Source organism: Melozone crissalis, unplaced genomic scaffold (genome assembly GCF_028551555.1).
Source record: "Melozone crissalis strain CALT ecotype California unplaced genomic scaffold, PUWL_Pcris_2 ptg000027l_1, whole genome shotgun sequence".
Taxonomy (NCBI): Eukaryota; Metazoa; Chordata; class Aves; order Passeriformes; family Passerellidae; genus Melozone; species Melozone crissalis.
The window spans coordinates 4,846,165-4,990,343 of NW_026535805.1; the positions used below are offsets into that span (position 1 = coordinate 4,846,165).

The following is a 144,179-nucleotide window of genomic DNA, read 5'->3' on the forward strand; positions in this document are numbered from 1 at the left end:
GCAGGACCAAAGTCTGTAAATAAGAGTTCTGATCAGAATCAAATACAAACATTTTATTCGACTACTTTTTGAGGTTTTGTGTTACAGTTGTGAGATTAAGTTCACTCTATCAAATGAGAAATAAATTACAGTCTCCTTCATGTGATAATCTGTCATCCATATACAAGCATAAATCGTGTCCTTCTCTGAGCTGAAATCCAGTGGGGTTTTGGTCACACTTTTGTTTCCTGCCCTGATTATATATTGAGAAGGGTATCATTACACAGGCTTTCCAAAGGATTTCCTTTTTGCAATGAACTTGCTGCCAGGCTTCTGACAAAATTCAGTAAATGTATTCAGCTATGTTTATTAATTCAACAGAACGATACCAGTGATACTCTCTGAGCAAAGTAAGGTCTAACATCCAAGACAGGAACATTTCTGACTGCAGTGTCCTAATATTTTAATGAAGCCACACTGTTTATTCCAAAACTCCAAGAAATATCCTCAATATGATTTTAAATGTTTCAACTGAGTGTCTTTATATATGAAAGATCTAGTTTCTTTTAAGTGTATTTAATTTTATGTACTTTAGCTCCTTGGAGCATTTCAGGATGGTCAAGCAAAGAAAGTTAGAAGCCACCATGTAAAACAGAAAGACAGGGACTTGTGATTTGGGGTAAGGAATAATGAATGACAAGAGAAGTAACAGTTGGAGAAATGGATGAAATTAGGATTGGTGAAAAGAGGATTCTGGTAGGATTTTTTGGATGTCATAAAACGTGATATTTCAAATGTAAAGTGTTTCTTAGTATGAAAGGAATTCTTGTCATCTTGTTGTGAAGCAGATGAGCTGCTTCATTCAATTTTGTTTTCCAGCCAAACAAGCAAGCGCCTGAGAGCAGTGTGGATGTACACAGTTATTTCATTTACAAAAGTGCAGCCATTATGTCTTTATTTTCAAGGCCTCCTTGTGCAGGAAGCTTCTGGGTTTAAAGACCAACATTGACTAAACAACATTCAATAAAAACTTGGATTAGAAGCATCCACTGACCTTGTCTGGACTTTAGGAATTGTGTTAGAAATTCAGTATTTGGGGAAGGTGCAGTGGAAAGCTGTGATACAGAGGTGTCTTGGAAAGAAGCCATTTGTGGTGAGCAAAGATTCCTTTCAAGGTTGTTAACCTCTGTATCCCTGAATTGTGTTTACATAGCTGCCTAAAGGATTTCTGCAGTTTCAGTTGGAATATTCAGCTCCCCAACCAAAACACTTGTGTGACACAGCTGTTACCATTTGCCCCATGGATGCTGAGAACTTCTAAGATGGCTGCACTGCTTAAAATTCTTCATACTTGTGTGTTTCAATATTAATTAGGCTTTTAGGCTCATTAACATTATGATTACTGCATTTTGTCAAGACATAGGGCTGTCACTCAGGAAGTCTTATCTGTTGGCCTGCAGTTTTGCCTAAGGCATGTTAGCCTGACAATTGCATTGCTAGAATTTGGAAAATTTGTTGTAATCAACTGTTGTTGCTAAAATGTTCAGTTGTGTAATGTAAACACACAGGAAGGCTATGAAAGATGCATCGTTTTCTATTAGAAAAAACAAAATTTCAGTATTTAAAAAAATTAGTACATGTTATGTGCAGCTAAAGATACATAATCGTATCTTGTTTTTTTTCATTTTCTCTTGGAAGTGTTCATGTCTTTTCCTCCTCTCATAGGAATCTTAATTTTTCCCTAGGAATGGCATGTTCACATTTGAGAAATTTTTCAGCAGTGCTTTCTTTTTTTTTTATTCATAGTACTTGTATCTTACCAAAATTTGTCTGGTAGCTCCAGAGAACAGGAGTGCATGAACTAAACCAGTCCATGAGAGTTCAAATATTTTCAAGGTTCATATTCCTCACTGGAAAGCCTCAACATGATGAAATATTTTGATGTTAGTGAAGGCTGATTTTTTGATGATAAATACCAAGTCCAGATTTGTACAGTGAATCTGCTTCTTACAAAAATCTATGTCAGCTCACTTTGCCAGTTTTTGCTGTTATCACAACCCAGGTGTATGTGACTAGGGACTGATTTTTGTCATGCAAAATCTTATGGAGCATGTAATACGAATTAGGGTAGTATTATTTTGGTTCTGCCAATTGTGTGCTTGGCTGGAGGGACTTGAGAAACCAATGATAGATGTTCCCTGCTGAACACAAGAGGAGATAAAACTAAGTGCCCAAGTCAACAGCAAAATAAAAAAGGAGGCACGTCAGTTTCCTAAACCTCAAATTACCTTTCAGGAGCAAATTCCAAACTCTGAACCACTGGAGTTTGTGTAGTAAGTGAGACACTGACATTTTGTACTGCCCATGATGAGATGAACCCACAGCTTAGAGCACTGGCCACACATACCTGTCCTGTATTTTAACTGAATCTGCCTATCTTGGATGTGTCTTTTTCATGTGGGAGAAGGTGTTAATCTTAATTTTGATACTCTGTATAGGCTGCCAGTTCTTTCACAGCCATCCTGATGGTGGACAGCTCTTGGGCTTGCCAGAGGAGTGGCCATGGGTGGTGTTTGTAGGAGCTGTAACATCTGTGGGACAAGAAGGGGTTCACCACCTTGCCTGAGGTAATAGTGAGGTGGTTGCATTATGTCCAAATGTGCTGTGCATGCTGCTTTTCCATATCCCTGATCAAATCAATGTGATTTAGCCAGAATAATTTTTAAACTGCATGAGTAAGAACCTTTCTGCATTATGGGTCTTTAAGTTCTCTTCAAATAGGGAGTTATTTTGCCCTTTGCTAGGCCTTTTTATTGTAATGGTTGCTGAGGTTAATGGGTCTTGTGTTCAGACTTTAATGCTGCTTTTATATGGCTGCAGAAAATAGCTTAGACACACAACCCTTATACTTGTAAACCTGAGGAAATACAGGATCTGTGGATTTATAGGCCAGTTGCAGTATGAAAAGGATCTTCACTCAGAGGCACTAAAATGTTAATCTTTTCAATATTTGCATGTATTGTTAGAGGTGCACAATTTCCAACTTTTGCCCCTCCCACCCTTGTCATGATGTGCTGTTGAGCTGAAAATAAGAACTGATATTCCCTTTTGGGCTCAGTTCCAGCAGTGCTTAGGTCCTTGGGAACAGACACATCTTTCTCCTGCTGCTTGCCTGCAGTTCTTTCCTGGCTCTTTAAATCACAGCACTGAGATGCCAGCAATCCAGATACCAGAGGTTCTGCTTCATTTCTCCCAGGCAGAAATGTCATTTGGCACTTACCTACCTATTCTTTGGCTGGAACTTTTTAAGACACCTTAATTTGACGTATTTGGGATTTCTGTAAAAGACTTCATATGCTGTAAATGATGATGTATCATCTCAGAAACGAGGGTCACATGTTTAATTGCAAATGGCTTGGGTTTACTGCATTCTGGTGTAATTTTGTGATGTCCTCACCCAAGAAACGGCACATGATTATTTGTAAGCTTGCCATCCCTGGGAGGGAATCTGATAAGGCTTTCAGGACCTGTGTTGTAAGGGCAGTAATTGCTGTGATCCAATAAGGGAGAGCTCTGTGGTGGCATCACTCGAGAGAGTAAGCGTGGTGTGACTGCTGCTGCTTCTCGGATCCTGCTGCCTAATGAAAGATTAATGATGAGCTGATGCTCTGTAACAAACAGCTAATACTGCCACCAGGTCACAGGTTTGATTTGAGCCAATCAATACAGTTCATTCTCCTAAAGGTAGCTAATGATAGCATGCTTATGAGAAATGAAATGGCCTGCAATCTAAGACAGCCTGCTCCTTCTCACTGTGTCAGCTTTAAAGAAACAACACTCCTTTTATCATGTCATCTAAACCTTGGGAAGAAAGGAGAGTTTAAATTCTGGGGGAAAATGTTAAGAAAACTTTTATTAAAAAATGGAACTTAAGAAGGGAATCCTTTATATCAAAAATAAATTAGAATTAAAACTCAATGAAATCTAAGTTGGAAAGAAAAATGTCTCATATTCTCAAAGTTAATAGTATCTGAAAGAGAAGAGGGTTTGATGACCTTGTATTTAAAGATCAAATGTACATTTATGTGTGTGTTCTTAATCCTTGGAGTGACTCCCTTGCCTGTGAAAGGCAGGGGGTCAAGTGCCCTCTATGTCCCATTGACCTGTCTGAGGAGAAAAGGAAAGAAATTGGAATATCATTCTTCTTCAGGGCTGGATAAATACAGATGTAATATATTGAGTACTTTTTTAAAGATTGTAGCAGCTATATGAATTCCAGAAGGCAAGTTTAGGACACAGAGGAGGATCTGTATTCCAAGATATTCCTATGAGAGGCTGAACAATCTTAGAATTAGAAGGCAGAATGAGGAAACTCAAAAAGTTTTTCAAGATTTCAAGATTCAAAAAGATTTTCAAGATTTTTTCCTGAACCTTTTTCTAAGCCCTTGGAAGACTTTCTAACACCTCTGAACCTTTGTCTAAGCCCTTTGAAGGAGACTTTGCATTCTTGCTTTTGTCTAAGTAATAAAGTACTATGAAAGTGCTGGCAGTAAGACACTCTAAAATATGAATAAGGGAGCTTGACTTTTGAGCTCTTGGTTATGATACTTCAGCTTTCCAAGATGCAGAGTGGGAACTCCTTACCTGTCTTTAAAAAAAAAAAAAGCCAAACCAAACCCCAAAAAAACCCTGAACTCAAGCTCAAATTTTGTACTAAAATATATGAAATATTCTTATTTTCATAGCAAAGTAGAATTGCTGTCTTGTAGGTATGAACAGAACCATACTGACCTGGCTTCAGTTAGGTACAAAACAATATTATAAAAAATAAGAATTTATTTCCTAGATGCAAATAGTATTTGCTTAGTACTTAGGATACTTGCCTGTTACTTTCATTCTAGATTGGTAACATCATAAGCTTTGTAAGTGTTAGCATTATTATCATTAATGATGTCACATTCCTAATACCTGGAACAAATTGAAATTGTCACCAAAAATATCAATTTGTCATCAAAATATCAGTACTAGAAAGTACATTAAATGTAAACAGAATTTTCATGCTAACATCATTTCCCAGGAGCACAGATGCACTGAAACACTCCCTTGCAATGACTAAGCAGTGTTTGGTGAGTAAGGCACTTCCTAAGACCTGAAGAGCAATTCTAATAGCAATTTCAGATTTGCATTTTGCCACTCTCACACAGTTGTAAGGAAGATTTATATTGGTATTAGATAGCATTTCTTAATGTTTAGCTTTCTAGTTTTCATCATACAGCAGGGGTGAGCACAAATTAGTCACCCCTGGCTGCAATCTGAGCGTCTGTGCCTCAGTCACTGGAGCTGGATCTGTTTTATTTGATTCCTTCCCCTCTATATTGATTACATTTTCTTTTCAGACTGCACTGTGATCAATTGCCATTGCGTTTCTTGGATTAACTTGGATTTCTCATCTTTTCCCAGTTCCTTTTTTCTATGCCAGTAAGTGCTTTAAAGTTTTAAATGTTTAAATAGAGCCTCTTTCCCATAAACCCTGGAATTTGCCAGGATCCCTTCTCACAAGAGAAGCATGGTCTAATGGTGAACAAGCTGAGAGATGGACATTGCTGTGTTTTTATCCCAGCTGATTTTCTTTTGTGGTCTTAGGCAGGTCTTTAAAATACCTGCCAGGAGAGCTGTGAGGATTAATTGAGCAGACAAATGCTGTGTAATGCTTAACATTGTCTGACTTTAACAATCAGTGTACATTTAGTGCCAGTCTTGAAAACAAAGTCTGTGATGTGAGTGGGTGGAATTGTTGGATTTGGGGTTTTTTGAGTGATCTTGCCTGTAGAATGACAATAGGATTCTTGACTCCAGCCATACAAATTCATAATTGCACATACTTGAGGGAAAAATCTGTCATTTCTGTTTCTCCTTCGTAACTGGCATTTTTTCTAAAACTTCTGTCAGTCTCAGAGAAAAATATAAGTTTGTCTGTCTTTGTGAGGATTCATGTTGAAATGAATTTCAAACTTGTTGGTATCCATAGTTCTGGAACAGAAGATGGAAAAAAACAATATCCAGAAGAAAAATATGCCAAAATTGATGTCTAGAGAAACAAAGTAGTATGTAATGCATTTTAAATTGTAATCATTTCCACATAAAGGATATTGTAAAAGAAATATTCAAAGTATTGATTTTTGTCAGCTTCTTAATAGTCAGTCAGATCTGACTTCTTTTTCATAGGAGTTGATTTATCTACATCCTCAGTGTTTATCTTATTTTTATTACTGTGCAAAACTTCTCTGTAATTGCATTATTTTGACTTCATTTTTCTTGAATATGAGTGGCCAGACCTTGCATTGTTTCATTCTGATTAGCACTTTGTATCCTGACACTGCCTTTCCTGGCAATGTCTCACGCAGAATATCCCAGTGTTCTTTGTGCCACATCACAGTGATTGCTCACAGTCATCCTCTGATGCACTAATTGCACCCTCTTCTTTCTCCTTGTTTGTAATTTCCAGCTTGTCACAGGAATTCTTACTCTATATGGATGATCATGCACTTCATCTAATTTCTTTCTGTTTCTGTTACTGCAGAGTTCTCTGCTCCCCCTTGGAGTGGAATACAATCTTTCTTTGTGCTAAGAGCTTATCACAAAGCTAGTTTCTCTGCCAAGATCACAAGGGAAAATATTAAATATGTCTCATGGCAGCTACTTGAGGAATTACCCTTACAGTTTCTCTCTAGCCTGGTGTTGGAATTGTTGAAGGCTTTCTCTTTAATCACAGTGTAGAAATGTAAGTGCATATATTCCAAATTTCCCTGTTAACTATATGCATGGATCTTAGATATTATAAATCATACTGAAACATAAAAATGGATTGCCCTACAGTAATCAGAGAAGTCTCTGAGAGGTTCTAGATGCTCTTCAGGTATTTGCAAAACAGCTCGACTCTGCCCACTGTGCCAGCACAAAGATTTCCAAGGCAAGCATCACATTTAAGAAAGCATCTCTGCAATTGTTATTCACTTCCAGTCTGCCCCCTGTGTAACCAGGGCTGTGATTTGGAGCTGCCAGGGCTGGCATGTGTTTTTAAGCATCTTTCAGTAGCTGAACAAGCCAGTGTTAGTGACTGAAGTTCAGGTTATGGCATCCATATGCACTCTGAGCTTTATCTAGACAGGTCTGGAGTACTGCCAAGGATGAAGCATATGTCCCTTTGGACAACCTGCTCCAAAGCTTGGCTGGTGAACCATGCTCATTCTGAACTCAGGCTTGCCTGAGAATCATTATAATGGTTTTGGTGTGTTGTTGCTTGGGCCTGATGTACTAAAGCTAGCATGCACATTGTTATTTTAAGTATCTGTGCCCCTGTGCCCTGATTTATATGTAAAACTCATAGCCCAGCCAGAAATTTGACCAAGTTGTTAGCTGTGGACTGACAGTGGGGCCTTTTGGGAACTGAATATTTGAGTCTGAGCACATCTTCAGTTCATATTTCCCAAGGCAACCTCCTGCTCCTATTTGGCATGTGATTTGGGAAATATAAATCAAATTATTTGGCAAACTGTTTTTCTGATGTCATTCACAAATGAAGCAGATGTTTAAATGATGCTGTTTACCTTAATTGTAGTATAAAAGGTGAAGAAGGAAGTCCTTTAAAACTAGGCCCTGAACATATTTTTCTTGAGTTTCAATTGAAGCTGAAACTTTTGGAAAATTTGTCTCTGATGTCAATGGGAATGAGATGGAGCATGTTTATAGAATAAAGGCATTATGTTGGCTGTTAGTGGTACAATGTGTATGAACAAAAAGGGTTTATCTCACTAAATGTTCAGAGGTTTGCCTGAAATCACTTTCAATATCCTTTCTTGTTCTCTATACAGTAAACTATGTAATTAGGGAACATGTTATACAGCAAACTCAGTTTAAAAAATTGATTTTTAAAGCATAAAAGAGGCAGTGACTGAAGTGCTGCCAGGCTGTATTGAATACTCACATGTATTATATTGTAAACATAATATGGTTATAGTGTATGTTGTCATAATAATTGGCAATGGTACTGGAGGCAGTCATTGAATGCTTTGTTCATGTGGTAATAGATGACAAGGGCCACAACGTTTGTTGGCAGCAAAGTTGTTTTCCTATCTCCTTCCCTTCGTAAATTGCTTTCAGAATAGTTTTGTGGGTTTTTTTCAAACTGACTGTCTTAGGATCCAGATGGCTTTATCTCTTTTTAACGAGATTTGGGATATTTTCCTTATCAGTGGTGTTCACTCAGTGCTGCCACAAAGGCTGCATTCTTCATTTTTCTTACAGCATGGCACTGTGATGTGAGAGGGAAGGCTCAGCAGAGACCCTCAGCACAGAGGGGTGGATTGAGACTCAGTGGGATCCAGGGCTGAAGTGCAGCCTGAGTCAGGAAAGAACATAAAATACGAGTCTGGAGGCCAGCAAATGGTTTTAGGTTTGTGGGTAGGAACAGCCTAGCCAGTCTGTGTAGCCTTGATTCCATGATCCTAACTATGCTAGCCATGTTACTGGTGTCCAGCAGGCTGACATGGGATGGGAACTATTCCTTGTGAGTAACTAGAAAAACTGCCCTGTCCATTTGCAAAGGTTCTGAAGGGGCACTCAGAAGAGAGAGCAATTGGGAAATGGCCTTTTTGCCTGCAGAGACTCCCAGAGGGTTTTTTCCTTCTGTTAATTGCTGGACTTCCATGGGACATTACCCTCTTCAAATTATTTTTTTTAAGATCCAGACCACCTGAAGACAGGACTCTGCAGGATCCTTAAAGACAATTTGTGGTGGCATCAGGCATTCACAGTAGGCATTCATTTTCAATTGTAAGGGAGTGAATTTCACCTAACACAGGTTTAACAGCTGAAAAAGGTTGTCTGTGCCAGAATTTCACCTTCTGAATTCAGACTATAAACCTCAACTTTCTTAGCTTCAGATTCTTGTTAAATCTGCACCAACACACAACCTGTGCATCACCATGCTTTTACCTCTATGTATATCTCTCACTTTTTGCCAGTTTGAGTCAGCTCTTCCTGACTTTAGTTTCACGTGATGTAGTGATGTGCTTCTACCCTTTTCAGGCTCCCATGCCTTCCATTGGACTGTTTAGGTCCCTGTCCTGCTGTCCCTGTGTCATCATTTTCTGTCTCATTTCACATTGTGCACCACTTGCTGTCTCAGAGCCCATTTGTGTCTTGTCTCCCTTCTCAGTGTCTTTGGACTTCCAGCTGCAGAATGTTCCACCTGCATGTATCTCTACTTCTGCCAGCAGGACAAGAGTTGCAAAACAATCAGTTCTACAAGGATGTCTTGTTCCTACAAACAGACATAACTTGATTATGTCTTGTACTGATGTGTGGGATTTGCCTTTCTCTGTTGTCTGCACAGGCATTGTGGATCTGTAAAGCTGCTGCCAAAAATCTGAACCTAAGGCAGGGATTGTCTAAAGCTCTCGCTCGATCCATAGCAATAGCTCAACAATTTCCACTTAGAAAGCACACAAATTAACACTGTCATGTTTTCTCAACATTGTAAAGATTTGATTTAGTGGGTTTGATGAAATTGTAGCATTTTTTTCTTACTGATATGTAGCAACATGTGCATGTGTAAATTCTGTTGCACAGTGGATTCTCATGTCAGGTATAATCATTGCATACTGCAATTGCCCCAGGTGCTTTCCTTGTCAATATTCTGATTGTTTGTTGTGTGACTAATCTGTATTTAAAACCAATATTTACTCATGAAGAATTATTGATTAGGACATGCTAACAGGTCCTCTCCCTTCATCAGTGCTGTGTACAGTAAAAGGCATGCATTGGCTGCATGGTATCAGCACAGAATCAGAACAGGAGTGTTTTCACAGCACACAAGGGAGCTGAAAATTGTTTTTCAAAACCACAATGAACTTTTCTTGGTGTACTTTACACCTTGTGAGGGGAAATCTTCATGCAACAGTGCTCAGTACTGTAATTGGGACTGATTTAGTTTGTACTTTAACCAACAAAAAAGTCCTGATATCTGCACAATTTTCTTTTACTCTCGTCCAGTCTGCTGCTTTAGCAGTCAAGCTTTACAAACCATGAAAAATCTTACAGGTAGGGCTGTACTTACCCACACCTCTTAGTCTGGGGGAAATGGCAGAATCTGATAGAGAGGTTTCTGTACTGGAGAAATCAGAAGTTGGGTCTGTTTATATCCTCTGCATTGGAAAATTCAGAAAAGGGTAGTTTTGCCATTCCTGAGATTCTAAGGTGATATGCTTGAAAGCACACAACAACCTAGACATAGGAAAATTGCCTCTCCAGGTGTTTTCCAGCTTTATCAAACCTTGTAGCAAAGAAGGAAAGGAGAGCACAGACACAGCCTTTCCTTGATGAGTCATCTTATTTATTACAATTCTCCCATTTGATAAAATCATTTGCAAAAAGGCTTGAAGCACTTGGTTTTTTCTTCTAAAAGTGGCACTGTTTATTAGAAAACTGAAATATCATGTATTGCCTTGTACATGTACATCTTACCTGAGAGATCATGTAAGCTGCTGCTTCTTGCACATTGATAAATTCACACCTGTCTTGTTCTGGAGGCTGCCCAAAGAAAGGTGCAGAGTTTGTGAGCATGAATTGGGTGCTGCAGCACCTTGGAGTCATGCTAAACTCTTTGTCCTTTCTAGTACCCTACCCTTTACCACGAGTGCTGTGGAAAATGTTGGCTGTCATCCTTTAAACAGCACAATGTTTGCATTTCCCTTGATCATCATCTCAGAGCAAAGTTCAGTAGGTTGAGGAAGTGTTGTTTAAGTGCAATTGATCTAAAAATATATCAAAAGGAAGGCTACTGTATATGAACAAACTGTGGAGAGGCTTTATATAGGCTTCATGATATCTGTAAATACCTAAAACAAGGAAGCAGCAGCCTGTGACATGGTTATTTCTGGAAAGGAGGAAGATCTGACTGTTATTATTATCATACCATGCACAGAGCCAAGCAGTTGCTCCTGAAGAAATTGTGTGTGGAATTAAGAACCCCAAAATTAGAACCATTTCCATAGGGTTGTGAACACTGTGCTCCAGATCTTGTCACTGCAAATCGATGGCAAATCACATATTAATGTCAATGGGATCAGGCTTAGGATTTCCACTTCCCTCCACCTGCACCCTTTTATCCCTTTCCTTTCCAGGGAATATCTGTTCTGAAAGGAGCCTGAGGATCTGATAATCTTTAGTGAATTGTGGCAGATCTCAACAAAGAATATTCCAGAATCAGTGAAGTGGTGTGTTTGTGTCAGCTCAATTCTTCAGACAAAGAGAGAAAAATATATTTACAGTATCTGCATGGGGGAAAAAAAGCTGGAAGAAACTACTGGGTCAGTTAGTTTGCTCTCTGTGTCACAGGTCATTATTACCCAGTTACCTCTGTATAGATTATTTTATGTTCAGCTGTGGTGCTAAGCAGGCAAATACACACTGACCTACAACACTCAAAAACGTATCCAGCCTTGAACTGAAGAAGCCATTGAGATTTCCCACGGTAATTTCAGGTATAAATAACTTCTTGTTTAATAGGCCATGTTTCTACATGAACTTTGTGTTTACACTAAGTAACCATTAGGAACCAGCATTTTCTGTTCTAATAAGTCAAGCTAGTTAATTATGTTAACACATGAGTCTTTTCTTCAAATATGTCACTGTAAGAGATTTTCATCTTCAAATAATTTTGTCTGACTTTTTTTATGTTTAAATTCTATTTTGAAAGCATTCTTTCTAAACTGTGCAATTTGGTGTGGTGATTCACAGCACGTTTCACCAGTAAAGAAGCTGGTATTGCTTTTTGTCTGTACCTACAAGGAATGTATTAAGACTGGTTCTTAGTTTGGATTTTTTAGCTACAATGTCAGCTGTTTGTCACCTGTAATTCTTGGTACTTTTCAGACTATGTGTTTTCCAGGGAGAAGATTTGGTTAGTTGTGGAGCTTTTATTTCTATTCCCCTTGCAGTTTGCTGTATTAAGACATGTTTAATTAGAACTGGCTTAGTTTATGAAGTGCTTCAAATTATTCTGCATTAACATCTTCATCTTTCATCCTCTCAGTCTTATTGATCTTACAAGCCTTGTTATCATGGATGCATATATTTATTTTCTTCTCATGAAAGCCCTGAAGTTTATGTTGCAAGTCTCCATTCATTATTACTTTGTTAGATCTTTCAGTTTTCATTTCATTTAATACATTTTACTGATAGTGTTGCGCCAGTGTTCATAATGAGAATGTCATACACTATTAAGTCAAGTGCTCTCCACAGATACATTGCAAATATACAATTACTTCCATCATCCAAATACTTGTCTCATCAAACAATGCAGAGATTTGTTTTACAAGATCTGTTTGCCACAAAACTGGGTTCACTGGGATGATATTAATTATATTCCATCACTTCCATTCTTCATTAAATTTGTAACAGCTTTATTACCTGGAAGGAAGGTCAGACTCACTGTCCATTAGCTCTGAGTCATCCTGCTGGCCTCTGTTGTTATTGGCACAACATTAACACTTTTTCAGTCAAATGGGATTTCCCTGGAATGCCTTAATTTAGTAAAATAAACATGATTAGCTCTCAAGTCTTCTCTGTCTTAGTTCTGAGGTGTGAGGTAGATGAATTGGCTGACTTTAAAATGTTGATTTCTAATGCATGTTGTATAACATCCTGCTTGGTTACCAGGGGACTGGAAAATAGTTAAAGTTCATCATGTGACATAAGAACAGCTGTCCAAATATAGAACAAAAGTATTTCTAAATATGTCTGTCTCTTCTGCATCACTATTAAAAGTTTTATAATTTCCATCTGGCAAAGGGTTTCTATAGCTGCTGGGTTATTGTAGTCTTGATAAGTTTGAGGGTTTTTTAATTCGTCATGTTACATTGGTGATGTCAGCTGTGGACTTTCTGCTGTGTTTCTAACTTATTGATATTTTTCCCTTTGTAACTTATAACTTATAGGGATTATTACTGTTAATCTTCATTATTATATAGTGCTTTTTATTATGAACTTCTGCTTGCACTTGAATTGTGAAAGAAAACAGCATTTTTAGGCAAAATTATCCTTCCCTCGACTATAGAATTACAAATTCCTGACCATCCTAAGATTTCTTTAAAAAACTTCTCGCTCCTGACTTTCAATTCAATTGTAGCCATAATTTTAATTACTGTGATAGGATTCTGAACTTGCAGGTTACTGACAACTGCAGCACATATATCACACTCATGTCTTTATGCAACAGTGTCTCCCTCATCTCATCTACTCACTATACATTGTTAGTGTGGTTTGTTGGGTTTTATAGCACTTAAATCACATTTTAGCATTTAAATCACATTTGACATCATTGTGCAGTGTTCACTAATAATAATGGCATCATTCTCTTGCATTGGTGGTAATTTCATGATCTCTGGTTTGTTACCTTTTCCAATCTCAGTATGTAAAGGACTGAAAAAGTCATATTTTAACACTCTGCCATGCTAGTTCAGGTTTGTCAGAGACTGAGCATGTACTGAGTTTGCTCTCTTGCCAGCTTCCTCAGGTGTTGCTGCTGTAACATCCTCCTGCCTACTCCAGATTATTTCCAATCAAACAGAGGTAAACATTTGCACTGTCCCCTTTTTGAGTTTTTCTGAGAGGTAAGGTTACCACACAGAATGTATTTTCATAAAAGCCCTGTTAAAGAGGTCTGCCCAAGTCATGCATTTGTTTGTCTGTTTTCCATATGATCATATTTACTCTGAGGATAACATCATCTGTTCCAGAAGTGGTGCTGCAAAAGTGAGATTTCAGATACATTTCATCACAACAGTGTCTTCTCTATGCAAAATTTTCACCAGCATGTCTCCCACAGTAGTGTACCATGAATGTAGAATCTGTGATTCCATCAGCAGAAGGCAAAATTAATTTTTTTTTCCCTCATAGTCATGTACAGCAGACCCTCATTTTAGTTTAGTGCATTTTGCCTCTGTGGCTCAGAGTCCCACATGTCTGGAGGATATGTCTGCATTTTGTTCCACACCAGTGTATATTTTTCTTCTTTTAGAATAGCATGTTGTAAATTAAAAGGGATGATATAAAGGGTGTTGAGGGAGCTATAGCATCCAGCTGGTTTGTAAGTGATGCTAAAGGCTGCTCCCAGGAGTAAAGCACACTGCATGTTTTACAGTGACAATTCAGATTTAGTCAGCATTCTGAAACAATGGCTGTTCAGAGGTGATAAAGCAAAAATGTGGCTTGGGCATGCCTCCTTACTTTAGTATTTTAAATCAAATGCTTTCCCAGGACAGGGCCCTTAGCACAGTCCTCCCCTCTGACTTCCTCCTTCCTTCCTGAAATACAAGAATCACTGTAGGTTCTCCTGTCTCCTGTACTCCCAGGAAAAACTGTTTCCTTAATGCACATACATTGCAATTAAACCTCTTAAACATCATTTTAGTAATAATTATTTAAGGAATATTCCTGATTAAACCTGCCAGTTAGACAGACTAGGAGGAAACTAGAGACAGCAAGGAAACTAGTAAATAATGACTTCTTTCAGTATGTTTTCCTATCCAGAATACTCACAGATAATGAGCAGAGGGAAAGACAGTTGGCAAAATTGAACTGTACCTCTTCTTTCATGGGCTTTCAGTCTGGTTTCTAACTAAGGGAGAAGAGTAACAGAAACCAAGCAGAATTAGGATGTACAGGGGCTTTTAAATGCAGGCTTTTATTTTTCTAATTCTTATCTATTTTGTACTCTGCTAAAGTGATCATCTTACACATACTTAATCTCATGTTCTCCAATGATAGAGACAAAAAACTTAATGATGGCTGAGTGTCACACGTTTAGCCTGTGACCTTGATGTCATTTGTCCAGATCACGTTGCTAAGGGAATCTTGAGGGTCCCATCAGTACACAAGGACACTTCCTTCTGAATGACTGTCATGGAAGGAGTTTCTGTGATAAACCAGTACAGTCCTACTGCAGGAGCAGAGTTAAGTTGGACATGATAAATGCAGAAAAAGTCCCAAGAGTCACAGTGGCTGAGCCACAGAGTGTTTCTGAGTCTTTCTGAATCCAGACTTGTTTGGATGTTTTGAAAGAGAAAATGAAATTGTCACATGGTTGCTGATTACATAGTGACTGAATTGTTTGAAACTCGTGTGCTTTGGGAGTCTGCAGCTGGGAAATCCCCAGCATGTGACTGGTACAGCTGTGTTTGATAGTGTGGTTAAACTTCACTGCAGGCCTGAGTATTTCACCACATTGCATCTTCTACCTGCCTGTTGCAGCATTCCAATAACTGCCAAACATTCCTTGTCTTGCAGAATTTGCATCAGGGTTTGCATCAGGAACGTCTGAGCTGCTTGAACTGTGCTAATCTTGTGTGGATAAAGCAATGGGGAAACAGAGTCCCTAGTGAGGCAAAGGCAAATTTCTAATTAAGGGTGAACATTCTCTTTCAGTCATCTGCATTTGTGCCACGCTGCCAGAAGATAAAAATCAACAGTTAGGAAAAGGGGAACTTCTGCACTTCTGCTTTTCTTCAAGCTATTTCTGTGCTTATCCATGCCCATCTTGTTCCTGTGTTTCATCCTCCTGTGGCATCTTGTCAGCAGTGGATGTGGTGTGTTGTTTGGGATGGGAGCTCTGTTACTTATGGTACAGTGCCAAGAATAAAGACACAAAATCCCTTATGGGGTTCAGAAGACTTTTTCAATACAAATCAAATATCTGCTATTGGTTCCCTGGCTGACTTGTTTTGACCCACCGTGTTGTGGCACTGGGTGCAAACTGCCACCACATTCCCATGAGAAAAGGGAGATGCTGCACTGTGGCTCTGAAGTGACCCCTCAGAAGCCTGCAAGACAGGCTTCTAGCTACTTCCTTGGAAATTTGGATCATTAACCACTGCAAACCAACCTGTGGTGACTTCACCTGATAAGCAGTCAGCCTTTTCCACACTTCTGCCACTCCCTGCAGGTTTCCTAACACTCCATGGGCTCCTCTGTCTCTCCCTCATAGCAACCAGCTATGGTAGCAACCAGCAGGGAGCCACCTCTGCTGGAGCTTGGGGCATCAATTATGTGGTCCCTAGAACACTGTGATCCCTGACCAGAGGAAGCAACTAAGAAGTAACTGATCTGATTTAGCAGAAAAGTTTTTTTTTAAAAGTCAGTGAAGGACCAGGTAACGAAGTCTTACATACTGTGAGAAAAATGCACAATTTTTCCACTGTTTGCAGAATATTTGCAGGATAGTGTCCCTTGCAAAAATGTTTAGCCTTTGCTTCTCAGATTTACCACATATTTCCCTCACATGTGGGATGTCCAGGCAGAATCCAGCAGGGCTCTGATATTTCTACTCTGTCTCAACTCTGCCAGTTTGGGGTTTGGAGGATGGCATTACTTTAATATTTTTGCCACAGCTTTGCATAACATTTAAAATACATTTTCCTCTTGGTGTGTATCACCTCATGTCTCTAGAGACCAGATAAGGGCTTTTTCTCTGATATTAATGAATTATTTCAAAATGCCTAATAGAATGAGATATTGTCAGTGAAACCTGAAAGGATTTTGCTCATGTTTCATTTTATGCCTGAGATTTTTCATATGTGGTGACAAAAACATCTCTGGTGCAATACTGTAGCACATTAACTTTGCCATCTCTAATTCTCAGTATAAGTTGTGTTTGTTGATAAAGTTCAATCTTGGTGCTCAGGGTTGCTTGTTACCAGCTTTACACTGTAAGGGGTAGAAAGAAAGGAAAGTTGTGCATATATGTGTTTTTATTGTTAAAATACAGACCAACATTATCTGCAGATTGCTATATTATTCATATGATATTGTTTATTTTTATAGTATTTTTCAAAAAACTTATCCCTTTGTGAGGCCTTTAGGTATTCTCTGCCTTCATTTGTTTCATAACAAAGAGCAACCTCTGCTTTAGTGGATCTGGTTAAGTAGTCAAAGGCTAGCAAGAGATGACAGAAACGTTTGAAAAATGCAGAGCCTGGAGTAAGGATTACCTCAATAGCAAAAAAAATCATGAGATGAGCTATTATTATTCCCCCAGTTTGTTGGTTCCTGGTTTCCATATGTTATTAATATTCCTCTGTATTTGGTTTGAGGAAGTAGTCAGATGGAAGGTCACAACTGTTTTATGAAAGTGGGTGAATCATTTACTGAGTCACTGTGTGCAGGCAGTGAATGCTCCATGCATTTGTGACTGTACATTCCTCTATTAGTTTGCCATCTGTTCTATGGAAACCTAAATTACTAGAGATGAAGAGGGCTGCAAATCACTTAAACAGAAATGGTGTTGCAATATAACTTGATGGACTTGGACAGGAAATTGCATAGTTCATTTAAATCACGTGCTCAGTGAAAATTTAGGCTGAATATTTGAATATTCTCAGGAATATTTGAGATAAAAGTGAGATGAGCAGGTATTTACTAGGCAGAAGTAGGATGCACAGTCATGCCCAGTGCTTTGGTCATGAGGTGGAGAATATGCTCTTTTCAGACTTTTGTGATCATATGCAAGGGCTGTAGCTTAAACATGTGTTGTCTCCCCACATTCACACTAAAAGCCCCAGTTGGGTTTGGGGTCAGGGTCTCTGTGACAGCTCATGTGACCCAGAACAGCAGTTTTGCTCTTGCTTTCCCATCACTGGCACTGGAGATGGGGAAATTCCCACAGCTGAGGTTGGACAAAGACAGAGAGGGAAAAATCACATTGCAAACAAAAGTTCAGAGAAAAATAATCACCAAAGATTGCAATCAGGATGATGGAAGGGTCTGGGTTAGTTTTGTTTGCTTTTTCTCTAAGATTGTCCAGGGGCAAAGTTGACACATTTTTAAATGTCACATCTGCTCAGTCATTTGGCAGACATGCCCACTTCTGCTACCAGCAAATGATATAACGTGGTGGGATGGAGGCAGCCTCACGTGCCTCGCCACAGCCTGCTGGGTCACTTGACAGGATGAGGAACACAATATGATAATCAGGGTATCTTGTCTTTCTTTCTTTTTTCCCCTCCAACAGAGACAATTTCATGCTGGTGGGAGGGTGCTGTGCTGGCAGCTGTGGGAAGTGACACGCTGTCCCTGAGCAGGCACCGCGCACGTGGTCACACCGCGCCGATCCCGCGTGTGTGCGACACTGCACGCTTCCCTCATCCTCCCGGGACAGCAGCCTCATTGCCACGGGGAAAAACAACCTTTATGGCTGAAAAAGTACATCAGGCCAGCCCAGGTGTTTGGCTTTTGCTACCACATCTTCTTGACAAGACTGGCAAAACTTTAAAACTGGAGAATTCCCTCTAATTTGAGCCAGAGCAGACAAGAGTCCATCTTATCAATACTGATGGAAATGTGGCCCATCTGCTAGAGGTACTACCTTTTACTTGAGTCAATAACTATAATTCTCACAAATCATGTAGGAGAAAGCTTTAAAACTGCCTAATACAGCTGCAGGTGTAGCTGTGATACGGGCAGGGGGCTGCATGGGCATTAGCATTCCATGGCTGAGTACTGCTGCAAGAAGTGAAGGGAGAAACAGTCCTGCTAGAAATGCAAGTGAATCTGCTGCAAACTACTTGGAATCCCGATGCAAATTTAGGAAAGTACTGCTGACCTTCTGTATAGGACTCAAGCAATTGAAAGCTAAGCAATTTCATTGATACATTTCTGGAGTGAGGCCTGAGTTTCTTCTAAATGACGAGTTTAATTACAGCTCCTCTGCTCTGACCTTTAGTTGGCTTTATGTAGGCATCCAGGCTTGCAAGTTGTACATTGTACAAAGGCACTTCGAGTTTGGTTTTCTCTTACTACACCTACAAGTGGAATGCCAGTCTGATGCACTCAGAAATGAAAATAAACACTGAGCAGAGTAAGCAGAAGCACTGTGGCACATGAGGGTTCAGTAGAACTTCACTTGTCTAATGCCATCCTGAATTTTTTCTCTGATTTTTTTTTAAACAGAAATAAGTCTAAATAAATGTATTTTTCAGTCCTTTCAGGTGATATAGTACTAATTTATGTGGTACTGAGAACATTTTGTAAGTTTTACAGTGTAATCTTTGGAATTACCTTACAACATGTTTTGAGTCTTGCTTCATTCTAGCAGCCACTGTGTTTTCTGCAGCTAAATGAAGGCTTTAAAGCCTGATTGGAAATATGAACTGACAAAATGGTGAAGAGAGAGAATGTCTCTGTAAAATATCTGTAACTACTTACCTTCAAATGTGAAGGTAGCTCCCCCCTTGATAGACATGGAGCTTAGATGTTTTTGAGATCAAAATGTACAACATGCAAGGGGGAAAACTAGAACTGCTGATTCACCCTAAGTAATTTTTTTTACAATTATTTGTATAAAATCTCATTTCCTTTGACCTTTTTAAGCTGTTTCATGTGTGACTATGTGCAAGGGGAAGAAGCAGCTGGGCTAAAGAAATGTGTTTGTGTGCGCTTAAATATTCCATCATTAACTGGCACCTAGTGAGGTGCTTTCCTGAAATCAGGAGGTTTTACTGATGCCCTTTATTTCTTGCAATTCTATGTTAAAGAAATGGTACTGTGTTGTAAAAGATACTTAAGCATGTCATCATTTCTGGGAATAATTAGCAGAGGCTACTTGAATATTTGAACAAATTGTACTGATGGGCAATATTAAGTCATCTTGCTGGGGAAGCACGTATGCAGAAGGAGCTGGGATTGAGAACTTAAACAGAAAAACCACAGAGTGAGTAGGAAGCTTATCTTGGGTAAGAGTAAAGAAAAGCTGAGCAAGAGCTCCCAGAGCAGCATCCTGCTTTACCCACTGGGGGCACGTACAGCTGTCTGATCTGTTTGATTCTCGCACAGCTGGGAAAGATCTGACCCTGTAAAAGGCTTGTTAGTTTTATCTTGAAAGTAGAGCTGATAAATAAATTGGGAGGGGGGAAAAAGAAACAAGCAAAGAGTAAAGTCAGTTGTTTCTGCCTTCTCTGTGTGGGAGGTTTCTCACCCTTCAGCTGGAGTGCAAGTAGTCAAGGAGGCTGAGTACCTGGAGCTGGCACAGCTGAGAGGCTGAAGCTGTGGTGTGGAACACAGCCTGGAAAGTGTCAGACACCTCCTGAGAGCATTCTGGTATACTGAGGGAAGTCCCTGTGCTTTCAGCAGCAGAGCTACTACTCTGGAAGAGTAGTGGGAAGAGTCCCACTCCTTCCCATTCCTCTGTTGTGGCAAAGGCTGATCCAGCAACTTTTGCAGCTGTGCTGTGAGTGATGGGCTGAAAAGCCCAGTGAGCAAGGTGGAAGTGGAAAGCTTTGAAATTAAAAATTAATACCAGCTATTAAAACTAACAGTTCAAACTAATTATTATTTGGGAACTTAATTAAAGCAGCACTATTTTGGAGTTCAACTCTATACCAATATCTTTTAACTGGAAAAACCACGTGAGTTTTGGCGAGGCACTCAGGTTAAAATGCTCACAGCTGAGTAGTTTGACTGGTGCCAAAGTCAAATGTGTTTCTTCAGTGATTAATGATCAGGCTCAGCCTCCACGAGAATGTGGTTTCACAAGCCCTTCTTTCCTTCTCACAGTAGTGTCCTCTGCGTGTCGCTCATTCCTGCCTGCTGCCACCATCACCTACATATTCACTGTGCCAGTCTAACAGCTGGTGGGACTGCACAGTGAGTTGGATGGGGAAGCTAATTAAATCTTTCTAAAAACCTTTTCTGGGGGAAGAAGAAGGGGTAGGAGATGTTAATTTTCCTCAGTACAGTTCAATGTGTGCCTGTACCAGCAGTTGTCCTGGCACAGGTAAGGTTGTGATGTCAGGTGAGAGTAAATTGGAGGGACCAAGTTATTAAAGCCAGCACTGTTACTGAGAAGTTTGTGAAAATACACCTTTTTTTTTTTTTTTTGCAAAACAGCAGGAAAGAGGATGTAACCAACTCTTCTGGGAATTTCTGGGTTACATGTGGTTATTTTGCTCAGAACAGACTTAGCTCGGAGTGCCTATGGATCCCCAATCAGATCTCTTTTTTTCTGTAGCAGACTGAACAGAAATCACCTTGCTTCTGGATTCTGGAAGAGCAGGCTGTGCTGGAATGGAATGGATGTGACTTTATTCACTGGTAGAGAAGAAAAAAAACCCCTAACCAACTTGAATTTTCCTGTATGGTACTGTTGATCTTTGGTGCAGTCATCTCATGTCCTTTCCTCCCCTGTTCCCTGGGCACTGCTGCCATAGGAGAGGGTGCAGTGGCCTGTGGTGCTGTACAGATGTGTGTCCCTTCCAGGCACTGGTCTCAAATCTGTCTTTTTTGTGCTGTAAATCAGCCCTCCAGGACTGTCTTCTTGACTGCACAGCCTGTGCACTCCTTGCCTGGTTATCCCACAACTTTCCCTGAACTTTAGTTCCCTCTGGTACAGAGGTTCCTCACCTTCCTTTTTCCAGGTGTAGCATAGTAAGATTTTGCTCTTTATCTAGTGCTGTCTACTAAGAGTTCTCACAATGAAGTGTGCACCTCCACATTTCTTACACAGAAAAATAGATATAGGTGATGGTAGCAGTGGAATACAATCACAGCCTGCTCTCCATCAGGGTGTGCAATAGTTAAATTGCTGTCCTGGCTTCAGGCCACTGCTCAAGTAATCTGCATTTTAACCATTCCTTCTGGCAGCATGATTTGCTTATTTTTGTGTTTCTATATCATGTTTCTGTGGTATGTGAATCCAACCAAGTCCTGCTGTGTGCCTGCAGGCATCTTGCACTGCATACCTGAGACCACACTCGCCCATATCGCTTCTGTTTTTGCAGTCCCAAGTTGTTGCTGTGCTGTTGCTGCTGGAGCCCACAGTGCTGTCCCTGTGCAGTGCAGATGGATACCTGGGATGGGATGGGATGGACACCCTGGCATGTGTGAAGCTCCCTTCACCTGGGATCTCGGGAAACAGGCTCAGAGTCAGAAATCAGGAGGAACCTGCACGTTCAGTGACGTGATTCAGAAACCCAAGTGGGATCAGGGTTGTGCTGTGTGACACAATGCAAAGCTAATGATATTAAAGAATAAAGAATAGTAATTATGCCCTTCTGTTGTAATTTTATTATAAAAACTCATTGATGCCTTCAGTTCTGAGTATGAGCTGTTAACTGGTCAGTTGTCAGAAGCATTTTTCCAGATTTTGTTCAGTTCTCAGACAGACTACATTGTCTCTCTACGACAGAAGCCTTTCTCCAGGCTGTATTCAGTTCGCAGGTAGGCAGTTTTCCCATCTGCTTTGGCCCGAGAAGAGGACCAGGAGGGAGTTTTTAGAGTCTGTGCCACGCAGCAGTGTCACTCCTCTGTAACCCCAGGCTGGCAAAGCAGCAAATCCAGCTCTGCCTGGCCCTCACGCTCACAGCCAAGGTGGCTGTGTTTATGTGGATGTCCCACTAAACCAGCAATCCTTCTGGGCCTAGTATTTTGTATCAGGAAAGGTCGATGTTCTCTGCTCCTCCTTGCCTTCAGGAAGCCCCTTACATGCAGTTTGCGGGATTCCCACACCGGGTTGCATGCAGGGTGTTCCGGCCGGCCGGCAGGCAGCGCTTCCCTGACGAAGATTGTGTTCTGCCGGGTTGTGTTTCCCTGCCGGAGGCTGTGTGTGTTTCCCTGCCGCAGGTTGTGTTTCCCTGCCGGGTTGTGTTCTGCCGCCTTCTCGCGGTCACCCAAGTGCTCGCAGCCTTCGCTCCGAGGCAGGCATTGCCCTCACGCCTTAACGCCGCCCCTGAAGGGCCATTCTGCTGTTCCATCTCTGGAAATATTGCTAAAAGTAACAAAAACCTTAGGAAGAAAGTCTAGAGAGAGCCGCAAAGATGCTCAGAGGGCTGGAGCGCCTTTCCCGTGCAGAGAGAGATGTGGTTGTTTAGCCTGGAGAAGGGAAGGCTCCAGGGAAATCTCATTGTGCTCTCAGGAGCGTAGAGGGAGCCGGTACAAAACAGGGAGAGCAACTTTTTACTCGGGCAAGGATGAACAATTTTATACTGACCCAGGAGGGACTTAGAATAAGTATTAGGGTAAAGTTCTTTAGTGAGGCACTGGCACAGCTGCCCAGAGAAGCTGTGGCTGCTCCATCCCTGGAAGTGTTCAAAGCCAGGCTGGATGGGGCTCTGAGCAACCTGGGACAGTGGGTGGCATCCCTGCCTGGGACGGGGGATTTGGCACTAGATGATCTCAAAGGTCCCATCCCAAACCATTTTATGATTCTTAACAGAGGAACTTTGTAACAAAGCTGATTTGAACTTGGACTTTGCTAAAATAATTCAGTTTCAGGGTTTTTTTGTGATAAACAAGTACTAGGACACTGCTAAACCCTATGCTCCTAACTATCCTAGCTAAGCTCTCAGCAGCCCTAGGAGGATGAATGGGACTCAACCAAAATATTGCTAAAATAATTCAGCTTCAGGTTTAGCTGGCTGTCTCAGCAGTCATTTTGTTGTTCCTTGAAGTCAAATGGAGGAAAATCTGTTGGAAAAGTACAAAACATTAGGTCAAGGGATCTGAGTTATTGCTCTGTTTCATCAAAGTGTTGATGAAACTTTGGATGTAGCTTTTTTCCTGCCATTTTCTGTATGGAGAATGGAGTGACAATAACAGCTACTTTATCACCGTGTTTGATTGAAACAACGTCCTCAGTGTAAAGATTATGTGGCGTAGTACTTGTAGTACATTTCCCAATAGAATAGGCCCCAAGTTCTTTCACGGAATCCTGTCTCAGTAGTTGCATTTTTTAAATACTTGTACAAAATCAGGGTGACCTCATGCCAAATATAGATCACCATTTTGAAGTTTTTGGGTAAATTCTTACTGGAAAGCAAAAGAAAACTAGGGAAAAATATTTACTTTTCATTTAAGCATATAAGAATTTGTTTTTCAGTTTGTTTAGACCCAAGTGATTAAATAATTGATTATTAATCAATTGTTTATTTAACCTTTAAATTAAAAAAATCTTTTGCAATAACTAGAAGGTAATAATAATTTAATTACTCTCTGGTATCCATTCGGCTGTAGTAACATACAGATGAAAATTCTACCATGTACCCTCCTGATAATTAATAACTGTTCTTATAGAAGAAAATACACATGCTTTTTTCTGCACTCCTCCAAAGGAGTGAGTGTAGAAATAAAGAAGTTCATAAGTATTGTTTCCAGCCAGTGTCACTTTTTTCCAACAGAGCAGTAATCTGAGGGCCTTTATTTCTCCAGAGTACAGCAATTAGGGAAGACTTGAAGATTTTCATGAGTAAAGACAGATGAGGTGTCTCTGGTTTTGTCTCTCTTTTCAGAGGCACTGTTCAGCACTCAGCAGATGGACAACTTTAGTTCATTTGAGTGTAACTACTGGGTAGCAAATTTAGCACTGATCAAAGCTGATCTGAGGGGTGGCAGATGTATGTAAATGGGCTGGAGCTCAGTGTGTTGTTGTAAAATCATCCATGATGGATTTGTTGTGGAGGAAATGGCAGGAATGCCATGGCTGTGACTGCCCACACAAAGCACATCCTCCTGTGCCCGTGCCCCAGCAGGGAGCTGCTGCCTGCAGGGCTGGCTGGAGCTGGGACAGCCCCTGACATCCAGGGTTTGGGCCACTGAAGAGTTGCTTGGACTTCTGTCACCTCATATTTTCTGGAAAATCCCCTGGCCCAGGATTTTTCTCCTGGGAAGCTGAGAAGCCTCAGAGAAAAAGGAAAACAATATTATCTCATTTGCTTCTCCTGTGTTTTGCTGCTTTGGAATGTGGTTGGAGATTGTTTATCCAACATGTGAATTAATTTTACTTAATGACCAATCACTGTCCAGCTGTGTCAAGGCTCTGGAGAGAGTCACGTGTTTTTCTTTATTATCTTTTACCCTTCTTCTGCATCCTTTCTCTATTCTTTAGTATAGCATTCTTTAATATAATGTCCTAACACAAAAAAATAAAATAGCTTTCTAAGAACATGGAGTCAGATTCATCATTCCTCCCTTCATCCAAGGGACCCTAAAAATACCACAGACATCAATACACTCTTCTTCAATACACTTAAGGATGGTGCCCTACCCTTAAGAGTAAGGAAGCACCCAAGATTCATCAATGCTCGTGGGCAAAAGGAATGACAAAAGTCTGCAAGCAACCAGAAAGTTTTATTAGTGAACTGCAGACTTGGCAGGGACATTGGTGTGTTGGTCCCTGACCTACTGTATAAGCACATGGTGTGGGTTTGGGATAAAGGGCTGGGGTGAAAGGGAACACAGGAAGGAAGAGATTAATTAAAGAGAGGAAAGGAGACAGAAACAGATCCCCAGTCCTGGTTTCAGTATTGACTCCTCTCTGCTATTAATTACTAATAATTATAGGGTATGTCAGTTTTTTTCATAAGCAGCATATCCTGATAATTTTGGCTCATTCTGTCTTATTATCTGGTTTTACCCCATTGACTGATGCACTTTTCTCTTTAGAAGCTTTTTAAACACATCCCTTAACTGTATTCCTAACTCCACATCCTGCATTATTGTCAATGAAGTCAGCAATTGCCTGCCTTTAATTCTTCTTCAAATATGGAAGACCTGACCAATTTCCTACTCTTTTCATATAGATCTTTCAAGTTTGTAAGAGTCAAGCTTTTTAAAAAAATAATTACTTAACATGTAGTAACATTACTTAACATGATGTACTTAACATCAACTTAACGAAGTTGATTTTTCCAAATAAATTACTTCTAAATTAACATTGCTAATATTTACTAAAAAATGTAACCCTGTTTCCCTTTTTTTCCCCCCTTCATCTTGTCTTCAGATTTTTGAGTTTATAAGCCCTTTTGTGGTGGTTTAGATTTCCAAATAAGCTATATTTTTATGGACAAGAAATAGTTTAGATATGGCAGGAAAGACATGGAATTTTTAATGACAAATACTGTAGATACTACTAATTTCTACTAGTAAAGTTAATAATTTGTTTCTCCTTGCTCTTACATGAAGATCACACCACTTAATACTAGGATTTACAACCAATTCTCTGGAATTTTTATCAGTACTAACTGGGAGCTCTATTTACTATGCAGATAAAAACAAGTAGTACAAATAGAGTTAAGGTTAAAGAAAATATTTGAAAAGAAGATAGTAGATGTGAAAAATACATCTGAATAGGCAAAGCACTGGCTTGTAGCTTCATGGAAGTTAATAGATCTATCCCAATTCACATGTGGAGTCCAGAAACAAAATAATGAAGAAAAAGGGAGAACCAGGGGTGGGGCTTTTAGGAACACAGTGAGAAAGTCTGTAGGTTGCATGAAAAATGCACAGCAGAGATTAAAGTAGCGCTTCAGGCACTGGAATATTTTTTCCCTCTGTTTCTGTGTGTCCGGTAGTTGGCTCATAGATATTTTCTTGTGCACGCAGGATCACGGCTGGCTCGGAAGGCGGCGGAGGTGGTCTCCAGGTCTGTTCCGAAGTGCACACATGGAGCAGCCGCTGGATGTCCCTCTTGCTCTGCTTCCCTGCACAAGGAGCGCCTTCCAGAGGGACGAGCCTGCGGCTGGGAGAGACAAACGGGGCAGTGTGGGAGCAGCTGCTCGCTGCTGCCCAGCTGCCTGCGATGGTGTGACACAACTCCCAGCACAAGGGGCGGTGAGGTGCCAGCAAGACTGACAGATGAGAAATGCGTTTTTCTTCCATTACAAGAGCACTTTTATCCCCACCCCATTCTTCTCGGGTTTGCTCTGTGCCACTCTGCTAAACCTTCTGCCAATAACTGAAGACTATTTGAAAAAACAAGTTAGAATTTACAATGCCTTTCTCAAGAGTGACCATACCTAAGCAAGTACTCTGTTAGGCTGGATGGAAGAAATTCTCCAGGTAAATGTTCTTTTTTCATGCCAGGGGGTTCTGTTCCAGATCAGTTAAGCTGGGAGCACCTTCTATAAACAAGGACTAGATTTCCCCTTTCTGGAGGAGTCTGCACACTCTGTTCTGCAACAGAAATTGAGAGACATACCTTCAGAACTTCCCATGAAATCCTGCTCTGAAAAAGTGGGCATTGGGAGAGAATTTGGGTTACCTGTGTGAGTCAGGGGTACAGGACCAGGCTCTTTGTGTCGCTCAGCTGCTGTGTTGGAAAGGCAATGGAAATTATCAGCCCTTGTTTGTTTGGCATCAAAAATACACAAATGCAGCAAAACTTTTCAGAAGCTCTGTGAAGGCTGAGAACCTCAAGGTGTCTGACTTGTGTAGAACCAAAGAATTCTCCACTGCTGCCCATCACGGAGCTCTCAGGATGGGAACACAGGGGAGAGCAGAGAGGTGCCTCTGCAGTGCTTTCAGAAGGACCATGAAGCTGAGAGCAGGGAATTTGTGTTTCAGTGATCTAGTTAGGCTAACATGGGAATTTGGGGTTGGGTTGGAATGTAATAGAGAACTCAAAGTTTCAAGGTAATGTGATGACTAGATAATTTTTTGCATTCCTCAAATCTCCATGCTATTTTCAGAAAGTTTCACCTGTATATTGTGAAGTGTATGTTTCCTTATATTTATATTATATCTTCAATTCTTTAAGTTGAAAACCAACCTAGATTACAAATTCTGAATGCTAAAAGTCTGATATATTTCAGGATTTTGCTGGATTTTTTTTCCTGTGTATTTTTTTCTCAGTATATATGAAAGGAGTTACATAACTTTTGACTTTAGTGGTCGGCCAATATTTGATCTCCTCTAGTTTATTTATGTCAGAAATGTTTATACAAAGTGATGTATCTTTGTGTACATTCTTTGTAATCAGAGTAGGATTAAGCTGAGGTCCTGTTTTCCTGAATGTAGCAGAAAAAAAGACAATAGGAAACAGCTCTTTTGGCAGTAGCCCAGGCCTCTCTCTTCTTTCTGAGGGCTGCACTCAGAAAATCCTTGCTCTCTTTTTCCCTCTCTTTCTGGTAATTCAGGATCATTCTACAAGGTGCTTCACTGGTTTGGGGTGTTTTCTTACCTACTTTTGTAACATTCCTTCCTGGGCCACACAATTTTGCTAAAATTCCATACACACACTTTTGTGTTTGCATCCACATGACTCAGATTTTTTTTTTTCTTGTCTTGTGGCTGATGCTTGGGTGGCAAATACCTATTTGTCTGCATCTTCAGCTATATTTCAAACACATTTTCTTCTCTGGGACTACAAACTGGTTTCATTCCACTCCATTTTCTGCTGGGTTTCTCTGAGGCCATTCTGGAAAACAGGCAGGAAAAGACATTTTGGTCTCTCTTAACTCAGACAGTGAAATTTAAGGAATATCAGAAGTGTTGTTTAACATTCTAAACTAAACATTAAACAGGGGAGATGCTTATTACCATGTTCCTAAAGTCTGGGGCAGACAAATCTGCATTTTGCTATAATGAATATTTAAAAGCCCTTAGTTCTTCTGGATTTTAGCTTTTCCAGGGTTGTATTGAGAAAGATGTTTGCCTAATCCTGACTATGCATAAAAACAATAATCAGAAGTAGTTATTCTGTGCAAAAGCCAAAATGCATGGTTGTTATCTTAGACTGGCAGTGAAACCCCTGGAGAACTAATTATGTAAATTAGCATGAAATTAGAAAATTATGTTTACTCTTAATTTTGGGGGGGGGAAGTTTGGGTTTTTTCCCCTGCAAAACCAAGAATAAGCACCATCAAAACATATGGTTTGTTTCTATAGATTTTAGCTAGATTTAGCAATTGCTTCAGGTTCATAAGTAGTTCTCTCATCTGTATCTTGCAACAATATTTGTCAAAACTCTCAGTAGTGTGGATGTCTTAATATTCTTCATAAGGAGAAATGAAGGAAAGGGATAATAATGTACACAGATGCACAGTGAAGTACAGAGCTCTGAAGTCCCAAAGTTGTTTTTTTTAACCAAAAGCAAGTGTCCATTTAAGTCTAGAATTATGGAAGAATAGTGGATATGTAATTGTGTTCATAATCAGAGAGGTGCTTTTTTGATGCTTTAAATAATGTAAAATATGTAGGGTTTTGAGCAGCATAGAAATCATGAAAGTTGATAATATATAGGAGGTTACTGTGGTCTAGGGAAAAGGGAGGACTGGATTCTAAAATAGTGAAATTCAGCATAGCTCAGTTGGAGTTCTGTGTTTCTATTGATGTACACTAGTTGAAAATTAGTTTATGATTTCAAGTTGCATAGAAACAAAGCAAACAAACAAAAAAAGTACTGCTATGAAAGCATCCATCTAGGAAAACATTTGGAGGGGAAAATACAGTGAAAACAGCACTCTTTCTAAATTAAATTTACTATTGCCTTTAACAAAGTTTCCTGGTAGGGAGTTCCTGAAAAATGTGGACTGAAATGTGAAGCAAACAGTCAATGCTCTTTTAGCTGCCTTGATGGTATATTTACAAGAATACATTTCTTAAATATTTTTTTTCCTTACTTCTAAAGAAAAAATAAATGCTTCATAACCATCTGGAGGAGCATTTGCTATGATTGTTTCCAAAGGGGCAGCTTAAGAGTTTCATAAATATCAAAGTTAATAGGCTGCTAGAAACAAGGAAAATTGCCTGTAGGTGATTTCTATTTACACAGAAACAGCTCCTCTCTGAACTGCAGTCTTCTCTAAACTTTCTCTCCAGGCCTGTTGCCTATTACTGTGCTGTCCTGTTCCTGCTTCCTTTAGCTGGTTTGAATCAACACTGGGTAGAGCAATGCTTATATGAAATGTACTTGAGGGTGAAACACAATCTCAAAAATTACAGAAAATAAACAATGTTAAGTGTAGCTTGTGGCTATAGGCAGATCAGAAGCAGTCTAATGAGAACACACTGGCTTTTTGGAAATGAAACAGCTATGCCATATTGTCATAAAGCCATAGTTAGGGCTGGGTTAGAAGAAGAGAAAATCTTTCACAGAGTGGCTTCCAGAAAGAAGTCTGAGAAATATTTTTTAAAATTTTTTTTATTGATTTGCTATTTGGTACGTGGTAGGAGATGCCTCTCCTTTATTTTTGCACCTCCTGATGTTAAGGCACTTAATTGATAACTTTTACTAAAAATATAAAATCATTGTTTTCTGCATAAGTAGGATAATATGTATATGCCTCATAATGGTCATAATTGGAATAAGAGCTCTTTCCTCTGCTTAAAGGTGCAGGAAAACCTCATCATCATCACCCAGCTCACAGAATCATGCTTGGGAAAGGATGTGCACTATGACAAGATGTGCTAGAAATGGGCTCTTCCTGTTGGGCTTTCATCAGGCTTTGAGTCCTGATGGGCTTTCTGCTGGCAGAGCCTTAAAGCTCCTTAGGCAGAGCCTGCAGGCAGCAGAGCTGGTTTTACAGAGGCAGCAGGAGGCTGAAACAAGGCTGAGCAGTGCTGGTTATTGCATGGGAAGAGGCTGGTGACAACTGCTGGGGCTGTCCCTGTGAGGGCTGAGCTGGTTCCAGCCAGGAAGGGCTGGTGAATTGTGATTTAGTTCACAATATTGGGATGCCCATTAGATACAAATGAAGAGGGCCTTGCTCTATTCTTCTTTACTGTTCCATGTTCTGGTAATTTCATTTTATGTGTGGACAGGTGTTCATCATGTTAGATATTTGGATTTCACATTCCTCATGTTTTCTAAATTCTTTGTTGGTGGGGAAGAAACATTCATAAAGTTGTGGCAAGTTTCAGAAGTCTGGTATCAGACGTTTTTCGCAGGACCTTTTATAGAAACCTTTCTTTTTGAAAGCTAACTCAGGAAGAACATTGTTGCTGTTAGCACCCTTGGGGGACTGGCTCCTTCTAGAAAATAAATGTATGCTTCCCTAGCCGAGATGATGTTGTAGTCTTGACTGAAGAGTGAGCTTTTAATTCCTTCAGCTGCTGTTTTTTAGCAAATCCATCCCTGATTCTGTCTTGCAGGGTGTAGAGTAAAATAAGGAAAAACATTTTTCCTTCTTGAGGCAGCAAGTAAACCTCTCCCTCCCTCCTCCTGTCCATCCAGCTGCAGCTGAACAAAAAACATCACAGGAATTTAAGGGGAGAAATATAATCCAAGATCTAGTTCTCCTAATCACTATGTACAATATAAAATAATACTTCATTCCCAACAGCTCACTCTATAGCATGTGTTTCTTCTTTCCCCACTTCACCAGTCTGAAATAATTCCTGCTGGTTCTGGCAGGAATCAGCCACACAGTGAGGCTGGCTCTGGACTTCTCTTACTCTGCTGTGGATGTCAACATCAAAATTTCCATTACCTCTCTCTCCCTTGATTGTGGGGGTCCTTCTCTCCTCTTACTCTCTGTTTATCACTGATTTCTCCCTCCTCCTCATGTCACTCTTTTGTTTTCTTGATTCTCCAAGAGCTTTTCAGTTTGCCCCACACTGGCAGGATGGAGTCCTACTGTGTATTTTGTTATGCCTGATTGGGAAACTTAGCAACCCTTGGACTTCTCCAAACTGTGTAATTGGATTGTCTAGAGTGTTAATCATCATTGGATTATTCTGACATTATCGATGCAAAAATATGTACATTAAAATAATAACATAATTACAGAATTTGCTTTTAGCATGAATATATTTTTTCTTAGTGACACTGAAATGATTTACTACTCCCAATATTTATATATTGTTTTGACAGATATGCAGTGGGCTGTGAGTAATTTTAAGGTGGTACAATTTATTCCATGCTGCTTAAAAGCAAGGATTTCCCCCCACCCCTTTTACCCCATCACATTTTATTATTAATGGACACATTTGAATTGTCAGCTTTCCCAAATCCTTGGTGTATTGGCTGGAATGATCAGAATAATTGCTTAACCATGTCATCCCTAACTAGGAGTACTGAACATGCTCTTGCTTTATCTTTTCCCTAGTAGTTCTTCTGGTTTGTTGGGGTTTTTTTTATTTTTTATTTATCCTTTTAGTTTAAATATAAGAAATGCAAGCCAAAATAGCCAGTAATGTGGAAATGGAGGCTGCCAGCAGCTGTGTGGGCTAAGAGTAAACTTTTGGCTTTGTCTAGAGGCAGGATGCTAAGGCAGCTCAGCTGGCAGGTTAATGGTGATTGTCATGAATATTAAATGACAGAACCAAAACAAAACTCCCAGAGAGACACTCGTGCACAAATCTTACATGGCAACACAAGCAGCTCAGACAGCTGGCTCTCTGTAGGCTCTCTTGAAAGAAACAGTGCTGGGGTGTATTAGGATGATTTTTATCAACCAGAAAGCCAATTTGGGCTGCACTGGTTGAAAGTTAGAGGCCTTAATGATTTACAGCTTGAGGCAAAAATCTGTTTTCTGAAGTAGATAAATAACAGGTAAATTATATCTATGCTGTTCTCCCTTGGATTAAGTGCTTTGTAATATTTTTTGAGTTTTGTGCTGTCTGAAAATGTGTAAACAAATGTGCACCAGCTTTACTGTTAAAGTTCATACCAGCTCTCTGGAGTGCAAGTATAATCCCACTTTTTCCTCTGAAGTTCCTCTAATTTCTTTTTGTTGTTGTTGTTGTTGTTGTTGATTTGGCTTTTTTGTTTTGGTTTGGGTTTTTTCTCTTAAAAAAAAAACCAACCAAACAAAAAAACCACATTGCAGGGCACAGAATAATGAACTACATTTGAGGTTTTTTCTGTTTTGTGATTTGTCCCAGACAGGGTAAGAACTTGCAATTCACAGAGTTCCTCCTTTGGCTCCTGTGGTGTAAAGCTACCTGTATCTCCAGCTGCATGGAAAAATTGCAAAATAATGAAAATTCAAGAAGCCTGGATTTATTTGAAGTAACACCAGCAGAGATCTGGATGATTCCATTAAAAGCACTGCAGTCATGCTGTTTCTAAAAGGATATCTAAAGGTGAGACATCTCCAGGGCCTAGACAGTAATCTTTGTTACACTTTTAAGTGGGGATCAGATCCTTGCACATACTTTCCTTGACTTTCATGGTTATTTAAATTTATACCAACTTAATATGTGGTTCAGTGCTTTCCATCCTCCAAAAGGAATGAGCTGAAATAACAGAGTAGGTTTCCTCAGATAACTGCATGTTGGCATGATCCATTTTGTGGTGTTATTCTGAGTATAAAAAGATAAAGTAAATCTAAACTATTTTTAGGTGCAATGAGTCAGTCTAAATGACTTGATGGAAAAAGATAAAAATGAAAGGACAGTCCAGTTAGAGGAAGTTATGGAGAGTAATGCTTTTATATAAACATTCTACAGAAATTATTTGGCTTTCCAAACTCTGTCTATAAATCAAGAAGTGCTTTCCAGTAGCTCAGGGAGACCTCTCAGGTCTAGCTGTCTACTTTTATTTCAATTTCATTGAAAACAGATTTCTTATATACATATTTAAAGTAGATTTTTTAAAGTATTTTTGTAAATAATTAATGCAGGTATCCCAGTGATTATTATGTGTCTACTAGCAGTGTGCACAATGAAAATACAAGTGGCCAGCAGATTCCCAGCTGTGAAGAAAACACATTCAGTGAGATGAGTTTTCAGCTAGTACCAGGAAAAATGCAGATTTATTTCTGTTGTTCTTAAATCATACAGCCTAGTGGAGGAGTTTTTTAAGGGTAACATAAACCAGATACATTTCAAAGACTTAGACTAGCTTATATTTGTGTTTCCACAGTACCATGAGGAATTTACACACACTGTCTCCAACAGGCCTTGCAACAAAATGAGCTGCAGTATTGTAAAAGAATGGTTTGTAACTATTTTCCTTTGTATTAAAGCTTCCCATAAATACATATTACTTGGATCAGCATGGGGTAAACCTCACTCACTTCAGCTGAAAGATGAAGCAGCACTAAGTGATACCTCTTTGGAGTGAGGAAAGTAAAGTTAGAGTTCCATAAAGAAGCATTCTTGATGCTATAGCCACCTTGGGGTCCCACCAGCCCAAATGTCCAGCCAACATTACCTTCCTCAAGAGGCTGGAAGTCACAGCAGGGATAAAAGTCACAAGGAATTCAAGGAAAACACCAGCTTATTTAACAGCTAGGAAGCCATTAAGGATGGCAAAGCTGTAGTGAAGCTGAGAACTGCAGCCTCATTTCTGTGTCCCAGGTCACCTCTTCACTGGCTAAAGCCTTCTTTCACTTCCAGCTTTCTTTCTTACACTGCAATGGGCATCATTTAAAGACAGAATGGGAAAAATTGATAAGTTATGGTCTGAACAGCAGCAGTGTGATTTTCCATGAATCCAGGCACCTGCAAGGTATCAAAACCAAAGGCATCATACTTTTGGAAAATGAGACTGGGGTTGTCAAGCAAGGAGCCAGCAGTATGAGCTGTTTAATTCAGGCTGATTTCCCCAGAACTGTATCCAAGAGGATGTCACACTTTTCTGTTCTCAAGTTCAACCTGATCTCTGAGAGCATCAGCAAGTTTCACCTCTTCTGAAAGAGCACTCTCCTGTGATTTATTTATAATCTCCTGCTGCTTCTTGTAAGTAGAGTTTCACTCCCCTTCCTTTGCTCTGCCTCACATCATTATCTTGCACTGCTGCTTCACATACAAACCTTTCCAGCTGCAAGAGATGCTAAGGAGACCACTCAGAGGAATGGGAAGGAATTTAGGGACAATAATAATATTTAGTGTGCAGAATCACAGTCTCAGCACATACCAAACATCCCTGCTAAGTTCATGTTCCTAAAATCATTTCATGTTCACTAAAATTGATTGGTTGGTCTTTACACACATTAATACTGAGTTTTTCAGCTATCCCTACAAGCTCATTTCTGCCTATCATTTTTGTTGTGTCAGGGTGATTTGTGACCTGGTCAGTTTAAGAAATACATGGTATAAAACATGCTTTAAAAGACTGTAAGATTGCTGCTTTGTCTAAATTGCTGGATCTGTCTGTTGTGTATCTCAGGTGCACGTGCACCTTTGTCTTTGTGTAACATGAAAATACTTCAGAAATGCCTTGAAAGTCCTCCTGCCCTATCCTTAAAAAGTCTTGCATCTATTTTAAATTACAGAGCATGGTGAAACAATAAATAAGGAAAAATCTTTGAAATGCCTGATGCACTTCCAAGACATGTTACCTAAAAATGTGATCTCAATTTAAACATGGAATCCCTTTGATTACCACTTTTGCCTTAAGTGTACTTAGGTGTGCTGCACAGTTCAGAATGAACACTTTGCTTTTTTGTAGAACCATAGTTATTCTTGTTAGTAAAGTTTTTAGAAGTTTTGCTCAAACTTAAAAATTAATAAAGGGATAAATGTAATTAATAATTTTGAGTTTACCTGGACTTTTATCTGCAGTATAAAATAAAGGCTATGGAGCCACAGCCCCCAACAAGGCAAATAACCTTGCTAGGATACTCTTGATCTGCCATGGCTATTTTGAACCAGCTATCAGTTTAATCTATAAAGTTACCCTCCAGGCAGTGACTTGCTTGGTAACTAGTTCTGTGTATCCAACACAAATGATTTTAGAATCCCTGCAAAGCAGCGCAGAACAAGGCACAAGGAAGTTTTCAGTCACCATCTAATTCTTAGGCCTGGCTTGATTCAGTTCATGTGTTTGACACTTTGTATGCCACTATCTGAGTTGTTGTAATCTTTAAAGCCCCAGCAGAAGTGGATTAAAATTTTCACAATGCAAGGGTTTAAATTCAAGTCTTTTTCAAGGCTTTATCTGCTGCCTTTGCACAGTATAGGAAAACTTTCAGCAAAATCTGGAAGGTAAAATACAGACCCTGGGACAGTGATTTCTTTTCCTTTTTCAGACAGCTTTCTTTAAGTAGAGGGAAAATTAGGTCATATTTTGATTTCTCTTGGCTGGCTTATCTCCAAGATGGCCTGCACCCAGTTTCTTCTAAACTTTTCACTTCTCAGGAGATAATATCTCATGTCAGAATGATAAAGAAGTACTGCAGAGCAAGGTAAGCTGAACATTCATCAACAGTACAAAATTTCTGATGGCAAGAGCTACAAATAACTTACAGGAAACATTAAAAGAAATTGTTTATTCAAGAGTACTTCCTGTGGCTCTGCAGTTCATCCAGGTGGACAAGCTCTATTTTTCACAGAACATTCATCTCTGTTTCTCTTCGTTTGGATTTCTCATCAACAGGTTACCCAAGCCAAGATTTAAGTGTAAGTTTTGTAAACAAGTAAATCAGGACTCACACTTTCTACTGAACAGAAAGAAAAAAGCTAAACCAAAAGGTATTATGCAAAGCCCAACAGATGGATAAGGGTGCAAGTTTACATTGTTATCTTTGGCCATATTTGACAGAAGCAAAAATAGGAAGCACTGCCATCAGACCTGCTCTGCCACATCTACCTTGCCAGTATCAATTGCCCCAGTGGCACACTAAGATAAATTCTCATTTCCCACCTGTTTTCTTTTCTGGGTTCGGGTTATTTTGGACATGCCAAAGTCAAAATCATGCCTATTAGAGTATTTCTAGCAGTGATGCCCACCTGTCATACACCCAGGGCTTTGACACACTGACTGACTACAGAGGGGAAAAAAATCACCTTTTGATACAGCACTGAGTTTTCTACCAAAGCAGACAGACACACTGTACATTATAATTGTCTGAACTGGCACTCAGAGACAGAGCTCTGAGTGAAGTGCTACAAATCTAAAAGTTTAGTGGTTTTTGTTTGCTTCAAAGCATTCACAGACAAGTACTAGCTTGTTTGAAAACTGCCATTCTGTATACCATGTAAATAGCTTTCAGGTTATAGATTCATGTGCACTTTTATGAATATTACTTATGGGGCACAGATTTGTCATATAAATTGCATGGTTTGTAATTTTTTTCCTGTTTGGAGAGGAAAACATTGGGCAAAGGAATAAATGGATGATAGGTAACAGTGTGTGATTGTCATCACTTACATCAGTTCTGGGATTTCAAGATATCCAGTGTTCATCTGAAAATATGCAAACACTAATCAGAGCTGCTCTGCACTTCTTCCTGATGTGCAGCTGAATCCTTCTGAATGGCAGCTTTTTCACTCACTGTAATAGGCAGATGGTTTTTTTCACTTTTTTCCTTTCAGTTCAACCAGATTAGCTGAAAAATTAGCATTGGGCTTCCTAAGTGGATCTCTCCACATCTCATCCATTTTCTCTTGAGCAAATGCAAATTACATTGAGCCCATTTCAGATAAATATATTCATCTATAAGAGACAGAATACACATATGAAAGTCATGTAAACCATTTTGTCGTGTTCTACAGGTTCTTGGGAGTCTCACAAGGGAAAACTACAACAATTTAATACCTTTCCAAACTATCATTAGTTGAATGTATTGCCTGATAGTGGTCTAAGAGCAACAGTAAAAGGAGGTGATTTACAAACTCTTTTGAGGCTTCTTCCATTCCAAAGTACCATCCTTAAACAGATATGCATCCTCTTTTATTTCTTACTGAAAATGGAAGTCTGGCAGGTCTGAACGGTGCAGTCTGTGCAGTCTGAACGGTGATCCTACATTGAGTCCTACACTGATACTGTGATGAATTCACAGTCAATGGTACCAGCAGACCACAAAGTTAGCAGCCTATGCTGCAGTTTTCAAAGGATCACAAGGCCTTTTCTGCAGAAGAGAACTAATACAAAACCTGATTTAAGCCAATGAAAGACTCATATTTTGGCAAAGGACTACAAAACAAGTGGTGTCCATATACATATTATGGATATAAAATAAATAACTTTGTCTTATCCTAAATTCTTGGAAAAACCTCAGCTCAATCTGCAGGATTCAGAGCCCCTGCATTCCAGCAGGTGGTCTTGGTAAGATTAGGATGCAGTAACTAATAACACGTTCTTAGGAGGATTTCTCTTCACTGCACTTTCTACAACTGCAAAAAAGTAAAGAGAATACTTTGATTTGCATTTCATAAACCCTTTACTGAGTTTTTGTTGCTTGTTCTTGCAGTCCTAATGCTTCAGTTGTTAATAAGAGAAGTCCTTAAATAGGGATGATAGAATTTATCCTGTCACAAATGTGTTGGGGTCAAAGTAAGGGACTATTGAAAAGAGTGCCAGCTGGGAAACACCAACTCAGATTATGCATCATCTAGATAAGTGAACCCATCTGATAATTCTTAACATTCTGAAGAATAAACTCTTATTAAATACTAAAGGAAGGCAATTCTTGGTGCAGCAATTCATAAAACCTTAGACTTAAGTTAGCAAGATGGATGTGGGAAGCACACAGTAAAAATAATGACATTTGCAATGCTATCTGGAAGCAGCAAGCAAATTGAAAAGAAATTCTAGACTCTCCAAAGGAGGTGTGGAGTAGGAGGACTACAACAGGGCTTTGCACAGCTTGCTTGTTTTGAGTGCAATTCATAGATCATGAGGGCACCTGTTTTACTGGAATAATACAGAGGTCAGGGAAATGCAGCTGCCTGAACCAAGCAGCCATAGCTGACAGTTGGCTTTTAAACAAAATCCTTTTCAGGCCATTGGCAAGTAAAACAACCTTAGACATGAAGTAGTGTTGTTGAATTAACACTAAAAGAAATACTGTGCTACTCTGAATGCATTTTGAAAAAGCAATCGGTGCAAACGTGTCAAGGATGTGTCCACTTAAAGCCTTGTTGTTGTAACACTTCTGTTGAGTGGAAACCCCAAGGGAAATAGCCTAGGAAGTGACTAAATGTGACACCTTCAGTTTCCAGATGGAAATAAAACCAAAAAGGAAATGTTTTGCTTTCTAAAGTGCATTCAGTTGTGATAACCTTGTCTTTCATAACAGAAAGGAAGGACTAAAGCATCTCCCTCACAGACGAGAGTGAGAGCAGGCTGAATTTGTGAGAATCTTGCAATACAAGAGGGGTTTTTATATCATCATTTCCCGTTGCAACAGGAGCACTTCCTGGTTGAAGAGAACCTGAAATTCAGTACAAGCAGAAGCTGAGTTACCTGCTTTGACATCAGCAAAGGTGATTTCATAGAGAGAACAGGGAAAGCAGGGAGAGAACAGGAACACTGAGCCACTCGGTGATGAGCTGCAGTTGAGCTACAAAGGGTTTTTTTTTGAAATCCAATGGGATATTGTGATGCCAGATGAAGCAAGGACTTCTACAGTAATCACTGCAGCACAACTACTGAAGCTGCCCCATCAGGATGCATGCAGGGAAAGGAGAAGAAGGGCAAAAAAACCTAATAGGTACTGAAAAATTATTTGTGAAATGTTGGCAAACAGCCTACAACCATAACCACCAAACCCACATGCACTCCCACAAAGACAACAGGTATGATCAAGGAGCAAACTCCCAGCTGCTCTTGGTCTCTAATCAAAAGAGCAGCAGTAATACTAATAATAAATAATAACACAAAATAATAATTAGCAGAAGCAATAGTAATTTCTTAGATGCTGATTTATTTTTTCTGCTCAGAGCACCATCCAACAGTGGGAGGGCCCATGGAGTCCCTCCAGCAAATGAAGTGGTCTAATAGTGAGAAACACAACAAATCTAGAATAAAATGTGTAAGATTGTGAAGGAATGGGCAAATACATAGAAACAGCTTTTCTAGTTATTCAACTGACAGGCAGCTGTCCCCTGCAAGCTAGAAGGTAGAGAATCATCTAATAAAGTCTTCCCTTCATAGAAAGTTACCCAAATGCTTAAGAAGTAGAACAATACAGAATCATATTTTTATTATATCTGTATTATTAATACAGAGTCAGGAGCAGCTGCTCAGCTCTTCCCATATCAATCAAAACAGTGACAGTGACAGAGAAATCCACACATGGGACAATTCACATTCTACTTAAGTTAGTGAAAGTCAGGGGTAGGCAGCACTTTGTACAGCTCAGGCTTTTACAGTCCTCTTGTGCTGGAAGGCTGCCAGGGAAATGCCATCAGGGGGGTTTGCTCTCACACTGCAGGATCTGCAGTTTTGTATCAGGTTAAGAGGAAGAGGAACATGGCACTGCACTCTTCATTAAAACAGCAGTGGTGGTGATGCCAGGGTAAGAACAAAGAAAAACTAAGAGATAAAAAATGAGAGATGAAATTGTTAATATAAAAATGCTAACAATGTTCACAGGACACTGAGCTGCTATAATAAACCTGTGCTGTAAGAGTATGTGGCAAACAGTGGGCTATGATTTCCTCTTTTTGTCAGAGCAAGATAGAAGGAAATCATCATAATCTAATAATCATAATAATCTTTGATAATTATTTTTTAAAAGTAAAGTGTCATTTATCCAAACCAAACATAATAGTCTTACTTAAAATGTCACAGTAGTCCTCATGGGGGAAAAAAGATTTATTTTTCTCAGTTTACAGCTGTAGGATTTGCAGAAATACTCCACAGTAACTGCATTTGAGGAGACTGATTGACTTTATATCCAGTATTCCCAAACCCATCAAATATTAAACTCCATAATGCTTTTGAAAATGTAAGCCTGTATATAATGTATTGCAGCTGTCTGCACTTGTGATACCTACACTCACATGAAGCACAGAGAATTGATGTTAGCTTGTCCAAATAATTCATTTACACTTTTCCAAGGAGTGGGAAACAACTTGGGATTTACAAAAAGACCAGTCATATTTCAATTATTAAAAGCTTTCTTCTTCTAAGGAATGTAATTTTACATTATACACTTCTTAACAGAGAAATCCTGGCAGAAAGAACTTGCAGGCTAAATAATTCCTGTAATTCCCAGCAAACAGCCCAGGTGTATGACACAGATCTGTTTGTTTCCTCTATGCTGTGTGTACACACACACTTATTTTCTGAGCAGACAACTGACTCATGGTAGCTAACTGTAGTAATGAACTCCACAGCACAGGGAATTAATTTAATATTCTGCTGTGCCTTTGCCCAGGCACTCTCTAGGTACCAAAATGTTCCTCAAAACTCATCTTTAATGCTGAAATGTGGCTGATCTTCAGGTTTAAAGTCCAGGTTGGGGCTGCCATCCTCATTCAGAATTCGCCGAGAAGTATAGCCAACAATTGGATATTTGGCTTTATAAACATTATTGAAGATGTCATCCAGGGACTTCAGCTCCTCCTCTGTGAGCCCTGTCTAAAGGAAACAGGGAAATCAAAGTCCTGCCTCAAAGAAATAAAAATAGAGATATTTACATGGGGGGTTTTTTAATGATTACTGTAAACTTTAGGGTCAGCTTTTGGGTTTACATCAGAGCATGATGAACAAAATTGATAGCACAGCCTGTAATTGTGTTCTTTCCATTCAAATTCAGCCTTGACAAAACTTTAAGGTACTCAGGTCAGACAAGTAACAACCCATCACCAGAGCTAGCATTCACTGCCACGTCAGGATACATCAAACCAAAAGAAAGGGATTTACTGTCTTTGTGAGCATCTTTTTAAACAGTAGGCAATTTCCATTTTATATGCTTACAGAAGTTGTATTGATTCCAGAAATGAAAAACTTTCCTCTTGAAGGCTGTTAGCACCTTTCATGACCACTAAATATGTTTTATGTACCTAAAGAGAACTAATGTATTTTGATTTTAAATATGTGAGTCAAGTTATATAAATACAAACAATTTAAAACCATCATTCATCATTTTGCATAATAATAAAAATTTGCAAAGTGGAATGAAACTGCTGGCCCATTTTCTTACTGTGTCATGTGTAAGATCTGCTGGATCCAGAGACATCTTTGCAACTCCTCTTGTTGAGTCTTTTCCAGCCAAAGCATTGTATGGGGCTCCTTTTCCATAAAATTCTGTCAGATTAAGAAAAAAAAAATCCAGTGATGATCTGACAATGTTCAGGGTATGATCAGCCTCTCCCCTTCACCAGACTGTGAACTGAATGTCAGTGAATTGAAAGCAACAACTCAAGCCCAAGACTTTTCTTTCCAGAGCTGACTTTGGATTTCCTACTTTTTGGGCTTATACAGCTGTTGAACTTCCTATACTGCATTCTTAAAATTTACCTATTATTTAGGGAATTGTGCTTTACATTCTGATGAGATGTTTGTGGACCCCAGAATTTCCAAGCTCTATGTAATTTAGGATTTGAGATCAGCCAACCCAACGTGTATGCCCAGGCAAGGTTAGTACAAACACAGTAACAAGCCATTGGTTTACTTATGATGACACCCAGACAAGTGTTTAAGACCCTCATGGTCCCTTCAAACTTTTTATAGCAAATCTGGATTAAGTAGCAGGAGCTCAAATGAAAACATTTGCAGTTCTCAGGGAAGGCACAAACAGCAATAGGTGTGAGCACCAGCACAGAAGGAAAAGATGCAGCTGCAGCAGTGTGGATATTGTGCAGTGGGTACATCCACACCAGGTTTGATCTGCTCAGCTCCTGTACCCAGGGCAGTGAAATGCTGTAGCTGCCATGGGCCCTGACCCCACATCTGGCAAGGACTCAGGGAGCTGGGAAGTTCTGCCGGTTTTCATTAGCAGTGCCCAAGCTACCTAGACAGTGCTGGCTTGTCTGTCTGCATGTTGTGATCTCAAGCCAGTGCAAGTTCTAGACAAAACCTTAGTAGGGGAGCTGTCAGAGAAGGAAAATCAAGTTTTTTAGAAGAGGAAAAAGTGTCTCTTTTTGTTGCAATTGAACTGCAGGCTTCCAATGCACTGGGAATGTTTAAAACCAAATGTCTCAATAATAACATGAAAGCAAAGTAGCAGAGGAGAAGCACACCAACCTTTTCCAGAGGTGACATCAAACACTACTCCCTTCACTGCCAGGTAGATGGGCTGTCCTTCCTGGAGGGAAAGCCATCAATACATCCTCAGCACTTAAGCACAGGCAAAAAGCAGTTAAATTCCAGCTGTGAAATCCACAAGCTCTTAGGACATAAATTCTTTGTTGTATGTTTACTCTTGTTATACCACCATACACGTTCCCTCTCTTGACATCACATGCTTGTGCTTTAAACTGCCCCTAATATTCTTTGAGGGTTCAACCATAAGAATGAGAATCTTTTTAATCTAAACAATCATAAAAGACAAGTCCCTTTTGCAAGTCACCTCTTGTCTGCACACTAGTCTGCTTGAAGATTGTGAACTGCATCTTTCTATTCATAATGCAGATGGATGTTGCCCAAAATAAAAGGGTGTGTGGCCAACAGCGTTATTTGATTAAGAAACAAAGATAAATACATAAACACACGTAAATCTGATCTGCTGACATCTGTTTTACTTAATAAGCCAGTGCTTCTGCTTTGTGTTTTATACATAAGATGTAATTTTAGTCAGACATTGCTCTTCAAAGTAGAGAAGACCCTGAGAAGGTCAGGCAGGGTTTCAAAAGAGAAGAAGATGTGTATCCATACAGGACTTTATCATTTTTAGTCTGGAGTTCTGCAGAGCCTTCTGAACCACAGGAAGCTAAACACTCCTAAGTTAAAACTGTCTTGTTGTTTTGATAATCTTGGTGGGGTTTTGTTGTTGCTGTTGTTTTTGGATTTTTTTTTTTTTTAAGTCTAAGTACATGGTTAATAAATTACTGAGAGAAAATGAACTTTGGCTCCAACTCATGGTAATCTGAAATTCTCTGGCAGGAGCAGCTTGCCAAGCAGGGAGCGAATATGGGCACATGGCACCCAATTATCTAACGGTGTGTGCAGCATCAGCCGCGGCAGCTGCCAGCCGCACCGGGGCAGGGGCTGGAGCGCACCGATACCGCAAACCTCTCATAAAACCACTGCCCGAGCAGCAAGAGCTGCCCAGAACGACAGGGCGGGGAGGATGGCGGGGCGGCACGGCAGCAGAGCACGAGAAACCCGAGCTCGGCGGCGGCTGCAGCGCTCGGAGCCCCGAGGCAGGCGGCAGCGCCGGGGCTGTGCGGGCCCGGCCCGGCGTCGGCGCACGGCGGCGGCCCGGCCCTACCTGGTGCCCGTCGTATCTGGCCAGTTCGGGCTCGGTGAAGAGCCGCACGGGGGCCTCGGCCGGCGGCCTGAAGCGCAGCTCGGGCTCGGCGCTGGCGACCGGCAGCAGCAACAGCAGCAGCAGCAGCAGCAGGCAGGGCAGCGGCATCAGGCAGGGCAGCGGGCCCCGGGCCGCAGCGCCCGCCATGGCGCGGAGCGCGCACCGCCCCCGGCCTGCGGGCCGGGAGGGGAGCGGGGTGGGACCGCAGTTAAGGGAACGCCGTGGAGAGGCCCCAGGAACAGCCCGGGGTTTACAACAGTTCTTGAAAAAGAACAGCCCCCTCGCACAGCGCTGAGGGGCATGGCAGGGCTTAGGCTGGGGAAAAGGGGGCTCGGAGGGAGCTTATGGCGCTCCAGGACGGCCTGAAGGGAGGCTGCAGCCAGGTGCGGGTCTGCCGCTTCTCACGGGTAACCATCGATGGGACAAAGGGAAATAGCCTCAGGTTGTGCCAGGGAGGTTTAGATTGGATGTTAGGGAAGGCTTCTCCACAGAAGGGGTTGTCAGGCACTGAAACAGGCTGCCCTGGGCAGTGGTGGAGTCACCATCGCTGGAGGTTTGTTTTCTTTTAACATGGTCATGTTTCTTTTAACATGGATGTGGCACCTGAGGACATGGTTTAGATATGGACTTGGTGACACCATAACAGACACCTAATAATAAAAAGATTTCTCAATTTTCCTCCTTCTTCCCCTCTTGAAGTTTCTCTGCTAGCTGTTTTCAATGGTTATTCACATAATCAGCGCACATAGTGCAGGCTTCATCTTTGTGACTTAAAAAACCCAGACATTTTTAGCCTAGGAATGGACTGAATAAACAGGAAATTTTCAGATTACAGTTTTCCCTATGCTATAAATATGGCACCGGGGAACATTCAGGACTGGCAGAAGAATAAGCTGGGTGTTTATTATTCTATACAGAATTAAGAAAATTGGAACCTTTTTACAGTTCAGATGCATATATCACATGCCCAGCTGCAGCGCTGACAGGTCAAGATCAGAAGGATTTAAAGCCTGCATGTTTGATCCTCCTGTATCCACTCTTTCTGACTACAGTGCTGTAATTCAAATGTATAATATGATTGTTATTGTCAAAGGACTTCAAATCTTGGTTATTAACTTACTAGGCGTGGGCCATAGGCAGAGGGCAATGATCTACTCAGCAGGGACTCCCTTACAGTGTTGCATCTCAATGCAAAAAAAGTTGCACATGCTTTTTCTTGATGATGCAACATTAACAATTACTTCCACGCTGGGGAAGGAAAAAAATAAATAGCTGTGTAGGTATTTGTGGCCACGTGGCCCGTGAATCAGCCCTTACGTGGTTTTGGCTTTTATTTTCCTGCAGTGCCCCATTGCTGCGGGCACAGTGTGAGTGGGTCACCCCCGGAGTCCTGCAGGAGTTCTGTCTGCGGGTCAAGCACGCCTGGTGTTCTGATAACAGCCTTGAGCAAAAGAAAATAAAAATTAAAATTAAAAAGAAAAATTTAAAAGGTAGTATCTTGTGCAGCTTCGGGGGAGCCGGCTTTCCAAGTCTGGCTCATGCTTGCGTTAGCAGAGTTTGCGTTGTGAAGCAGAAAACTCTCATCTCCCCGTCAGGGAGGGAGAGCTGTTCCCACAGAGCTGCCCAGGAGCCCTCAGGGTGCGCCGAGCAGCCGGAGCGCCCTGCCCGGACTACGCCTCCCGGCAGCCCCGGCAAGGGGCGGGCACTGGCAGGGGAAGGGAAGGGCCGGCCCGGGCGGCTCGGGGGTCCTGGCGGCGCCTGCGTGGCCCGGCCCGGGCGGGGCAGCTCGGCTCGGCTCGGTTCGGCTCGGCTCTGTCTGGCTCGGCCCGGCCCGGCCCGGCCCGGCCCGTGGCTGCCCCGCCCCGTGCGGTGCCGGCGGGCGCTGCCCGGCCCCGCGGCGCCGCTGCCGCCGATGCTATGCCAAAGCCAGAGGTGTCCGCATCCTACCAGGAGGTACGGGGGGCCGGCAGGGCTGGGGGCTCGGCGGGCGGGCACAGCCGGCGTGTGGCCGTGAGCTCGGCTCGGCGCTGGGGCAGCTGCAGCCTGCAGGAAGCACCGGGTGGCTCGGGTGCGCACGGTTCCCTGCTTCACCTCTGAACGGGGTTAAAAGAGTGGGGTTGTTTCTCCTGTGTGAGGTGGGTACGGCTGGATCTTAGCCGGGGTTTGGTGACAAGGGGATGGATGGTGTGTAGGGTGGGAGAAGCGACTCGGGGAGCAGAGCTCCCGCATCCGAAACTGAAGCATGCTTTATCACACTGCCAGAAGCCCGAGCAGTGCCTGCTCTGCATATCAATGTACGGGCTCCGCAGCCAGGCTTCCTTGCCCGTTCCTATCTCTCCTAGTAGACACACAAGCAATTTCTGCCAAGCTCAGCAGAGGTAGAGTTACAGCAAAGCGCTTTTGTATCTTGCAGGCAAAAGGAATGTAGATATCTTCCTTCCTCTACACGTGACGGGTAGTTTGAGGCTCAGTTTTAATACATTCTAATTTAGTGTGGTACAGTCTGTTTAGTTTCAGCTTCTGGTTTTTTCGCCAGACTAGAAGGCACTGGAAGGTGATGAATCAGCAGATCAGCAAAAGGCCTGTATGAACAAGTTCTTCTTTTATTTAAGGGAGTTTTATCCAGTAGGAAGGTTTTATCTTGACTAAAAGATATCAAGTCTTTGATGACTATCAAGATGGGGTTGACTTGTGTGCCTGTACCTAGAGAAGGTGCTTGTGAGAGTTAATGAATCTGCACTGATGCCTGAAGTATGCACATGGACAATGTGTGTTGTGCTTTCACCCTAAGTATCAGCCACCACTGACCCTGCTCTCCTTATGTTTGGGTTTATCCCAAACTGTGGCAGGAGTCAAGATGGGATGTGTGTGTAGGTGCAGCACCTGTGTGTCCATTCCTTCCACAGCAGTCTTTGTTGCTTCTGCCCCTGGCAGGAATGCACAAATGTCTGGAATTGCCTTTTCTGAGCTTCTTTTTGTACAGCACTGAAAAAGAACTGCTGGGACATGGGCAGGTTCCTGTGGTTGTTTCTCCCTCAGCTGTATGTGCTGAGCCCAGAGGAATGCTGAGTGAAGTTGTGCTTCATGCCTTCCCTGCCCTTGACATTCTGTGCTGTCTCTGCATCCTGCTGCAAGGTCAACCGCCCTGCAATCTGTGCTCTTCCTGACTCACACCATGCTTCACCCCTTTATCAAAAATACCACGTGGGAAGGGCTGGCCTGGAGGGTGAACCTGGCTGGCTGCTCCCGGTTTGCTGTTGGCAGAACCCCTGAATCCAAGGGGAGTGGCAGGTGTGAACTGCAATCAGCTGTCCTGCAGTGTCCTGTGCTGGCTTCCCAGTCCCAGGGAGGCTGCAGCAGGGTGTGTGTGTGAGATGTGCTGGGTTTGTAGGTCTGTGCTGCCCTGGCTCACAGAGTCAGGGTGCTGTGTGCTGCTCAGAGCACAGTGGCTGAGCCATGCACAGCACTGGGATCTTGGTGACCTCAGTTCAGCATCTGCAGTAAAATAGAGCTGGTTTTAGCTGTCCTACACATCAGCTCAACCTGCTTACTGCATCTGAAGCACTCTTAGTAGTCCTGCTCTTGCCTGGCTGTCCTTCTCTGGCTTTATCTGTGGAAAGTTTGTGAAACATCGTGAACAGAGATAAGAAAACATATTGTTTGGGGTTTTTTGGTTTGTTTCTAAAGAGTGCTGAAAGTTTGTGTTTTCTGAGCTTACCACAGAATCATTTAGATTGGGAATTACCTCGAAGATTATTTTTCTTCCACTTGTTGAAAAAAATTGCTGCAGGTCCTCTTGAGAAGATAGGAAATGTTGCTTATTTTGTTCTTTTTTAACCTTGTGTTGAGATCTCCTTGGCATGAGGAATAGAATTCATTTACTCTCCCAATAACCTCGGTCATTGAGGTGCCTGTAGCTGGGCAATCAGAGGTGTGGGAGTCAGCTGAGGAGCTGCAGTGACTTTGTGACTTACATTACATTTGTTGGATCAGCTCTGGTATCAGCAATGTGCACAAGTATGACTGGAGCTGGTTTCTTAGCTGATTTAATGTAACCAGTACAAGAGTTCAGTGAGTACTTCTTTTGGGTCAGAGTAGCTTATTTTGGGTCAGATAAACAGAACCAGCATGTTTCTACAAAAAGAAGCACAGTTTTAATTTTCCCTTATTTTATGGTGATAATGGAAAAAGGTATCTTCAGTTGGACCCTGGTAAGAGTCTTGCACGTGAGCTGAGTTTTTAGCCTACAAGTTTCCTCTTCACTTCTTGCCTCATGCTATGGGAAATCATGCTTTATTTATGTACTAAGCATTTAAAAACAGCTGGGTAACTGCTTTCATCTTGCTTTGCACGATGGAAATGAATACAGAAGTACAGCAGGAAATGAAGGAGACTTTACGTCAGACTTTGAAGGTGTAAAATGAGTGGACTCTTTCCTAACAGGTGCTAATGAGGACCTGGTAATGGCATAATGATGATTTCAGTACTGAATTAAAGCTGGGTGAAATGAAAACACTCCCTTATGGATACCTTCACGTTTCTGTTGTGTAAGTTAGGGGTGTAGTGTTTAATAGCATTCAGTGCAGCTGCAGCATTGACTGTGCCCCGTTTTCCTTGAAACAAGAACAAGGCTAATGTGGTGTGCTGCATGCTCATGCCTTGGTTTGCATTGCTGTAATCTCTGTGTCAGTTACCACCAGGAAAGAAAGCTTGGGAAACATACAAGAGATACTTTCTATTTACAATGTACAAAGTCTGCAGTGCTCCACAATGTGGTGTGATGTGTGTCTGCTGTGACAAGCCTCTGACTCTGACGGAAGTGGCCTGGCAGTTTGAGCCCTGAGCTCTGAATAGCAAAACAAGAAAATATCTGGTCTCTGGTGCTGTTTCAGAAACACTGGAAGACTAATTAGTTGCATAACCACTAATATATAATAATCTGCGCAGTGAGATCAAAAAAGGAGCAGAAATATAGAGATGCTTGACTGTTGTTTCATAATGACCCTGCCACGTGTGGCTGTGACTGTATTTCAGTGCCCTGCCTTAACACCTGTCAAAATGCATCTCCTGCTTTTTGTACCTCTTTATTAAGAGGTACTAATGTTCTGTTTGCTGCTATGTGCTGTGGTTTCTTTATGCCTAAAAATATATCCTTCAGTGACAGAATGAAGTTCCTGCTTGTCAGAGAACACACTCCTAATTGTGGGGTTAAAATGTGTTGGAGCTGCTGGGGAAATAATTACTTTGAACTTGAATGGAAAGGTGATGTTATTGTTGAAGCAGCAGAGTAGAAGTAGGTTAAATTTGTAGAATGCAAGTCACTTAATTTGTGGCTCTAAGTCTACAGAGCTGTGGCTTTTGGCTTGTGAGCAAGTGGAACAGATGTTGGGTGCTCTTGGACTGGGGATGTGTTTTTGTGTATTCAGTTAGTTGGAGCCTCTTTTATTTGTACCATAGAAATTCCAACAATTGCAAGTTGAGAGCATGTTTGGAAATTGAACCACTGTTTTAACTACACAGCTGAGTGAAGATGTGGAGCGAGTATCTGAAAATCCAACAGAGGAGAGAGAAGGAGATATGGAAGTTCATGAAGATTCCAGCTCTGTAATTTTACCAGGTGAGAACTATTGACCCAAAAATTACTGATTTTTAGGGCCTGTTACCTGCTGCAGTGTGTGGCTGTGGTCGTTTTGGTTTTGCTTTTTTATTGCACCTCTGAAGGTAAACAAAACACTAGTTTCACTACTTATTTTCTTTACTTCACTAATTTAATTTACTTATTTTATGTGAATCAGTACTGATGGAAAGCCAAGGTTATCCAAGGACTGACAGGAGAACATTTCTTTGTCAGAATTTTTTCTTTGTCTCAATCAAACCACGTTCAGCACATCTGACTCTGAGATAGCTTAGTGTGTCATGTTCCTTGATGTTGTGTCCCACCTGAGGGGCAGTGGGTTGAGGCACAGTCTGTACCAGATTTACATGAGCAAGGTGCAATGTTGAATAGATGCTTTAACATAAATTCTTAGACTGTTCAGGCTGCTTTTGGAGGGCATGGAGCAGTGTGAAATGGGCTTATTGCAGCTCAGGTGTGGGCACTGAGGTTAGCCAGCCTCAAAGGAGCATGGCCTAAATGCCTTGCAGCAGTTCAAGCCATATTTGTTTCAGCAGTGCAGTTTTATGCACATTAATGTCCTAATTGCCTTGGCTGCCATCTCCTGGCATGTAACTTGCCATGGACATTTGTAAGTGGTTCTGTGTGCAATAGGGCTCATTAAGAGGCTCCTGTTTGCTGTGGGAAGGCACAAACACCAAATTGTAGAGTGGGAGAGCAGCGTGTGGCATGGCCTGACAGGGCCTGGCTCGTTAGGTGACACCCCACTGAACAGTCAGCAGGAAGCATGGCTGCTTATCTCCTTTCTTACATTGAGTTTTAACAAAATTTTGTGGGTTCAGATGTGGATCACTCATGACAAAATGTGATGTGTAACTCAGGGATACAGGAACCTTTGCTTTAGAAGCATTGCCAAAAGAAATGGCAAATGCAAGGGGTATGGGTAAAGCAGTGTCTGTGTGAGTGAGACTACTGAGAAGATCTAAAGAGAGCAAGATTTGAAGGAAAGGAGACTGGGAGAGTTGGGTCAGTCTCTTTCTAGCTGTAATGGGAAGAATCCTGCTATGGAAGTTTTTAACTGCATAAGGAATTATGAACTAGAGGTAACAAGTGTCTGGTGACTTCTACCATGGTGGAGATGCAATGCATACATCCTGGGCATGAGCATTATTTCAGTCACTCCACTGATGTCTGTTCTGAGTGTGTAAGAATCACTTCAGGCTGGAATTGGGGGAAAGAGAGGTTTTTTTCCCAGAAGCAAAGATTGACCATCAACAGACTTTCTCGTGAACTTTATTTAAACTTTGTTTCTCAGTTGTCCTTGAACACAAACCTTGTTTCCTGCCTGCAGTGGCCTTAAACAGGATGCCAAATTCTGGCATGAGAAAAGGAGACACAGGAGGTTGATTACACCTCCTACTTGAGAAGGTAGTATCTGCCTGGCTGATCATCAAAACTAGAATTAGCTGTGGTTTTTAAAATCAAGCTGAGTTTGAGGCTTACTTTCTTCTCACATGAGTGATCTTTAAATGTAAATTCAGCAAAAATCTCTGTATGTTGAAGTCCCAATCCATGTTCTGTTTGGTTCCAGATGGTGAGCTGGGTACCACTACCCCTTCTCTACGTTTCAGCAAAACCTGCCTAAAGAATGTTTTCTCTGTAATACTCCTGTTTATTTATCTGCTGCTCATGGCTGTAGCTGTGTTCCTTGTCTACCAAACCATCAGTGACTTCAGGGAGAAGCTCAAGCACCCAGTGATGTCTGTCACTTACAAGGAAGTGTCCTTCTATGATGCACCTGGTAAGAGTTGTAACAAGGAAAATGGGTTAAATTCTTGTTTTTCTTGGACTGTTTTAAATTTTTGGTGTTCATTCTTCAGAGCCCAGAGTGCATATAATACATTTCAGGTCTTTCATTTCCTCACTTTAGATTAAAAAGTTGTACTGGCTTTGCACAGAAATGTAAATGTTGTATGGGAGATTTTTGGGAGCTTTCATGCCAGTAATATGAATGGCAGAAACTGTGGAGAATTATGCAACATTTCATCGATGATAAGTGTTTTCAGGCTCTAAAATGAGTCTTCTTTTGGGGGAGAAAGTGAATTCCTTTTGGAAATATTCCCCAAACTGTGCCATTCAAACAGAGTAACACATGGGAGTAACACAGGAGCTCGGTGCTGCACTGGGCAATGAGATCCATTCACAGTAAAGAGATTAATTTCTCAAACCAACCACAAAATAACCAAAATGCCACTTTCTACTTCCACCCTGCCTTGTTTGCAACATGGCATTACATCAGTAGGCAATGAAAATCTAATGTGACTGCAGGGAACACTGTTGGCACAAAAATGCAGCGTGGCAGCAGAAACTGTTGCAGTTTGCAGGAGGAGTTGCTCCACAGGGGCATTTTTGAATAGTGAGTCCTGTTGTTATTAGTTTTTTTAATTGTCCAGTAGCCATTCATAAGTAGAGCCCATAGTAGCAAATGCAGCTCAGTCAGTCATCAGTGAGTTTCCAGTTTAACAATAACACTTCTGTTTCAAGTGTTACCACATTTTCCAAATACCCACTTCAGTAGTTGTGGCTGAAAGGTATTTTGAGGTGTTGCCATATTACTGTAGTTGCTTTTCTCTATGGCCAGTTAGCCCAGCTCTGGAAGTAGTGCCTTATGTTTGGGCCACATGGACCTGACTGTAAGAGCAAGCAAACTCAAACTTTTCCCTTTTTTTTCCTCCCCTCATGTGAGCATTTCATACAGCAACAGGAAGAAAATAAGCAGATTTTAAATAAGCAGAGCAACATACAAATAAATCCAAAAGTATTGTTGGAGATCCCTGCAGATCAGAGATCCTAAATCAATGTAGTCCTTTATTTTATTGCTCTGTTGAAATGATGAGATGGCAAGTTGCAAGCCTGGAGCTCTGAAGAAAGGAATAAAGCATTTGATATATGCTGAGTGCTTTGACATCCCACATTTTGGTGGGCAGGTCATCTCAGTTGTGAGTTAATTATATCTAATCAATTATACTATTTTTTTTTAAGTTGGACTAGATTATCTTCCAGCAGACTTGTTTGCAATAATAAATATGGTGTAGGTGGTGTAAAAGGATTTTGAGGTTTGGCTCTTGTGTTTTGCTAGCCTTCCAAAGCTGAGGTGGCTGAGGCTGCTTGAATGTGCTGTTGGACTGGAACAGGAGGTTTATGGCAAATGTGGGTTTCCATCCAGGTGGGGTAGTTGCCTGCCCTGCCCAGTGCTGTAAATAATAAGGGATGGCAGCACTTAGTGCATGTTTGATGGCTTTGATTTTTTTTTTATGATGTCACATTCAGTTAACAGAAGATATTGTATTCTGAAGGGCATCTTTCACTTCTATTAGCTCAGCCAGTGATCTTTGATCTGTCATGTATGGTATGTACATTATTTCCAATTAACACGTGGTGTGTTAAATTCTAATATCTGAAAACTAAAGCACTGCATGTCCCATTTGATGCTCCCTGACATGTTTTACAGATTCATCTGGGATTGAGAGGGACTGATGGGTTAGCTGCTGGCTTGTGGGAAACTTGGTAGCTTCTATGAGCCTTGAACTGTTGCAGTTGTTATGAACCTTGAACAGAATATGAGCCCTAATTTTTTTCAATGCATTGTGGGGGTTCTGTCCTGATGCTGTTAATGGTTTTGTCCTGCTCCAGAAAAATGTGGAAGTGCATGGTTTAATTTGATTGTTTTGTGGCATCTTAAAGACAGCTCAGTATTGTGTGGGATTAAATTCCAGAATGCAAATTGATGTCCTCAGGAAGGAAATCAGTGCTCTCCAATGTTTTTTCTCCCCAAACAGGAATTGCCTTTTACCCAGGCAAGGCTCAGCTGCTCAGCTGCAAGCATCATTACTACGATCACATTCCACCTCTGGTGAATCCAGGTCAGCCAGGAGACATTGAATGCACCACTCAGAGGATCAACTACACAGATCCTTTCACTAATCAAACTATGGTAATAACAATGTGATAGAACTAAGCTTGTTCGGTGTGGGGTTTCTGCTCATAATCTTGTTGGAAAGTAAAAGTATGTACTATGTGCTGTAAAAAATCCTTGCTTCTGGTTTGGATTTTTGTAAGCCATCTGTCATTTTGTTTTCAGAAATGTAAAAGACCCCAGTCAGTGTATATCCGTGTTATGGAAAATGAGCTGTCCTGTGGGTGTGTGCAGCACAAAACCCTTAATGAGATAAAATAAGTCATTTTTCACAGTGAAGCTCTCACCTCATTCTTCTCCTAAATGAACTGGGAAGCATTTTCCTTGATATGGTAAACCTAGCTCTGATTGAAGGCAGTGTCAGTATCCATTAAAGGAGGATAGCTAATCTCTTTTTTTATGTTTGCTGGGAATTCATACATGAATTCCTGCTGGGAATTACATACCATGTTTGTCACACTTGGAAGAATCTTAAATGGGCACCAAGTGCTTCATTACACTGAAATGCTTTGAGCCAGCAAGATGGATTCATTGAGGAGTGATTGTCTGAAATTGCCCTTAGAAGTGCAGGGAAGCTTGCTTCTTGATAAACAAATGTCCAAAACCCACAAATTACCATATTTAATGCTTACATATTAATATTTAAGCACTGAATCTTGGTGTAAAGACCTTGTTTTCAAACTGAAAGGAGGGACTGAAGTGACATTCTTGTTAGGTGTTTTAATATACGTGTACTTAGTAGCAGCCAGGAAACTCTGTGTGTGTGTGTGTTAGATTTCTACAGAGTATTAGTGCCAGGTGGTAAATTAATGAATAGGAAATGAGGATTCCTTTGCTCCTCTCACCATCTCTGTTTGCTTACAGAAGTATGCTTTGGTTGTTCAAGGCCCTCGTGATGTGAAGAAAAGGGAGCTGGTGTTTTTGCAGTTCCATTTAAATGAAACAGACCAAGATTTCAGTGCCATTGACTACCTGCTGTTTTCTTCTTTCCAAGAGTTTGTCAGCAGGTATGTAAAGGGGGGATGAGCCTGGGGCTGCATTGTTGTGTCACAGTACTTGTGAAAGCAGGGCTTTTTCAGTAAAAACCAGGCAGGCTTTTATGATTTTTTTAAAATGTTTGGACTATGTTGATGCTCTTTCATGTCTTTGTTTACTAATCTGACCTTTAAAAATGTATTGAGGGCTTTTTCAATGACAAAAACTGTTCTTCAGCTGTGCTTCAACCATTTGTTGCTGCACTTTCTAAAACCTTGGAGTTTGTGCTGGCTTCCTGCTGTCTGCTGCTGTGGGTGCTCAGGAAGTGTGCTGTGCTGGGCAGTGTGTCAGGAAGTGCACCAAGAACACAAATATTTCTGTACCATTTGGGGGTTTTTAAAGCAATTGCTGTAAAGGTCAGATCCCTAGATTGCTTTGTTGTGATTTCATTGAAAGATTCACTCTGTTTCTTTGTATTAATGGCTTTATTTAAGATTCTGCAGAATGATGTAAATTCATATATGGGGTTTTTGAAATTGCTTTATATTGGTTTGACAGTGGTATCATTGGAGTGTCTAATTTACCTTGTAATTTTAACAAGAATGGAATTAATCTTGTCTTGAACTTTCTTAAATACCCACTCTTTTTTCCACCTTTTGAGAATAAATTTCATATTTAACAGTTTAATTTTTGCTTTAATTTGAATTCAAGTTTGGTTCTTCTCTCTGAGATCCAGATTAAAAGTTAGTCAAGAAATATTAGTCATAGTGACACCTGATAGAAAACCTGTATTTGATAATAGATGCTCAGTGAAAAAGGGACAGGGGATATAGAGGACCTATGCAGAGCAAAATTAGGTGAGGGAGGGAAGAGAACAGGTTTTATCTGTTCTCAGAGGCCTCCTCAGAGGCTTGGACATGGTCATACCGATGCTTTTCAGATGGATCAAAGAGTGGGAGTGTTCAGGCATGCCACCTCTGGGTGGCCAAAGAGCAGTGAGGTGGAGTCACCTTTTACAAAGCATTTCTGCTTCAGGGAAGACACTCTTAAGTCTGTAACTGTACTGAAACACCTCATAAAATGCTAATGTTCTGGGTGTTTTAGGCATTGATATTTTAGGGTGAGAGACACCAGTTAAGGGTAGTGGCGTAGAAGGTGCTGCTCGTTCCTTATGTTGTTTATTTCTGGTTTTCTGGCTTGTGCTCTGGTAGGAAATGCTTACAGTGGCACCACTTGCAGCAGGTGCTCAGCTCTCTCTGTGCTGCCAGGCACCAGCACTGCCTGGGCTAGCCCTGGTGCTGCAGCTGGCTGGGGACAGGATGAGCAGCTCAGTCTGAGCATCCTCAGGCCTTGGCAGGCGCAGGGAAATGGGGATGTTTGGCTGGGGATGCAGCCTCTGTGCCTGCTTGGGGCAGACACTAGGAACAGGAGTTGAAACTGGTTTTGAGCTCACCCAGGTGAAGGGTAACACTGGCAGGGGGATGGAAGCCTTAGTGGTAAATGATCTGCATGTCTAGATGGAATTCAGGAAAAGAACCAGCTGTGGTTTTCTGCAGCATCCTCCCCAACTTGATACAAATGGTGTGGCTTGTCTTGCTCAGTGCTGTGTTTGCTGTCCTGGCATGAGCTGGCTGGGCTCAGGCAGGTTGGGAGTTTACATTTCTCCTGACTGTGAAAAGTGCACGTGAAACTGCACTCTGTGTGTGCAGAGCACTCATTCTGTCCAGCTTCCAGCAGAAGAGAAAACAGAAATGATTTCTTGTTCATCAGCAGATGCTAAATTTAGCTGATGGGAAGTCTGGGTTAAAATATCTGTAGAAACTGTTGTGTGTCCTTCCATAGAGCCTCTGAAAACTTCAATTACTGGCCTCTGTTAACTACTTCTCCTAACAAAGTGTCTCACTGGTTGTGAGGGCCCAGAATAACAGTGCCCAGCAGTTCATGTACAGTGTTACCAGAGGTGCCACAAGCAAGAAAAAAATGGCAACTTGTACCTTTAAGAGATTTTCTGTGCTGCAGTAAGTGCTGAGGACTCAAGCAAGGCCCAGTTGTTTCTGTCAAGGGCTTTATTCTCTGCAGCCCTTCTGTTAAAATTGGATCAGACTCCATGAAACTGGCACTGCTCACTGGTTTTGTTCTGGGCTCACAGAACACTGCTGCTCTGTGTGCTGTTGTTGGCCTCTGAGCTGCAGGGAGATGCTGCTGCCTTCTTTTTCTTTTTTTTTAAGGTAGTGGCAGCTGCTGTCTGTACCATATTAATTGGAGGGAGGGAGGGAAATAATGAAACCCTTGCAAATTACCCAAAATGTGTGGCTAGAAATACAAGTTTCTCTCCTGAACTGTTATTAGGATAATACATGGGCTTTAGAAGAAAATCCTGAATAAATTCCTGACAAAACTATTGTTAGTGTAGCATGTCAAATAACTGAAATGATGGATACCAGTGTGAACAGGTCAGGGTTGATTTCAGGGTCCAAACTGAGCTCAGTGTTCATGTCTCTGATCTGGATCGCTGCATGCAGAGAAATACAACATAGAAGGATTGAGACTTTTAGTACCACGGCAGCCTTTGTTAGATGCCATGGCTGTTTGAGTGTTTCCTGCTCTGGGAAACACAAAAGCAATAAACACAGACTGGACCTGAACCACCAGTGGGTTTGGCTCTTGCTGTTGCATTGGAATCTGCCGGTGGCATGTCCTGAACTTCTCTGGCTCTCTTGGGTGGTCCATAGACACTGGTGGTAAAGGATCCACTGCAGCGCTACAGCCCAGGCCAGAAATAGGTTAGTGACTCCCTCAGATAAAAAAAAGAAAAAGAAAAAAGAGAAAGAAAAAAAGGGAAAAAATCCCAAACAGCAACAAAAAAGAGGTGTGGCCTGTGTGGGTTGTCTGTCTTTGGTGTGAAGAGGGAATTAAAAGAAACTGCCTGGAGAACTGTTTTACAGCTTAAAATCCCTTTCCTGTCTTGTGTTCACTTGGCTGTGTGTGGTTTTAAAGCTGTGTAATTTGCCCTCTGCTATAATATGTGCAAAGCTTGTTCCTCTGTGCTGTGCTCCTCCTGTCCACCCCCCTTTTTTCCCCTCACTCTGTGGCAGTGGTCTCGATTAGGGAGATGCCTCTCAGATCACTTCTCCACAGCTTCTCCTAGGATATTATTAATCCTTCTTTTTCCAGCCTGCAATTACTGTCAAAGGCAGAGCACACTGCTGCTGCCTGCCTGCCATGGAAGTTGTGGCTGTAATGTTCAGCTCTGTGTCATAACTTCCTGCCTCATTTTTCCATCCTGGCTTGGAAAGCTTTTCCAGGATGCTGTATTTAGCCAGCCATTAGGCATATGACTGCCTGGCAAAATGCTAATTATGTGTGTTCCTCTTGAGTGGCAAAGCACTCCAGTGCTGCCCTGGGCTGTCCCCTCAGCTGCTGCTCTGCCCACATCCCAGGAGGGGAGGCAGTTGTTGGATTAGGTGTTCCTGGGTCACTGGTTTGCTCTGGGGGGGAGCAGGCAGGCTGTCCTTAGGCTCTGCCCACGTCTCTCCTGTGGGAGGTGGAGAGGTGCCATCCTGTTGGGGCCACTAAACAAGCACCTCATGTCAAAATAAAGATGCTCCTAACTTCCTAGGACACCCTGGGAACAGCATCTGCCTTGATAGGTAGCAAAGTGTGTTAGTTTTTATTTCCAATAACCCTTCTGTTTTCTGTGCATGTGCACAGTGGAATTCTGTGTCTGAGTCCATGGCCTGAAGCCCTGACTTGAGAGAATGGCTTTGCTGGGTTTTGCCCTCCCATTCATCTGTTAAGCCTGAGCAGGTGCTGTGGTACAGAGTAGCCATCAATTTGATATTTATATCAGTTCAGTTCCTTTGGTCCTTGTAGACAAGGCACCTTGGTTTGTAGAAAGAAAAGAAGCCCTGAGTTTGAAAACTAAGAAAAAAAGACAGGAAAGTGCAAATCCAGTCAGTGCTGGACAAACCTTTCTGATTGGCCTGTTCTGGGACTAGAGCTTGTACTTTTCTCCTTTACTTCTTTGCATTTTTCTCCTGAAAGATGAAAACACCTTCATCTCCTAAAAGACCTGGTTATGCACACCCTCTACCTCAAAAGCAGAGAACACTTTCCCTTCTCCTAGGTAGATGGATTTAGTCTGCATCAAAACCCTCTCCCTTCTTTTAAGGACCAGCATACCCTGGCATATCTCTACAACCTGAAATCTGCCTTAGTAAAAATAGCCTTTAATGGTCCCTGACTTCTCACAGTGGTTTACCCCTTCTTCTCAAATGAAACCTTATTGGAAAAGCAGCTGCAGGGCTGGGCTTATTTCACAGGGATGACATGGAAATGGCTAAAATCATAGTACTGAAGAGTTCCAAGCAAATGGCATGGTTAATTCACTATGTCCTGTGCAGCTGGTAGAGAAGAGATGGAGACCAGATATGCCCTAAAGCTGCCCCTTTACTACTTGCAGCGTGAGGGGTGTTGGAAGCCCTAAAGGTTTACAGGCACAGTATTAAAAAACAAAACCCCAGCCAAACCACAGGAAGCAATCCCACTGTTCTGGGGGCTGCAAATAGCTGGGATTGCATGTTGGGATAACAGTTACTGCAGGTGGGAGCCTTACACCAAAGCTGCAGTGCTTCCAAAATAATAGGATTGTACTGAATATCAATTTTGAGGCATTTTCAGCATGTCTGCATTGCAACTGATTTATTTGGCAACCAGAAATGAGGTGAAGCACCCTGTCCTTCCTCTAGGCTCTTCCTGCTGCCTCTTGCTTCCTGACTTGGTGATGAGTTGTTTCCTGAGGTCCTGGCTCTGCCCCTTTCTGTCCCAGGGGTGGCTGCTGAGCAGAGCTGAACTCCCTGTGGGCAGAACAATCCCTGCAGGCAGGCAGAGCTCCAGGGTTGGTGGCACCAGGTAAATCCTCTGCAGTTAAGGATGCACCAGTGAAGGGCTGCCATTCATGAAAACACCACTACACACAATGTTTTAGATGTGTTGAATTTAGCAGGCAGAGAACAAAAGGAATTGTGAACATAGTTTGAAGTACCTGTAGGTCTGACCTTCTGCCTGCAGTGCTCAGTTTGGTCAATAAAGTAATGCTTTCTTTTTCCTTTAGTCCAGAAAAAGCAAAATTCATGAAGGACTGTGAAAGTTCATACTCCAGCTGGAAGTTTTCTGGAGGCTTCCGAACTTGGGTCAAGATGTCCTTGGTCAAAACAAAAGAAGAAGATGGTAGTGAGACTGTTGAATTCAAACAGGAGGTAAAAAAAAAAAATAAAATTATGTTTGGGGAGTTTGGTTTTGTTTCCTTGCATCCATGATGCCATTTTCCACTGAGCAGTTTTGACTCTCATTGCTCCCACTGTTTCTCAAGGAGGGAATCTGTAGAAGTGTAAATGTCTTGATGTGCTCAGCTGTTGGTGTGGCCTCATGGCAGAGCTCAGGAAAACATCTTCTGACAAGGGAGGCCAAAAATCCAGGCCTCACTTGGGTTATGACACCTGTAGTGTCATATTAATTAATTACTAAATGATAGTAAAACAGCTACCCACAGTTCAAGGTGGAGAACAATTGCCAAAGGAATTGCCTAATAACAGCTACTGTTGGAAAGTGGTATTGTTGAGGTTGCCACTGATGTTAGGATGAAGAGGTAAATGTAAGCCTTGTATCCTTTGTAGCATTTTATGTCTGTTTTTTGTTTGGGTTTGGAATTTTTAGCTGTTGAGTGTCTTTAGAAATGTGGAGTAACTTCACTTCTTGCATCATTTAAAACTAGAAAATATGCAGGTGGAAGATGCCAGCTTATCTAGAGAGGAAATGAGCCTTTCATTCCTGTTCTGTTCACATTAATGCACAAGAAAATAATTGTGTTTTGACTTTGTTTGCTTCCAGTGTTCGTTGGAAAGGAATGAAAATGAAAAATTTAATGAAAATTTTAAGAGCTGTCCTTTCCAGAGGGTGTCTCTTTCAGAGATTACACTTTCTCTTGATCCTTGGTACTCTTGGAAAGGTGTTCTGAGGAGAGCAGAATGAAGCAGACTGTTCAGTTCCATCCCTAGTTCTCACAGTTAGGTGTTACCTGGCACAGCCTTAAGGGAACCCAGAGCTGGTACTGTGAGGGGAGGACACTCCTACTCCCCTAGAGAAGGACAGGAGGCAAATCCCAGAGTCATGCAAGTCCCAAGGCAATACCTTGCTTTGGAGGAGAGGAAAGAATGCATCAGTCTGCTGCTGCTGCCATGTAAGCACTGACAGCAGCTGTCTGTCTGTCCTTCATCACCTACAGCTCTCTATCATTTGCCATTTGGTGCTTACCAAGTTTGCCCACTGTGCTTTCCTGAAAGTCTTCCTTTGTGTGCCCAAGTCTAATGTGTCTCAGAGTGGAAACAAAAGGCTGGCTCAAATTCAGGGAATAAAGAGTTTTTTGTGACCATAAACATCTATTTAGTTCAGCAGTTATAGACTGATCATCTGAGTAAGGGAACACTGTTGCTGGTTTGGGTTTTCTGTTTGTTTTGTGGGTTTGTTTGTTTGTTTTTAATAAAACCTAGGAACCAGGAATCAGATCTCTATTAATAATACAACAGAAATTGAAACAGCTCAGACATAATTTGCACTTGCTTTGTTTGTCAGTACAGCATCTGCTCAAATTGCACCAGGAAGTCCATTAGCCTTTCAGATGCAAACCTGGGAGCTGGCATACTGCAAAGATGGATACAAACACCAGGTCAAACAGAGCAGTCACTCACTCTAACTAGCCCAGCAGTCGTTCATTTGGATTTTCCTCCTTTCCCATTGCCTCGGTTTTGCCTTGGGTACTGTTCATTTCCTGGTGTGCAGTTTCCTTGGATGAGTGTGGCTGGAACACTGGCACCCAATAAGGAATCAGCTGTGGAAGTGTGGGGCAAGTGTTGGAATCCAAAACGCAGGGAACTCTCAAAATTTTGGGCCTGTAAGCCAAAGCTTAGAATTAAACACTGGATTTGATCTGAGGCCTTGGGAAAGGCTTCCAAACTTAGGTGCTAGAAGCAAGAATGTGGATTTATAGTTTAGAGCAGAGACCCATTAAGCTAAGTAGAGGAAGGTTCAGAGTTTTAGGGTCCAGTACTGTAGGTTTGTGTGTCAGAACATGATTGGCTAAGAAAGCTTACACTGCAGTATGAGTCCATTAGATGAAATATTTAAGGATGAGGTGAAAAACATAAATATCCTTCTTGGCAGTGTTTTATTGGTTAATAAAAGGTCTTGTAACTGGAGGTGTTGTGACCTTCTGATGAACCATGGGGTAAAGATGTGAGGTGAACTCACCCTTCCTGCCTGTGTAGAAGATAAGGAAAATAAATGGCACCATCTAAAGCAGCTCAGAGATTCTGTCTCTGACTCATTCACAACTCCTCACAAATCCTCACAGGCAAGTCTGCAGCAAAGGTGTTTGACCAGAAACCACAGGCTGGGGAAGCCCCATATGCTCTGAGTGGCCATGAAGAGTGTTCTAGCTCCTGCTGCTTCTTGCCTGCAGCCTAAAATCTGTTCAGGGCTGGGGCTGTGGAGAAGACTGAGAGAAACCCTGAGGTATTTGTAGAGACACTGCACCATGGTGGATCTGAGGCTTTTGTGGCAGCTCATCCCTCATGCCATGGGAAGCCTTGTAAGGAGATGAAGATTGTGGTCTCCTTAGAGACTTCCAACTCTGCCTGGGAAACTGGGCTCCCAAAACATGGAACAGGCATGCTCTTCCGTCATCTCTCTCATCTTTGTGTCACAAGCCTGATGCAAAGTCACAGTGCTGCTGGACCCATTGCTTGCAGTACAGAATTAACAGGATGAGCAGCAGTACTCCCCTCTGCACACAGCAAGAGGTAAACACTCCTTTGAGGTTGGAGAAGGGAGAAGTCCTTCCACCGCTGTTTACAGATGTAAACACTCCTTTGGGGCTTGGAGAAGGGAGAAGTCTTTCCCCACTGTGCTTTCCTGAGGTCCCTGTGTGGCTCCTGGGCAGTTTGTGTTGTGTCCTAGGAGCAGGGGGCAGTTCACACTGGTTGTGGTGGTTCCTGCCTGTGTACAAACCCTGTGTGGTTCCCCCCTAGGCTGAGGGCAGCTGGTACAACACAAGGGTTTTCCTGGGCCTGATGTCTTAATATTTTCCTGGTTGTGGTTCTTGAGACCCTGGCTTCATGTGGCTGTAACATTGTCTGGTATGCTAACCCAGTTCCCTGTTGGAATTGTGTTACAGCTCTGCTGGGCAGCATTAGTTTCAAGTGGTGACCTAGTTAATGGGCACTACTGGGAAGTGTGGGTTTGGTTGTTAACACCTGGCCTTCTTTCCATGTTCATTCTGCACTTGCTGGAATGTTCTAGTTTATTCTACAACCCGTTTTTCAAATAGAAGGACTCTTCCTGACACCATTATGTGGTTCTCTGGAAAATAAAGCAAATTTAACATTCATTTACTTGCGGTAATACAGCATTTGGAAAGTTCTCATGAATGAATTTTGGAAGTATATTGTCTCCTCTTGAGAGGCAATGTAGAAATGGTTGTAGTGTGATCCTGAGTGAGAATAGGAAAATAATATCAATGTGAGACAGAGGGAAGAAACTGCCCTTGCCATATTTTGCTCTAGGTAGAGAAAGGCTGCAGTGGAAGTCTCTAAATAGTCTGGTATTTTCACCTGCTTACAGGCCTTTTTTGTTGCACAAAAGACTCATTGTACTGCTGGAGAGTAACCTGCACTTTTCTTTCCCTGTCCCCAGACCAGTGTGGTTAACTACATTGACCAGAGAACTAAACCAGGGAGTGACCAGCTGTTCTTTGTGGTGTTTGAGTGGAAAGACCCTTTCATACAGACTGTTCAGGACGTGAGTAACCCTCCAGTCCCCTCCTGAGTCACTGTCTGACTGTGCAGCTCGTGCCCTGTGTGTGCATGCACCTCCTCCGTTACCTCACCCCAAGAATAAATGCAGACAAGAGTGAGGATACTTCTGAAATTCCAGTGTAGGCTCTTCCTTATGTCCAGTAGTGCATTCTGTGTGGAGGTCAGGGCCATGTGATGCTGTTCCTTGGGCTGGTGACACTCAGCATCCTGCTTGCAGCTAGGGGTGCCATGTGGCTAAGAAAATCACCTGTGTTCTAGCAAAGGGTAGCTTCAGGGCAGAGCTGAACTTCTTGCTTTAGTAAGTCTGCTGCATAATCTGATTTAATGACTTTTTTTAATTAATTGACAAGAAACCTGGGCTGAAATAAGAATAATAGAAATAGCCTGGTGTATTTTTTATCCATTATTAGAATAAATTCATTAGAATAAAATGTGGTACTGTATTTACCTGACAACCAAGGTCCAGCAGCAGCAAAATCTTGAATGTTGGTGTTTTCTTGCCCAAAACCAGAGTGTGAATTGTTTTCTTGCCCAAAACCAGTGTGAACTCCTGTGTGGGACAGGAGCTGGTCCTTTGCACTCCTGCTGTCCCAGCAGGACCCAGGCCCCTCCTTGGCCTTCAGAGCCCAGTCCTATTCCCACAGCCCTCACTCCTCTCTACCTGTGTGGAATCAGATGACGGGACTAATATTTGTCTTCTCTTTCAGATTATCACAGCAAACCCCTGGAACATGATTGCTCTCCTCTGTGGTATCTTTCTGGCCCTGTTTAAGGCAGCAGACTTTGCTAAGTTAAGTGTTAAGTGGATGATCAAGATCCGAAGAAGGCACCTGAAGAGGACTCGGCAAGTCACGAACCACATAAGCTGAGCCTCAGACTGAATTTAAACTGTTCATAGCAGGAGGGACAGAAAGTAACTGGAATGAGCTGCAATCAGCAATTCAAGCTGAAAACCAGGTATGTTTTATTCCAGAGAGATGCTGGCTGGAGGAACAGCCTCGTGACCCGGCCCTGGAACTGCAGAGGCGCTAACTCTAGGACAGGTCTAACAAACTCGTGCTTTTCTAGTCCAAGTTTAACAAGTTTACCTGCGTGTATGGGGGAGCCAGGGGGAAAGGAGGGAACTCAGTTGTGTTCAGAAAGCCATCCCTGTAGTAAATTGTGAAAAGTGGACAGTGTTAGAATGTTTCTCCAGCAGACCCTTTAGTTTCTGCATCAGCTGTGAGCTGCTCCCGTAGCACAGTCACTGCCCTGATGGTGCTTAGTGGAAGGCAAAGTGCTCTGCAAACATCCTGGCCTCTCTTCTCCAAAGTGTACTTTAAAACAAAATACACTGGAATTCCATTACATGTCATCTTTAAATCAAAGTACAATGACTTTAATATTAAAAAATACTTCAAGTAATCTATTGTGTGCCTTCTTTGAAACTACCTGCTCTCAGGTTGGGAAGGAGCTTCACAGGAGGCAAGAGTGCTGTGGCCTGAGGAAAAGGTGAAAACCACAGATCAGTCCAGCTCAAAGGAAACTCAAGCACCAGGACAATGTGGGGGGCTGAGTTGGTGGCTAATCTCAAAGTCTGTCTCAGGCTGTTGTTTATCCCTCCTTCTCTATCAGTCTTTCAGGAAGTGAAAAACAGTCTTTCCTCAGCAGGCATGTTACTGTGATTCTCTGTTCTGTGGGGAATGCCTGCTCACCAACTGTGCTGGGGTGCTGGTGTCTTTTTCTTCCTTATAAGTCCCTTGTTAGCTGGGATGCCTGACTGGGACGTGTGGAGTCTGCAGGGAGCAGGGCACCACGGTGTGTTTGCTCTGAAGCCTTTGCTGCAAGGATGCCAACTCAGAATTTGCTTCTTCCTTCCTCTTCCAGCAGAGTACTTAGAGGAGTGAGTGTGTCCAGTCACCCCCTAACCTTCCTTCCTTGCTTTTGGCATCTGAGGAAGCCTTTTGGGACAAAATTTCCTACTTTCAGCTGGCTTCCAGAGCAAATTAAGGCACTGCATTGACCAGCCAGCCTTAAACAGGGGAGCAACAACTCATTGCAGTAAGATAAATAAAATAGCAGCACTGGCTGTTTGGGGGAGAATGTTTACTCAGGGGACAAAGATGTTTCTATGGGAGAAAGGTGGTATCCAGTCCCCACCTTCAGCATCTCACAAGGATGGCTCCTGTGCAGTAGTGCACAGCAAGGAATGAGATTAAACTGGACAAGACCAGCAAAGGCCAAACACTGCATGGCTGAAGCAAAAAGAGCTACTCCATCCCTGAGTGATGGGCAACAGGACAGAAACCAGAATCCCCCACACTTAACCCTTCCACATCAAGAAAACCCCCAGACTTTACTACCTAACAGCCTATGCTATGGCAGCTGAGCTTTCTTGATGCCTCCCTGCCAAAGGAACACCCAGCTGTTCCTTGAACAAGTTATATTTCCTGGATTTTCCAAAAAATACAATTTTCTATTCTTAGATTTTACAAAAAACAGACAACAAGAAATTAGAAACAATTGGAACCACTTTTGATGGATCCTACTGCGTTTTTTCTTCTTTTTTTGCTAATGAGGTCAGAGAAGGTAAGCTGGAAGACAGTGTAGCTGCAGCTGTGGGGTGAGCAGACAGCATAGTTAAATAAAGGATAAACTCCTTTTTGCAGTATGCACTATTTTTTCCCCTCAATAAACTCCCACAGCAGTCCACTTCAGTCACATCTCAGCTGTCAAGATGTTTTGTTTTATAAGGAAATGTTACAAGAGCAGACCAGTGATGCCAGCCAAGAAACCTTTCTTTTACATACCTATTTATAGGAGCAATCCTGACAGCAAGTGTTGCACAATTTGGAAGGCTATCTTGCAGCTCCTCTGTTGTTTTTTTCTATTACTTAAACCTGATGTCCCTATTTGTAACTTTGCGAAAAAACTTGTCGCAATTACAAATGGCAGTGATTCATTCCTTAAACCCCTGCAAGGTGTTTGGTTCGGCAACATTAGTGTAAGTTATTTTCATTTAGGCTCTGGGACAGCTGAACAAAGTTTGTCACGCACTGGGAACTTTATTTTCCTAAAGGCAAAAAGGCACTGAAACACAAAACCAAGATGAGCTGTGCTGGTGTGACCGTCCAGTCCCATGCCCTCTGTGCAACAACTGCTTAGACACAAAAATGAAGCAACAAGTGCAATACAGCTGGGTCAAAGAGTGGAGCAGGGACTTCACACATGGAAGTCCCACAGCAGGCCCCTCACACATGGAGACCTGCCCCTCACACATGGAGCCCTGCCCTTCACTGCCTGGAGCCCTGCCCCTCACACATGGAGCCCTGCCCTTCACTGCCTGGAGCCCTGCCCCTCAAACATGGAGCCCCGCCCCTCAAACATGGAGCCCCGACCCTCACCGCCTGCGGCCCTGCCCCAGTGAAAAGCCACATTGGACTGTTAAAAAGTTGTTTATAACAGCCATTCTAATTCTCCTGGTCTTCAGAAAATTAAAGATGTGAGGTACAGCACTAAATACAAACATAAAGACTTTATTGAATGCTGCTCAATTGCCCAAAGATCTTTCATTACAAAATTTTTCCACACAACTGCAATTTAAGAGATTGGAATGGTACTCTGATAAAAGATGTGAAAAAATACTTGATCAAGTAAACAGACAAGACTTCTATTGTCAACTTTCCACCTTTAAAAAACACTGCATTTTCTTTAAAGAAAACAAGGAGTAATTTCTTGACATTCTTCCCTCCTTACTAAAAAAAAAATATATATAGTAATGCCAATTTTGGTCTCATTCTTCAGTCCATGAGATGCTAATCCTACTGCAGAAACACCCAAGATGAATCTCTTTTGGAGACTGCAGCTCTCTGGAGGGTCCTTGGCTGATGAGGAGCATCATTGATAGGGTCTCCAGAAGAAGCTCCATCCTCAGCTGTAGCAGGAGGAAATCCCTAACTAGCCCAGGACCCCAGAGGCAGCAGGAATGGGGCAGAGGCCCTGGCCACCCCAACCTGTTGCAGCTGATTCTCTCCCTGCCTTGCCTCCTTTCTGACGTGAGCATTGTGTAAATCTAACTCTGAATCCAATCAGGAATTCAAGGACAGCTCTGTATCAGAGTTCCTCTCAAAGCTGTCAGGGGCATGTACTGAGTATCTCAGGTTACTGGGAACGTACCTTGGTTTTATTTGAGAAAATACAGCACAACTAGAAGCCTTTTCTATCATCTTAACCAAAGTATGCAGCAATGTGAAAAGCACATATAAAACAAGGAAAAATGTGTACGTAGCAAACTATACCACCTATGTGCAACACAATCAAAAATTCAAGTCATAATTCTCACCACTCCCGTAATTATTTCACTCATTAAGGATGAAAACTCAGTTCTATGAAACATTGGAAGTGACAGTATATCAATAATTAGACAAATTTACAATATGTTGTGGTAATGACATCACTTAATTGCTGTATTTAAACTCAAATCTTTACATTTGCCAGAGAAAAAAGTTGGCTGTTTCCATTATACTGATGAGGTTTCTTTTGCAAATCCTTGTATATTTCAAAAGGGTACAAAAAAAGAATGTCTGCCGAGTAGAGGTGGTAATTTCTTTTATTTGGCACTTGTGTTGTGTGCATTGAGCACGGTGTGAGTGCTGTTCTGCTTTTCTGCCATCGCCTTCTTAAGCTTTAACTCCTCCAGCCTTCTCCACAACTCTTCACGTTCCAATTCCTTCTTTTTCTCTCTGAAGAAAAGAGTCAAAGATCAATTTCAGATGTGTTTTAAGCACAATCTGGAGACACAGTGACTTTAAAGTATTAGTAGATGCAAGTCACAGTTAAGTTTTTCTCCAAAGCCATTTTTAGAGGCAATTACAGTTTCCTCAGTTAAAAAGAGAGGATAGCAAATAAGTAATGATGAGTGGTGAAACTGTACCTTTGCTCCAGCAAATGCAGACAATTGCTGTAGGGTGGCTTTGCACAGCTGGCTGCTGCTTTAAGAAGGTTTTTTATCACATGCATGCAAATTAAGGGACTGAGCATCTTTGTGAGGGAGGAACAGAGCTGGAGGGGAGCTGGGGCCCTCCTGTCCCTGCCTGGGCTCAGCTCCCCCAGGGCACTGCCTCACTCACGGGACACCCCGCAGCAAACAGCTCCACCACAGAGCAAAGCAACAGCCACAGTGACAGCCTGGACACGTCCACCACTGGGAGTGGGAAAGGCTCAGTACCTTTGCCTTTCTGCTTTGTACGAGCTCGTGAGCTCATCAAAGAGCTTGCCATTCATCTCCATCAGGGTTTTCAGCACGTTGTACACCAGTGCCACAATGGTTCTGCAACAGAAGGAGCACAGCCATGAGATCTACTAAGTGATAAAAACAAGCATTTGATTTCTCTTTTGGATTCCAAGCTTCTTATTCAAGATACTGCTGTAAGGTCAGAGAGTTTCTGAAACAAAATCCTCTCCATTTTATTAATTTACAGAGGAAATTATAGTATAGTTAAACATTTTTTGAAATGGCTATTTAATCTTAAATTCCTGACTTCTGTAATTGCACAGGATATAATTATTCATGCTGTAGCTGTACTTCAAAGCCATTCAATTATGTGAACCTTTAATAAACCAAGTTTTAACAACAACTCTAACATTTGAGCAATGAAATATGAGAGTCTAGAAAAAGAAAACTTCTGGCCTGTAGCTTCAAGAAGGCAGCAGACAAACCACAGGCTTAGTGTGGTTTAGCACACAAAGCTCTCCTAGCAGTGTTTCTGGGCAGCAGGAATCCTGCTAGAGAACTAGAATCAAGAACATCAGATCATGGATTTGGGTACCTCAGTTTCCTTAAGAAGCTTGAGCAACACTGGCTGTGTGTTACATGGCTGCCTGTATTCCTGCACTATCCTTCTTGTGTAAGTATTCACATTTCAACAAACCATCTTAAATGTTGTGTTATCTCCTGTAAACCTACTCATCCTTATACAAAGAAATAAAAAACCAATACAATTAAACATTAAAATGCCTGTCATTAAGCTTAAGCACTAAGCAAAAAGCAGGTAAACTGCCTTTTCTGTTTTCTCCCTCACTAGCAGTTCCCCACTGACTGCAAAGCTGCAGCCCTGTGACCTTGAAAGAGGAGTCAAAAACCCCCTAAAGAAATAACCAAAGAGCCAGGTTTGCCTTTTCAGTGCACTCTGTCCATCATGGCACTAGGAAATCTCCCAGCTGTTCACGAGAACCTTGTGCTCATTCCATTCAAAATGCACAGCATCCTTTGCCTGTTTATACACTTATTTTTTAAATTTAATTTTTTTGTACCCTGGCTTTCATGTGGTTTGAGGTCAAAAGCTTGTTTAAAGTTTTGGTTTTCTGAGAGGAAAAGTTGGATTTTGAGCAAGGAGTCCCTATCAGACAACCAGATGGATAAAAGCATGTTTTGCTGCCCTCCAAAACAGATTAGAATCAAAGGATTAGACTTTCTTCCCCAAACTTCCTTGTCTCAAGCAGGCAATTATCCTGTGTCTTCTACTTCCTTCATAAAGGGCAACTTCTGCCTGCAGAGAGGAAAGAGGGACATCCTCCAAATTTGTTGAGGTCCCAAATACACTGATGCTCCAAGGACTATTCCCCAGGTTTATATTCAGTTTCAGCTGCTGTGTTTGCAGCTAGACACAGCATCTAGATAAACCCAGAATAACTGCAAAGCCTCGAAGGGCTTAAAGCAGGACTTGTGTTTTACTGCAGGGCTGTGGGGGGCTCCTGCTCACCCTGGCTTTTGCCTGTAGAAACTTTATATTCCACACACTAACTTGCAACTTAATTCAGGGTGCTGGCACCAGCAAGCTTTGCTTTGCAGTATTTCAGTACCATTACTGCTTCTTTCAAACACAGAAATACCAATATTTAACTTCTGGCACCAATATTTAACTTTATGAATATAAAGTGAAGTAGTCACTCATTTTTCAGTCCTACCATCCTTCACAAGGGTTGCTATTCTCTGATAGGATCTTTTCTTCTTTTTATCTCACTGATCAGCAATAAACACTTATGAAGACACAGAGAGCTGTATTCATCTGAAGTATTAAAGGACAGCAAAGCACAAACAGAAGCAACCCTTGGAAATGGTTCTGGCCTAAGTAGCATTAATTTGCATTTTGAACTAACACAAATGATCAGATGTGATTACAATATAAAGATCATCATCCAATTTCCTCACACTTTTTCAATAAATTTCAGGTCTCCATCATAACAGTGCAGAACAGTGAAAGAACAACACAGCTGAAAGTGACACTTGATTTAACACCCAGAATATCCACTCCAATGGATTTCATCTGATTTAAGTAAAAACGAAGTCACATTTACAAGCTCCCAGTCCAAATCTGAAAGAGGGGACAATTTATTTATGGTGCTACAGAGAAAGTGGAAAGTTACATACGGATTCCAGTGTTCTTTGGAGATCTTGTACAAACTGCCAAACATAATTGGTAGAATTTTATCAATGTTCTCCTCAATCAGGCTAAGAATATATTCATTATTCCAGAAGTACAAAGCTCTTTCTGCAACCTGAAACACAAAGTTAAGGGTTCATAACAACCATAAAATGAGTTACCATGAGGTTTGCTTGGGGTTTTTATACTTTTTCTTATTTACCTGAAAGTGTGAACTTGACACACTCTTGGATATTTGCTTAAATAAAGGCTCTTCTATTTTTTTGAATTGTGTTGGTTCTATAACATCTAAGATTTCTTCAATTTCACCTAAAAACATTACCTGTTAGTTTAGAAAGGAAAAAAAGGATGAGAATGTTTTTTACCACCATTGTAAACAGAAGCACACAAAATACAGCTTATATATTAGTTATGAATCCTGCAAAGAGCACTGATTGTCATTACAAGGCATTCGGACATTCACAGGGGTTTTTTGCAGCCTAAAAGAAATCAATCATCACTCTCAGCTAACAGGTTACAGCTCTCCTCTTGGACTTCTTTTGTGTAAATACTGAATATTTCACCAAACTGCTTCTGCAGAAAATGGGATTTTACAGTTACAAAATAAAAAAAAAATAGGGCGTCTTATTTCAAGAATGGTTGCAGAGATTATCAGAGATCACCAAAGTAGCTTTTAAAGTGATAAGCAGTTTAATTCCCATATAAAATTGCAACCAGCAGAACTCTGGGTAGCTGGCACAGAAAAATTTATCATCACTTGCAGAAAAAGAGACAACAGTGTTAAGGGACCCACTTTTAAAGAGTTGTTGGGGATGGAATCTGGTGGGACAAACCAAACTCCTGGTTTTCAAACTCATTTTAACTACATAGAAGAAACCAGACTGTGTCACATTACAAGGGTGAGTGCCTCAAGAAGCTTCAAGAACTGCAAGTTTTCTGCAAGATCTCTTGAAGAGCACAACAGAGAGGTTTGTGAATGTGCCCCACGAGATTTTACATCACAGCAGACACCAGAAATGAGACACAAAACCAACCTCTTTCTGACTGCATGTTTTTGGCCAAAATTTGAGCAATCCTCTGATTACCTGTATGAAAAATACAAACATGTTAAAAGCAGGACAAGTTTCTACTACATACTAGATAAGAAAAAAAAAAGTACTGGTTTGCTTTTCCTTATTCAGAGGTTCAATGAAAACTGAATAAATGTAATTTAAATGTTTGTCTTGTTTAGGTTATCAGAATAGCCCTTATTGCTTTGTGTGCCTGTGATTATCCATTCACACTCTGCCCCCATCCCAGTACTCACATGAATTGACAGGATGCTGATCACATCAAAGCATCACAAAGTGAAGTTAAACTCCCTGTAGCTAAATCTCACAGAATATTTTTTTTGTCTTCTACTCATCCATACTTTGGGGAGCACCTGCCTTGGCATCAAAGGTTTGAAGCCTGAGAGGAAACAATAAATGCTGACAGGGCTCTAGAGAGGAGCCATGGCCTCCAACTCTTCCTTTTCTCTGCTACAATTTGACATGTTAGACTGGAAACTCAAGTAAGAAAGATGTGAACTTACAGAGAAAATGTATTCTAGTAGCTACATTTGAAACTACCTTACACAAGACTGGAAAAACAAAACCTTTGGGAAAATTAATTGGAAAGTACAGCCCCCAAGAGGAATGGCGGGAATACAGCAAAGAAAGGCTGGAGGCATTTTTCCTAGAAATAAACATCTCACATGGCATCTAAATTACAAAATTAATTCTGGCTTTAAAAAAAGAAAAGAAAAAAAGCTGCAACTGTATTCCAGAAGCGGAAACATTCTCAGAGCCTTATAAACTTTCATTCTGAAGAAAGGACTTCTACATTTCATGATACAACAGCACCTAACTGATCATATCCAAAGGGAAAACTTACTCAATTATTTAAATACCTTCCATATTTGCTTTTTGTCATGTTGATTTTTTTTCCTTCAGTTTTCCTGCTGGCTGCCTTATTAACAACTACATGGACTATCAAAAGTGGCTTTCCAGATAAAAAAGTTAAGACTGAAGTGCACTGCCCAGCACAAATTACTGCAAGAATTTTTAAATATATTTTGCTAGAGAAGATACCCATATTCCCAACTTGATAAAGAAATAACATGTTCTGAGTGTAACAGTGCACACCTCAACAAGACACCTATTCTTTGCTCCTCCTTGGAGTGTCAGTTTCCAGCCTGACTGTGTCTTTATATTAAAAAGCTGATACCTGCACATTCATGTTCATGGATTGCTGCTTTCACTACACAAGGTCAATATTCTTCCCTGAGCTGCAGGATTCCCATGAATTGGGTTACAAGTGTAGGCACCTGCTGGAAAACTGAATTCATGCACCAGGACTGCACATTTAGCCTGATTTCCTCCATGTAAAGGCCATTGCACTCAGCAGGGTTAGGTAACAAACTCCTCTTGTCAGCTCTGCAAGCATCAGGACTGACCTGAGGCAGACTACCACAGCTACAAGAGCTTGGATTGAATGTCCTCCAAACTGACCCTGAGTGACAATCCCTGCCAGAAAAATAACAGTAAGGTATGTGTGAAGACAGCCTTCTGATGGAGTTCTTAAAATATTACTTGACCTAAAGCCAAGAAAAATTTCCAATGCTATCTCATCAGTTGACCCAAATTTTAACATTTACTTTTCAAGCATTTCAGAAAGTTTCTTAAAGCTTCACTTCTTATCTTACTAACATTAATTCCTTTATAAAACAACTTTTACTACACACCAGAGTTACAACCAAGGCAGTGACTCTGCAGTGAGTTCTTGTGCCTTCTCCAGGCTGAATTCACCTTTAACTGATTGAGAAGCAGCCACAATTGCATAGACCATGGTCCAGATGAGGCTCAGAACTGCCCTGTGGCACTGCTCCAAAGCCCTGCCTCCTTCACAGCAGTTTGGGCTTGGGTCCTGCCCCACACTTCTGTAAGTTTGTGTCAGGAAGTTCTGACCTTGTCACGTTGTCACTTCACTCAATCTTGCAGGTTTTTATGTAACACTCCACATTCTCTGCTCACATGTCAGCTTTGACTGTCAAAATGCCTGGGTTGTTTCCTCACTTGGCTTAAGGAATACAGGTTACACAATTCCCTTCTCCTCTCCCTGTCCCACAAAATAAACTAAACAGACCAGTGTGGCTGGAAACACTGCAGCACAGGGGGAAAAAGATGCTTCAAGCACACAAGGCAAATCCATAGACACGAGTAACTGCTCAGCTGAAATGGCTGTGCAGAAAACAAGCTTCCTGAAAGGGCACTCAGTCAAGATCAATTATTTGATTTTATTTTCCCAAAGCTGTTTATCTTTTCTTTTCTTTTTTTTTTTTTTTTTACAGAAGAAAATGTAGGTCTTGCATAGGCTCTTCATTTTTCTGTCACAGAAGAGGTAAAGTATGTAAATACCAACACAGCCCTGATGGAGATATTCCTGATTGTCCAACTAAAAGCAGTTTCTTTTACAGCTGGCCTGACATCACTGTGTGTCCTCAGGAGCTGCTGCAGTGCCCTGAGCCCCTGCTCTCCATGGGCCCTGCCAAAGCTGAGCACAAACCCTTTCCAGCTGAGCTGTCAAATGTGTCACAGGAGACTCACTCTGGCAAAAGGCACAGATGCCTCAAGCACCTGAGTTTGGCTGCCAAGAAGCACCCCAGGAACTGAAGACGATGGACAGAAACACATTTGGAATTTCAGAGTTCTTTCTGTCTAAATGAAGCGCTGTTATTCTTTTCAACTTTTATTTCGGGATTGTTTATTCCCTAAAATATTTCAACTTCATGCCCTGGCTAAGCACATGCAATCTGTAACAAAACCATTGAAATTTTAGTTTTTATGAGGAGAGAATACAGTCATGACATGCTTTCTAATTTGGGGTAGTTTGGTTGATACCAGAAGTTCAAACTTGTAGTTAAATCTGGGCTCTATCTTGGCTCTATCTTTCAAACTCGGAATGTTCCTAACTATTCTAGATTTCATTTCCAGCCACCAAAAAAATTCCTACCTCTCCATGTTTAATCAGGATAACACAGAACTGCTGCACAATTCAACAGGTTACACTGCAATATTTAATTGAAATTAAAAATAGAAAGACATCCAACTGAAAAACACTTACAGGCTCTGTTAAAGTTGTGTCTTTTTCCAGGAACTGTACAACACAATAGGCAAGCTGGAATGTAAGTCATATGGTTATTTAGTTTAAGCAGACACTGTCTGGACATTGCAGCACTACTAAATATCACAACTTCTAATGGAAGCACTTCAGATCATGGGGGGAACCCAACCCAAGACACCCCTACACAGCCAGTTCATATTAGTCCAAACTAAACAAAACAGCAATTAAAGCCGCAAGATATACAGGCCTGCTCTATCTTAAAAAAACTTCCTGCATACCGAAAATTATCTTTTCTTTTCAACCTAGAAAATTATTTTTAAGCTTGGCAGATATTTCCCTAACTCAGATCCCATATCCAAACTGATTTTTCTTAACATCAACTCCTGTATTAACAATACAAAGCTATCACTTTCAAACATCTATTTTGGGGTAAAAAAGGCCACACTTCAGTAAAAACCAGGCTGTGACACAGCTTTGACTGAGCACACATTGCCCAGGTGACATCTAGAGCACACAGCATCCAAGGATAAATTACAAGTGAAAGAATTTGAGCATATTCCAAGGCCACAGGAGATGAGGCAGCTGCTGCCTAGCTGAGTGTCCTGTCCCAGTGCAGCAATGGCCAACAAGTGCCTGGGGAAAGGTGGAAGGAGTGGGAATTATCATGTGATTAAGGCACCAGCACTGCTCTCCCAGCCTCTCCTGCTTTTGTGTGGGGCCTGCCCAGGCTAAGGATATTTAGTGTTATATAATCACTTGGAGTTTAGTTACTGAGCACACAATTGAGTAAGTAAACAACCATCCCATGCAGAAACCATACAATAATGCTATTACTGAACTAGTTACAATCTTTCCTAGATTCCATTAACACTGATTTTTAAAAGTCACTCTATTTCACAGTATAAAGCAGAGACAAAAATTATGCAATAGGCATTACATTTCAATACTCAGGATGCTTGAATTTAAGCATCACCTTTCTTTTTTTTATTGTGCCAAAGCAGATAATTACAATGCTGTAATTGCAACAGGCTAATTTCTTTCTTTTGCCCTTAGGCTACTGATGCATTTGTATAGACTCAAAAAATAATAAATGTCACACATTAATCTCCCAAATCCCATTATATGTGTACATTCAGTGCAGTAATGCTTTACTGCTCAAAGGCACAAAGACCCAAGCTTAGCTCATCTTCAAGGCTTTAACTTTTAAGGGTAGGCTCTACTTCACTCAGCACCAAAGCAACCAGGTCACTTGGGATTGCAGAGCAGATTTAGCACTGGCTCAGCCCTTTGGGATAAAATGAAACACACAGGGCTCTGTGTGCACCTGGCACCAGTGTTTTATGAAGGGACATTTTTCCTGGTCAGCAGGAAAAATGTGACTTTCAGGTACAGCTGAATTAATAGGGCCCTTTCAGTAGCCATGAGCTGGATTAAGTGTATCCCAGAAAAAGGGGAGCTTGCTGCACTGATCTGTCAGTGAGAACACCTTTGGGAGGTTTCATGGAGCAGCAAGGCAATAAACCACAAAGACAAGTGATTTGCTTAATTTAAAACTTCATATGAGAATTAGGAATTGAGTGAGCTCTTCACTTGAGCCTGTTTATAGGCTATACAGTCACAATGATTTCACTTTAATTAGAAACCCATTTTCTTGTACCTTCAGTCTGTATGGAGCTCTATTAGTGAGCTAAGTTAAAAATCAAGTTTTAATTAACCACAGCAGAATTCCTTCCAAGTTTGCATCAACCATATTCAATACTTGTAGTGCCATATGTCTGGAGAGGATACAGATTATTCCTCACATGAAATGCTGAATGTCTGTGGCAAGTCTGAGAACCCAAGTCAGCTGAAGAACTGCAGCATTCTGACAGTGTGTCATGGATCTACATAATTCCTGCCTGAGCCACAGAGCTACTGTGCACTTCTGCTATTTATAAATGGCAACAACATTCTCCCTCCCAGCCCATCACTGGTGCAGCCTTAGAAAGAAAAAAACACTTCTGAAATAAATACCTGGCCATACCCAAGGTTCCTTTACACACAGCATTTAAATTACAGAAAGGAAATTACAACAGCACAAGATCCTGGGATTAAATGAAGCCTAAAGTGTGACAAGACTACAAGCAAAAAAGCTCCAACTTCAACTGATATGTCTTTGACCCACTCGTACATTCTTTCACTTGTAATATATGTTAAATGTTATCTCAAAATTAACATTTAGATATAAGATCTGGAAGACTTTTTTTAAAAAGTGATTGAATTTACAAATCTTTCATAATATTAATATTATAACACATAGTGCTTTCAATTTCATTAATTTCAAATGTAAATACAAAACCCCCACCACTTAAAAATAGGCAAAAGCTTACCTGTGCATGAAACAAAGCTAATCCCTTTGCAGTATGCATGGGAATCAGAACTTTCATAAGGAACTGTTTGTGTTCTGCTTTCAGTGGCAGTGCAAAACCATTGATAATACTGAAAACATGAATAAGCAGGATTTATTTTTATTAAAAAAATAAATTTTTTCCTAGCAAGTCAAGAATTTCTGTAAATTCAACTGAAACTCCATTTCTGATTCAGTTTTTAAACCTGATTATTTTGAAGCCATAAAATACCTCAACATGTGCACAACCTTTGAAATGCTGCTATAATGAGAGTTTAGACTCTTGGTAAGGAATACCAGAGAATCACACTAGAAGCTAAATAATACCCATTAGATGAGCTGAAGCATTTTTATCATCCATTAAATAAAATCATCTACAGCAAGTCCTGCTGTCTAATTGCAAAGCTTAGACAGATGTATCAGGAAGCTGATCCCTCTCACCCACCATCACTAGCAACATGCAGAGAAAAAAGACTATGCAATTTTAATAGTGCACTTAAAGCACTTGTTTTGAGATTGTTGAATAATCTTTGCCTTCAAAAATAAAGTTTCAAAGTTGTCTCTGATTCAGTCCTCTTATATTTAAGAGTTGATGAGCTATAGACAAAAGTCCTTCAGGAAAAGGTTAGTTTCTCTTGCCTCTTACATTTTAGGTAAATCTGAGAAAATAATGGGATCCCTATCACTTGATTTTTCATGAAAATTTGTTCCACAATAGCTTCACCATCTTTGTATTTTTAGTTAGACCAATAAAACAATTTTCTACTGTGAAATGCATGACAGTTTTGGAAAGGCAGTAAAAAAACTACCAGAGAAAAACCTCAAAGTTAAATTGAAGTTGGTGAAATAACATTCAAAAAAAAGGTAACTAAAAAACCCTAGCACTTACAAGGCTTTCCTGAACAGAACTGAAAGCAAACCAGCCTGCTGAAGATTAAAACATTTCATTCAGCACAAGGGCAAAAGTTAACATTCGTTTTCTGAATCAAAGAACAAGTCATCCATCAGGCAGAAGATAAGCAAGAGTAGATAGGTCTGACAAACAAGGACCCTTGAGAAGCATTTTTTGCCTGTCAACTTTAAAACTTGCACTGAAAAAAGAGTAATTTATTCTGTGTCCTAATTTGATATTCATGTGGTAACCCAGACAGTATTAGATTATCAGTGACTGCACTTCATCACTCGTTACTGTAATAATTCTCTTCCCCCTCTCCATTCCCAAAGCACAAAAGCTGAAGAAAACATTCACAATAATGTTTTATATTTTTCTGTGTAAAATCAGACTTACCTTCCTAATATCTCAAGGAGTTCAGCAACACCATTGAAGTGCTCTGTTTCATATATAAACCTGTTACCAAAAAAGACAACCATCAAGATTTGCCACAGAGGCTCAGAGATTCAAAGAAAACTTTTACTTAGCTTCAAATATTTGAAAGCAAGATCACAGACCAAACACAGGTCTTTCATTTCAAGAATAAATCACTGTAGACCCAGACTGTGAAGGCAAGATAAAATATTCCTCAACCTAGTCACACACATACACAGCATACCTGAGGAAAATGTTGTTTATCTGTTTCCTGATGAATGCTCTTAAACCGAGGAATTTTCCATAAATCCTATGAAGAACTGTCTTTAGGAAATCACGTTCTCGTGGGTCTTCGCTGTCAAAGAGCTCCAACAACTTTAAAAATGAAATAGAAATGTATTACTTTTGAAAGACTTAAGATTTTGTTTTGAATTTTATCTTTTGTTTTGAATTTTCCCTTTAATTTGCAAGTTTACATTAGGAAAAAAATAGAATCAGTTTAACTGGACTTTTTTTTATATGTCAATAGTAGATTTTCAAAATTACATTTTTAATGAAGTTGGTTTTTTTTCTAATAAAATCATCAACTTCAATTCTTTCCTGTGTACAACAGACACTGAAGTCATTCCAGTAACTGTTATACTATGAAAATAAAAATGCAATTGCAAACATGAGATTATCAAACTGTAGGTAAGTGGTTTACACTTGTTATTTAAGAAACCAGAATTAATCAAATCCATGTCCTATATTTACAATTTCATAATTAAAGTCCTTTAATGCTTATCTCAAAACTTGTATCTTGATGGCCAAGTAAAAGCATTCCTGTACAAGAAATTTTACAATTAAGGAGGGGGCCATGGAATAAGCACAAGATATGTAATTACTAACCAATTCCCCATTAATACAGACTAAATGCTGCAGGAGATAACAAAACTTTCCACAAACTTTTATCTTGTAGAAAGTCTTTCAAGGATACAGAAAAGTCCAGGCTCACTCCAAGACATTAAAAAATACTCAAATCATGTTACAGACCATAATTTTTGTTGGTTTTTTTAACCCTGCATGGCCAAGCAACAGCATATTCAGAAAAGTTAGCTGCCTTGAGCAAGTCAGTGACAGCTCAAGCAGAGTCTCCTGCTCAGGTCTGAGCTTAGGTATGTCTGTACCAAGCAGCACAAGGGACTGGAAACAGCTGTTCAGGAACTTGGTTCAGGCTCACTTCAATTTTATATTTAGCAGGAATTTCTCAGGGTCACTACTCCACGTTTTTTCCCATATATAGCTAGCTGTTGGTTGCATTGTCTCTCTCTTGTACTCCAGAGAAAGATCAGTGAAATGTCAGGAACAAACTCTGCTATGCTGCTCTCAAGGACCACAGGTCAGTTTGTAAACTGGACACCCATAGCAAATAGCTCACCAGCAGCCCCAGGCTTAAATTTTGTGTTAAGTTGAATAAAACTGAGAAGAAAACACATATACAACAACAGCAGAACCAATTAAGTGGAAATTAGATGAAGGTAGGGAGGAAAAGCATCCACCTTGTCGTTTTACTTTTCCTTGCTGTATTGTGAAGACCTGCCAGCACTCACTCTTCAGGTACTGAGCAAACAAGTACTTTGACAAACAAAATTTGGCAAACACACATTTCAACACAGTGAAAAAATCCCCACTGAATTCACCTCAAACCAAAAATTGTTATTGCATTCTGCACTGTAATTCTCTAAGAAGTTATATTTAATAAGAAATCTCACTTCATTTTCTTGCTCATAGTTGCTTTGCATGGTAAAGCATGACTTTCCTAAGTAATTTCTTACTTGATTTTCCTTCTGTGGTTAATACACAACAGTAAGAGAATTACACTACCTAGGCACAAGTAAGGAGGTATTGAAACACATTTCATGTACAATAAGCGCATGAACTTTTTACAAGAAAAACGCTTGCTGTAAGTTTTCCCATGGTAAAAAAATTTTAAAAAGCAATCATAGAAGGATTACAAAAATATAATTACCACATTGTTCATTTGGCTGGAATTAAGTTACAAACCATGAAAAACAGAACTTTACAAATCTCAAAAATCTTACATTGCAAAGCACTGAGGTTGGTATCTGAAAACAAAGTGTTCCTGAATTTACTAAATACATATAGCCCCTGTGGTATGATGTGCTGTTTATTTAGTGTTTGGCACCAAACCACTGCTGCAACAACTGAAATTTACCCTGCGTCAGCAGGAAAGTTGATAATTTAAGCTCCAGAGGTGATCTTTAAATGCCACCTTCAACTTTCCCAGTCCCCCTTACCTGCTGTACAAATCTCTGGTCAATGTATCGCTTCGCAATGCTGGGCTGAAAATCCGGGCTCTCCAAAAACCTCAGGAAAAACTCATACACCAACTGCAAACGTGGAAATGAAAATTCCAGTTAGTAGGTACACCACAACACAGATCTCAGCCATGTCACCACCACCAAAGGCTGTGGCACTACTCACATGCTCAGAAAGCACAAAAGGAATCAAAGCCTAACACATCACTGCTTAACCACAGCTCCAACTGGAATTTACTGAAATAATTACAGTAAGTACCCAGAACACTTTAATTCCCAGAAGAGTCAAAGTTTAATAAATAATCCACTGAAAATACCACTAGTGGACAAAAAACAAGTTGTAAATGTTACATTCCTGCCATGTTAAGAACTTATTATGCAGAAATAGGTTACCAAACATTGAGCAGCACTGAGAGTTAAATTAAGTGCTCTAACATTATATAATTCCTAAAGAGATGAAGAAACATCTCCTAAGTGTACCTGAAATTAAGTTTTGACCACAAACTCTGAAAACGAAAAGTTGTATTAAAACAGCTGAATGAATTCACAGAAACTGAAAGAATTCAGATTAAAATTAGGCTTCTATATCCTGGAAACTTGTTTGTAGCATACTATTTCTACTTAGTTCAAGTTCCTATCTGCTACAATCCCCCAGTGCCCAGAGATAAAACTCCTGACAAGAGACAGAGCTACCAAAAGCCTGGGCCAGCAGAGAGTGGCATGAAGAGGGCAGAGACCAAGTCCCACACTTTGGGGTTCATCAGAAGTCCAAGACAAAACACTGCACTTGCATAACAATGGCAGATTAATAAAGTACACAGCAGGCACCTCTTCACTAAGACAGAACTGAAAGATGCCTTATGTTTAGATTCCATTCAGAGCTATTCATGTTCTCAATGCCTATTTCATAACTCCATATAATTAAACAGCTGATTAGTAATAACACTACAATGCAATTTAGGTACATAATGCCAACACTGACTGGGCTTCTAAATAAAACCCATGCAGAGCTGTGCTCATACTCAAAGGCATGAATTTCAACTATTACCACTCTGAGGACTTAACTAAACTGAGAGCCAACACCTGAGTAATTCATAATTATAATTAGGAAGCTCACTTCAGAAAAATGCATGACAGTAAGTACTTTTATGTAGAACATTTGAGCTGACAGTTACTTATGCATAGCCTCAAGGAGGGTGTGCTGTATCTGCAAAGCAGAGGCTCAGAAACTCAAGCTACCATTCCCTTTGTTCCCTTCTGACAGACTGCAAGAAGAGCTTTTCATATCAGCAGTTTACATAGAATAACAGGATTGTTAGGGTTGGGAGGGATCTCTGGGAATCATTTAGTCCAACCCCCTTCCAACCCAAAACATGCCCATTCTACTGATCTTTTCAAATTAGAAACCAGATAAATTTGTATAGAAATGGGCAACATATGGCCAGAGGGAGGTTATATAGCACAGTCTCATAGGGATTAATTTTGGAATTTAATTTAATTCAAGATTTCTGTAATAAATTCCTATATGAATTATTTCTGTCAGTGACAACAGTAAAGAACAGCCATGTGTGATAACTGCCACAATATTAGAAGCTACCACCAGGGGGAAAAATAGAAAATAAAAGTTTCTATAAAATAGAAAATAAATGTTACCCACAAGAAAGGACAAGTTGACCCTGAAGCTCTAGAAGAATAAATACAGAATGAAACTCAAAGATTGCAAAGTCACAGCTGGAGTTCCAAGAAAAAGCTCTGCCGAGCATTTGCAAGCCCTAAAGCTGAGAAAGGGTTAACCATAGGATGATTCAGATCCATCCTCACAATGAAGCTATGGAAGTGACAGATGAAATCCAAGGATATTCCAGGAAGATACTGACAGCACAGACAGAGATGCACAGACCTACATGTGCTGAGGAAATTTATTACAACCTGGAAGGATACAGAGAAAGAGCCACCAGAATTGTCACTTTCTAAGAGTGAACACTACATTGGCATATTTTGTTTTCCCTAAAGGACAGGGGAGGAAGGATAATTACAGCTTCTTTCCATAAACAGATATAGAGACTGCAACAGACATCAAGCAGATGAACTACGTGAAAAGCACAATGCTGCAACATCTTGCAACAAGCAGTCCAGGATTAAATTCAGGATATCAACTGGGTATGGTATCAAACTTAGGAAATCCTTGTGAGATACATGAAAGCCTCTTTATCCAGGGCATTTCAGGAATCAAGCTGCAGTGGCCATTTCTGGGTAAGTCAAACTCTCCCTTCTCCTGTGTGCTAATGTTTGTAAACTTAAAAGCACAACAGCAACAATCAAACTAGGGGCACCAGAACAGATTCTGGCCACAACAGATCCTACCTAAAGAGACAGACATGCTCAGCTTTCTTAACAGAAACATTACTTTTGGAAATACTAGATCAGGGGAAAGATATTGAATTTAGTATGTTTTGTTCTCAAAAAGAACAAAACATACTAAATTCAACATCTGCTTGGGCCAAAGAGCTATGAAATACAACTCCTAATGCTTTAGTGATTCAGTCTTGCAGGGACCACTAGAATATTATTGCTTTAAACCAGCAATTCCACCAACTCTGCAACACCCTGAGCTTCAAAATGCTTTAAATGGAGGGTTTTAAATGCCAACCTGTTCAACCTACTGTGGCTGTAACAAACCATCTTGAGCTCTGCTCTGAAGCAACATCCTTCAAGTGCCACTCACTTTACTGAAGGTCTGGAGTCTTTTGTTGTGACTACACACACTGGTAACTTACTAAGCAATTATGTCATCAGATACAAGAGAAGAGGTTCAGATTTTTTTTCTTTCCTCTCCCAGAAAACTGGCTACCTGACTGCCAGATCAGGATAGAATTTGGAATTTGCTTGTAATTGATCTGTCACAAATCACAGCCACCAAAGCATCCACACCTTCCCTCCTTAAGCAGTCCTTTAGGCTATGCCAAAAATAAGAGTGTATTTTGCTGGGGAGGAGAATGGTTGTGTACAGATTTTATTCCACGCACAAAATCTGACATTTCCAGCAGCTTTGTGCTCCTGAAGGGCAATGAGCAAATTATCCAACTCAGTATTCCATGGTCCAGTAGCACATCAACTGTAAAAGGACAGAGTGGGAAACACAAACTCTTTCCCCTGTGCTGCAAGGAGTGATCTATTCCAAGGCAGGATGAACAACAGACACGGAGAGGGAAATTCACAGCCAGGAACCAGACAGCCTGGCAAAAATTCCCTTAAAAGACAGCAAGGGAGAAACCTGAAAATACTGCTTCAAATAATACCACAGGCTACAAACCTCTTTCAATTGCTCCTAGGCAAGCCTAAGGCACAAGTGAACTGCTCACAAAATTCACAGGCCCTTTTCTATGAGCAGGACTAGAGTTGATTATGGCCTAAAGTGAACTGAGCTGCATTTACACATTTTACCTCTGAGACACAGGTACTTAGCAGTCAGCTGGTGCTGCTGCTGACTACAGGAGACATTTGTTTAGCTCTTGCACCCTCCCACTCAACAAAGCCAAGCCTCTGATCCAGCTCAGTTATAGCCAGTTCACCTACAAATTAGAATCAGCCATATATAAGAAAATAATTATCACAGCCTTTAACCTGCAGAGTTATTTTCTGTGATAACTTAATTCTTGTTTGGGTTAATCTGAAATGCTATGCTGAATACATACCTTTTAGAGTCAATATTAGAAGCCCAGTTTTTAAATAAGAGTTTTTAAATAAGAGCTTTTGTGGATGCATTAGAACTGTAATGTTATAGGGGCAGAGGAGCATTTTAGCTCTTGAGAGGAGAGAGCAAATGGTGTGCAGATGTGCAGCAGCTTAACCTACCACTGCTAGGAGTTGCTACTTCACTTTTCTTCAACAGATACTACTTACATAAATTCAGCAATGAACTACCCAAGATACGTGCTTGGACATTTACAGCTGCTAAGAGTTAATTGAAAATAAAATAAATTTCAGCAGCATTTCAAGTCAATCACGTGATTGATACAGCAGAGCTATAAAAATCACGAGATCCCAGGGAAGTGCAACAATGGAATAACCATGCAACTGTTACCAAACAACGCTGAGATTGTCAAGTTTTGGCATGGAGGGACAGAAGAAGGAGGGGATTTCTATTTGCTCAAAGGACAAATAAAGGCTATTACTCCATTTTTTGTTACTGCCACGAGAAACAGAACTGTTAATATTAGCTTATATTTTATTGAAGCAACACTAAAAAGCTGTTCAGTTGCAGAAAACAAACCTCTTAGGTGAAGAACATAATTACCTAAAGTACCCACAGTTTTAAGACATACATACACCACAATTTAACAGTGTAATCTCTCTGTTTAAAAAATAGTATTTAAGCCACTTAGAAGAGTTACATTCAGCCAAATTTATACATGCTTTAAAAAGCATCACTTTTTTTCCCCTCTTGAGTATAAAAACTCAATTGTATTATAAAATAAATTTTCTTCTTCTTAATAAAGGCACAAAATGACAGAAGTATCCACATTGCCTTAGAAGAAGGCTTGGAAATAAAGGAACCACACACCTGTATGTGGGGCCATGAGGCTTCAAGAGTTGGTTCATCTTCTTCTGGATCAAAATCAGGGTTATCACTAGGTGGAAGTGTTCTGAAAATATTAGAACTAATCTGTAAGGGAAAAAAAATTACTTGTATCACTGTTTATGCTTTCACAGATCACACTCATTAAGGTACTGCATTTATCCTGAAATCAAATGAAACAAAACCATGTAAAAAAGTAATATAAGAATTCACTACCTCATTTTTTCAAAACTGCAAAATACAAACAGTCAGAAGTCTGTAAGATGTCAGTGAAAATTACAATTTTAGTAACAAAAGTTACTAAAATTGGTAACTTTTGTCTCAACTGCTTTACGAGCTTTGAGCTAGACGTGGTCATATTCCAGAATCTTCCCTGAAACTATGGAAGGTTAAAAAAAAATCAGCTTCCCTATCAAAAACAATTTTTAACTACATGACAGCAAGAACTGCTTTTATATAAGACCACAAATAACTAATTAATTAAGATTTAAAGAGAGCTCTCACCACATAGGAGAGAGCATGTCTGTCATGAAAGACAGACAATCCCAAATATGTAGAAATATTTCTTATTTCTACAGTTCTTTACTTGATTTCAAGATACTTCTGTATACATTTTTCACCTTTGAATATTTCAAGATGTTTCAAGGGTTTGGAAAGTTAGAAACATGTAACCATTCTAGCTTTTCCATTTCACATAGTAGCTATTTTTTCTAAAAGTTAATCTAGGTTACTTTTAGTATGATACAGTCACATCAAGTCAATTTCAAAAGGACAAGTTTAGAAAGGTTTCTTCAAGGATTTTGAAGTATATTGAAGTATGGATAGAAGACCATTCAGATGTCAAAGGTAAAATGCCATCTCTTGCACAGACAGCACATACTGGATTTAAATCTCTAACACAAACAAAAGAGAACATGCAGTTCAGTTCATTTCTGCATTTTCTACCATTCTTTCAGAAACAAGTTAACCCAACTTTTCCAATCACCTTTCAAACTCTTTTAGACTTTTTGATCAAATCTGTTTCAAGAAGCTGCTTATCACTCAAGCCTACTAAGCACAACAGGAAATGTTTGACAGTTTGCACAAAATCCTCCTGCACATATTCCAAGGAGTGTCCAAGATGTTTGAAGAATCTAGCAAAAGGAGTTTACAAAGATCCTGAAGTCGTCCAGCTGGCTCTGCACACAAGAATCAGCTGCTTCATTAAACAAGATACACAGCTATTGCATAAACTGACTTTTCATTTCCTCCTATGTCCTTTGTTCTGTGTCACTGTCTCCTGTTGGGACATGGCAAAGCTCTCCTGGACTGGAAGGGCACTGAAGTTCTGTGTGGATGGGCTCAGCTGTCTCTGAGCTTAATGCTCAGGGAAAAACAATGAAAAAACAAAAACCCAAACTAAATAAAACCACCCAAAGAAACAAACAACCCCACAAAAACAGTTGTCCTTTAATGCTGTAAACACAAGGGACTTGGGATTCCAAAGCTCAAGAACAAAAGGCTTGGGGGCGGGTGGGGGGGGGTGGGGGAGAGGAAGGGGAAATAGGAGTCAAGAGAACATTAATTTTACTCAAGCTCAAAAACCAGCAGTACAATCCTGGTTCTCTTATTGCCTTTGTTTACTCTTACCAGGTATTCAATAAAACCCTCCAGCATATGAATCAGTCTCCTACAGAGAATGTTCTACCACTGCTTGCAAGTGTTCTGGTAACATCTCCTGAAAACACTTCTTTTTCTTTCTAGATGCATCTTGCTGAACTGAGCTGGTCAGCCCTGAGCACAGAACCTCACAGTAGTGAGGGAGTTTCATGTCCAAAACAAAGCTACTAAATACACTTCTGTAGCAGAAATAATTAGCAAGCCTCTCAGCCAGGCCTTTGGAAAACCAATTGTAAGATTTTCAGAGTATTCACTACTTCCACTTAAATTATTCATCTCTAAGAATATATGAAACTTAAAATAAACCTTCCACCCTTTTTACGTACTAGCCTGTCTCCCAAAAAAAAAAGTTAATTTACCTTATTATGTTTGCAAAACTTTTGCAAATTCTTCTCTATATCCTCTCATATTATTTAAAACATTCTTTTGCTTTCCTAAGTGGTGTCTTATCCCAAAACTGTGATTTCAGAAACACAAATCATAAAAGGTTTTTAAAGCGGGATAGATTTCCAGATAAATCCAGCATCAGCTTTCTAAATTAAAGCCCCAAGTTTTCCAAAAATTGTATCAGAAAATGTGCCAGTTAGTGTACTGAAATACAGCAATTATGTTTTATTAAAACAAAAAATAAAAAAGTCCCTTATTGTCTGTAGATTTAATCTAAACATTTGAAAGATACTAGGTTCAATTCTAGTTTCTGAGTGTGCAGATTGAGGATACCTAATTTATTTTAAATTCTGAATTCACAACCCATACAGCCTGTTAGGACAATCTCATTACATTAGATTTTTATATACTGCTGGGGAACAAGGCAAGGCTGATGGGCACAAGGAGATGAAGAGTTACATTTACTGAAGAGGCACTTCAGTCATGTTCCCAAAACTGATACAAGCTAGAACTTTCTAATTTCACAGGAAGTTTTAAAACTTAAAATATTCACAATTGCAAACCCTGATTTCCTTTTAGCTTCAGAGCACTTTTAACTGAGAATTTCCAAACAGAGAAGACACTTGTTTTGCATGACCCAGAACTGCTGTGCTACACCTTCAAAGCCATTTGTCAGCAGAGCTCCTCCTCAGCTGAAGGAAAATCAGGCTGCCCGGGGCACCAAAAAGATAACCTACAGTGTATCCTGCACATCTGCTTAAACAAAGACTTTTTTAAATGATGTTGTTCCATCCTCAGTGGCTCGAAATGACACTGGTATCATTTCCAGCTGCCTGCCTGAGGAACCCAGCAGAGCAGAGCCGACCAGAGGAGCCTGTGTGACACTTGGCTCAGCAGCTATCCTGGCAACGGGGACCAGTGAAGGAAGGAATGCCAGACACCTCCTCACCTGCACAGGCCCTGCCCATGCACTGGTCAGAAAGAACATTTTATTTCCCTTCCTGCTGTCTTTAAGGCACTGTTGACTTTGCCTCCCCACAGCTCGGGTGACTCCAAGGAAACCTGTCTGAAACCTGAGGCTGTTTCCTCTGAGCTGCAGAGAAGTTGTCCCAGGCCTTTGGAAAGAAAGTTTCTGCTTCTGCCACTGCTGCTACTCTGGCTTTTCTCAGGGAATTTTTTAGTCTGCCTATCCTTTACTACCAGCCAGATTATAGCTGGATTTCATTAAGGCTATTTCTACTTTTTTATCCCAAAACCACACTTCAAACTCTGCAGCAAAACTCCATTTATTCTTTTTTTTCTTTTAATGTAGGAACACTGAACAGCCAAAAAACTTAAAATCCAAGAAAACAGAAGTGAAACAGTAACTCTTCAATCTCATACAAGCCTTGCTACCAAAAAAGGCCTGGAGCTTGACACAGGTGTTAGGTGGAGGGAGAGACAGACCCGTGCAGATTTTTTTCTGAAGCTGGTACTTCGTCCTAATTCACAGCAAAGGCCTTTTCTGCTGCCAGTTGCCAGGGAGATTAGAAATACTATTCAAGCTTGGAGGGATCTTTTGTCTCAAGCTCTCAAAAAGCTCTCACTGAGCATTTAAAGCTCTCACTGAGCTTCTTCACTTTCTGTCATTTTAGGGGAGAAAAGGAGATGGAAATTTGTTATGGAAAGAAAAACAAGCATCCACAGAATCCAATCATTTGCACAACAAAAAAACCTCAAAAGAACATCTCGACACCACCTTATCTCCAAGAAAAGAAAACAACTCCAATATAAAAGAAAACCTCCCTTCAACAAGTACTATGGGCTAGTTAGTATATTCTTTCTTCTAACAAGGGGCTACAGAGGGCACACAGAATAAGAAAATACTGCAGGGATTCAGGCTTGCTGCCACCAGCAGCAAGGAAAAAAAAGAAGCCTGAGAAGAGGTGAACATACTTTGTCCTTTATATCCTTATGCAAAAAACATTTAGGACAGAGAACCAGGTCCTTTAAAAAACGAAACTATACAACCCCCCCCAGTGCCCTAGATTTTTTTGTAAAACTTAATAAGCATCTGCTGAAACAGCCAAAACGATTGAAGGGTTCCAATAATCCTAGCCCTTCAGTATAATGGCAAAACTTCCACACTTGTTTACATTTAAGATCTGATCTGCCCAGAAAAAACCCTAACTAAACAACAAACAAACCACCAAACAACAAGCAAAATGAACCTTAAGAAAAAACTAATTTGTACTGTATAGAGAACGACACAAGTAGCAAGCTGTATATTTGAACTGCTCTGCTTATGCTCCTGAGAGCTCTTTTAAAGTCAGCATTTTATCTATGTAAACTTCACCAAAGTTTAGAGAACCATTAATGAAAATGCATGGGCACTAAAGCCATTGTTTTTACATTTCACACTTCTGGGAAAAAAAAAAAATTCAGATTATTCTCAAATTTCAGATTATTGTCAAGTGTTCTTTCAGTTGCATTCCCTGTACATGGGGTATAGGCAGATCAAAAACATTACTTAAGTAACATTTGAGAATGTACATAAACACCTGGGAAAGTCAGCAGATAACCACAAATATTTTGTTCATTATTGAACAAGTCATTAGCAGCAATTGCATGGGACAAGTCATCCTATTGTTTACAACATCAGCAAACCACTTGGGCTGCTCTAGTACAGCTCTCCAAGGCCAAAATAATAACAAACAGCCATAAAAAGTATTTACATAGTAGAGTTGCTTTCGTATACTGATAAACCTTTCTGCTGCTACCAGCACCTGCAGCAATCACTATCAGAAAACTTTAGCCTAATTCTCCATTGCTACTAGAAAATAAAGATAGGCAGGACTGAAATATTGCCATCTTCTGAAAGAGAACAACTTTAAAGCTTACCCAGACTGCAAGTAGCTGCAGTGTACCAGTTCTTTCACTTTAATTAACCTGAATGCATCATGTTTCAGCTAATAATTAAAACCTGCAAGTTGTTTGTTTTTACAAGCCTTTCTGAGCCAAGTTATCATTAACAAATTATATTATATTGTATAAGCAGAATAACCAACCACAATTCTGAGTTAAATGCCATTAGAGTCATAAAGTGATTTTATTAAAATACAAACTATAACAAAAGCATTCTACTTACCATTTTCACTATGTCAGCATAAGCTGACTCAACAATCACTCCACGATTTGTTGAAACATATTCAACCAGTTCATTCAGTGTTGCTCTCTTGATTTCTTTGCTTTTCAGGTCTGAAACAGAGTCCATGAAATCAAAGAGCACACAGCACTGTTGCAACTTCTGACAAAAAAGATCTTGCTGCTCATTGAAGGTGGCATCTATAAAAGGAAAAAAAACCAAAACCAAACGCTTAAGTCTGTAGAAGCAAACAGGATTTCTAAATCTATTTTGTTGACAAGAATTTGCATAGCTATGACTTTTTTTTTAATGTGAAAGAGTTGTGCTTCATAGTCAGCAAACTAACAGCAAATCATTAAGCAATTTTGCCCAAACTGAAAACATCTGTATGTCAGAATGGAGCACCCACCATCCCCAACTTCTGGTACATGAAAGAACTAACAGACAAAGACAAGGCAGTAAATTTATTTACCAGCAATGAGTTACTGAATAATTTTATTTTAAATACATAAATATTAACAAGTCTCAGTTCTCCATCACCAAAAGTCATATCCAGAAGCAGTGCCTCAAACTAACCTTTCACTCATCCGATTTGTCTCATTCCGCTCCCTAATCCTTTATTATGTAACCTGCTTAAAAGCTGTAAAATCTGCTTTGAAGGAACCTTGTCTTTTTACCCCAATGCAAAATGCTTCACATACTTTCAACATCATGTGATCAACATTTCTCTGAAGAAAGAATTCCAATATTTCGAAAGGATTAATCCTGAATTTTAATGCCTTGGTCTAAATAATTTATGACAATCTCAGTCATGTAAGGGTTTTCCAGAATTTTTGGCCTATTAAGACAATGTGTTTGGCTGTGACTTAGCATTTTCATTTTAGCATTCAGTACCTCTGTAATCTGATAAGCAGAATTCCTCCATTAGCATTTCACATTTACTCTAAAAGAGATGGATTATCAAGCACTACACTCCTCAAAAATTTAATACATCCTTAATATGTTGTAACTGTTCTAAAGCTGCATGACCACAACAACCATTAAAAAGTCATGGTTTTAACTGAAAATTTGGTTTAATGTGTCTGTTGTTCTTGTTCTCAACTGTTTATAGGGGTTCAAAGCCAGTGGACCAATACAGCATCACCTCATCTATCAGCCAGTTGGCATTTCACTCACTATGGTGAAAAAATAATACTCCCAATTTTATCTCCAAATAAAGAATGCTCTCCCCTGAAGAAGTTTCAAGGCTGGTCTACAGCCTGACCGCATCCCTTAGCTAATTCAGTCACTGCAGTATGGCTATGAGCACTGCTGTCTCATCACCAAAAGAATTAGCAAGACAAGAAAATGCAACTGAGTACTGAAAATCTTAAGTCTCGCCTTAAAACCTGAACAAATAAAAAAAAAATCTCATGCTTCTCTTTAATGCTTTACAATTATTCTAATTCAACAAACTTCATTAAGTTTATACCTTTAACCGTATAAATAAAGTATAAACATAATTATCGGGTCACTCTGACAATGCCTGTTTCTCAGGTTTCCTACCAAAGCACCTTTCATTTAGTGGCTGGAACAACAACAGTCAGCAGCAGGTGTAGTATTCAGCAGTTATCTGACAGAATAGCTTTGTTTCCATAAGCAAAAGGTAATTGCTGAAATGGACTGACACCCCTGCACAGTGCCCCGGGAACCCAGGCACAGAACACTGCCCTGTGCTCCCTTTGCCCACCTGACAGCTGTGATCCTACCAGCTGAGCACAACAACCTCAGGAGCTTTGGAGCCAGCCAGCAATCACTGCTCCCTCGTGAAGAACGATTCACACTTCTGAGTGTCAATTCTGCCATTTGAACCGCTTTTCTTTTGAAGAAAAAACCTTGCAAGATGCTTATTTCACTCAGATAACTACAAAGGCACGAATTGTTACACTCCGCAAAATAATGAACCTCAGCTGTAAAAACATTTGTAAGTTATGTAACATTTCAGCTCAGATCTTCTAATATTCTACAGCGGATTGCATGAGTAAGTATTGTATCATAGCAACAAAGCAATAACAGTGACATGCTGAGGATAAAATCCAAAAAAGCCTAATTTAAGGAACCAACACTGGGAAGGCAGCTTTTTTTGTTGCTAGCCCCAAGCTGATAGCCAGACTGCCACAGGAACCAAGCCTGCTCTTATTTTCCCTCACTACAAACTCAGCTATAGTTCGAGTTACAAAGGCCCACAAGTGAGGCACAGCTAATACAATACAGTAAGCTGATGATAGATTTTTTTTTTTAAATTAAAAATGAAGTATCACTAAGCAAAATTTACTTAGAAGTTTCAAAAACCAGCAGACAGCACCTGAATACTTCTAACCATGGCTCAAACAGACTAAAGACCTCAGGTTAAAAGCCAGTAACTGGAATTCATACAAAATAATTAAATCACTTATTAGCTTCCCTAGGATACCAAATAAATTCCTGCATTAGCACTTCTCGTTAGACAGCAGAGTAAAAGAGAATCTCTCCCCTGCCATGCACAAGCAGATCATTTCATTAGCAACCTGATCTCTCTCAATTGGACATGTTTCCTGAAATGAAAAATCCACCCATTAATCTGTTTTGTTACTATTAAAACATTTAAAGTAAAACCAAAGTAAGTATCTTCTTGTAAGCATACATCCTTTTTTTGGACTTGCAAGGGTAAACACAATTATTTTGTCAACTTATCATCTCTAGTCATTTGCAAGGGATGAAAATTATGTGCAACCATGTCAAAAATAAGGTAACAAGAAAGCCAGCTCTGTTCTATCAGCACAATCTGTCTTCATGTGCTCAATCCCGGCTTGACACATTGCACATTTGTCCCAGGAATGTTATGAAAGGTACCATGGGAACCACCAAGTGATTGAGGAAAATTTGTTTGTCATATAGGGCTCTTAACTTTTCAGAGCCTTGTCTTTATCCCAGCACAGTGAAAGCTACAAAACTTTATACCACAACAAAATCATATCACAATAGTTTATTCTAGTTCTAGGAATAAAATAAACTGTGCCACCATAACTGCATACATACTGGAGCTTTTGGCTTTAGTAGTTGAGCAATCCACAGCATGATTTTTAAACCAGCTTTAATCTAATATTCTATGAAGATTTACATCATACATGTGGAGTTCAAGATAATTGCTATTCTTCAAATAATAGATACCATAAAGACCACAGAAGATAAATTAGGTTCAAAATAGACAGTGGATGGCTCAATGAAACAACCCTGAATCAAGCATAATGATGGGAAATCCTGAAGACAAAAACTTAACATCCAGCACCAAAAGAATTATTGCAAATTATGATCCACTTTCATCATGACTTGCCTCTGGTCATTTCCATGATAGACAGTAGACAGCTTGTACCCAATTAAAACACTTAATTTGATTGCTGCACTTCATAATACTTAAATTCTCCACAGACTATCTGTACTCCTTACAAACCCCCACTCACTACAGACAGGAGGCATGATAATAAAGGACAAAAAGTAACAAGTAATTTCACTTGGAAGTTCTTCCTGAGCAGAAGTTTTACAACATTGAAGCAGCATGACTGTACAGATTTGTCTCTAAATCGGATGCTTTCAGACTTACAAGGTCATCAATGCAAATCTAAGCATGGAATATTGAGTTAAGAGACTGATCTTTCTAGAGCAGGCCCAGGCAAAATATGGAAAGAAAAAGAATTCACATGAGCTACCTCACTGGCACATAAATGGAGACAAAACCACACTACAATGAGGTCTTCCTACAATATATTTATCTCTTACATTTACAGGCCTTCCTCCTGGAAGGAAAAAAAAGACAATTTTCCTTTCTCAACACAATTGTTTAGCCAAGACCTTCAGTACAAAGCCAGAGAACCCAACATAATCCTTGATTCATCAGCAGAAACCAGACTTTAAATCCACAAAAATTCTCTCAACTACACAAATGGCAAGTTCAAAATTCGTAGTTTTCCTGCCAATAAAAAATAAACCCCCTCAAACATTTGCAAACATTTTCCATTTATTTTTTTAAGTCTCACTAACTAAATATTTCTAGTTTTTCCTGAAAAAGCTGCTCCAGGAAGATGAAGAAGCCAGAGAAACAACCAAGGAGCTTTTGTCAGACAGCCTCTTAAAGCAATTCATACACAGCCCTTTCAAGCACTTAGAGGACAATGATATTACAGCATAAAGTAACACCTATCTCCTTGGAACTTGGTGACAATTCGACATCATTCCCTGACAAGCTGACTAATGAAGAGGATCATGTCACAATTGTGCTGCTGTGCACAGTGCAAAGTTTAGGATTTAGGCACTTAGTGCACTGTATTCAGCGCAGGGGTGGAGGGCTCTGCTGGAGCAGGAGGAAGCCTTGACACAGACATGGAGAGAGGAGCATGGCGACTGCGAGACACCAAACCTCTGGGTTTGGTTTGGGGGCCTTTCATTTATAGGAATCAATGTTCTTGTACAGCCTGCTCCTTTCAGAAACACCATTAGTCTGAAAAGGAGGTAGTGTGATAAACTCTGCCCCACTTACACAAACCAAGCATGGGGAGTCCCATCTGACCTAAATGTAATGTTTGGTTTTGTCCCAGAGAGCTCCTATGTATGTGATTGCTGTGGTCTCTCCTAACATCTGAGTGTCAGTGCTGAAGTTACAGGCATGGCAAAACATGGTTGGGAGATGCAGTTTTGGTGCAGTTGATGTTACAACAGGGCCCAGAGTGTTTCCAGGCTCTCAGAAGACTCCACCTGCAGCTGAGAGGCAGCAAAGTCATTGGCTGACAGAGACTGAGAGGTCTCTCTCCCTGCTACCCCCTTTCCCATTTACTCCTCCCTTCCCCTTCTCTGTTCCAGTCACATCCATCCATCAGCACTGGCTCTGGAACTTGTCAGGCTCTTCCAAGCAGCTTTAACTCAATAACATGGTCATATTAGTGAGGTTAAATGGCTCCTGGAGGAGCCTGATGTGCATCAGCTCTGGCACAGGATTACAGACAGGAGCAGCAGCTCTCTGCAGGGAGCTGCTAAGTTGGTTTACATCTTCTCTGGAATCATATCACACAAGTACTGAGGCATGAGATAATGTGTAGGTAAGATTTTTCAGTTAAGTTAGAGACTTTTGAGAATAATACATTTTGGATTGTGTGTTTGTTGTAAGGTTCGGTTTTTTGGGGTGTTTTTTTTGTTTGGTTTGGTTTTTGTTGTTGTTGTTGTTGTTGTTTTAAATCACTTTGAGCTCCTTTTTAAAGCAAAAATATACCCCCATATACTTGGCTGGTAGTGTATAACACTCCCCAGCAACTCCACACACCCATAGGAGAAGTTCCCACCATTCCAGCTCTTGGCAGCTCAACAGCCCCACTGAAAGTGATGGGGCTACTCAGACAAGCTCAATGCAGCACCACAGGCATCCCAGGAACTTTTCATTAATATTTTCAGGTTTTCCACATTAAAAAAAATCTTTGTCACCCTAAAGAATAAGCACTATTTTTCCGTAGACCAGGGTTGTAGGTTTTCCCTCTGCCCCCTCCAATCAAGAGTTCAAAGAATGTATTTTCAAATTACCTCTTACCCCAAAATTCACAGCTGTTTCTAGGACTACAGAAGAGGCTGAGTGAATTTTTCTCCATGTTGTCAGTAAACAGAACTCTGACTTTCCAGGACAGATAAGGGAGTCAGAACAACATTACGCATCCTAAAAGTTAACCAGCTCCTTATTCAATAGTAAGTTTGTTCACTAGAGAAGGAGATTTGGAAGACAATGAAATGAAAATGCATTTCCAATCATTATTGATAGGGAAGTTATACTACTTATAGGAGTTAAATAAAAACCAAACCAAAACAAAAAACCCACACAAAAAAAACCACAAAAAGGACTTGGCACAGAATTACCAAGTTGGTCAATCCTGCCTAGGACCCAGGGGCTCATACTAATATTTAACCTCTTCATTTCAGAAATCAGGATAACAGAGGCAAAGACAATCAAGATAACAAGCTGAGCTTCTCCGGTACTTCCATTTTTAAGTAAACTATTCTGCAGATGGTCATCAGGCAAGACTTGCACACTGTGGCACCTTCCACATGGTAAATTTCCAGTCTCTTTTGAAATAGTAAGAAAATCAGAAATTTTGCTCATTGGAACATTCTCAATTTAAGGTTAATTCTGTGATACATGCCAGGGAAGGAAAAAAAAAAAAAAGGAAATCACATATTAGAAGCAAAACTAGATGAGAATAGCAATCAACAATTCCTTTTATTCACATGCAGCACTGTGATTTAGAGAGTTAGTTACAAGTCTAGCCCACAGATAATTTTTAAGTCATTTAGTAAAAAGTACTCCTGGAAAGCTGATTCCCACCCAGTAAGATATTGTTTGTTCAGTCTCATCTGCTGCTCCACGTGGCCAGCAGTTGACCTCAACAAATCAGTGCAGAAAATCGGAAAAGCCCACGCTGATCTAACAGCATCTGTCACAAACTCTGTGACAGGGCTCCTTGCAATGATAATGAACTGCAAGTGTCTTATCTAGATTGTTTCTACCTTCTATCTTCCAGGCTTTCTTATAACCTCATAAAGTTAAGAGTCTCCAGCTAACACCATGTTAAATCCCTTGATTTTAATTAAGATTTGAGTCAACCAAGACACTTCAGAGAGTAAGAAAGTACTGAAATTATTTTATATTAATAGCCCTATTTCTTACTGTTTAATTACAGAAGACAACAAACAGTTAAGATGCAAAAATACAAATTATTCTCTTGGTCCTTAAAGTTAGACTCTAGTAACTGGGCCTGGCACAATTCACCTTATTTCTACCACACTTTCTAAAAAAAGAAGAATTAAAGCACCATTGGTTCTTTAAACAAATAAAAACTCACCCAGCATACCAATCACTGGAACAGGAACAAAAAACACCCTAAAGTCACCCTTAACAAAATGTACAAATTTAACAATACAAAGGTTACCTCAAGAGCACGCCAGCAGTTCAGTATCTAGCTGAAATACAGCTCCACGCAACAACAAGGAAAAGCAGGGGAAAAAATTGTCCAATGGACTGACCCAGCTGAATCAGAGCTGCTTTTGACAGTACTGAGAAGTGGAGGAATTTGCACACAGCTAACCATATGAAATTTTGTTCAGAGTGAAACTATTTATTAGAAAAGGCAAAGAAGTTTCACTTCTTACACAGCTGAAGTGTTATATTTTCAAAAACCAATTACATTCCCCTCCCCACTGCTCTTGTACTTGAAACAAGCTTGCTCCCACCTATAAGCCACTACAATGCTCTCCAGTGCATGCATTTATGGTTTTGGCACACACTGCTACTGTATTTGCTGTCACCATTTAAAACCCATAAAGCAGTTTTAGTGACTGATCCTATGGCAGGGTAAGCCTTTTCTGAACATACCCAGAGCCTTTAAAAAGTTAATTTAAAACAGGAACCTGCTTCTTTATAAGAGACTCCTGAATTTAAGATGATAAATCCTATCATGGAATTCATATGCATAGCCAGGTCATTCAGTCAGGAAAAGAGAGTAATTGATTTTTCTGAATGGGAAATTGTTTCTCAGAGGATGTGAATATGGGGTAGGTAGCACCTTTAACTTAAAATTCCAGAAATTGATACACAGGCCCAAGAACTGAAACTGCTGTCCCAAACAGCAAAGACAGCTCCTACATAGCTTTTTAAATATTGAAATGTAACAAAGGCATTTGTTACGGTAAAACAGAGATGCATTCAAGAAGTCCTCCTAACAAGAGGGCAAAAAAAGACCAAGGTAAAGCCCTGTGCATGTAAACAGGCATTTTCTTTAAAATCTAAGTCAGGTCACACTGAATGAGCCACAAGGTGAAAGTACCCAGGTACACTGCACAAGCAACTTGTTCCTCCAGGTAATTCACTCTTGTGCCAGGAAAATTAACCACCAGCAAAACCCAAGGGACTACAGAAATGGAGGAACACTACAGACCAAGCTTCTGAGAGTGTCAAATCAAAAAGATCAGAAGGGACAACTGGTGTGATGCTCCATGTTCCCAAAATATGACCTTATTTACACTTTTCCACCCATTGAAGCACGTGCCCTTACAGAAACGCTATTTATCAAAGTGTAATGGTTCTACAAAATACTGGATTTTCAAATGTCATTTTGAATATGCAATAAAGCCCCTGAGGGTGTGACAAGGGTGAAGGTGTGAGGGTGTCACATCTACCCTGCTAAGAATTAAAAGAATAATCTGAGCAGCTTGGCTCCCTATTTTGCCTCCTAACAGCTGTAGTGCTCTGCACAAATTTTACCAGGGCACACAGCAGGTGACAAAGTTGTGTGCCACACAAGCTCAGTAAAAATTTCAGCTTAATACCTGTTATTTTGGACTGCATTAATAACAGTTTCAATTCACATTAAAACACTTTGCTTGAATGAAACAAATTGATTTGTACCTTCTAAGTCTGAAGGGACAGCAACTGTATTTACAATTTACGTTCCCTTTACTTTAAGTCAACTGCAAAGCTCCTGTCTGACATTATGGTAGTTTATAATTAATGAGTGGTAATTATGAAGCATGCCATAAGTGGATCTGTGTTGCCTATTATTAACAGATTAAGAATCTATTACCTTCCCCATCATTTCCTCACCATATCTAAGTATAAAATTAATTTTGAGTAAGATGATGAAGTTGCTCCAGTTTGACATCACACAAGAACACGCAAGTCAACACAAATCAAGTTTATTTTCCAGAAACTGAAAAAACACTCATGTAATTTTCACATGGCAATATTAGTGCTAAGTGAAATATAAAAATATCCTGTATTGAAACCCAGGGTAACTGTTAAACACAATTTAACGAGAGCACACAAACTTATTTCATAATTAATTTAGCACTTAGCTTTTAAACATGAAGGAGATGCACAGAGGAGCAATTTAATATGAAATGTGTGCCAGAGGAAACAGCCAATCTAACTTTCCAAAACACAAGGAAAACCCACCTCTTCCTTTGAATTCCTGTGTAAATCTGTGTGGAAGTTACAAGTACTGGATTAACTCCTTGGATAAATACACAGTTTACAAATTGGCTAAACAAGTGTTTCTTACTTTTCAAAGTCTTCTTGGATCAATAACGAGATACTTCATAATTATGTTGCTGTGGAAAGAATTATGATTAAATTAGACAGGGAGCACAGGTGAAATCCTGGTTGTGCTGCATTCAGTGGCCCAACTCCCACCAACCTGAACAAGAACAGATCATCCTGAGCAGACAAATAGCAAACATTCGTGGGATCTCTTTGCTTAATTTAAGTGAAGTAGACTTTTAGCCTCATAAATAAAAGGTTGAGGTAATTTTTTCATCAATTTCAAGCATACTCAAACAGTTACACTCTTTCTACCAAGAACTCTAAAGATGCAGTGTTCAGAATGAGGGAACCTGCACCTTAAGTCCTCTCCCATTTGGCAAAATCTCTTGGCTATTTTTAAACTCAATTTACATCATTTTGATGTATTTGGTTTATTTTGATCCCACTTCCTACTCTTAAGGGAAGATGAACAAATATGTATTACCAAACCCTGTCCTTCCTGACTTTCCTGTGGGACCAAGCTCATGTCTTTAAAGAGGGTGCTGAGACTCACATCTTCATTTTTCTTCTCGAAACAACAAGAATCCAACTACAGAATCCAACTATGCTGAAATGCACAAGTTTGTTTCCCATTCATAATTCAAGACCTAAGCTCAGTTCTCACTATTTGTTGCCTTTACATAGACAGGGAATCAAAATTTTGCTGCTTAACAAGACTTCAATCTTACATGTATGTCATATTTCAAGCATAGAATTAGTAATCAAAAACACAGTACACTTTTCAAAAGTTTTACACAATTACATTAAATTAGAACCTTTTTCAAAAAAGCCCACTTTTTCCTTCCCTATATTCTCCCATACAATTTTACTTGGGATGAAATTAATGAAATAAAAACTGGGCCTCTGTATTCTGAAGGACCAAGCATCTACAGAAATAAACCTATTAAATCACTTCTAAAAGCTCGCTTGTTTATGTAGTGGTGCACTCTGCTAATCCTTTAATGCAGCTATAGTAGAAATGAAGCTCTTTCCCCCTTCATATTTAGAGACACTGCTGTGACTTCTCATTCCTGATCATTTTCAGATCAGCCTTCCTGCCCCATGCTATACTGTCCTCCTCTAAACCTGCTCAACCCACCTCCCCTTTCAGTTCTGAGAAAATCAACAGTGCCACTCTCACTGTCTGTCACCCACAGCTTGCCAACTCTCCAAGAGTGTGATGGCCTCAGATACAAACTTCTAATCAGTCATTTGAAACTTGTATTAAAAATGGAAAGCTTTTCTCCTATTGTACAGAGTAACTTTATCATCTTTTAAATTGTTAGTGTTTTTAAAAATTATCTACTAGAAATAGAACATCATCCTTTTGCAGCATTGTTCTTGAATAGACATGCACAAATATAATATTTGCTGTTACTCTCACCTCGACCTCCCAACTCTCAGCAAAATTTGCATTTCTCTTCTGAATCCCCTATCATATCAACAAAGCTAACAAAACCCATCTATTTCACCAAAGCTTTGCTTGGTAAGATCAAGATAAACAATGGAAAAGAGAAGAAACTTCAGATGAGAATGAGACAGAAATATTTTCCCAATAGTAGAAATGGTGCTGCTGCATTGTCTTTTATTTTTAACTTATAGCCTCTTTTTTCACTATGTCCATTGCAGCAGTACATGCTACTCCTTCAGCAGGATACAGGTCTGCTGAATTCTGATCAGACTGCTGTTTGTTCCTGTAGCCTCCATGCCCTTAGGATACTGAGGCTTAGTATCCTGCATTTACATTTCAGCTTCACTTTCCACCCCCAAAATGTACACTTGTGCTCTCCTCAACTTTCAATTCTCAAGGAGAGAGAGAATGAATGAGCTAATCTACAATCAATTCCTGATGTACAGAACAAAAACCCTAGGCCTGTGAAGTTTCAGGAAGATCGTGGTAAGTTCAAAATCCACGGCTGCGATGAAAAGTTACGAAGAAATTAGAAGAGAACATCTTGAGAAGTATTTCCAAAAAGTTTCACAGCCAACAGGAGTGTTGAGACTCCCAACACTGAGCTTCCTGCAGCCACTGGAGAGGAGCTGGCTTCTGCCCTCTCTTCCCACTTTGGCTTTTCCATCACCTCAGCAGTTCCATGCCATGTCTGCCCCTGCAATGCACCCCTGGGCTCTTGCCTGTAGGAAATGACAGTTTTGCCTCACTTGCTGTGTGACTTTGCCTCCTGCTGTCCTACAGCACTGCAGACAAGAAGCCCAAAGGAAGCCACACAGAGCAGCCTCCCAGAGCGTGGCAGATGGGAGCAGCACAGCAAATCCTGAAGGAGCTGAACACACCAGCTTGGTAAATACCAACTCATCAGTCCTGCTACAACAGCTACAATTGGACCAAACCAGAATCTGGACCACATGAGATTCATTTGCATTAAGAACCACGCGCTAAGCTCCAAAGCGCAGCAAGCATTAAACCTCAACACAATTCATGGTTTGTTTGTTTTTTTTTTTTTTAATATTGACACTATACAATTTATCTTTCTCTAGTGTTCAGAGTAGTTTGAATTGGTTTTGCTGAAAATAAGAAAATTAGCCCGAGGAAGAGTTGCAAAAAAAACTGTCTATACTTGGCATGGAAAACTTCAGTCCAAACAGTTCAGCAATGTTGTGAGCAGCTGAGAAGAAGGTCTTGTGCAGGAAAACTGAAAGTAACCTTAAACTATGATAAACTCTGCTTTCAAGTCAGAAACATACTATGAAATATCATCTTGCAAACAATATTATTCAATGGCCACAAATTCAGCAAAACTTTAGAGAAACTAGTTCAATAATTCTCTGATGGAATAAATGATTCAGATTTTAAAAAGAAGCTGTCACTATCCAGTTTCTAGCAGAGCATTTTGCCAAGGGAGTCTTCTAAAACAGGTGTTATTTGCTACCTATTAATCCAACTGGGCTGCAGCTCCAACCCTCCAAATCTACATGCTGCTAAAAGCTGTATTTTAACCTGCTAGATTAAAACAAGAGTCAGGATAGCAAGGGTACAGAAGCTAAATTTTACAGCCTTCTCAATGGAAGTGTCTTTTTTCCATCAGAACATAACACATATTCCTTCTGTCCTTTAAAGGAATATTAATCTGTCCAGAACTGTTGGTATGACATCTTTTCAAAAGCACTGAGTGATATTAAGATAGACAGATGTTAAAAAAATCTCCAATCTATAGACTGAAATAATCTTTTGATCAGATAGCCTGCAGCAGTAACTAATTCAATTTGTATTTCCTACAGCAACTAACCTTGAATTCAGCACCTGCAAAACTACTATCTGACTAAACCAGAAAGCAATGAATATGGAAAAAGAAATCTGATACTAAGCTGGCACATGGAAGATGTGAAAGATTGAAATAGAAAAGTTCATGTGAAGACAGTCAATAGGCTCTATATTTAGGAGCTGCTTTTGATGGAAGTATATTCTAAGACCAAAAATTCAAGTCTACGGATAAAAAGGTCAATTTGTTAAGAATAAAAACCAAAATGTTCCAGTCCATAAACTAGGAACAGTTCCTTAATATAGAAAAAAATTCAAACAGCTCGTTTTTCATGGAACTACTACAGCTTTTTCATCTGTTATAGGTTGTTTATTTCTCAAGACTGCAACTTCACTAAAAAGGAAGTTTTGACTACTTCATAGTACGTCCTGCTGAGATTATACTAAGAGGTAAACATAAATTCCTCACAGAACATCCTCATTCTTCATCTGAATTAAAGATTCTCACTTTTAAGGAAAAACTCCTCCAAGATGAACACAGTTGCAAGGGATGTTGAATACAAAAGGTGGAGGATGGGAGACTACAGAAGAGGAAATAACAATGAATCATGAGGGACACAAAAAAACAAGTGCAAATCTGAGAGAGAAAACTGTCCTTTCACTTATAAATATTTATTAAGGCTGTAGTAAAAGTAAACCATTCTAAAACTTTGAAGCACACTTCCCCTTGGGGAGCAAAGGCAACTCAATAGGACAAGAAAACTCCTCTCAGCTGTTTTTAATTCCACTTATTTATGTCACTCTGAAGCACACACTGTGTGACTCAAACCCACTCAAAGTGTGAGGCTTGAACTGATCCTCAGATTTAATAACATTAAAATTTTACCTATCAGCAAGGTTACCAGGCCTCACTGCAGCATTCCCACATAAGCTTAGCTTGAACACGGAAACCGGTTCTCAGCCGAAGCCAAGCTCTCTCTCAAGCGTTTAAGTAAAGAAAGTAACCAGAGTTAACACCTATTTTACACCTTGTATCTGAATGCTGACACTGCACACTGGGAGGTCTTCTCAGAAATGTCTTACTCCAGTGCACTCCTCTGGAACCTCGGTAGCTCTCAGCCCCACAGAGATCCCTCCAACCACTGCTACCCCATGGCTGAAAGATTTCTGGACCACTCTCCAATTCTTCTCTTGTGAGGGTAAGAGGCATCAGGAAATGTTTATTCTTTCCAGCTGCAGTTGACAAGTTTGGTACACAAAAGAAAAAAAAAAAAATCTATTTGCTTTACAACCTGACGGGCCATATTAGCTGTACTAAATCAAAGCAACAAGTTGTGCTTTCTTTTCACCACTTTCCACCTCTATTTCTACATGCTGCCCCAACCAAAAGTGGCAGAGACAAGAGAGAGAGTCAGATCAGGCTCCAAGGTCAAGTTGCATCTCTTTTCCAAAAATGAAGGTAACTGCCATGTTCTATTGCAGTCTCTTAAAACAATCTCCTATTGGGACAAAATTATCACTTCTTAAGACAACAAAAATAACATTCCCTTTGCTAGATTTCATTAAAAGCAACACTCTCAGAATGGTCCATGAATTTACAAAGTCCTGCTGTGTTCCAGCACATTACTCTGGCTGAAGATTCTTCAAAATTCTTTTATTACACAAACTTTAGGTAGCAAAATGAAAAGAAGATGGGGAAGGTGATTAAACAATCTTTTTTCTTTTAAATATAATCACTGTGTCTTCACTATTTCTTATTCAGTTGTTAAATTATACAGTAAAATGGACACTGTCCTGAATAACAGTGCTTTAGGAAACCCCCTAAATTAACTGAAGAACAAATTACTAAATTATTTTGGGTATCCTGCCATCAGTCAGGTTTTGCTGAGCTTTCACCTACACAGGATAGATATCATCACACCCACAGATAAGCTGAATGTTAACCACAGCACATAGTCTCACCATCCCTCCTCTCCATGTCACTCCCCCAAAAACACCTCTGAAGGGAACAGTTCCTCCCAATGGGGACTGTCACCCACCAATAGAGATGTGATGTAGGAGAAGAAATACACAGCCAAAGCACAGGATTTTGGAAATTCAGAGCAGCAGTACAGTTAACAGCAGAAATATGTATTTTTTAGATTATCTGCCTAAAGGCTTCGAAGAAATACAACTCTGAAAGTGAGTCTCACCATCTGAGCTGGCCATTCCAGTGGCAAACAAAACAGCCCCTACAGAAAAGGAAAAATCCCACAACACTCTCTGCCCAAGAAGGTACTTTCTAAAGTGATGGGTAATTTCTGTTTTTCTTCTGGAACATCTCTCCCTCCAGTAAAATAGATGCAAGTGTTTTAGGCCAGTCTGGCAAACCTACTGGGGAGTTTCAAAATACTGTTTACACTTATTTTAGAATATTATCTCTTAAAAAGTGATGAAACAAGACAATACCTATAAACTAGATTAAATATTTTACAGCAGCATAAAACCAAACTGCTTCTTCATCTCAAAATATTCCATTTTCTCCCAATACAGGTTTGAAATACCTCAGGTTTAACATTTATTTGAAGAGGTCTGCAAAAGTAAAACCTTGTTCTAATTACTAAGTGTATGCTGAGCATCCATAGGCATCATTAAAATGACTGTACTTTCCTTTTCCAGCCCATCCCTGGGAATTCTGGCTCATGATTCTGTAGATAATACTACACTGGCAGCATCAAAACTATTGCTGAATTGCATATCAACTTCCAAGAATAAAGCAAAGATTTATCTTCCCAAGACACATGTGACTAGAACTAATAGTTGTATTAAACAATCCATTTGTAGAGAGAGCAAGCTCTTTCTAGAACCTTTTTTGGTTTCAGGGGCAAGGAAAGGTTAAGAGGAAAAGGGAGAGAGGGAGCATTATGAAAAGAAGCCATCCCATGCCCACAGCTACGTTCAGGACAAATCTAACATCACAAACCTAAGGGAACAACAAGCAAAAGGAGCGCTGCTTGACTTTCTGCAAACTGGCTACTTGGGACACTACAGCTCATAAAAGTACATTCTGCCCACAGTTTCTGTTCTGAAGCAAGTCTCCAAGGCAAGACTTCACATCTGAATCATAAGCATAAAGACTGAAGGGATTTTCCTTTAAGAACTCCAGGCAATAAGGCGATTCAAACTACTGTAAAACCCTGCATAACTGAACAAATTCCTCTGCTGGTTTATGGCTTCAAATTTCCAAACATCTGAGCTGCTGATGCCATGCAAAATTTCTCTGTGTTACAAGTAAAAAGCTGTAAAACCACACTCACAAAACTACAGGACTTAATAATGCAGAGTTAAAATTTTTAATATTAAAGTCCCAGCTCAGCAAAGAATGTAAACTTGGACATTTTGCTGATTTAAGCTGGAATTGCTCCCTGTATAACACACGTATGTTTAACTGTTGCTGAACCAGGACTCAAACTTTCTGAAGCCTGCCACCTATGTGCAGTATTTACCAAGGGCCTTTATAAAAGTCTCAAGTGTGGTTTCTCAAATTCAGCCCTGAGGAAAAGGTATGCTCTGAACAGCATGGGAACAGCAAAAACTGTTGATTTCAAACAAGTTATCCAGGTTGTCAATCCCTCAAATCAAAGCAGTGGACCAAGACAGGACACAACTTCATAGAGGAAGGAAAACCCAAAGCAAGCAGCAAGAACACCCCTGCTGTTGTTAAAACTAACACCCAAAACCACTGCAACAAACACGTTAAAACCAAACAAACAACCCTGCCCTTGTTACTCCCCTGCCTAAGCTTATTTCTAGTCAATAACATTTCTGCTAAGAGCCAGATTTATGATTCATGTACATCTGTCACTCAAAGAGCAGCAAAACGTGACAGCCTTGAAATACTAGAGACATGATTGTAAATGCCATAAAAATCAAACGGGAAAAAAGAACCCACCTCAGTACCTAGGAATATTTTTACATTTGCTATGTCTTTCAGATTTTGGATATTTGCTGCAAATCAGATTTTTTTTCCACTGTCATATGATGCAGCTTCAAAAGCCTTAAGAGTTTAAAGCCAGTGGAAGTAAAATTAACATGCTAGGTCACATTAAGGTAATCGCTCTCCCTTATTTTTCAAGTCCCTGACAAATGCTTTAATAACAAGTTTTATATTCCCTCCCCAACATATCCTTTCCGTAATTTTAAAAATATACAGAAATATACTCTGATGTTCAAGGATGTGGAAGGTGCAAGGTTGCAATGAACAGCATTCATTTCTGTGACCTAATGAACTGAGCCTTCTCAATTTTAGCTGCGGCACAGGGGCTAAAACCTTCACTGTGTACTTTCTGTTTCAGCAATGCCAGCACCCAGAGTTTTCATTCACTTTGAGTGTCTCCACAGAGCACCGCGCTGGAGGAGCCTCCGAGAGCCGAGAGAGCAGCAAACGCCGCTCGGCGCTGTCCGGGAGCGGAGCCCGGCACGGAGCGGCCCGACGGGAACTCTGCCCGCTGACTCGGGATGTCACACCACGGGCACAGCTCCGCTCCGCAAACCCCCGAGGGAGGAGCACCCGGCTTTCAGCGCTCCATCGCCCGCACTCCTCAACTCAACTTACGGTCTGCGTTTTCCTCAATAAGCCCTTAAAGCACACGCGAACCCGCCAGAAAAGGGGGGCGGCGAGTTAGCGGAGTCAGCAGCGGCCGGGACGGCGGCGCTGGTTTGTGCGGGAGGAATTCCAGCCGCGGGTCCCTACCTGGAAAGCGCCGGGGGCAGGGGAGGACACGGCTAAAGGGCAGAGGGCGCGGGGCAGGGGCCGAGCGGGGGCAGGCGCTGTGGGCAGCGGCACCTGCAGCCGGCGGGGAGGGCGGGAGGGCAGGCTCGTACCTTTGAGCTGGGGCAGCGGCGAGAGCTCCACCGGGCTGCCCTGGCTGCGGAACTGTGAGGAGCCCTGCGAGCGCTTCTGCCTCTGCGCCTTGCGCACCGATTTCCGTGTGAAGCCATCCACCTTCTCCGCGGCAGAGATGGCCGCCGACATGGCTGGGCGGCGGGGCGGCTCTCCACGAGCATATATTGTACCGGAGGGAGAAGCGGGCGGGCAAAAAACAAAGGGGCTTAAAAAAAAAAAAATCAACAAAAAGCAACAACGAAAAACACCACCAAAAACGAAGTCCTGGCTGCGCTCACACACCGCACGGACGAGGAGAGGAGCGGAGCGGGCTCTGCCGGGCGCTGGGGAGGCTCCCGGGTCGCTCCTCAGTTCCTGCTTCCCTCGCCGTTTCCTCCCCGCACGGAGCCGCCGGGGGAGCGGAAGGGGGGAGGAGGAGGAGGAGGAAAGGGAAAACAAACAAACAAACCCAAAGACAACTTTGCCCGGCGGGACGGGGGCGGGCGAGCGCCAAACTTTCCCTGCCGGGGTGCCGCTGTCCTCAGGGCAGGCGCGGCACGAGCCGCCGCGGGACGGGCTCGGCGGCGCCGCTGCTGCCCCGCTCCCGCTTCGTTCGCTCCGCGTCCCCTTCAGTCGAGCCCGCTGTCATCGGCCGGACTCGCCAGGGAGCTTCAGCCGCTCGCGCCCCGTCCCCGCCTTCAGCCACCGCCGGGCGCTCCCCGCGCCTCCGCCGTCATCCCGCCTGACCGTGCTCCGCCGGGGGCCGCCGCGCGTGGCGCCGCCAGAACCGCGGAGCCGCCGGGCAGCGGCCGCGCAACTTGGCGGAGCGAGCGGAGTTGAGCGGAGGGAGGGGGGAGGGGCGGGGCGGGGGCGGTGGCAGCGCCCGCCGTTGGCTGCGACAGGTGATTGACGGCCCAGAGCGACCAATGGAAGGAGAGGAGCGCGGAACGCCCCCCGTTCCGCCCGCGGCGGCCTGGGGAGAACGCGGGAGTTGGGCCGCGCGCCGGGGAGCGGATGATTGACAGCCGGCTCCTCCAACGGGACGCGGGGGAGGCGGGGTGGGCGGGGTTTCCCGGCGGGGGGAAGGGGCAGGGGAACGGGAAGGGGAAGGGGCGGGATAGCGGGCGGGGCGCGCGCCGGCCAATCCCGCGGCGGGGAGGGAAGCGGCGCGGCGGGTCCCGAGCCCTCCGGAGATAGGGACTTCGCCAAAGGGTGCTGGACCGGGAGCGCCGGGAGTCGCGCATCTCTGCTCCATCTCCCCACTGCTCCCGGCTATATTTTTTTCTTTTCGCCCACCCTCCCGACGCCTCAGCGCTTCGTGTCTCCCGTCCGTTCCGCCGGGCTCGGTTGTTGGACGGCCGGCGGTGTTTGTCCCTGCCCGCAGGTCCCGTGGCGCGGGCGGGAGGCGCGGCGCTGCCCGAGCCCAGCACGGGCTGGGATTCCCGGGATGGTGCGCACCGAGGAACCGATCCCGAGCTCTGAGCGCGTCCCGGGGCTCGGGCTGCAGGCTGGCCGGGACACCGGAGACCCGTGACAGAGGCACGGCGGTGTGCGCTGCGGGGCTGCGCTGAAGCCCGACTGCGCTGCTGTCCCGTATCCTGTTCCACCCTCCCCCGGTCGGAGCTGCTAACACGCGGGATGCCTTACCTTGGAGCCATTCACTAGAGCTAAGCTTTGAGCACGTCAGCACATTTCTTTTTGCTATATAGGTTGGGATAGCAATTCAGCAAATAAGTATTTGTAGTATTTTAAGCACACACTCAAGTTTCAGTAGCTGTGGTAGGGCATAAATACAGTAAGATCGCCATAAATGTAAAACGCCTTCATAACATCAGTTGGACTTTGTGTGTATAAACCATTAATCAAAAGCCAAATGATTATAGCTCTATGTGAATATAAAAGACTAAGTGTGTGGAAGCCTGTTCAGTAGAAACTGATCTCTCTCTTTCCTTCTGTCTCTTTTCATTTTCCTTTCCTCTGTCAACAGAGTCTCTAACTTGTGTACTTCTCATCCTCTTTGCTTTTGGTGAAATAATCTTTGGTAAGAGAGAGGGAGCATGGGCCATTCACTGAAGAGTTGGACTCTATGATCCTTGTGAGTCTTTTCTGGCTCAGAATATTCTATGACCCCTACCTGCTGAGCTGAGCTCAGAGAATCCTTCTCTATACACTTCAGATTCAATGCTGGGTAGAACATATCTAGAAATTATAGGGTACTAGTGTAGTATACTTTTATCCTTCTTGTAGGTGTTGTAGATTTTTCATTTCATTTCTTTTATATTACAAAATCCATTTTACAGAAAACATAACAGTCTTTAGGCACCTGTCCTTTAAACTGCCAGCTCCTGTATTGATTGCAGTAAAGGAAATCCTTGCATTCCTTACCTGGTTAATTCCCACTTCACTTCAAGGCCCACAGCTCTTACTGAGAGATCACTGGGGCCAAGCCCCTGTATCAGTGTGTTCCTCTGTTCCTCCTGCCCTCCAACAGCTGTCATTTTCTTCTGCACCCATTTTTAGAAACCGACACTGCCCAGCATGTCCTGGGTACTGTTTATTGGCAACTCAAGCCTTGCTGCCAGTTCTCAGGCTAAAAGAGTCTATCTTAGAGGTTCATCAGCTTTTCAGAGTTAAGGAAGCCTTCTGCAAGTTCTAGTTAATGTAAAAATGTTTTTTTTCTGAGGTTTGAAAGGTTTTCCCCAAGGTTGCTTAGGCTTAGAAGTGCTGTTTGAAAATGTGCTGTAAAAAATCTGTTCATGACACCAAGACCTCCTTGCAATGATGGGATTTTCATATTGACTGCACTGAAAGATATTTTCAGACTGCATCTTTGTGTATCATTTGTAAAAGAAACATTGGTGAAATCTGAGTCAGCTACACAAAACAAAACATTTATTCTCTCAAATAAATGAGAAGTATTTTTAGCCACTGAGTTTTCTTTTCCTCTTTTTATATAACTCTTTTGTTTCAGAAAAGAATGAGCAGCATCTCTGGTGACCAGCTACAGTTTCCCAGACCGAAATGGTAAAGTTTGCTTTAAGTTACATGGGAAGTCAGTGGAATTACATCAATGTGTGAAATCATTGGAACCTACAGGCCTGCTGGATTGGGGTATTTGGAAATAAAAAAATGGAAGCAAGAGCTGTGAGTGGCAGTGTGTGTTTGAGAGGGCTGGAGATTGCCCTTCCCTGCTTTCTGCTTCCCACACAGCTGTTGGAGCTGCTCTGAGTCAGCTTCTGAAGGCCCTGCTTTCCAGAGTGTATTTAAAGGCACACGGGGACGATGCCAGGTTACAAGCTGCTGGCTCCACATTCAATTCGTTGAACTCTGTGCTGTCCACAGAGAATGTTGTGAATAGTAATGTTATGCCAAGTTATTCCCACTCCTAAATCAGGGCCCTCAATGTGCACTGAGGCCTTGATTCTGCAAAAGCTCTCACGTGTCTCTAAATTGGAAGAAAGCTCATTATCATTCATGATCATTGTTCAGAATGGAGAAGCAACATTCTGGAGCAGATTTCACTGAAAGTCACATTTGCACTTCTTGTCATTTAGCCACAGATTATTATTTCCTGCACTTTCTTATCATCTTTTTACCCAGAAGAGAAACCTTTGGAAAGGTGAACAAAAACATGACACATCATTAACTTGAAGAATCCTGGCCAAGTTGGCTTGCAAGCCAAGTGCTTCAAGTACCAGGTTGCTACCAGACTTTTGCTGCAGGGAGTTGCCTGGCTGCCAGCAGATGAGGAGTTAACTACAGCTCTGCTTTCCCATTCATCTATATGGATGCTTGGAGGCCAAGCTGCCAGAAATCTAGCTCTTCTCAGAGACAGTGGGAGGAATGTTTCTGTAAAGAGGATGCCCAAAGTGGGTGAACTCTCAGCCAAGAAAGTTGGTGGAGAAAATTTTATTTCCCTCTCAAAATGAAAATTAAAAGCCCTGTTAACTGCAACTGTGCTTATGTTTACTACTGCACAACCCCAGCAGTTTTTCAGGGTATTTCATAGAATCATAGAATGTCCTGGCTTGGAAGGGACCTTAAAGATCATCTTGTTCAAACCCCTTGCCATGGGAAAGGTCACCTTCCACTAGACCAGGTTGCCCAAAGCCCCATCCAACCTGGCTTTGAGCTCTTCCAGGGATAAGGCATTTAGAGCTTCTCTGAGCAACATGTCCCAGTGCCTCACCATCCTTAAAATCATGAGCTTCTTCCTAAAATGTGATCTAAATCTACCCTTTTTCAGTTTAAAGCCCTTGTCCCTTGTCCTGTCACTAGTAAGTCCCTCTCCAGCTCTCTTGTAGACCCCCTTTAGATACAGGAAGTGCTCTAATGTCTCCCTGGAATGTTCTCCTTTCCAGGCTGAACAACTCCAACTCACTCAGCCTGTCTGCAAATGAGAGGGGCTTAGTCCTAGATTAAAATACTTCCTGGACTAATGCCCCAGTAAAACCAAGTGAGATATTCACCTAGTTCTAGATAAATTGTATGTTTACATGTTCTGTAGTCTGTGTTGGATAGTCGATGTCTAGCATAAGTGTTCCCAAGTCTTCTGCTTGATAAATCCTTGAATAATACAGCATTAGTTATCTGAGGGCCATCCATCCCCCTCCTCCCAGAGCAGAATGTGAAATTCAGGGATTGGAATTCAGAGGTTAGTTGGCAAGATCTTCTATGTAAGGGTCCTGAGTTTGACTTCCTTCAGTATACCTATGAGTGCATCATTACTGTGTGTCTGTGGTGAGTTTAGTGTTGGTCAAATGCCCATGTACCCTCTAGATTTACTCATTCCCTGCTGTGAGATAGGGTTAGGAGGAAGGTAAAGCAGGCTCAAAACTTTAAAAAGGTATAAAGAAAGCTTTATTAACAGTAACTAAAAGAAAGAATAATAATCAGAATAAAACCTTTAGAACATTTCTCCTTCCCCTACAATCTTTTCTTTCCCACTAACAATGCACAGAAACAGTTCAGTTTATCACTTCTAGGACAGTCTGTCTTCAGTTCACTTAGGGAGAGGAGTCCCTCTTGTCAATTTATGGAGATTGCTCCACAAGAAAACAGTTCTCTCATGGCTTTTAATTTCCATGAACAGCAACTGCCTAGAAATCTGCAATCATGAAGTCTCTCCCTTTTTTCACAGCTTTTCCCACAGCTGTGTTTATGGGCCATGTCAACGTACAGGGTACTATTTTAAGGATGAGCTGTTTAAGAGAAAAGGTTCTCTTTATCTATCTCTGAGATGATCTTCATCTCTGGGAACAAAGGTCTTCTTCTTTCTCTGTGGGCAAAAGGTCTTCATCACTCTTCTCTCCGTTCAAACTTCTCATGTAATCACAGCTACTTCAACATCTGCTTACTTTAGCATAAATGCCTTTGCTCTTACCTACAATTTGAAAGCTTCATTCCCCCATACTTTTCAATGGGTTACAGAGAAAGAATCTGATGTATCAATGATCTTCTTCATAGTTTTATAAGAGGATTTCAGCCCCAACATCAAGGAATCTCCTCATCCCTCCAATCTGGGACTTGACTCTTTCTTCACTGACCTTGGTGTCTTCATGTTCCTCTACATGTCCTCACTCTGTCCTTTTCTCTCACTTCAGAGAGTATTGACATCTGTGGATCTCATCTGTGCACTGAAAGAGTTAGTATCTCCCCCAGGGCCTGCAGATGGGTGTGTGATCCCTGCTGGGCAGCAATGCAGTCTCAGTGATGGGTTTCAGGCCATGCTGGGGGCTGTGTTGGAATCTCAGGGGGCCTGGAGTCCCCTGCAGTGCCAGGACAGCCCCTTGGCAGCTATTCATGGAGGCATCTCCAGCTTTCTCAGTGGTTTAACAGATTGTCAATTTTCAAAGCTAATTACCAATTAGTTTTTCGTCAGACATGGAGGAAACTAGTAGCACTTTCTCCTAGAAAGTCACTTCTGTGAATGATTACGATGCAAAGCCAGCACACTGGAGCAGCACACCAAGATCTTCCCGCACTTGGCACTTGCAGGGCTTCCCTTAGTGGTGCCTCCGTTGGTGTCTGGTCAAGGCTGAGTTGTGCCTGAACCTTTTCCCACACTCGGGACACTCGCAGGGCTTCTCCCCGCTGTGGATGCGCTGGTGGGTGATGAGGTGGGAGTTCTGTTTGAAGCCCTTCCCACAGTCGGGGCAGCGGAAGGGCCTCTCCTCTGTGTGAGTCCGCTGGTGCAGGAGGAGATTGGCCCGACTGTGAAACCTCTTCCTGCATTCGTTACACTCGTAGGGCCGCTCCCCGGTGTGGCTCCTCAGGTGGACAGTCAGGTGGGAGAGCCTCCTGAAACTCTTCTGACACTCCGCACACTCGTAGGGCCTCTCCCCGGTGTGGCTCCTCATGTGGACACTTAGGTGGGAGATCTGGCTGAAGCTCTTCCCACACTCCTCACACCTGTAGGGCCGTTCCCCAGTGTGGATTCTCCAGTGGCAGATCAGGGCAGATCTCTTGCCAAAGCTCTTCCCACATTTTGAGCAGTTGTGTGACTTCTCATCATGAAGCTGCTCATAGACCCCCAGCTCCAAGTTCTGACCACATCTCCAGCCACCTCCCCAGCCTGGAATGGATTGTTCCTCCTCAGATCCCCATGATCTGCATCCATTCCTTGTGTGGGATCTCTGGGGCTTTTCCTCTCTGTTAGATTCTTGCACCGTGGAGCCTCTCAAAATGGCCTCTTCCACTATGTTCTGCCGCGGGGATTTGTCCTCCCTGGTCTCCATCCTCAATTCTTTCTAGAGTCAGAATCCAACCTGACACACTGTGGGTCAGGGTGTTGGTAGCAACCCTATGAAATGGTGGCTGCAATCCTCCTAGAGTGGCAGATGTTGTTCTTTTGGAGCAGTGATCCTGTAGAAAGGTGTAGGTTTCCTCTGAAGGTCCAGTGGTGGTGTAGATGGACCTGGTCTTCCCCTGGGAATCCCGTGGAAAAAAGGCTGCTCCTCTGGAAATCCAGAGGAAAAGACTGCCTGGGGTGTTCCAAGTCTCAGATTATATCCAGTTAGGAATGCTTGGCTCCTCCCTCTGGGCAGAGCCTCTCACAATGGGATGATGTAGCTTATCAGTGACACTCAGTGGCCCATTAACAGAAGATATCTCCCTGGAGGGAGGATGGGTTGTGGAAGAGATAAAGCAAACTGCCCAATTAAAACAAGATAACTGCCCCACCTCCAGCAGATGGGAATAGAATCCAAACCTCCAGCTACATCTTGTAAACTAAGACACAGCCTTTCCAGGCAAAACCATGTGTATGGGTATATGCAGGCAAGGGATTGTTAAAACTAGCTCTGATTCTTGTTGTGATTTTGAAAACCTTTGAATTGAGTCTTCTCTCAGACAATCCAGTGTGATTGTGTTGCGAATAAAAAATGTATTTTAAGAATTTTGTATGCACAAGCAAAAATACACTGCTTATTGTAACTGATAGTCCAATGAAGATGTATCTGAGTTTAACTCCTTAATTCTGCTAGTGTCTTGAGCTGTCATTTCGGGTGTAAACAGTGCTGTCTGAGAATTCATCAGCAATCTTTCTGGCTCAGTAGGATGCAAAGCTTCCCTTAGGGACATAGGTTTACAGCTAAGCTTTCAAAGTCAGTTAGCATCTCTGCCATAATGATATTTCCTTTGCAAGAATCTACAGACCATGAGCATATGTGTATTAATTAATCTGTTCTCTGTGCTGAATATTTATTTGCATTTTATATATATAAATGGGTAAAGATCTTCAGCAAGAGGAGGGTATTCATAGTATTTTTAAATGTAACAAATGGCACCTGTATTCACCGAAATGCAAAAATGACACCAGCTGCCACTGCCAGGAACAAAAAACACTGTAGCCTTTCCACTAGCACGTCCTACATGCTTTTGTCTGTGGCAAATCAGAGCCTCATAAATGCCCATGAGCACTATCTTCAGCTTTAAAGATTGTTCAACACAACATTTAGGAAATAAGAGGGAACTAATTCTGGTATGAAATGCTTGCATGTAAAAAAGAGCACCTGGAAGCTCGAGTTCTTTCAGAAGCAATTCCTAATGCTCAGTGAAGGGAATTAAACAAACAGCAAGGTTTATTCTGTCAGCTTCTTAGCAGGCTAACAAGAATTACTGCATGCTAAGAATCAGCTGCTTGGAAGCTTGATGAATGTGGCAGCCAGGAAAGTACAAAACATGGCCAAGAGTTGCAAACCAGATATATATGCAGGCTGTTGTGCAGAGAAATGAAGAGGATAGGGAAAATCTCTCCCTAAATCCGAGGTGGAAAGGCTTTGCTCTGCCAGGGTTTCCAAGCACTTTTACTGTGCAAAAAACTTTCTGTATTGTGTCTGCATCTAGAATTGTAACTCTATTCCCTTGTAGTTCTATTCTCTGAGGAGAATAATAGCAGAAAAGTATTTTTATATTTCCGTGCGTCTCTGCTGAGACTCAGCAGCTGGAAACAGAGCCAAGTTCTCTAAGCAGGCAGCTCTGCACGGCCCACTGGTGACTGGGCTGGCACCCATCACCTGCAAATCTGCCTCAAACCAGGCCCAGGCCCCCAAAATACCTTTTCAGCAGCACTGTTTAACCTCATTTGGCAAAACCAGAATGAGTGATACTAGTCAGGAAGAGTCCTAAATATTGATTTAATTAAAATCAATCCTTCCACTCCCTGGTTAATGAATGAAATGAAGTCACATGCCCTTGTGGATAGTACTGATTTGTTGTATGAGTTTTTGTGTGCAGTTGTTTCAGTTTTTAAGTGTTTTCAGAGCTGCAAGAGACTTAGAGGAGACAGCTGTGGCTTTTATGTAATAACATTATTTCCAGAGCTAGATCTTTGGGAAAAAAAATTTAAAAGTAAGACTTGAAATAGAGTCATAAGTACGGGTAAGCACGCAGAAGAGATTGACATGAGCTTTAGAGAAATGTAAATAATGTTTACAGTAATTTACTCATTTGTCCTTTTGTCTGTAACATCCAAATATATCTATTTTTGCAAGCAGATACACTAAATGGCCTGACTGGTATTTCAGAAGGCTGTGCCTCCATGTTAGGACTTGTCTACCTAGGGGAAATGTGCTGCCCTTCCTGCAGCCCCAGCGCGGCGGTGGCTGCGTGAAAGCAGCGCAGGAATGCCCGGGATCTTTCCTAATGTAGATGTGCTCGGAGTCACGAGGGTAGAGGCACTGGAGCTCCTTTCTGCCAAGCTTTCCCTCACAAGTCTGGAGCAGGATCCTGGCTTTGCCCAGCCCCTGCTGGAGGATGGAGCACCTTGTGTGACCTGCCTCGCTCTGCCTGCAGCGGAACTGACACCGCAATCGCTCAGCACAGACCGTGCAGCGAGCTCGCTTAATCCTCCCCAGCGAACACATGAGCCACAGTTTGCCTTTCAGTCTGTAAATTGTTCTTTTGTTTTGCAGGCTTTACTGAACACAGTTTTATTTCATGTGACTGTGCTATTTATGGAGGAGTAAATATTGCCGGGGGTCTATTTAAAAAGGCCAATGACCTGGATTTTTTTCCATTTGAATTATCTCCAAGAGTCAGACGTGTTTAACAACTGATTTCTACCCCCCCCCCCCTTGTTTCTGTAGACTGCAATCATTTCTAACATCTTAGATCAACACCAACTAAAAAGACAAAGATTTTGAATTAAATAAAACTGCATGTAGTATGAATGTGATCAGACAGTACGTGACCTTGCCATTTTTGGAAGAGCTGAATTCCATCCTGATTTACCAGTTAACAACATAGCATGTTTTATACCTCTGAATCTAAGCCTACTGTTGTAGTAATTTGAGTTCATAACTCTGGTTTGTTCCTTTTATTGCTGTTTTTACAAAACCAATTATCAAGTATGTTTTCACAAATTTTAAGTAAATAAATAAACAAGCCATGTTTTCAGAAAGGGAAGATTTAAACAGGCAGATGTTCTTCTTGCTGTTCCTGCAATCTAAATAGCAGTATCCCTTTGCTGTTTAAGAAAGAGAAAGTTGAACATCGCAGGGGGAAAAGTGCTATATTTTCACTTTAAAGAAAGACCTTTGTGAACGCAAACAGGTAGTCAAATATCTGAAATATTACATAGATTTGAGTATTCTTAGAAGTTGAGCTGACCATATCTTTTTAATATTGTCTTGGTTTGGAAAGACAGGTGTCTGCTAAGGAAGGCAGGAGCCTCCCCTGAAATGGAGAATGTAAACCCCCTCCCTCTGAATTGTGAAAAATTTGAAACTAAGGGGAGGCTCTCAGGCAAGAATATGGGAGCAGGAATAACAGTTCTTTATTAGGGAAGAAAATAAAAAGATAAAATAAACAATGCAGTAAATACAAAACAACACTGACAGAGTCAGAACCCAACCTGACACCCTGTGGGTCAGGGTGTTGGTAGCAGTCCCACTGGAATTGTGGCTGCAGCCCTCCTGGAGTGTCAGGTGTGATTCTGAGGGATCCTGTAGAAGGGTGTAGTCTTCTTCTGAAGATGCAGTGGAAGAGGCAATATTCCTCTGGGAAATCCAGTGGAGAAGCTGTGCTGGTGTTCCAAAACCTCAAGATTGTATCTGGGTAGGAATGCTTGGCTCTTCCCTCTGGGCGGAGCATCTCACAATGGGATGCTGTAGTTCTTATCAGTCATGCAGTGACATTCAATAGTCCATTATCAGCAGATATCTCACCAGAGGGAGGAGTGGCTATGGAAGAGATAAGGAAAACTGCCCACTTAACAGAAGACAACTGCCATATAGATGGCAAATAGAATGCAATTTTCTTGGCAATCCAGGGCACATATATATATATGTTTTCTTAATAGTATACATTGAGTAGTATAATGAGCTTCAACTTCAAATTTTGCTGTAGACATACTTATCTTGACCTAGTCATGTAAAAGTATGAAAAGATAGAATTTTTGTACTGAATGCAGTTTAATATATGTTCTTAAGTCTGTGGTGTTTACCATGTCATTAAAAGGCACCCTGGCTTCAGAATTCACAACCCACTTTTCCCCTGGAGCAGTGGAGCAGGTGGACAGGGATAGGATTCCTTCAGGCTGGTCTTATTACCATCACACCTGATTGCATTTCTTCAAAATTTCACCTTTCCTGGGGAAGGAGCATACAGGACAACACATAATACAGTGCTCTGGTGGTATAAACAATGAGCACATCTTCAGCATTATTCTGGCTTGAGCCACACCACTCCATGGAGTAACCTTGCTGCACAAGCTGCCCCACATATATGCACACATTTGCATATTTATTTATACATTTGCATATACGAGTTCTACCAGTCCTGCCTAATCCTTTGGGAAAATGCGAAGCAGGAATGGCAAATCTTCTTGCCCTGTTGATGTCTTAGGAGAGGCATTTAGTTCAAGGTGTTGGGAAAATATTCCACACAGCTATTTGATGTTTCTTCAAATGAAACAAAACTGATTTGTTGGAAAAGATTATTTACAGACAAAAAAGCCTTTCTTTAATGTTTTCCACTTAAGCCCACCACTTATTACTTCAGCCTTCTAATTTTCAGTGGCCCTTTTCAAACATTGGAGTTTACCAGCAGGTTATTTCACACTTGAAGTAGATGTTGTCTTCCTTGAGTAAAAATTATTTCTGTGAAATGGACTGCAGCCAGTGGCACCTACAGCCCCCACTGTAGATGAGAAGTACAAGTGCTGTTTCATTCTCAGCTGTAACATGTCTTCAGTTCTTGTTTGTATTACCTAACAAGAGTTTTCAGATTCTAACTCAAACCATCTTTTAAAAATAAATTAGCCACAGCCCTAATTAGCCAGCACTGGTCAGAGCAGATCACAATGAGTGCATACTCAATCTGCCCCTTTGTTAAAAAGTTGGCAACTTATAAGAAAAGAAAAAATTCAAACTATTTTCTGTCTTAATAGACCTCAGGACTCTCTGTGGTGAAGCAGAATAATTATAGTATAACTGAGCACCTGCTAGTTCCTTTCTAGATTATTAAATTATATGCATGTTCTCCGACAGGGGTATCTCAGATTCCCCTTACATCTTTCCTTTAAAAACTGGTGGCCTGATTATTCCCTACTCTAGTTTTTGGAGACCACAGAGCCACCAAAGTCATCAAATTTACATTGACGTAAAATGTACTGGTTCACATCATTAAGCAAAAATTCCTCAAATTACCCCAAAGGTCAGATTTTATAACTAAAAACTTAAGTTTCCATTTTCTGAAATTAATTTTTTTTAAAAAATTAAGTTTTCCTTTAAAAATTATATTGAAGTGGGTTTCTGGAAAGTAAAGCCATGGTAGGCAGCAGAAGTATGAGCTGATGTGTAAGTAAAGCTCAATGCTGTTTTAAGAGGATCAGTTCTAAACTGATTTCTATAGTTTCTATAGTTTAAAAGGCCTTCCAGTTTTATTCAGTACAGGCACAGTCAACTATCTTTTTTCTCCATCACTCTGATGGACAGAAGATGGGCTCTCTTCTTGATGATTTTTATTAGTATTCACGACATATACAAAGTAATGCAGACAAATTGGTACACTAACCATATATATTTGATTTCTGTGGTTCATATCTCTGCATATATGTCCTAGATAGAAAACTATTTTCTGTCTTCCACAATTTTTACCACAGAGATTTCAGAGTACATATGAGTTCTTGGCTTTTTGAGATAAAAATGTCTTTGCTCTAGTCCAGTGTTGAATGTATTGCTGTCTACACACATAATTACTAAACACTACAAAACTATTGTGACTGAAATGTCTTTAGTCTTTGTTTTCCCTGTCCAACAGAGCAGTGGGGATTTCAAAAGCTTTTGTTTCTTCAGCTTGGGTTTTTTTTTTTTTTGTAGGGGGATAAAAGGAAAAAGTCAAAATTATTGTTACCCAAGTCTTACTTAAATATCTGTGTTGATTGTCTTGGCTGGTCAGCTGCCATTTGTGAGGTGAAAGTAGGCTCAGTCCTGCTCCCTGTGAGAAAAAACCCCATAAAATATATATTTTAAATGACATTTAAGCTCTATTTGATCCCAGACATATGGGGTGGCCCGCATGTTCCACACATCTGAAGAATTTTGGGCAATGTTATTGTTAGTGTGGTGTTTTTAAAGTGGCACAGGCTGTTTGCTGCTGGGGCTGTACCACATATTTGTCAGAAGGATGCAGAGCCATTAACTTTAATGGCCTTATCAGATAAAGTGGAAAGCCCTTAAATAGGAAGAAGGAACAGGAATTAAAAGAATACCAGTTCCAGAGGGTCTCACAGAGGGGAAAATCGGGGAAGACTCATGAGTCCTTCAGAGGTTTGAATTGGAAAGAAAAACAATTTTTTGTAGCAGGAGAAAAGGACATTTAACCATGAGACACTACAATGACAAGGAAAGGCACTCTGATTTTGAGGACACAAGGTGAGATGCAGGAAGCTTGTGGATCTGACCTATTGCTAAACAATACCATGGAAAAAAACACCTACAAAGCTGGAGCTGCACCAAAGGATTAATAAAAAATCCCTATTCCACCACAAAACCTGCATGTCCTTTGCTTCTCTTTGTCCAGCTGCTCTCCCTTTGGGAAGGGATGCTTCCCTCTTTGTTCCTCACACTTTAGAAGTGGTTGCCACAGCCCAGCCACTTTATGCTTTTCAGGATTATTATTACAGGTCTGAAGAGGCTTGGAATTCTGCACAGATCACGAGAAGACACTGTCAGCAGTACTTGTGAGAGTGGGGTTATTTCCTTTATAAGCAGAATATTGGAATGCTCTGTTCATCTGATTAATAATAAGCACATTATTTAAAGCTTTTTTTTTCTTTTGTTAGATAATGCAAAGTGAAAATAGTTTTCATTAATTGATGTTTTCCCCCTGCCTGGTACTTTTGTGACCATCCTAATTTCTAGTGCTTGCTTTGGGCAGCTTTTTTAGCGCCGTTACATTAAGGAAGTTCATCACCATCACGTTCACCAAAGATATACTGATTGACTTTAGTTGAGGATCTGGCAATTTCTTCAGTCCTTTCTTAAGAAGTTTCCTTTTTTTCTGCCCCCAAGCTACATTTAGTTTTTTACATTTGCTACTTTCCCTGACAACTGAACTCTCTTAACTGCAAACACTCTGTTGCTGAACTGTGGTGCTGTGTGATTTACTGTTGCTTTTAGCTCTGCACACCAGAGCTGAAATTCTGTGTAATACTTCCATAGGCCAAGTCATGCTGGGTGTCTTTAATCAAGATTGCACGCTGCTATCATTTGGCTACATCTGAACATTAATTAGGCATTTTGAGGAGTAAATAATTTTAATATATTTAGGTAAATGTTAATAAACTGGTAAGAAAAGGTGTCTTTTATGGACCAGGTAACCAAAACAGTAGAACCTACTTCCCAATGTGCAAGCTTTTGTAGGTAAAAAAGTTTCACTGAGTTAAATTTGTTAAATGTTGTCTTTGGTTAGAAATGGGGGGTGTATTCTACTCCTATGTGATGGGGCACTTATCTTCTGTTAATTGGGCAATTTTCTTTATCTCTTCCACAACCCCTCTGGGGAGACATCTGCTGTTATTGGGCCATTGACTGTCACTGCATGACTGATAAAAATGACATCATCCCATTGGGAGGTGCTCTGCCCAGGGGGAGGAGCCAAGCATTCCTACTTGGATATAATCTGAGATATGGAAGACCACAGTCAGCCTTTTCCACTGGATTCCCAGAGGAGCATCTTTCTTCTCCACTGGATCTTCAGAGGAAGACTACACCTTTTTCTGCAGGATCCCTGCTCCAACAGAACCACACCTGACACTCCAGGAGGGCTGCAGCCACATTTCCAATTGGACTGCTACCAACACCCTGACCAACAGGCTGTCAGGTTTTGTTCTGTCAGTGTTGTTTTGTTTCTTTTACTACGGCATTGTTTATTTTATTTTATTTTATTTTATTTTAATTTTCTTCCCTAATAAAGAACTGTTATTCCTGCTCCCATACCTTTGCCTGAAAGCCCCCTTAATTTCAAAATTATAACAGTTCAGAGGGAGGAGGTTTACATGTTCCATTTCAGGGGTGGCTCCTGCCTTCCTTAGCAGACACCTGTCTTTTCAAACCAAGACAGATGCTTATTGTTCTGTGGGGGGGGGCAGAAAAAACAGAAACTGAGACAGGACAGTAAGAAAGGGATCACTGCAGCTACAGAAGCACCAATTGTCTGGCAGTGTTAAAAATAGTTAAGAAGAGGACCTTTGGCCAGATTGCTAGCTAAAAAGGGGATTTGATTTGTAAGCAAAGCCTGCCTTTTCAGCTGCTTGATTCCTTTTTCTTTCAAGGACACAGGATGTTTTTCCTCCCTTATAAGTAAACAGAACCGAACAAAGTAATAGTGGTTCCAATTTCTTCTTCTACAGAAACTAAATCATACATTATCAGTTCTAGTTATGAAATGATTTAAAGAAACAGCATGCTATTCTCATGGTTGCTGTCCAAAATCAGAAGATTTCCCTTTCCCTTCCTCCTCAGCCAGTCCAGTTGGTGATCCTGGGTTTCCCAAGGGCACAGAGCACATCCTGCTGGAACTGGTACCATCAAGTGTGATGCTCTCTAGGAGATCAGGGTAGCTCTCTCCAGAAATTACTGGTGAGCATAGAGAAAGGAAGGAAATACACATTTTTATGATGCTTTCAAAGTTAGAAATTGTTGTTGTCAACAGACTGCAAACTGGTGCCAGTGTTCTTATCAGATTTCCCTTACTGCCTTCCCTTCAGTGTTAGGGTTTAATGGCTTCCAAAGATGCTTGTTCATCTCCACAAGAGAAAACACCGGAAAACTGTTTAAGTTCTTTAGTTTTCACCATTACTTCATGTGAGTTATAGGTCTAAGGGTCTATTTCAACATAAAATTCCAAAAAATAATAAGGCAGTGGAATTCCTTTTTAAAAATGTGTCTCAGAATGGTAATATCCTGATTATGTGAACATCAGAAGTTATATTAGAATAGTGTCATGTTTCCATGCTATGTCAGTGTGATGCACTTGGAACTATCAGACATTAAAATATTTGCTTCTTGACAACCCTTTTTTTGCAAACTTATCTGTGTTGCTGTGGCCTTTAACTGGGATTTTTCTTCTGCAGATTAATACAAAGAGGGGACCAAGAAGCTGTAAAGGGGCCTGATTTCCTCTGGTAGTGCCCGAGGTCCTGCAGCACCTCAGTGACCACCAATTACTGTGGGGAGCGAGTGACTCCCCATGACCTCCCTGGTGCCCCAGTGCTCCTGAGGGCAGGACACAGGCAGTGCCAAGGCTGGCTCTGTACATTGAGCAGACACAAACCCCAGGCATGGAGAGCTCTCACAGAGATCCTCTTGTGCTGGAGCAACTACTGTGGTGTCCCCATCACAGATTTGCGTGGCATTCAGAAGTTGCTTTTATCTTTCAGATCCCCTGAAAGATAAAATCCTCCCTTTGTGTGGTTAAACTTGGCCAACAGACTCAGGATTTGTCTGTTGGAGAGGTTCATCTAAGGGTCAGGACAGCAGACAGTGTGATTGTGCAAGTCCCACTTCCTTGAGAAAGCAGGAAAAGATGGAGCTGCCAGCAGGTTTTGGTGTGAGCCATAGCATGACCTGCATTTTGCACATGAGCCCATCAGTCTGGGTGGGACTGGAGGTGGCAGCCAGGGAGACCTTGGGCAGTGCCACCCTGGGCATGGCTGGGCACCACTGCCCCACTCAGCCCCTGGCAGGAGCTGTGCCCAGCCCGGGCCACCATGGCTGTCCTTGTGCCAGGGGACACACCTGGGGCTGTCCCTCAGCTCGCACAGGAGCTGTCCCCAGGGCAGCTCCAGGGTCACACGTGAGGCTGAAAACCTCCTTGTCTACTCCCCAGACTCCTCCCTGGGGGCCAGGAATGGTCTGTGGTTAATCCTTACTGTGTTCCCAAGGAATGGTCTGTGGTTAATCCTTGCTGTGTTCCCAAGAGACAATGACCATCAGCACTAGCACTAATAATATCCTGACTCTCAGATCTGTCCCAGATTGGATCACCCCCTCTGTGGAGCACAATGATCCCTACTCCAAGACAGGACATGTGATATTCAAAATGAAAGGGCTTTACCAATGGTGATCACAATTTAGCTGTTTTGCTATAGTGCCGCTCCTGGTCTGAGAACTGAGAAAATGAGACCAAAACAACGCATGATATAGGGGGAAAAAATGTAGTATTGTTTGGAAAATAAGCTTACAAAACTTGCTACTCTGTTTACATAGTTAATTTAGTCTATCAGTGAACAAATTGATTTTTCAAATTTGCCTGTACAGCTCTTGCACAAATTCCTATGACACTTTATCAGGTAAAGTGTACAACTTATAATGAAGACAATTCTGCCACCACCATGAGTTTTGCAGAAGTCTTATCTAGCATGATTTGTTTTCAACGAGCTCATAGGGATTTTTTGTTTTCATGGACAAAAAATTTTGAAAATATAATTGTACTTATTTCTTGTCAAGATGAAGTTGCCAGCTAAATGGAATTATAGCTTTGGCACAAGTTCTGAGGCAGCACTCCTCTGAGAAAACTTGTTTCACTTTCAAGGAGTGTGTGCTCTTAAGTCAGACCCGCTGGTTATTTTAAACGAATGCGACTGATTTAAGAAGATACCTGTGCTGGATACTGGGGATATCCCTACTTTATGGAGTTACTTTATATCTACTGTCTGAATTGCCAAATGTGTTGCAAGATTAACAGTACTTGGTGAAGTTTCCAAACGATGCAGTGACACGACTTTGTGAGAATCATTATGATTTTCCATGCTTGACTTGTGGACGTGGATGCTTGAATTTGGTTTTATGCATGACAAAACCCTCAATTTCATATTGTGAGGGGTTCATCTACATGTGTTGTAGGAAATCCTTCAATCTAATAAGCTTTGGCTGCATGGTATTAGGCAGCTGCCTATGCAAAACTAGATACAGCCACTTATCAATTTATCTTTGGATGATATTTCTATTAAATCAGACTTCCAGTGTGGGAACCTTTGTGTCTTTTAGAGAAATCACGATATATGTGGTAATTCTGATGTTAAAATCCACCCTTTTTTATTTTCCCTTGCTTTATCTCTGTGGGCAGCAAGAAGATAACATCTTTCAGTTATCTACTGCCACTGCATTCAGGACCAAACACAGGCAGTGGTGGTGTTCCCACAGTCTTACAGCAGGAGACAGAAGCCAGTCTTACAAAATAATTTTAAGGAAGGAAAATTGCAAGGTAATTAACTTCTAGATTCCTGTCATCATGTCCAGGCAATGCAGAAGTTGAGAACTGATAGCTCAGAGAGCTGTCTGCTTGAATATCTCTCCACACCAATGAGTCAGAGCTTGCATCACAACTCTTTTGGAAAGAGAAGGGTCTGGTACCTTCACAGAAAACCATCACTGGCTCTGAACTGTTAGGATGGGCAGAAATGGGATTTTAGAAATAGGAACTAGAGTGTATTTTTAGCTATTAGGTCAGTTTGTTCAAAGTCCAGTAACTTTAATTGCAGATAGATACTCACTGTGATTCATGGTGTGCAGCCAGCATTAGTTCCTCATGTTCTAACAAGGAGCTGCAATGTTTAATATTAGATCCATTTTTATAAGAAAAGAATAAAGCAGCTGGACTATAGTTCTGTTGTGTAGTTTCCACTGAATACTGCTGCGCTTGTTTGAGTATTTTTGTGGCTTGAAAGAGTGGGATGAGCTCTTGTATGTTTTTTTCCATTGTTTTTTGTTTGCTTATGCTACTGCCTTGCACTGTTTTAATTTGCTTTTACAGTGGCCCATTTTTCTTTGTCATTTATTTTGTTTTATGATATATCTCTCTCTGATAATGAGCTGGCCTCACTTCTGTGCTGTGTCATCCGAGAGTGTTGCTTCAGCAGCTGAAAAGAAGTGTGAATTTCAACACCTCATGGCTGCAAGCAGGCTTTAAACAAACAAAACAAAAACCTTGGGCTGTGCTGGCTGTCTGACTATACAATTACTGTTCAGAAAAAAAAAAAAACAGATATGACTCCAGGGCCCAGAAATATAGACAAAGGTAGTGCTCCTATCCACAGTGGTGAGAGGACTCCATCATGTTAAATATTGACATCCTCTCACTATTGGTAATGGGGTGTAGAGAACAAGTGCTCTTATCAAGTGCTCACTTGTTTGCTCAGGTAGGAAAATTTAGCATCCAAAGCCACCCCTTTTAAAGGCCTGGTATATTTGTTTTCCATGAAGCCTGCATCTGATGGTGGGGCTCTGAGATGCAGAGCCCTGAGCCTGCCAAGAGCCCCTTGACCAGGGCAGATTTCTACCAGGGCTTGAGACTCTGCACTTCACAAGCCATGCAACTTGCACACTTATTTTTATGTTATTTTTATCTGTATTCCACAATGGCTGCAGACCCATTCTCCTGGGTGCTGGATAAGCCCACAGAAATACAATAATTATTAAATAACTTACATATTTCAGATGGATTCATATAAATTAATCTTGGGCACAAAAGGTGCCTGAATTAGGGATCTATGCTCCCTCTACAGTCGGTGGAGATGCAGTTGACAGATGTGTTGCAGTTGCATTCTTGCAAACTCTCAGTATGGGGATGCTGATTGATGGTTAACATCTACAACTAACTTTTGGAGTGAAACTGAGCTAAAGTTTCCAGTTCTGAAGGATGCAGCAAAAAGGGAGGGAGGTAACTGTGTCACCTTGGATGAAAGGCTGATTTGCCTGCATTGTCCAGGCTATGGATGCACAGCCATGCCAGTGCAAACCAGGAATTTCACCAGAAATCTAGGAGAGAAGCAATACAGGTAGGACAAATGGGCACACGACTGCATGATAGGCCTGCTAGAGTCATGGTCAGATGAAAGCAAAGAAAAAGAAAAACGTCAGGGAGACATGTGGTCTGGGTTGTTTGGCCAATGTCATGTTAGAGGTAAAAATTGTGGTTTTCTTGCTGCTAACCTCCTTCCTAGATTTGAGAGGTGATAACTGGAAAATAGTTGAAGGATAGCTAAGTAATGGATTGGGAATACTGTCTGTGGAAGGACCACTGGGGGATGGCCAGTTTGGGAAAATGTTGAAAGATGAAAAGCAGGTCTCAGTTCAGAAGCTGGGGTGAGGGCATTAAGGATGGGAGGGCTCCCATTTCTGCTTGTGCTGGGACTCCTGGGACAACCTCAGCCCATTTGAGAGGCTGGAGGGGCAGGTGAGGAGCTCCAGAGCACAATCAGAGAGGCCAACAGGGCCCTGACATGTCTTAGTTTCTGCTGCAAATACAGACAAGTACATATTGTGCCTGTTTTGAATTGCCAGAGTACCTAACATGTTTGAAAAGCCCTTGTTAATAATTGTATTAACTCAAAAATAACACTCTTGATAATTGCTGAAATTGTAGGTAAACCATGTGTTTTGGTTATGGTTCTGGTACAGTTTGTTCTCCTCAAATTTGAAAGGATGTTATTTTTTATAAACTCTTGAGAACAAGTGAGCACTATGTGAACATAAGAATGAAGGAACTGATTCATAGATCTGGAAGTAATCTTCTGCTGCTCAGGTCTGTTATTGATTTTTTCTGTATTCTAACAATATTTACTCTTTTTGTCTGTGTTTCTCTGCTGTGTGTGTTGAAGTCCACTGCAGCTGAGTGATTGATGGGGTCCAAGGCTTTGCACAGAGGATCATCACTGGCTGAAGTTTCTGAAAGCTCAGGTTCTTTGGCTCTTTCACTGGGCCAGTCTTTATGAATAATGTAGGCTCTCTCCATTTTTTATATTCCTTAATTTGAAACTCTGAATAATGTTCTCTGAGTCTCATTTCTGAGCAGTCATTTATTTGGGTGCCTTGGGACTACAATGACATTCTGTTGGACATTCAAATTACATTCAGATGAAGTAGTTTTCTTGCCTGCTTCAACATTTTATCTCTAAACCTCCCAAATCTAGACTGCAAGTTTTCAAGGTGAGATGAATAATTTCTGTACCATGTATTTACTCTTGTAACAAATTTCTGTGGGTACAGCCAAGGTAAGGCTTCCCTCTAGAATGCCTGATTAGGCTAAATATTCTAAGATATTTTTTCCTGCTCAGAGCTGAATGTGAACTGTATAGCACTTATGTACCATTCACCCTCAAAATTGGGGGTTTTTGCATCTTAAAGGATACACAAGATTTGCAAAGTGTATTGGATTTAGTTCCCAAATCCTCAAGGCCCATTTGTGAACTGACATATTTGCAAAGAAAAGCAGGCTAGTGTCAGCAGCTGGTAGAGACCAGCCACCTTCACTCATGAACATAAGCAGGGTTCTCTGACTTGGTGGTTTCTTCTAGTTCAGATTCTAATTACCCTTTAAAGCTCAGCTTTCTTGTAGCAAGGAAATTTGGGGTTAAGGTCCATCCTGACCCATCTGGCTGTTTCCATAAATGACAGCCCAAACCACTGGTGACCTGCAGCTGGGACAGTAAGAAGAGCCCAGGAACAGAGAGCCCATGGTGCCAGCAGCTCAGGAAGGTGCATTGCAGACCCCTGGCCATCCACTCTGCTCCAAAGTGTGTTTTGAGCACTGTAAGGCACAGCCTTCAATATAACAAAGTACAGGTTCCTCCATAAACTGCCTTGGCAAGACACTGCCACAAGGCACAGGCACTGCAGACTTTTGGTTTTTGTGTACAATAAAAAGACAAGATGAAACCCCTCAGAGATGAAGCCTTTTGCTCTGTGACTTGTTAATTTCAGTTTCCAGGCATCTCTGAGTTAGGAAATGAGTCATATGGTTATTATTTACTCATCAGCTCTGCAGTTTCTGGTGTCTTAATCATTTTGGTTGTAACAGGGAGTGCTACCTTCTTCAAAATAAAGGCTTGAAAGATGAGCAACTAATTGCAGTCTTCACTCCTTTGGTTACAAACCAGCTGCATGTACAGGGCTGGCAGCCATGTTAATGCCTAGGATGAGGCACTTTGCTGCAGTGTTTAGAGGGATCTCCCAAGTAATTAGTCTGTAAGGAGATTTAGAGGAGATGCAGGCAGTAATACAGGGGTATCCAACTACAAAGCCATAGCCCAAGGCTTCCCAGTGCCCCTGTGCCTGGGTAAACCCCGAGCTCTGCCACCTGCAATGCTCCTGGGGCTCAGAGTTGCTAGAAGCTGCCCTCAGAAGTGCTCCAAAACTGCCATCCTGTCTCCCAAGGTGATGGCCCCACTGTGATTCATTGTTTTCTGTGATTTGTTTCTTCCTAAACAAAAGTGGGGGGGGGGGGGGGGGGGGGAAAGGATTCCACTTTTCTGGTCCTTTATGGCCTCTAATTTTGCCATGGAGTCTGTCTCACTGCATGACATCCCTTGCAGCCTAGTCCCACTCACATGAACATGGAACAGGAGTTTTGCAGTGGCAGCTCTCTGTGAAACCCTTTCTGAGCCTGAGTGCAGCTGTGGCAGCCCCTGCTGCGGTGTCTGAATACCTCAAGTACCATTGAGCTCACACTGCTGCTGCTTGCCCAGACATAGGTTTAACAAGTGTGGTGAATTTTGGGGCTGTCTGCAGTTTGAAGTGACCCCCAACCATGTCTGACCTGCTTGTGTCCCCCTCCTTCTGTGTGCAGCATTGGGGAGCTCAGAGTCTCGTTGGGTTTTGCTGCCAAAGCCATGAGGTGGATGCACAGGCCTTTCTACAGACATTGCACATTCACCCACAGCTGCTGCTGCTGTAATTGCTCCTTTGCTAACACTGCTGTTAGTGCCTTGTTTGCTGTCTCTGTCACTGCCACAGAGCTGTACTAGATGTCACTTATCCTTGGATTACAGCTCTTCTCAGTAATCATCAGACTTTCTCACTGCACGTGCCTGTAGGATTTTTCACTTCTTTTATGGGAGCACCTACGAGTGCTCCACTGAAATATAAGAGTTGTGGTTTGAATCCTGTATGCAAATCCATAAAAATAAGTTGTCCCTATCCCAGTTAAACAGCTTACAGTGTAAATAAATTTTAAAAAAAAGCCACTGATTGGACAAAGCTAAGCCATTTCAGTACTGCATTTCTGATATTTAGTGTCCCTCTTTGAATTGTTGGCAGGATCAAGACTCTGTGAGACTGTGAGTGCTGGTTCTGGAGAGGCTGAGAAAAAGGGGAACAAATAAATTCATCAGTTATCCACAGAGTTCCTCTTCACTGCACACAAGCCATAACTCAAGTATCACACTGTCATTAAGTCCTATCCACTTAGCCACTTCATTAGTTCAGGGATTGTGTTGCTTTTAATCTTTGTGATCTGGGTCAGAGCGGGATTCAGGCTGATGTTCCAGTCAATACAGGGCTTCAGTTTCCTGCTCCTGACACCCTGGTTTGCAGTGTGGCTGTTCTCACCCAGCTGGAGTAAATATGAAGGAAATCAGATTTTGAACCTTGGCTTTTTTTTCTTTAATAGTCACATCAGTTAGGTCCTTGCCTTGTTTTTTCCCTAGGTTGTTTAAATGACTGGCACAAAGTAATCAGGGATGAAGCACCCACCATACTGAGCACTGTGCAGCCCTTTGCTTCCCCAGCTCCCAGAGATGAAAGCTTGAGAGTGTTTCAGGCAAAAGTGAGTTTTCCTGTCTGGGGTTGCAGATTAGTTCCCTGAGTGATGTTTTACAGCAACCTGGTACCTCTCCCATGTGCAAGGAGGACATCAGTGAAATGCAGGCAGCTCTCCTTCTCACGCTTCCCTTTTGAAAATACAACTGTTTCTGCAGCTGACACCACCAGCAGAGACATCACATGCAAGTTTGCAAGTCCAAAGAGTTGTGGGACTTCTCCCTGGACAGTCAGGCTGTGGTTAACATAAACAGACAGTTCTCCATACTAATTTGTAATAGATGAGCCTGACTCCTCATCAAGTAGCCAGTGCCAGCTGTGGCATGAAGATGTGTTCAGGGGTGTTGACTGTCTTTGCTTCAGGTGGAAGAGTCTCTCCCTTTTTGCCTCCAGCTTGTGACTGCCTCAGAGAAGGACAGGTTGATGTGTGCCCAGGGGCTTGAGGGGACGCTGACTCCCTTCAGGAGGCATGGAGGGGTTACTCCAGTGGTGATCTCCTGTTGCCAGGAGTAATTGTGTCACTGTTACCAGAGAAGCAGGGAAGATAGATGTACACATGTAGGTACCTTACCCACATTTGTGGGGTGGCTGCTTATTTCTGATTCAAATGTCTGATAAATCTGAGAGTGCAAGAGCCTCAGAGAGAACCTACATGGGGAAAAACAAGATCTGCACTTAAGGATACCTCTTTGCAATGGAAAATAGGCTGGTGAGGCAGTCTCATGGTAAGAAGAAAACTACCTCTCTGAAATTGTATTTGTTCTCTCCCTTTCTATATGAAAATGCAGGAATAAGCAGGTAACAGTATTGCTTAACATCCACCTGTCCTGCTGGAATAACCAGGCTCATGCTGGCCTTCTGCTCCAGCTGGTTTATTAACCCAGCTCACAGGAACAAAGGGGAAGTGAATATTGTCAGGAAAAATGGAATTCAGATGATCATACACATAGGGGAGGAGTCAAGCCTGGAATCAAACCTGGGAAGAGGTTTGGCAGCTGCAGCAGCACACAGAAAAGTGCAGCAGGGAAGGCAAAGGGGGATTGTGATAAAGAGATCTCCAAAGAAAACACCAGAAGAACTGATAGAGAAATAAGCAAGTTCAAGTAAAGGTGAAATTACTTGGGACTTCTACCCAATTGACACAGAGGTTTTATTAACAAGCATACGATTTTTCTTTTGAGATAGATGGATAGATAGATAGATAGATAGATAGATATACATATAGCCAGTAAAATCTGCCCTCTGCATACAAAGGTTTAAATAAGTATGCACTCTCAATGTGTGTAACTGGACTAAACTGTACCAGTATACTTGCTACTGTGCCAGAAAAGCATTATGCTGCTCTGTGTTAGCTTAATTAAAGTAGCAGAACTGGTAAGCATAGATGAATCCTTGAAGACCTTGGAATGTTGTTTGGAGTCATGTGGAACTGCTGGCCTCATTTGTATTGCATTGCTTTTTAAAAATGTTTTTCTGTTTTGGTGTTTTACCCAAAAATATTTCCTCATTGCCATATAATCCCACTGAGGGTACTGTATGTGCTTAGCAGCATATGTGGGTTTGTTTCTGAAGGGTTTCTTTTCTAATGTGCAGGGCTGCTGAGGCTTTGAAGAGAAACGCTGAATCACTTTTTTTATGAGGTGTGGAAAGTGAACTGTGGGAATAAGTGGACTTGGCTGGACTGCAACTTCCCTAGATCCCATGAGAGTTTTGAGTGTCTGACAGATGCAAGAGTCCAATGTTAAGAATATCTCAGAAACATGAAGTTCCTGAAGGAAATACTAATCATCATCACATGCATTCTAAACCCTAGCAGCTCCTGAGTTTTGAGGCATTCACCCTGTACCTGCTGCTTCAAAGGAAGTATGCCTGAAGGGAGTAGTTAGTAGCTAGCAGGGAGTAGTAGCATTCACTACATAAAGTCCATAAGTATAAGCCAGTAGAAATATGTCCTAAAACAATTAGTAATATTAACAGTAAGAACCTGTCTCAAATACTGTAGCTTCAACAGAATGTATGGGGGAAGATTCTGACCTCCCTCATCCTTTGCCAAAGGCAGAAGCACGATTCTAAGCACGAGGGAGAGGAATAGCAGAGGATTGTCATGCCTCAGCCCCTGGGAAAGATAAGCCAGATTCAGAAGTTACGAGAGGCATTTCTACACGCGTCACTGCAGAGAGGGGACGTTTCTCTGAAGCAGCTGAAATATTTTATCTGTTTAGGAGGAGTTATAGCAACAGTAATCAATGAGATACTGGCTAAGAAACTCATGAAGTAATCTGGAGGATTTTAGATGGAGACAAAATATTCCTTGGGGGGCCTGGAGAAATATGTGCAACCATCTTTCTTTGAAGAGAATGAGAAACAGCTTTTTTTTCCTGTGGTTCAAACAGTGCTAAAAGCAAATGGGCCTTGTCTTCAGCTAAAAGGATCTTGCTTCTCTAAGCAGGAATATTTGGATTCTGCCTGGGAGGCTGGCACAGCTTTGCGTGCTCCGTGCGTGCTGAGTGCGCAGCTGGATACCTGCAGAGTGCTGGGTGACCACAGACTCATTTCCATGGGCACTCCAGCATTCCTGGGGGAGGAGAGGCTCTTCATAAGCCTCTTCATAATGGACGTGTAAGCATGCAAGCTTTATTACCTGCCAGCTCACCAGGAAAGTATGCCATTCCTGCACCAGCGGATGTGTAACCAGGGCTGGCTAATTATCCCCTGCTCTGCTGCCAGCAGCTCTGCCTTGCTCTGTCCTTGGGCTTTTCACTGCTGCACACAAAGCAGGAGCCTCTTGCTCGCTCCTCTGAATCACTTCTGGTGTTATTGCAGCTGCTGGAGAGAGGCAAGGACATAGCAGGGAAGAGCTGGGCGCGCTGCTTTGTGAAGAAAATCAAGGAGACGCCGATGTCAGTGCAAATCCTTGACTCAAAAAGTCTGTGCCTGCAGCGTGTGTGACACTTGAGATACCCTAAAAAAAATATTAAAGGACTCTCTGTGAGCATCGTCCATTATAGTAGTTTAAATGGCAGGATTTAGACACAGAGGGTTTTTCTCTGCCTCCTCTAATGCTTGCAAACTAATGCTCTGAGACAGACCTGCAGTGTTGCCTTTTCAGAAGCTATGCAGAAGAAATCTGATTACAGAAACACTATTAGGAGCTTGAAAAGCAAAAATAAAATACTGCAAAAGAAAGTTGAGGGATTAAGAAGAAAAAGAGAGTATAAACTCCAGCCAAACCAAAGCCACAGGAAATGGAGTCTGAATGTAAGAGCAGGAGCTAGACAGAAAGGGATTTGGCAGGAGAGAAATTGTTGCTAAGAGTTGAAAGAAAAATATAAGGCCCAGTTCTGTGAAACGGTGCTCATGTGGAATTCTTATCTCTGCAAATAAGCCCATTTGCATGACTCTGCCATCATTTTGTAGGTCTAGGATGTCAGGAAAATATCATCTGTTACAAAAGGGTAGCAACACTGGAAAGGTAATGGGGTAAGAAGAGGGCAATGTATAGGGCAGAGGGATTGCTTGCTTAAAACTGCCTTTGTCTGGGCAGCAAGGATCATATGCACAGAGACAGGTAGTGGCTGTTCTTTACCAGATGGATTGGGTGTTTGTTGGGAAAACAGTGCCTCTGCTTGTGACAAAAAGGGGTACATTTCACATATGCTTATTTGCCAGTTCTTCTGTTTCTGTCAGGATACTCTTGGTGATGCTGGATTCCTTCCCAGCCTCCTGTAGATTTTGGAAAGTCTCCCAATCAGCTGCCATGTAGAAGGCTTTGAACTTAAAATGAAAACAGCCAAAATGCACCCAGAGCTGGGTGGACCCTTACAATCCCTGTTCCATTTCTTTCTTCCTCATTGGGACCACCAGGAAGGTGGCAGGCATCATCCTGGGGCTAGCACTATTGGCAGTGAGGGAGAGTGGGGATTGCAGCACAAGGTGAAAACTTTTGAAGATAGAGGCTTGGATGTTTAATTGTAGGCCATGCTTAATTAATTTCAGGATGAAATTAAATCTTTCTGTGGAAAGGGAGGCACTTGCCCCCAACTGGGGTCCAGCTGTGCAGGGGCTGTTGGAGGGGCACCCATTTCAGAGCCATAAGACTGTGTGTAAAGGCTGAAAAGAGAGGTATTCTCTTCTGTGGATAAACAGGTATCATTAGAAATTTTTTGTGGAAAAATCAGCAAACTACCTTCCTTTCAAGGAACAGACCCACTGCTGAAAAACCTGCCATTTGTGCATCAACTCCCCTCTTACAGTAAATGTGTCTGAGGTCAGGAGAAACAGAACTGCAAACTGTGTAGCTGATAAGGACAAGCAATTGATTTAGCTGAGGTGTGCAGCAGGTAGGTCTTACACCAGTGGAAGCTGTGTGCAGCTAAAGCTGGCTCATAAAACAAACATAACTCTGGGCAGCTACTCGGGAAAGTAGCTTCATCCCCTTTGGAAGCACAGTCATGGCACTGATGTGTAACATATTCTATTTGTTGATATGTCTGATGTTTGCATGTAGGGTCTGAACTGGAGAGACAAAGAGGTGACCTGATTAATACTGCCCTCCATATCCTTGATACCCCCTGAGCTTTGTTTACCTCTCACAGCACATTTGAGATGCCCTTCTCAGCAGCTTGAGGAGCTCCAGAGAGTTGTTGATGTGAGTGAGAGAGCACAACAACCCACTTTCTTCACTTCCTTCCTTCCACTCTTGCGTAAAGCTGTGGTCACCAGCACAGGAATAAAAATAATGCACACTTTTTTTTTGGTCCTTCTTTCTAAAGGCAACAGAATCAGGCTTCAGTTCCCTGCAGGGACCCTCAGAAGATGGTGCAAAGTGCTGCACCTCACAAGGGAGGTGTAGCCAGCCCACATGTGCCTCTCTCAGCTTGCCTTGAACAGATTTCAGCAGTGATATAAAAAACTGTCCCACCATCTTACAGGTATTTCTTGCAACTTCAAGACTGGCTGGTCTGTGATAAAGAATATTTCACTTAGGAGGGGTTTGAGCCACACGGGAAATTCTGTCATCACAGGGATGAGCACTCCATTGTTGTTGGGTTTGTGGAATTTAAACATCCAAGATAAGAGCTTTGTTCCTCTACAAAATACAGGGAGGGGAAGCAGGGAGGGGATTTTACACAAATACAGCTACCCACCTTTTTTCCTCCAGTGCATTTGAAAAAAATAATTCTTTTAGTTTTAGTTTTGTTTAAAAATAAGGTTGTCTGTGCTGGTCAGAAAAATGCCTTGTTACTAGAATTCTATCACTTGCTAGATACAGATATCTTGCATTGAGATAATGGGCTAATTTACAGAGAGGAGCTACTGATCTTTAAAAATTCATCCTTCAAAATATATCAAGCTAACTGATCCAAGCCTAGCTTAAGGAAATTTGATCTAATCTGTCCTTTCTTTCAATACTGTTGAAAGATTTTAGATTTGTTGAATATCAATATGTTGAATTTCAATACTGTTGAAAGATTTTTGTTGTCGATTTTAGACTTGAAATGTTCTATTGCTTTTCTTGATTACACCTGTCCAGGTACCTGTGGATATATATATATATCCAAGTATATTGCTTGACTTGGCCTATCCCAGTTTGTTGTCCTGTTTGTATCTCCCATCAGTCCATAGATGTTCCTGAAAGAGCACACACACTCCTGGCCAGGTGATGCAGCTTTGGGGTGACAAACACAAAGCTATCCAGAAGATTCGTGGACTCATCTCTTACTGTGCATCTTGAGGATGCATTTCACTCCATTTCCTTTAGGAAATATGAAGTGTTCTACCTCAGCCACCCAGGAAAAGCAATTCTGGGACAGTTCAGAGATGCTAAAGCAACTTGGGGAAGGAATAGCACCTTCAGTAAAGTAATCAAATTCTGCAGATTACCTGGGATTTATTTTTTCCTACTGAAGTGTTCTCTGCTTGTCACTTAGTGTACAGTATCCAGGAGGAGAAAAAACTGTCCACTGAAGAGATCTCTGAAATATAACAGGAGAGAAGATAATTCATTGCCAGCAGTCATGGACAGAAGTTACAATGCAGTACTCTGTTTTACTGGTATTTAACTGCCTGCAATGTGTGTGGGCCAGGCCCTGGTGACTGTAGGGACATCCTCTGCTACATCAACTGGGAATTGTTGGAGTCAGCAGCATTGATTATGCTTTATGTAAACACAAAAATATCACCTAATGTGTCATGAGGAAGAGGGTGATTTATTGATGGCAGTGATGCAACAGGAATATTTTGGTGCCACCAACCAGAGAGGAGAGCCAGAGTGCTGCTGCCTCTGGACAGATGTGTCAGAAGTGCCCTTTGCTTTCCCAGCACATCTGCCCAGGAAAGAACCATCACAGCTAATCTCACTCCCTCTCAAGGCTTTGTCTTAAAAACAAGTATTAATCACATGAGAGGTTTGCATACTTGGGTAGGAAAAAGTGCATAATTCAGGACTTTCTAAAGCATGCAGTATATCTGTTTCAAACTACAAAGCATTTGAAAGATCAGTGGTCAGGGATTTATGAAATGATTTATTGTATCAGTGACCATTTAGATGCTTCACATCAATGGATTATTCTTCTCTGTCACAGGAGGAAGATTTGTTTGACCTGAAGTCATTATTAATTTTATTACTTAGTCAAAATTCTTATTAAAGACTTAAGGGTTTGGCTTAAGGCTCAGTATTTCAAAGCAGAATGTATTTAGAATAGAAAACAGAAGGAAGATCTTTGTAAGCATCCGGATGTCCCTTTAAATTCATTCAGCTAACGCATACAATCTCTTGCAATGCAAGCAGAGAACATTCATTCAGACGTAATTCCCACCCTTCTTCCCTGCCAAGAGCTGGATCTGTTTACTCCTTGTGGAGATAACTTTGTTTATGCTCTCCCAAGGTATCCTTAGCCTTTCCCCTCATAGCACCTCCATCAGAGTGAGCCCTGCTGCCCTGCTTTACAGAGCTGTGTGATGCTTATCACCCTGGCACCCAAGGATCTCAAACAGCCTCCAAGGAGAAACAGCTCCAGCGACAGAGGCTCTCGAGTGTGCTGCCTGTGAACAAGTGATGAGGCCACTGAGGGAGCCCAAAATGAAAATAAACAGAGTACAGGTTTCAGAATGGCCCGAGGGCCCCAAGGGGAAGGTTGGAGGAGCACAGCGCAAACCTGTCAGCAAGCATTGTGTGTGCTGGGCATGCATATTTTCCCCTAAATCTGGGAGAGAAGTTGTGTCTATGTAAATACAAGGTACCAGCAGATTCTGCAGCATGTTTTCAAGTCTAATTAGACACATCTAAAATATGGAAGTGGCTTACCTGTAATAGATTATGCTTTCATCAGTCAACTAGATTTCATCATTCCTTGGGGCAGGAGTTGTCTTTGGTTGTGGTACACATATGGATGACAATTTAAAATATGTGGTAGGAGATCTGCAAATGACTGTAATTTGCTTTGTTTTTCTGAAGTCTTAAAACTTCTGCAAACTGAGACTACAGTAGCTCTACATTTGTACAGTGGTGAGCTATTGGATTTGAGAGATCAGTTTTCAGTGTTAGAGTTTCCTCATGTAAATTACACCACATGCCATCCTATAAACACATTTTCCCTCTCCATACATATACAAAGCATAAAAAAGACATTTTCCTCTAAATTGTCAAAATTGAATTAATGAACAGGAATGGTTTAGGAAGGAGTGACCTAATTTTCACTTAGTCCAGTTTCTTGATAGCAAAAACAGAGAATGGTTTTGTTGAGTATCCAAACCAGCACAAGGATGAAGCACCTTCACTTGGTGCAGTTTTAATATTTTCAATTCACACCATCCAACATGATCTATTGTCTGATTTCTCAGAATGCTGTTTTATTATTCCATGGTGCATTCCCCCTATTCCAAACATCATTACCTGAAATGACACTCTTGGCTGTTCAACCAGTGATAAATGTGTATAAATACTAATTTAACCTCAACTGCAGGGTGAATCTGAGCAGATCTCAAACACTGGTGCACAGATGTGAGGCAGACCCATCACTCAAATAAAACGTGTGTTTGTTAGGTAACCTCCTACTCAGGACCTTGTAAAAGCCATCATCTGTGTTCAGATGAGTATTTTTTCCTCTCTCATATTCACCAAACACTTGTTATGCACATAGACAGTTAATTTGCCCATAATTTATTAGCCTGGACAACACTCCCATATTTCAGGTATTCCAAAATAAGTCTTTTCTATGTGATATGGGTAAAACAGGTAGCAGAGATTAATGGCCTTTAATCCACAATTGCCATATTTAATATACACCACACATGGAACATTTAGGGTCCTTTTACTCCCTCTTGTAAGTTGCAAGGATGAGTGCTCAGGGCTGTTGAAATGTCAGATATTTTTCATTCATTTTTAACTGTCTGTAGTGCATAATTCTGTCTCTTTGTGCATCTATTAGCACAGCCTCCAACTGAGAAAATGCCTTGTTACTAGAATTCTATCACTTGCTGGATACAGATATCTTGCATTGAGATAATGGGCTAATTTACACTGGGGAGGTACTAATCTTTAAAAATTCATCCCTCAAAATATATCAAGTTTTTTGGCAGGTGATTGGGCATATTTTCAGCATCCAGCTGCACCCAAGGGATTTTCCCAGTGGAGCCAGGATGAGCCTTTTGGGAGCAGGGCCTGTGCCTCTGGGGCTGCCCAGTGGCCGTGTGGAGATGCTGGGCTGGCAGCTTGGTGTGGCCTGGGACAGCAGTGCCAGCAGTGACCTCTGGCAGCAGTAAAGGCAGCCAAGATCAGCCCTGTGCCACCTCATCTGGGCCCATGGCAGAGTCACAGGCAGAGATCCTGTGGCTGCCAGGTGTGCTGTGCCTGGCCCTGGGCTGTGTTCCTGGGGGTGCCCAGAGGAGCAGCCTGTGCTGCACCCCCAGCCCGGCTGGAGCAAACACACCCAGCTCAGTCACTGCCTCCCCCAAGGGGCTTTTGCCAGCTTGCAGGAGAGATAAAAAGTCAGTTTGGTGTCCAGGGCAGCCTGTAGGTCACCTGTAATAGGTCACCCTTAACAAACAGCGTTGACACTGAGCTGGAACAGCGGCAAGTGAATGAAACTTAGCTCTCTCCTATTTGAGCAATGGAATTTATTCCCAGCTGTGACCTCGTGCAAACTCTGTTACCATATATATCACATGGAAAGAATGACCAGAGCCTCTGCCAGCACTGTAGGCAAGAGGTCTCCAGCCAGGTCCCGGGCACTGAGGAGCCAAATGACCCAAGGCGGTGCTGGGACAGGGAGGAAGGAGGGATGGTCTCTGCTCTCCCACCTGAACCTGGGGATGCTGAACCCAAGTGACTCAGGGGCTGTGCAGGGTTTCCCTCCCCTCTCCCCGGGTGCCTCTGGGGGCAGGAGGGCAGTGCCCCAAGCTTTGCCTCCGGAAAGGGGGAGCAGAGCTGGCCCCAGGGCCTCACTCTGCACTTGAAGGCGGCACAGCACGGTGCACAGTGGTTCTGATCTTCCTTTCTCCCCACAACTGGACTCAGCAGCTGCACCTCTGAGGCACAGGTTTGCAACAAGAGATGCTGTGCTCACCCTGCCAGTGTCTCAGGAGGCCTGAAGGGAGGGGGATTCCTGCATGAAAAAAAAATTCTTCCCTTTGAATCCCCTGTGCTGTCAGGGACTACTTATACAGAACCTGCCCATCCTGCACTCTCTTCCCTTCTGGGAATGTAGTTTACCAGAAACAGTGACTGGCCTCCCTGAGCATACAGGAAGCATCCTGCTAAAAAAAGAAAGCAGATCATGTGAACAGAGATAAACTTCCCACAAGGTGTAATTTTTGCCCATTTGTTACTTTTAAATGCAAATGCACCGTGGCAAAAAGATAGAGAGAAGCACAAGAGAGCAGGGGAAAACTCTTTGAGCTCTTGGGACCTGTCTGCTTTGCATTCAGCTGTCCTGAGCCTGGAGAGACATTTGTGCTAAAGGTTATTTGAAAGTAGCTCAAAGGGGAGGCTTATTCTTACTGAGGATTTTTGTTAATCAGCTGTGACGCCCCTCAAACCATTCACCTCTGAAATAAGTCTGTGTTTTTCCAGTGGTCACAGTGGAGAAGGAAAACATGCTTTGGCCCAAGGGTGGGTTCTGGTAAATAGCAGAGGCTAAAAGCCAAGCCCAAGGTGCAGGCACAGCAGGGCAGCCCCAGGGACCCTGCTGGAGCCAGGCAGGGGAACAGGGGACAGGACTTGCAACAAGGGCTGTGGGGAGGGATTCCCTAGCCCAAGCCTGCCTTTTTGGGTGGCTTGTGGCAGCACTGCAACATGAAAAGAGTGAGAAGGGTTTTTTACTGATTAAGTACTTATTCATTTGGACCATATGACATTTTCTGGAGGCTTCAGCAAACCTGAACCAGTATAATAAAATGTCCACCATAAAGAAATCATCCTGCAAAAAAACTCCTTTTATTGCTTTAGGATGTTGATTTAAATATTATTTCACAGCCCTACTGTAGTGATCCTTCCCTGGGTTTCCCCACCCTCATCCACACTGAGATGCCAGAAAGAAGGAGAGTGAAGCATTTTTTTTTTTTTTTTGCTTCCCCAGCTGTAAGCCAGAAAGCCTGTAATTACATTAGCTCTCTGGATTTGGGGGGGGCAATGTGCTCTCTCCTCATCCCTCCAGTTACCCTGGAGCTGTAAGTGCATCTCCATGGATGTCCTTGCATGCAATGATTTTAAAGCACTTTGCAGTGGGAGATGCCAACAGCATCAGATGAAATAGAGAGGAATAGCTTTACACAGGAGGAGAAACAAAGAGAAAAACGTCAAACAACCTGCAGAGAACTTGCTGCTGGCAAGAAGAGGGTTCAGCTCCAGCCTTGTCCTGTGGGCATCCCCAGGGGTACAGATGGCCCCCCTGCTGCCCTGGCATGAGGCAGCACACAGAACTTGTGCTGCTGGATCTAACGACTCATCTGCCAGCCTTGCTAAGCAGAACCCATTATTTGTGATGATGCAGTTGATGGCTTCTTGCTATACACTACAGGTACAGAAATGTAAGAGACTACCAACAAATTGCAGCTGTGGTAGAGCAAATTTCTGTTGTGTGTTATGGCTTGGTGAACGAGGCTTTCCTTTTCTGTGGGTGTTTCAGTCTTGTTTCAAGGTGGGGCTGGGTGCTGCTGCAAATTTCACTTCCTTGCCATCCTCTTGCATCTGATTGTGTCAAAGCTGCCCAGAGAAAGTAGACTTGCAGCTGAGCAAGATTAAACTGCTCTTTTTGTTTGCTCTGTTTATCTTTTCCCCCACCACTACACTTCCCTGCATTCCTCTGGTGCACTTTAGAACAAATAAGCCTTTTGAAATGATTCTTCTAGCACACAGAGAAACCACCTCAGGCAGTCATCAAAAACCGAGGCACAATTTAAGTGAGGCATTCTGGCAAGAAAGAACAAAGGTGAAGCTTTTTGCCCTGAAAAAGTGTGAAGCTGACTGTTGCAGTGTGATGCAGAGGAGATTTTGTTTAGAAACACACACAAATATGGTCATGTAAAATATCACAGAAGACGTTCATAATTCTACTGGCAGCACATTCTTGATAATGATGGTTTGAAGCTTAAATAGGACAAGAATAATGTGTGACTACTTATCTACTGCTTTTCTCTCTATCCATAAAATAAAACATTGGCTTCATAAAACATTGACTTCATCACTCTTCTTGGTATCAGTTCCCCTCTCCATAGTGTGACCCTTCCACTTGCCCCATGTTCTGGCCCTTCAAAAGATTCAGAAGTTCTGTCGGTCTCTCATATTTAAAGATGAGTATTGATTGCATAAAAATACATTGGTACTTAAGAGTTGAGCTGGGAAAATATGCTTCTAAGGTATCATTATTTTGCCATGAATAGGATGCTGCAGAGACTTCCATACAAGTGTTTGATTTAGCACAGCATGTGTGGAAAATGAGCAATGTGCAAGCACATCAGCACAGGGCACTGAGAAAGCAGACAATGTTTGCATGCATTGATCTGTCTGATGATTTGATAAATCAGTAGGTTCTGCCTTTAAAATAGCAGAGAAGAGGTCCAGAGGCTAAAATTTGAAGACGCTAGTCTTTCCCTAAGTGAGATTTCTGTTCTCATTAACTCAGGGTTCATAGTTTCCTGTGGTGGAAAAGTTTCCAGTTTGATGACAGCAATGGCCAGAGTGGATGCCAGGCCAGGAAGGCAGGTGACAGCAGTGGGGAGCCAGCTCCAGTCACACTGGGAGCTGCCACCACCTGGGGTACAAAGCTGCCACCACCTGGGGTACAAAGACCCCATGAGGAAATGATCCCCCTGTGTGCTGGAACCTGCGTGGAAGCAAGTGTAGGGAAAACTAACAGCTTTGGTCATGCCAGGTTTAGTTGGGACTGCTTCCCCTTTCAACAGCTATTCAAATGCCAATCTATTTTTAACATTCCAAATATTTTTACAGCACAGTTTTGGCATGCATTTTCATGCCGTAGTTTGGGAGGGCTGAGCTGAGGTTTTGCTTTTACTTTTTAGAATGAAACCAGAGGTATAATGCAGCACCCTCTTCAGCCAAGAGCCTGCCAATGAATGTGATTTACCTTGTAGTGGGATAGAGAGTATAAATCAGAATCTAACACCTGAAATACAGTGAGCAACACCTTCCCTGAGTGTGAACAAGCAGAGCTGGGGTGTCAGTGGAGCCTGACCGATTTATATCTGTGGGAGTCTGGCCCTTTGCCTGCACAACTCCTATTGGCCATGGCTGGCAGGTTCCAAAACAGCCTCCTGTTCTGCTTCTGGATGGAGGCTTTCCTCTGGCTGCCATGTGGGGCTCAGAGGATATGTCTTGTAG

The 144,179-nt window shown here is 41.5% G+C and overlaps 3 protein-coding genes across 5 annotated transcripts; 1 reads left to right on the plus strand and 2 right to left on the minus strand.

Annotated features, from left to right (window-relative positions):
• Positions 1–39,602: 39,602 nt before the first annotated feature.
• On the minus strand, positions 39,603–43,979 carry NENF (neudesin neurotrophic factor). The gene is made up of 4 exons (XM_054279644.1): positions 43,794–43,979; positions 42,608–42,668; positions 41,565–41,668; positions 39,603–40,999 (listed from the first exon to the last, which is right to left on the minus strand). The coding sequence occupies exons 1-4, from the start codon at positions 43,977–43,979 to the stop codon at positions 40,823–40,825; spliced, it is 528 nt and encodes a 175-aa protein (XP_054135619.1). The 3' UTR covers positions 39,603–40,822.
• Positions 43,980–45,696: 1,717 nt separating this feature from the next.
• On the plus strand, positions 45,697–65,433 carry PACC1 (proton activated chloride channel 1). 3 transcript variants are annotated; one of them, XM_054279581.1, is made up of 8 exons: positions 45,697–45,785; positions 49,353–49,449; positions 51,038–51,247; positions 53,286–53,440; positions 54,287–54,429; positions 59,511–59,655; positions 63,146–63,250; positions 63,975–65,433. In XM_054279581.1, exons 1-8 carry the CDS (start codon positions 45,750–45,752, stop codon positions 64,134–64,136), a joined length of 1,053 nt encoding a protein of 350 aa, XP_054135556.1. In that variant the 5' UTR covers positions 45,697–45,749; the 3' UTR covers positions 64,137–65,433. The 3 variants fall into 3 exon arrangements, with proteins under 3 accessions (XP_054135556.1, XP_054135557.1, XP_054135558.1); XM_054279582.1 differs by having other exon boundaries at positions 45,701–45,785; positions 49,290–49,449; XM_054279583.1 differs by lacking the exon at positions 45,697–45,785 and adding an exon at positions 46,146–46,210.
• A 1,329-nt stretch (positions 65,434–66,762) lies between these two features.
• On the minus strand, positions 66,763–108,475 carry PPP2R5A (protein phosphatase 2 regulatory subunit B'alpha). Its single transcript, XM_054279811.1, has 13 exons — positions 107,798–108,475; positions 90,594–90,790; positions 85,406–85,507; positions 80,821–80,913; positions 78,768–78,898; positions 78,506–78,565; positions 77,201–77,309; positions 74,832–74,885; positions 71,723–71,773; positions 70,891–71,010; positions 70,676–70,803; positions 68,474–68,575; positions 66,763–67,988 (listed from the first exon to the last, which is right to left on the minus strand). Exons 1-13 carry the CDS (start codon positions 107,946–107,948, stop codon positions 67,856–67,858), a joined length of 1,431 nt encoding a protein of 476 aa, XP_054135786.1. The 5' UTR covers positions 107,949–108,475; the 3' UTR covers positions 66,763–67,855.
• Between the last annotated feature and the right edge of the window lie 35,704 nt (positions 108,476–144,179).

What these genes read in the sequence shown, in the direction of transcription:
- PACC1 (XM_054279581.1), top strand. Translation starts at nt 45,750, where the DNA reads ATGCCAAAGCCAGAGGTGTCCGCATCCTACCAGGAG. An exon ending in CAGCTCTGTAATTTTACCAG is followed by an intron (nt 49,450 to 51,037) that starts GTGAGAACTATT and finishes GTTTGGTTCCAG; the next exon opens with ATGGTGAGCTGGGTACCACT. An exon ending in CTTTCACTAATCAAACTATG is followed by an intron (nt 53,441 to 54,286) that starts GTAATAACAATG and finishes GTTTGCTTACAG; the next exon opens with AAGTATGCTTTGGTTGTTCA.
- NENF (XM_054279644.1), bottom strand. Translation starts at nt 43,979, where the DNA reads ATGGCGGGCGCTGCGGCCCGGGGCCCGCTGCCCTGCCTGATGCCGCTG. An exon ending in TGATGTCACCTCTGGAAAAG is followed by an intron (nt 41,669 to 42,607) that starts GTTGGTGTGCTT and finishes TTAATCTGACAG; the next exon opens with AATTTTATGGAAAAGGAGCC. An exon ending in CAGATCTTACACATGACACA is followed by an intron (nt 41,000 to 41,564) that starts GTAAGAAAATGG and finishes TGTTTCCTTTAG; the next exon opens with ACAGGGCTCACAGAGGAGGA.
- PPP2R5A (XM_054279811.1), bottom strand. Translation starts at nt 107,948, where the DNA reads ATGTCGGCGGCCATCTCTGCCGCGGAGAAGGTGGATGGCTTCACACGG. An exon ending in GCCGCTGCCCCAGCTCAAAG is followed by an intron (nt 90,791 to 107,797) that starts GTACGAGCCTGC and finishes TTCCTTTTATAG; the next exon opens with ATGCCACCTTCAATGAGCAG. An exon ending in ATGCTGACATAGTGAAAATG is followed by an intron (nt 85,508 to 90,593) that starts GTAAGTAGAATG and finishes TTTCCCTTACAG; the next exon opens with ATTAGTTCTAATATTTTCAG.